At 35.6% G+C, this 121,896-nt stretch overlaps 9 protein-coding genes across 10 annotated transcripts; 5 read left to right on the forward strand and 4 right to left on the reverse strand.

Annotated features, from left to right (window-relative positions):
• Positions 1-1,929: 1,929 nt before the first annotated feature.
• LOC148958353 (SWI/SNF-related matrix-associated actin-dependent regulator of chromatin subfamily D member 1-like) lies at positions 1,930-12,948 on the forward strand. Its single transcript, XM_089113019.1, has 17 exons — positions 1,930-2,082; positions 3,400-3,548; positions 4,553-4,598; positions 6,245-6,367; positions 6,629-6,688; positions 7,596-7,775; positions 8,462-8,503; positions 8,663-8,728; positions 8,919-9,017; positions 9,360-9,422; positions 9,567-9,664; positions 9,771-9,825; positions 10,332-10,412; positions 10,920-10,997; positions 11,268-11,312; positions 11,768-11,869; positions 12,268-12,948. Exons 1-17 carry the CDS (start codon positions 2,059-2,061, stop codon positions 12,322-12,324), a joined length of 1,368 nt encoding a protein of 455 aa, XP_088969145.1. The 5' UTR covers positions 1,930-2,058; the 3' UTR covers positions 12,325-12,948.
• A 1,335-nt stretch (positions 12,949-14,283) lies between these two features.
• On the reverse strand, positions 14,284-19,650 carry LOC148958354 (PRELI domain containing protein 3A-like). Its single transcript, XM_089113020.1, has 4 exons — positions 19,493-19,650; positions 18,704-19,030; positions 17,950-18,052; positions 14,284-15,320 (listed from the first exon to the last, which is right to left on the reverse strand). Exons 1-4 carry the CDS (start codon positions 19,522-19,524, stop codon positions 15,006-15,008), a joined length of 777 nt encoding a protein of 258 aa, XP_088969146.1. The 5' UTR covers positions 19,525-19,650; the 3' UTR covers positions 14,284-15,005.
• A 3,099-nt stretch (positions 19,651-22,749) lies between these two features.
• LOC148958355 (programmed cell death 6-interacting protein-like) lies at positions 22,750-38,420 on the reverse strand. The gene is made up of 15 exons (XM_089113018.1): positions 38,117-38,420; positions 37,003-37,057; positions 36,757-36,823; positions 35,278-35,559; positions 34,547-34,656; positions 34,131-34,247; positions 33,911-33,970; positions 33,031-33,317; positions 32,482-32,659; positions 31,845-32,066; positions 26,205-26,513; positions 25,715-25,849; positions 24,825-24,919; positions 24,285-24,352; positions 22,750-23,800 (listed from the first exon to the last, which is right to left on the reverse strand). The coding sequence occupies exons 1-15, from the start codon at positions 38,317-38,319 to the stop codon at positions 23,454-23,456; spliced, it is 2,535 nt and encodes an 844-aa protein (XP_088969144.1). The 5' UTR covers positions 38,320-38,420; the 3' UTR covers positions 22,750-23,453.
• Positions 38,421-40,405: 1,985 nt separating this feature from the next.
• LOC148958356 (uncharacterized) lies at positions 40,406-48,085 on the forward strand. The gene is made up of 3 exons (XM_089113010.1): positions 40,406-41,128; positions 46,835-47,034; positions 47,398-48,085. The coding sequence occupies exons 1-3, from the start codon at positions 41,011-41,013 to the stop codon at positions 47,806-47,808; spliced, it is 729 nt and encodes a 242-aa protein (XP_088969136.1). The 5' UTR covers positions 40,406-41,010; the 3' UTR covers positions 47,809-48,085.
• Positions 48,086-57,932: 9,847 nt separating this feature from the next.
• LOC135682683 (uncharacterized) lies at positions 57,933-71,830 on the forward strand. Of its 2 annotated transcripts, none has more exons than XM_065197670.2 (10): positions 57,933-58,106; positions 61,193-61,299; positions 61,716-61,861; positions 64,304-64,354; positions 64,909-65,094; positions 65,823-65,884; positions 66,303-66,405; positions 67,494-67,625; positions 68,064-68,236; positions 70,027-71,830. In XM_065197670.2, exons 1-10 carry the CDS (start codon positions 58,087-58,089, stop codon positions 70,151-70,153), a joined length of 1,107 nt encoding a protein of 368 aa, XP_065053742.2. In that variant the 5' UTR covers positions 57,933-58,086; the 3' UTR covers positions 70,154-71,830. The 2 variants fall into 2 exon arrangements, with proteins under 2 accessions (XP_065053742.2, XP_065053741.2); XM_065197669.2 differs by lacking the exon at positions 57,933-58,106 and adding an exon at positions 60,235-60,392 and having other exon boundaries at positions 70,027-71,828.
• Positions 71,831-73,032: 1,202 nt separating this feature from the next.
• Positions 73,033-77,412, reverse strand: LOC148958357 (uncharacterized). Its single transcript, XM_089112987.1, has 4 exons — positions 76,777-77,412; positions 76,277-76,391; positions 74,640-74,746; positions 73,033-73,887 (listed from the first exon to the last, which is right to left on the reverse strand). The coding sequence occupies exons 1-4, from the start codon at positions 77,290-77,292 to the stop codon at positions 73,699-73,701; spliced, it is 927 nt and encodes a 308-aa protein (XP_088969113.1). The 5' UTR covers positions 77,293-77,412; the 3' UTR covers positions 73,033-73,698.
• A 19-nt stretch (positions 77,413-77,431) lies between these two features.
• On the forward strand, positions 77,432-88,986 carry LOC135682682 (uncharacterized). Its single transcript, XM_065197668.2, has 15 exons — positions 77,432-77,617; positions 77,927-77,994; positions 78,370-78,416; positions 78,743-78,775; positions 79,772-79,841; positions 80,021-80,165; positions 80,648-80,743; positions 81,913-81,993; positions 82,860-82,944; positions 83,112-83,192; positions 85,224-85,326; positions 86,491-86,534; positions 87,857-87,940; positions 88,332-88,415; positions 88,746-88,986. Exons 1-15 carry the CDS (start codon positions 77,526-77,528, stop codon positions 88,848-88,850), a joined length of 1,218 nt encoding a protein of 405 aa, XP_065053740.2. The 5' UTR covers positions 77,432-77,525; the 3' UTR covers positions 88,851-88,986.
• A 3,799-nt stretch (positions 88,987-92,785) lies between these two features.
• Positions 92,786-97,934, forward strand: LOC135682681 (all-trans-retinol 13,14-reductase-like). The gene is made up of 6 exons (XM_065197667.2): positions 92,786-93,185; positions 94,145-94,310; positions 94,639-94,904; positions 95,215-95,416; positions 96,228-96,425; positions 96,933-97,934. Exons 1-6 carry the CDS (start codon positions 92,964-92,966, stop codon positions 97,775-97,777), a joined length of 1,899 nt encoding a protein of 632 aa, XP_065053739.2. The 5' UTR covers positions 92,786-92,963; the 3' UTR covers positions 97,778-97,934.
• A 2,695-nt stretch (positions 97,935-100,629) lies between these two features.
• LOC148958358 (serine/threonine-protein kinase tousled-like 1) lies at positions 100,630-119,510 on the reverse strand. Its single transcript, XM_089112986.1, has 28 exons — positions 119,138-119,510; positions 113,939-114,023; positions 113,492-113,560; positions 113,168-113,234; positions 112,916-112,983; positions 112,335-112,448; positions 111,814-111,840; positions 111,097-111,168; positions 110,892-110,930; positions 110,387-110,422; positions 110,022-110,057; positions 109,620-109,696; positions 109,117-109,176; positions 108,605-108,696; positions 108,149-108,227; positions 107,501-107,567; positions 106,990-107,087; positions 106,564-106,645; positions 106,007-106,098; positions 105,733-105,778; positions 105,077-105,120; positions 104,727-104,808; positions 104,555-104,575; positions 104,072-104,138; positions 103,489-103,679; positions 102,990-103,043; positions 102,058-102,165; positions 100,630-101,658 (listed from the first exon to the last, which is right to left on the reverse strand). The coding sequence occupies exons 2-28, from the start codon at positions 113,993-113,995 to the stop codon at positions 101,458-101,460; spliced, it is 2,046 nt and encodes a 681-aa protein (XP_088969112.1). The 5' UTR covers positions 113,996-114,023; positions 119,138-119,510; the 3' UTR covers positions 100,630-101,457.
• Between the last annotated feature and the right edge of the window lie 2,386 nt (positions 119,511-121,896).

Consider the following 121,896-nt stretch of genomic DNA (forward strand, 5'->3'; position numbering starts at 1 on the left):
CTGTTATAATGACGTAAACGACCTTTGACTTCCCTTATTAAAACCCGCGACCCATTGATTGGCACAAGCTAACCCTCGATTCTCTCTGCCTAGTAGACAAACAGTGGGTTACCAGATTTGCAACCACGTCTCTAACTCACAGTTATTTAAAAAAATTGGTGCAATAATTTAGATCTAATCTTCGCACCCCATTTCATCATGGATATGTCTGCTAGCTATCTTACCTTTGCATTTTGAGAAAAATAGAAACAGTTTTGGTAGTGGGCTTACCTTAAGACTCTCCTGATGATTTGGCAAGATTTTCAGACATTTACTCTCTGTCTCAAATTTGGGTCAAACTAGAAAAGCAGTTGATCCAAAAAGGCATAGGCTAATCTTAAGTATCTTTTGAAATTCATTGGAAAATTTCAAACAGAATTCTTTTGTTTCGAGCTCCCATTTTAATTATACAGAACTTTACCCATTGGTCAAACCAGCAAAAAAATCGAAAGACCAGTGGCAAATAAGTTTTTGTTGAGAAAGTTACAGTTTCATATCGAAAAGACAATTGAACAGGAATATGGAAAGAGCAGTAGCTGGAAACGACAGAATTAGAACGAAAGCTGTAGTAGGCATGGGAAATGTGATTTGCCTGTTTTTGTAAATGTTAAGAATTTTCTAGAAAAAATTTATTAGTGTTGATAAATGTAAGTTGCTCTTGATAAGATCCAAAATCGGTAATACACTCCAATGCTTCTACACAACTTTCACAACTAGTGCGCCATAGACTTTTACGAGTCTTCCTACTCGCTGCAAGCATGTTGTTCGAACTTATGAGATAGAATGCCAAGGTGATCAGGGCCAGTTAGACCCCATTTTCACGAGAGTGGATCCGTTCCGAATCTTGCGGTCTTGCGTTTACGTGGAAACTGGTAGATCCGTATACTTTTGGATCCGCTATCCGAACACTTTTTGGATCGCTTTCAGAGGTGATCCCGTATAAATCCGATCTGGACCGGGTGTCGTGTAGATGGGTGGATCTGGTCCAGATCGGATCCGTCTACGTTATTTGTCGAAAGTGAGACAGAATATTTTTTAATTCGAGGTAGTTTGAATATGTAATCCGTGGCTTTTTGGCACCAGAAAACCGAACAATAAGTTGACAGTCTACTGTGTTGAAGAATTATTACGAATTGTTGATGATATGTCGTCGTACTTTGTCCTCACAGTATCCCAATCCTGCCCATCTGCAAGCTATGCAGTTTTGTAGTCCAATACATCTTTTAAAAGTAGCGCAGTTTTTTCATCAGTCCACGAGAACCGATCCTTTTTAGCGTTACCTCCTGTGTAAACGCAAATGGTTCTGGATCGGATCCCGTGTAAACGCATTGCCATTTCAGGGATCGGATCAAAAAGTATCCAGATACTTGTGGATCTGGTCCAGGTCTCGTGTGAACGAGGTCTTAAACGTGGTGCGGGCCCTGCTAATGTGATCCACTGATCTCGCGAGGGCGAGTTCAGTTCGCGAGGGCGACTGGATCGAGCTCGCGAGGGCGAGTTTTTGAAATCTGAGGTGATCCACTGATCTATAAAAAAGACTGGATCGAGCTATTGTCTTGAAACGCCAAAGTTTGAAACCCGTTAAATTTCAAAAGGAAGAGGGCCCCAAACAATAGCGGGAAGCCATTCCTCAAAACCAATACTTCAACTTTATGGATACCCGAGAGCTGCAATGGTGTGTGTATAATTGCTGAAAAAAACAAGGCCAGAGCAGCTGTAAACATTGCTAGGGGTGACAGAGAAGGCCGTCTCCTCGCACAGACTGTTCTGGGGCCCTTTTCTCAGATGGTGACACTCTGGTCACATTTGAAGCTCGATCCAGTCTTTTTTTAGAACAGTGAATGTGATCGTCCCCCAGCCTCCAAAATTGAAGTTTTGCATTAGTCAAAAACGAGGCTAAAACAAAAGTATTCTTCCTTTCCGTTCCTTTCATTGAAAAGTGGTGTTGTTGTTGATCGGCGGCATACCGCAAGTTTTATGTCGGTTATACAATTACAGTCGTTTTAGTAACTTGAAACCATGTACCAAAGGCCAGTTCTTCAAGTAAGTACGTTACCTTCGTAGAAAGCTAATCTTGCTAAGATTATTTGATAAAACCTACATTTGAGTATGTAATTTTGCATTCACACACCTTGATTTGAAAGTTGGAACTCAAAACTTTTGTCAGCATCAATGGTTTTTACAATAATAAAGTCTACAAATTTGTTGCTGATAGCTATAATTTTTACTAAATCAAAGCAAGCATCGTACACTTAACGTTTAAAAGTGTATATTCCTGGTAAGGTTTTTACTCTTTTCATTTTACAAGTCAAATATTTTACGAAAATCGAAGGAAAAGTTTAGAAAAGAAATTTTTTCACAGATTTAGAAACGAATAATGCTAGCCAAACTGTTGCAGTATACTTTGGTAAAGAGGAATGAACTGTAGAGTATTTTTCAGACTTAAGAGTATTTTTCAATTCTTTGATCCGGGCAATTTTATCTTCACATTGGATCATAAATGGATCATAGAATGGGAATCTTCATGTGCAAATTAATCTGTGTTGAAAATATAAAGTTGTTTGGGCCAACAGACGGTGGATTAACCCATTTTCAAGATTTAGCTTTCCTTAACCTTTCATTGGAAGTTGTTGCTCCAGTGAAATTTTCTCACTGCAACGGCAAATTGTGGTCAAATCTAAAGAAATATCTAAATATTTGAAACAAATTAACTCGCAGCCAAATGGTCCAAACAACATAATTTTTCAGGATAAACTAATTTAAAGATGAAGATTTCAATTCTGAAGTCCCTTTTTGAGAAAGATCCATAGATAGCGAGATGCAAACCAATGATGTCAACCCGAAACGGAGAATGGGAAAAGCCAGCATGATGAGAATGGGCGCAATTCAATTTTTTATCTACGTAATTTATCACTCTAAACATAGTTGCCAAAGTATGTGAGACTAAGAGTTTCTAGTATTGTTTCAATGGCCAAATGCCTCCCTGGAAATATTTTAGGGTTTTCAGATTGTCTTTTAATTGAAAACAACAACTCCTGGACAAGATTTCTTGCTTTAATCTACAAAATTATCACAACTACTATTTTGATTTGGCAGACTTACGTAAAAAATTTGCTTCATCACACCATTTGGCAAATGATTATACTCAAGTAGAAAACTGGCTGAAGCTTCCTTAGATTCATGAAATTTCTAACAGTATCTGTGAGACATGGACAATTTTAGATTTGTGAGTATACCAGTTTCTGTAGAAAGGTACAAAACCAGAAATTCTGGCAATCATCTTTTAGCTAATTTGTTAGCTAGCTACTCAATTCATCTGTTTAAAAATTATGCAAGTTTACCAAAAGCATTTTTACCTAGGGCTCTCCAGCACCTCAGTCAATGAATGCCCAGTGGCCAGGAAGAATGACAATGCCAAACCCCGGCTCAGCTGCAAGAGGGCAAGCAGGAGGAACTCCAGAGGGAGCCAAAAGATCTTTGGATCCAAAGTCATCTTCAAGATCTAAAAGGTGACTGTATACTCAATGTTTTAAGTAATATAACTCATGGCAATACTAACATCACTGTTCTGATCAATAATCTGTTTAAGTTAGTACCTTCCCTCTTTTCTGCCTTGAAACACAGAGAGACTGAATGCTGTAGATCTGCAGAGAGAAAGCTCCCCACATCATTTTGCTGCTAGTTTTTTAGTATTTATTTGTACACCTTTGATGTTCAACTTTGTTTAAAGTCTAAGATTCAAAAGAAATCATTCTACTTTTTGAAGTTAAAATTACTATTTGAACAGTATACAAATTTGAAAATACCCAGATACGAAGTCCTTTAGGCATATTTAATTTGTTGTGAGCTTGTGAGGCTTACAGGACCCCTTCAAAATGCCAAAAAACGATGTCAGCTGTAGCAATAATTCAAGCAATTATTATTTTTTCATAACTGAAGATTAACTTTAAAAATGCAAAATTGGGGAACATATGATTGAAATATACATTCAAAACCAGTCACAAAGGCTGTAGTTAGGCAGCTTCCTAGGATATTTGTAATTCTAATCTTGCAAAGTAAGTTTTATCTGATAGCCTTTATAGTCAATCTTCAGATGCTATTTTCTACTGTCAGGGATCAAGGGAACATTATGACAATATTTCCATACTTTTATTTGGGAACATTGAAGAAACATTATTCGAAAGAAGGAAGATACTTAAGAATGTTTAGGGGAAATAGGAGCACAGAACCCCTTGGGGACCTTGCTACTGTGAAAGTTGTTTTGGTACATGTTTCCATAATTGTCATCCTTTTAGCCTTCTTTTAACATATCATCACATTTTGTAAATGTAGTTTACTACATATATAGTTTTTCATACATACATATATTTTTCTTGACTTCACCTCCTCATTAATTATATTTGAGTGGCTAAAATATTCTATATCTAAATCATTCCTTAACTAACAAAGATTGGCTTTAGCATTTTTATTACATTATATGCTCAAATTTTTATTTGTTTTATTAATTTTTAAGTGCAAGTAAAAAGAAGAAAGTGAAAGATAAAGTTATCACTCAGCAGGTTAGTGTTTATTTTCCTTGTTCTTTTCTTATACATTGTTTTGATGCAAAGTTTGCAAATTATAAAAAACATTTTAATATTTTTATTAATGATTCTTTGCATTCTTGAGCAATTAAAATGCTGGAATGTTGTAGCAGGCACATGCGTATCATGTTATTAATTGAAAAGTATGCTACAAGCTGTTAACCAAATTCTAATTTGCCAGATGTAATCCTGAAAACTTTATGAAATTATAGTATCGCGAATACTGACAATATGGGCAACCTTTTTATACAATTAGAAAATTTAATGTTAGAAAAACAACTTGTAATACTTCGTTTTTTAATTGCATGTTAATAAATATGAGAAAGTTTAGTTTTAATTTGGGATGTTTTCTTCTTACTGTCAGTCTTGACACATTGTGGGGATACAGAGGTAAAACAAGGATTCTTTGAATAGGGATACAAAGCACAATTAACAATGCTCTACAGTAGTCTATGAATTAAAGCCATTAATTAGAATCAGTAAGTTGCTTTGATAGACACTCTATTGACAGGGAATTATCTGAATCAGGATTTGTAATTAGATTTGTGTATTTAGATAAATACATTATATGTTGTTCGTTGATTTGTGACTTTGTGACTAAAGGGTTGCTTTTTGTATTGACAGTTATGATTATTATAGAAAATGAAAATCTAAGGAAACAGAAATAAATAAATTTCAATAGAGGTCAAGGTGTCAAATGTCTACAGCAAGTGTTTCTGTGTTTACGCTTTGCTGATTCAAAATTTCACACCATAGTTTTGCCAAATAATGCATCAGCACAGTAAAGGCATTGGAAGACCATATGGTGCATTTTTAAGGGTTCTGTCTCTTGATATTCAACTCAGTGTTAACTAAATTTTCAATAGAATTTATCACTTTTATTAGATTTAGTGTCTATAGTCTCAAGATTTCAAAAACGTTTCTATAGATAAAAAAAATATGGGGCCTTTTTTCTATACTGTCTTTGCTATAATTTGTTAATGTAAATCTTTATTGAAGCAGTCTGCTTGTATATTTAATTGATGTAAGATTTTTAAGGTTTTCTTAATGACCAGTTAAGCACCTAGGGCTCCTAGTTCATAAATGTTCTAGTTCACACATACCTTTAGACAAAATGGTTTTAGTAAGCATCTGTGTCTGATCAGTGCCCATGTTCAAATAAGTGGAACAGGTAGTTCTCATTTACCTTCAAAAAATATTTAATCAGGGTAGATATCTCGATTGACACCCATCCTTTTTGTAGCCATGTGCTTCCTTCCTGTCACCTTTTGTATAATTGAGCTTTTCAGCTAAATTTTGCTAACCAAGAAGACAACAGTGTCCAAAAGCTAAGACCCTTAGATTTTTTGTAAGCCCTCGGGCTGGAATAAGTCCCCAGGCAAGTAGGTGCCCTGTCAAAATAAGTGCCCTTCCTAACAAGTTGAAAGTTAAATAAGCCTCCACGGTATTTTACAGTAAGTGAATTTTTTTATAGAACTGGACTTTTGTAAACTAAAATTTGCAAGACAGAGGAAATATGATGAGTTAGGAATATGATTAGTATAGCATTGAGTTATGAAATTTTAAATAGATACATTTTAGCAGGAGAAATTTTTCTCTTAATATTCATTACAATTTTTCAGGTTGTTGAATTAGTTCCAGAGTCACAGGCCTACATGGATTTGCTAGCCTTTGAAAATAAATTGGATGCAACAATTATGAGAAAAAGATTAGATATTCAGGAGGCATTGAAGCGCCCAATCAAAGTAAGTTCTGTCCAAAAATACCATTAGAAATAATGTTGTTTGATACGAAAGTAGAGGTTGTATCATAGAAATTTAGGAATTGTCAAGTATATTGTAAAAATGCTTGGTCAAAGTTGTATATATCTTGTATTTGAAGCGTATTAATTTATTCCTGAAGTAGAATTTTTTAGAGTATTAATAATCAAACTGTCAGGGATTTTGTGGTAAACATCTATGTAAAAATTATTCATGTCTGTTTCAAAAATGTAACTTTTATTTCAGCAAAAACGCAAGCTTAGAGTGTACATATCTACAAATCTTTATTCTCCAAAACCGGATGAGGTAAATCATCGTCTTTAAATTCAATTACAAATCTCCTGGATTTGTTACCGCCTATGTACTTTCGATAATTAAAGCCAATGTTTATTATTTTGTTGATATGAAGTTCCTATATGTGAAATAAAATTGAAATAAATTGTAGGCTTTTGAAACATTCAAAATGCTTTCATTTAGGTACTACAGTAGTTCTTTTAAGAACTACTTTTGACCCCACTGTATTAATCAGACAGCATTTTTGTTCGAAGGGGACAAAGATATTTAGTTCTTTTTGTGGAAGTCTCATTGATTCAAAAACAGAGTAATTTTCACTAGTATTTTAATTCGAATCAATACTTTCGGATTTAGAAAACATACATTTGAGGGGGGCTGGTTAATGATACAGGCTATGTATTTTACAAGTTCTACTAGCTTGCAAAGGGGCTGATCACCGATATAACACCACCTAGGCATTGATAGATGACTTCTCCATGCAGTGTGGCCTGAAAAAATAGCAGTGACGTATCTGTTTGAAATTTGAATTTGCTGTACCTCTAAATATCTAATAACATAGCAACTATTGTAGATCATATGAATCTATAGTTGGCCCGAAATAGTGGACACATGGCAGAGTAAAGTACTTTTTGTCCGACACTCTTCGGAGCACAAACATCAGATAGTTCCTGAATGTAATTAGAAAATTTAAATCTGCTTACTCTCGGTCACTATCCGACATTTCTACACTGAAGAGTGACACGCGAAAAGTAGTTTAGCATGCTTATTTTCTTCTATTTCTTGTCACATTTATTGTCATTTTTCGGTACCAACAGCGTATTTGAAATAATACTTTCATTGATTGTTATCATTAATACAAATATGCTGAATAGTTTAACAACGCAGAAAAAATCAGGCAGATGAAAATCTTTTTTATCAGGCAGATGAAAATTCTGCTGTCCCTCAGTGGGAAATCCGAGTTGAAGGGAAGTTGCTAGAAGACCCTGCTGGACCAAAGGACATCGCACCCAAACAAAAGAGAAAGTTCTCTTCATTTTTCAAGAACCTGGTCATAGAGCTCGATAGGGAGCTGTATGGACCTGACAATCATCTTGTCGAGGTTTGAAACTGTTTTGTATTATTTTGATAAACACCTCTGGATTCTCTTCACTTGTTTAGTGTCTAGTACAGGCCGACTCTTAGTCGCAATGGTTCTTTGATTACAATGTGTGTCTAAAGAAACTGTTTATTATTTGAGAAATGTACCATGGAAATCGTTACTTAACTATCTTCATAAACTTTTTCCATGTTGGTTTATCTCCGAACAAGCACAAGTTCTTATCCTGAAAAGGTTGATGGCTTGAATTGGCCTAAAGATGGTTTTATTCAACTGTATTCTGTAAAACTGTATTCGTGTTTTCATCCGATATTTTAACAAACCAACCAAGCTTGGATGATCAAGTCTCTGATAATGTACAAAGTTTCGAAGTTTGATAATTTTGCCCCCGTCTTCGTGAAAAGAGAAAAATGAGCATTCTTGCTAATAATTATTTTGTAATTTTCTCAATAAGGTTGGAATCTGCCATGTTAATGGATTATTTTCGGTAAAATATTTCACATCCAATGAAGAAAAAGACAGAAATCCCAGTTTGAATTCTTTAAATATATTCAGTTTTAAATGTATCTGTAAAAGGATGTTTTTTAATCTCGATGATCCTAAATGTAATTCTTGTCTTTAATTTATTAGTGAAAATCCATTTTTCAGTTATCATTTTTGTTCTGTTAACTTTTAAATTGCTGTTTCAGTGGCATAGAACGGCAACAACGCAAGAGACGGACGGATTCCAGGTGAAAAAGTTTCCCCATATGAAATTTCCAATTCCACGTGTTTATTTCCACTGAAATGTCTGAGGTTGGTTATTCATTGAAGTTAAACAATATTTATGACGCGTACATATCTTTCAAGAAGAAATAGTTGTGTTATTTTTATTTTGTTGCAATTGTCAGGTCAAGAGGCCAATAGTTGGTGACAAGGAAGTCAAATGTACCATCTTTTTGCTGCTTGACTATCAGGTACAGGCCATAATGGCTATGAATTGATTTCTTCTTTTTTATGATTGTTTTTTGGTACTTATGAACAATTCAATCTTATTCTTATGTGCTTTTGTTTTCTTTTCTCATTTAGCTAATGATAACATATTAGCCTTAACCCCTTCTAACGCAAGTATTATGTTTTGAGACTCCTCCCATCATTTCCCCACAGCCCCCTCAGTTCAAGCTTGATGAAAGACTGGGGCGTGTTCTTGGCATTCATACCCAAACTCGACCAGTGATTGTCAATGCGCTGTGGCAGTATGTGAAGGTAAGAATTCTCTGCGATGTGTTTGCAAATTAGTGGTGCCGAATACTCTGCGATCTGTTTCTCTTTTAAATTTCTTGAGTAGGGTTACTTTCTCACTTTCGCCTTGTGTTTTTTTCACTTTTACCTTGTATTTTAATCTATAGCATGAGCTACCTAACTCCACAATTTTTTACTAATGGTGTGTCAATTCGCATATGTTTCTTATAGATTCGAGGCTTATTTTTGTAACATTTTGTAACCAACTCTCAATTTATGTATTGTTGTTCGAACCTTCTCCTTTTAAACACTTGATAATCGATACTATGGTTCTGTGAGGATAAGATATCGTTTATTTCGTTGCAGAACAACAACCTACAAGACTCAAATGAAAGAGAATACATTAATAACGATAAATATTTGCGTCAGGTAACTTTCCTCGAGGTTTTAGTGCATCGCACCAATGCTTATTCAAGAATCGTCTTTTTTGTTTTTGCGATTTTTTTTTTGGAAAAGCAAGTGTTCGATTTGATAATACCTGGTAATGCTAAGCATCGTTTTCTTTTTATGTAGATATTCGAGTGCGAGAGGATGAAGTTTTGTGAAATTCCTCAAAGGCTTCAAAAGCTCCTGCATCCCCCAGACCCAATCATTATACAGCACAACATCAAGTAATTTTTTTGCAACTCTTTTTTACTATATAATTTGCAACTCACGTTTTTCAAAAACATCGTTTGTTGTACAAGATAAGTATTTTCGATTTGGTCTTTTTCGTAGAATCGTTGGGCAAGATGGGAAAAAAGCCACTTGCTACAACATCGATGTTGAAATCGTAAGTTCTCTTCCTTCTTATATAATTTATTTATAATCCATAATACAGTTTGTTCCACTTTCAGTTCAATTTTGTATTATATACTTCAGTTTTATAAGTAGATTAATATATAATATATAAAACCCAAGAAAAGCACAGAAAAGTATGTTCTCTAGATTAGGCCGTTAACAAAAATGTATAGTCAAAAGCTTAACAGTAAGTATACTAGCAAAAACAAGATCGAATAACTATTTGAACTAGAACAAGATAATATAGCAGGTGAATTATGTTTTAATCCTCTTTGATTTCCTGTGGTGAGTGTTTTCACAGCATTAATTTTCTAAGTGATATGTTGAAACCCCTTCCTTTTTTATCTCTATAAACTTAAATAGGCATTCCAAAGATATTCTCCTTTGTTTTGAAACATTAAATCACCGACGCTTTTTCGATGTTATTTTATGAAAGTCGTTTGTTTGATTGGCTTCCTGATGAATCGAGATCTGATGTCAAAATCTTGTATTTCAAAGGATGATTCACTGCGAGAGATGATGCAATCTTTTCTACTGTCTACCGCTAGCCAGCAGGAGATATCTGCGCTTGATGGAAAGGTTAGTCTTTTATTGTCAATAGGATAAGCTGGTATACCGAAAATGCTTTATTTTTGTATGCAGTATCCCTGTGTATAGGCTTTGTGGTATTGTATGCCTTTGCACCCACGCAGCGGAACCGTTTCTTGACTAGTAGCAGATAGCCTCGTGTTGATCACGATGCTCATAATTGTTTGTATAATGTGTTTCGTCAAGTGAATTTTAACTCTGGGATGAATCTTTTCGATTATGAAAAGCCCATTTTAATCCATTTTTACTTTTTCTAATATATAGAGAAATATGTCATAAAAAATAGAGTTTCATTTCAATCGCAGTATTTTATTCACCTTGCACTCTAACATAGCACATTCAAAAATATGATTTGGTAAATATGAATTTTTATAAACATGTTACGTTTTGTTTAGTATATATTTTCAGATTCACAATTTTTTTGACAATTAGATAAGATTATTTTTTGAATACCTTTATTATCAATTGTTGTGATTAATTGATATCTTCCTTTTTAAGATTCATGAAACTGTTGAGGGAATCAATCAGCTGAAAGTGCAGAGAGATTTCTTTTTATCGTTTGCCAATGACCCCCAGGTAAATATATTATATATACTATTTTACTAGCTTGATGCAGCTGTTAAGACGAAATAGAAAGAAATAACAAGGTTAATGTCGTAAGTAGCTACAGGTATTCTATTGAATGGCTGGATAATTGGCTTAGAAATTGGCGAGAAATGGCTAATTATTTTTAACCCATTTGTAGAAAATTTATGTCATGGGAAGAGAGTATGAAAAGTAATCGTTTTTTTAATATCTCGAATAAAATAATGTTACTTTTCATTGAATTTTGTACCATATTTCTAGAAATTCATCAATGACTGGCTTTATTCTCAAAGCAAAGATTTAAAGGTTTGTTTTTTCACCTTTTTCAGTATCTTCAGAGTATCAATTTTGTCATGAGGTTTCCCATTACTATTCAAATGAGGTTTCCCATTTCTATTCAAATAAGGTTTCCCATTTCTATTCAAATAAGGTTTCCCATTTCTATTCGTGAAACTGTAAAAATACAGCACAAAACAAAATGATTCTGCATATCATAAAGGAAATTTGATCAACTAGATCCAAACCACATCGTAAACACTTATGTTTCAATAAAAGGTTTTACAGACTGAAAAACACAAGACAAGTGCCTTGTAGTTCTACTATGTGACCTAGTTCAAGATCTTTACCTTTTTCGGACTGGCTGCATTGTGAAGTGATTTGATATGCTCCAGTTGCCCTCGACCCCGAATTCGCTTCTAGTGCACTGACAGTTCTGTTCCAACTATTCTCTTATGGAATTGTCGTTTTTGTTTTTGCTGTAGACGATGACTGATGTATCTGGGAATGCGGAGGAGGAAAGACGTTCTGAGTTTTTTAATCAGCCGTGGACTCAGGAAGCGGTTCATCGATATTTCTACAAACAGGTATTTAAAAACTTTGCATTCTTTCATTGCAATAGATTGATTATTTAAGACCCACAGTCTCTTGCGAAAATCAATAAAACTAAATTAAAGGCAATTCGGAAATGGGTCAGCATTTGCTCTAGAATCAAGAGTACGTACAAAATATACAATGACAAGCAACGTTGTCTTTTCTTTTAAGTGTTTCAGACTTAATCTACACAAAACAAATTAAACGGACTTTTTAAGATTGAAAAGTTGGTTTTCTTTCTTTGATGTTTCAACTAGATTGAAGGTTACCAGTTGCCGTCTGGACATAAATGTTCCCCTTACCTTTGATCATTGTCCGACGTTTTTACTCTGAGAAAGGTCTTGCGAGAAGTATTTTACGTTGTTATAAAGTTATCTTTGTTCTGTCGTAGGTACAACAGAAGAGGGCCGAATTGGAACAAGCTCTGGGAATTCGAAGCTCGTCCTGAGACATAAAAAGTGACTGGCTAACTAACCTACCCCTTTCGTTGTACAAGACCATCCGTATCAAACATTTGCTTGCAAAAGCTTTTCTCTGTAAAAATGGTTTCTGTAAAAACCTGATCGTTCAAATGGTTTCTTTCAAATGTTATTGGTACAATACACACAGCAAAGGTGCAGATTGGACTGTATGAGATTTTGCTAGGAGAAAAATCTTAGATTTAAGAAAAGTTTTTTGAATAGTTTGACTTTCTGTAGCTTAAATCTAGACGAACCCTCGATCTTCATTGGCAAAAAAATTAAAGTTTCTTGGATTTGTCTGTTCTCTCCAAATCCTGTTACCGAGTTTTTGTTCCTGTCTTGGCTTTTAGTATCTCTCGAACGTTAAGATTTGTTTGAATCGAAATACAAGGATCAAAGACGTTATTCTTTGTTAAAATGGTTTGCTGATTGAACAAAACTTTTTAAAATAAAGGAAAGTTGATCTGAAAATTTTTTGTGGTTTAATCATCTTGGTTGTGAAGACTTGACTGAAAGAATGACCTAATAACCAAATACGTTTTTGGTAACGCAAAATTGACTTGTTTTGGTCGTTTTCCTTAATCATCGTGGATCTATCTCGTTTTCCTTAATCATCGTGGATCTATCTTGTCATAAACAATTTTCGTTTGGTTACATGTATCGGCTTATCATCCAAGTTGAACTCATAAAGATAGGAGTACAACCTGCTGGTAAACTGAATGGGGACAACGACAGTAGCATAAATGTCAAGTTTTTCTTCAGTTTTCTACCGGTGATATATTGTGCTATAAAATGGCAAATTACGTGTTTACTACCCAAAAGTGACCAATGTATTTACCAGAGTAGCCAAAATGTTTTTGGAGTTGGGGGTTGGGAATCGGAAACTGGCAAATTTTTGTGGGCGGGATTCGGGAATCGGGCTAGTGTTTTATCGAGTATTGAGTACCCTCACCATAGTGCTTTCCTTTCAACAGAGTTGGTGTAAGGTTGATAAAAAAAGGAGCACATGGAGGGTTAAAACCCGTTTTACTATTTATTTTAAGCATAAAGGTATTAACATAAATTTAGAGATCCAGTTCAATCCCGCAAGATGGGACCTTTAAGGTAGAGGAAGGGGAAAAGGAGATCGCTTATACTTTAGGAATATCCGACTTATCATGGGAATTCCTGTTGACTTGAAAAGTAGGAATATTCGATTTGAACTTAAAATCAGACTTGGTGAAATCAGTCCGAGAAATCCAGGGTACGACTTAACAGGATACAACGGTAAAGTTACTGGCATACCAGCAAAAACAAAATGAATAAGGAAAGCAGTGGAAAAACCGAAGAACAGATAGCAACATAGAGTTTTATTGTTTCAACCATATTTATTTGTAACGATTTGATCATAAGCTTGCTTCTCCGCCAGTATTTAAATTGCTTCCATTGTATCTGAATGTAAACCTTCTTAACAGCTTTCCTTGTTAAACTGGTTCACAAATTTAAAATACAGTTTCCCCACAAGATGATTTGCTAAAAGTAATCGTTCCAGTTTCATAGCAGCAGGCACCTTAACAATACCATACCGTATTGGCCGTCCTGATAAAAACAGATAAGATAGATGTTTTGAAAGCATTTGGATCCTCTTTAATTTGGATTCTTGCTAAAACTAACCAAGATCCTTGGTAACACAGGTCACAGACAGAGCTCCTCAAAAGGCTGGAATACACTAGGCATTAAATTGCCGCATTTAGTTGACTGGCAATTAAATGCCTAGTGTATTCCAGCCTTAAGACCTCACTTGGGCACATTCAAGTCTTCTATGAGGCACTTCTCTACCCACACATCTCATACCAGACCCAGATTCACCTCTATCTTTTCATTGCTTTATTTCGTTATCATAATCTAAAACTTTTCAAGGTGAATTTTTTTCAGGCAAGCAGTGCTAACACAGAAAAAACGACAAATACTCACATTTACTTAATATCAATTTTAAACAATGTTTTTATTATAATACTTCATGAATTCAATTCATTTAAATACAAATATAAAATGAAATGCAAAAATAAGTTTAAGAGATTTGAATGTGTTTAACAGTATAACAATTTGTGACACAAAAAACAAGTGAATTTTTTGGGGAAGGAATGTGATTAGCACCAAAATGCTTTACTTACAGTTTTTTGTGCCACCTCAAGTATCAGCACATTTCAAAATATGATCCCATAGCAAAAGATTACTTCACATGTGACACTCTACCTTTTGAAGTAAAGCTGCAACCAATGGCGGACACTTGGTCAAATATTGGGGGGGCAAGCCTATTGTTTTAATAAGATGACGTCACATTTCCTATTGTTTTAGAACAAAAGACCATTGTTCTCTAAAGTATTGGGGGGGCGGTCGCCCCCCCTCGCCCCCCCAAGTGTCCGCCACTGGCTGCAACTTTAAAAGAAATTGTTTAACACACCTCACTTTCATAATACAACCAAAAAGCTATAAGATATTTGATGGGGGGTTTGGCTCTTTCGTGCTTTGTGACATTTTTCTGACTGGAAAAATGGCATAGGTAGATAAGATAAAGCTCTAAGATCAACATTCCCATAAGTAAAGTAATATCCTTTCTGGGACCATATTCTGTTGGGCAACTGTCGGATTTAAAAAATTCTTCCATTATCTAAACGATAAGCTAAAATCAACTTGATGATGTTTCCATTAAACCTGCTTGTTTTACTGCATCTGTTAAACTAGGAACATGCAGACAATTGGTTGAATGTTCATTGTCATCTGTCTTCATAGTGATGGTCATGTGATCCAGTTCATAAGACAGTTTTTGGATCAGCTGTGAGAATTCTGTATTCAGCTTAGCTGTAATTTCTCCAAATTCACTGTCTAGCTTGGTAAGTGCTATATCAAAATCTTTTGCTAATTCGTCCATTTGTTCACTAATTGATTGGGCAATAGTTTCTAAACTTATTTTTGCTATTACTTGCTCCACTGCTTGCCGTCCCTAGAAAATAAATGCTTAAACATTTAGGGGAAGAATTTAGGAATTTTAGCATCAATTTACAGCTGTTTATGATTTGAAGTTTTGAGGGAATCGTAAACTGGAATGTAAAAAATCCTTGAATGCAAAATATGATAAGAAGCATACATATATATTTGGTCATTGTTTATTCAAATATGCTTAGGCAACTTCTATCTGACTGAAAATTCTAATATCTTTTATCTGACTGAAATTCTAATACATCAAATTGATCAAAAAAGAAAGAAACAAAACATAAACAAAGAGCAAGCCAATAAAAAACTTTTTTTCTGAAAATTCTCTGAAAGTATTAGAACCTACAATGCGGGAAATGGAAATAAAAACAAAATTTTGTCAGATGGCTTATAATTCTATATATATATATATGCAGATTTGCAGGCCTTCCCAGCAGAAACAGACCAAACTGAAAATGTGATATATATATACACTTAGTGAGCAAAAGTATTGCACTGGTTTGACAATTCAGTAATGGTCACCACGTTGTCAACAACAAAGCGATCAAAATTCAAACCATTTTTGTGAAGCCATCAGGCGTCTTTTTATGGTTAAAATCTAATCAAACCAAATTTCAAACCATTGACAACACTTTTAATTTAGGAATTGAAAAAAGTAACTTTTAAAAAATAAAAAAAAATTTTTGTTGGACAGTCTACCAGCTGTGAAACCTTTGTAAGAATTACTAAAACTTTATCGAAAAGTTTAGTAACAGGTTCTGTTAATCACGACATGGCAAGTTCAGAAAAACATTTGCAAGATCACATTTAGGTGTTGAAGATCATAAACGGCCATGTATTTGGTGGAAAGTAGCATATTTTAAGCCATATTTTATGCCTACTATTTTACAGCTATTGATACACTTGAGTGAACCTGTTTATCGCAGGAATTTTGGTATTTTCATTTAATGAGAGGACGAAATGTTGTTTTACGCAATTTTAAGCATTATTTGTTCCCATTACAAAATCGCGATCAATTGGAAAAGATGGACTTTACAAATTGTGACACATTTTATTGATTGCATTTTCCTGCAACATATCACAAAGCAACTGCTGCAATTAGGCCCATTGCGACTCCAAAATTTTAGACCAAATTTAACAGATTCTCCAACAAAAGTGAGGAAAATGAGCAGATCTAGACCCCAAAAAAGTAAGTACCCTTGAGTTCATTGTAATAAGATATCACAAATTGGTGCAAAGATGAACTTTTTCATTGTAATGTTTCACAGGTACTTCAATCATCATGGCTCAATTTTTGTGTTTTTGCGACTTGTCAATATTGTTTATAAATAGGCAAAAATCAAGAATATTCTTGCATTTACTATATATTTTCACCATCAAACTTGATAAATTTTCCAACATATTCCAGTTAAAAAGTCATATTATAACTTTTATGAAACTTGCTAAGGCCATTTTAATTTTGGTTCATTAAAATCTTTTGCTGCAGTGCAGCCATTTCTGTTTCAGCCTGTGCAATACTTCTTCTCACAAGTGTATAACCAGTTTATTTAAATATATATAGGGATGTACCGGATATCCGGTAGGCCGGATAATCCGGCGCCGGATCGCTGATTTTTTTAAAATCCGGTTCCGGCCGGATTTGTTTCCGAAATCCGGCCAGTTGCCGGATTTTCCAGAACTTTAATCATAACTAAGAAAATTTGGAAAACCAAGTCAGACTCCCTTCATACAGTGATTAAAAATGGACTTTCCAGAACTAAACAATATCGACGATAAAACAAGCGCCTTGAAAACAGATTTGAAATGAAAGTGCTCGTCATCACGAAACAGGAAGACTGGATGATATAATTCACAAATTTGGTCCAGGGTTGCCAGATCGGCTTTTTAGGCCAAATTTTTTAATTTTTGGTTTTTAGATTTAGATTGCCTGGAAAAATTGTTTTTTGCTTACTACTTAAATATGACCTTGTTGGCCTTTTCAGCAGACGTCCAAAATTAATAAGTAATTACTACATTCATAGAATAATTAGTAGTTAACTACAAAGTGTTAACCAAATTTCAAATTTTATCACCTAACCTAAATATTATCTTGATATTAGCAAAGGGTTTTGGAAAAAAGTAAGATTCTTATCAAAGCTAAGAAATTATCTAACAGGCACAAGCGTAGAAATATAACCAGTGCCTGCTCGATGGATTCTTGAGAGAGTTTTTGATTTGGCCTTTTTATGAGCATTTTGGCTTAAATTGCTCACCAGTCTAGCCTTCGTTTGTAAATTCAATCTGGCAACCCTGAATAGGTCTCTTTGATCTTCTCGCTATACATTTTTTCGCAAAGTGGCTCAAAACTTTTTATTACTGAAAATTCTATAAATGGTCAGATTATCCGGTAGAATCCGGCCGGATATTCCACGAAGAAATCCGGTAAATCCGGTTCCGGCCGGATTCTGAAAATCCTGATCCGGTACACCCCTAAATATATACCTACTTAAATATATATATATATATCTTTAAAAATGTCAAGATATTGCCACAGCTTTAAATTAACCAACGCAATGAAAAAAAAACTACTTTTGCTTTACATCCTGTTGAAGGTGCATATATTCATGTCACTTACTACCAAGTTTAAAAAAATTGCATACCTTTTTAGCATTTGTATCAAAGGTATTTGCTATAAGTCCTTCACAATAATCCTTGAATCGAACACCGCTGACCTTTATTATAGCATCATGTGTCATCAGCGTGCTTTGAAAAAAAAAAAGATTATTATTCCTAATTTTTGTGGAGAGAATGTCAAGTATTCGATTAGATTCTAACATATACACAAACATAAGTGTTGTAAGATTTTCTTAGTGTTTCACACAACTTCTAGCCATATATATTTGATGAAACCCAGACATTTCCCTCACATCAATGTATACTACAAAGCAGAAATATATAAGTATATAATGATAGTTTGGATTAGGAAGAGAATTAGTAATTTGGATTTGTAACATGCAGATAGAAAATATCTGGCCTCAAGTTTTTTGTACTTTTCAAAGAAAAGGTATATATTAGTAAAACAAGATTTCCATGTAAACTCGCATAAAACGGTATTTGATGAATGAGCAATATTTCCAGTCGTTGAATAAGACAAATCTTGATAAGAAGTCACAGTCACATATCAAGTGCCAATTTTTTTTCCATTAACATCATTTGCAAACTCAAGCTTCTTCATAATACTATCTAGTAATACTATTCTAGAACTAAAAATTTAGCATGGAATTTCAGGCTGTAGAAAGAGAAAACCTCCTCCAGAACCCTTCTAAGATCAAAATTAGAGGAAGGCTGTTAACACCAAATATTTGTGTGAGATCATAGCCATAAAAAAACTCAAATATAAAACCTGTTACTTACTTGCTGATATCTTCAGGGTTTTGACAATATTTGATTGCTTCTATAACTTCTGTTACGCTGCTAAATGTATAATTAACAGTCTTTAAGGTCATTGTTTTTGAAACTGGATCTACAACTGAATACTCTAAAGCATAACACATATCAGGCATGCCAAGCATTGCAGTTACAAATGATGGCATGTTCCAGTTGGTGCCAAGCATTCTGACAGTGTGCAGCGTCCCATCCTCTTCCAACTTTCTATCAATTACATCTACTGCAACAACATTTGGATTTAGTTTATTTGGATACTTCCTCCATATTGCTTGTGTCACACGATCCCAAGTGTGTCTAAAAAAATGAACAATGATTTTAGGAGGGTCTGGCAATCATTCTTACTTTTCCCTTGATTGATTTGCTTATCAAAATAAAATGCGAAAATTTAACATTGAATATAATATGTAATTAATGAAGAATGCTGTCAGTCAATCTGTTGCACAGTTTTTATGTCTTAAAGACAGAACTGTCCACGCTAAAGCGTAAATGGGGCGTAATGGTGCTCCTTCCTACATCTGGTTACTGATTGACTGAAATAGAAAATTGTGAAAAATTTTCAAAGCCAGCTTGAAACCTCTTCGACTCTTATAAACCAAACTCCTTTAAATATATTCATAAAACATAAAGACGCTTGTAGTTAGGTTAGAACTGTACTCTCGCGGTCTTGAGCACGCCCTTTCTTGGCCTAGAAAGCAACTGACTAGGCCATACATTAACCAAAGTGGTAATAAGCTATCTCTACTAGTTAGGACTTACCCAAATATATGCTGCGAAGACCAAAGCTTCATCTTTTCAAAAATAATTCCTACTTCTTTTAACTTATCAAGTTTTCGTAAGGAAATCGCTGCTTTTCTTCACTCCGAAAGCTGCCCTTTCATGTGCCTTTCATTGCATAAGTGCGTAACTGGCATGGCGCGTCCCATATCTTAGGGTCAAAGTACGAATTTGACGTCACAAAAGCTCAATCGAGGTACATTAACAACAAAAATTTTCCTCAGATAAATTTTCCGCGGATAAACTTCGTCGAAAAAAAAAATTTGGATAACTTTTCAGAATTTCGTCGTGACAAAATTTTGTCGTGGACTTTTAGCACAAAGATAGCAACATATTACCAAAATCTTCAAAACCATACTGGTTGCTTTATACTCAATCTCATAGGTACCGACTTCGTTGGGACTTAGGAGCTTGAGCACCAGCTCAGAATTCGGCTCAACCCCCCAAGGCAGCATGTCAGAAAAACCAAATTAAACAAAGACCTACTGGGATGTAGAAATTATAGATATAGAAACAGGGATGGCGTCAGAAAAGAAATGCTGGGGGGGGGGCTGCAATGTCAGAGTGCCGACAGTGAGTGAACCACCAACAAAGATCTAATATAACACCATTTCCGCTGTGGTAATTCCAGTTCAAAAAGTGAAAAAAAACTGAAAAAAATAAAAACAATGAAAAAAAATAAAAAACCACGAAGTGGAAGTTATGAAAGTGCCAACATTGCTTAAAATTTCTCAAAATTAAAGTGCCGACGGAGGGGCTCCTAACCCCCAAGCTCCCCCGGTGGCGCCATCCCTGTATAGAAAGACATTCGATGTAAAAGTAATATAATTTTTGCGAAACTTCATAGTCGCTATATCGTTTTTGAGCCAAAAACACGAAACACGAAATTGATAGTGTTAAAGCAGGAGAACCTGTTTAAACTCTTAAATAAGCGAACATTAAAAATTCAGAGCAAAAATAAACCATGTCACTAGTTTCGAATTTAAATTTTATAGTTGTATGGTCAAACGACATAAACAGCGCAGATCTGATGAGAGTAGAGGAAGATGTTGATGTCGATTTTGAAGATGAATTTATCGTAAAAAAGTAGAACCCTACAATAGAACAAGAAACTAGAACGCGATAACTCGTGAAAATGTTCAGCTGATCGGCTTTTTCTTGTTTAGTTGCTATGTTCGGGTGACAATTTTTGATATTGAGATCTTTCTAGTTAAGAGGAAAAGAAGCAGAAGATAAAGAAGGAGGAAGAGACGACGAAGAAGGAGCAGAAGAAGATGAAGAGCTGTAGAAACAAAATAAAAAGGAATATGAGAAGCAGAAGATGAGCAAGAGTATAAGCAGAAAATGATAAAGGAAAAACATTCAAGAAGGGGAGATGTTTAAGTTAACTTGGAGAAACAGCAGACGGAGAAGAAGGAGATAACGAAAGAAGCCCTTTAGGAAAGGGGGAAGTAAATCGTATGTCCTCTTAGTATATGGACACTTATGCAGAAAGAAAGGTTTAGAACATCAGCTATCGACGGAAGGTAAAAGAGACAGGAGAAGGCAAATGGATAGTCTGAAGCTGCTGACCAATGAGATGCTGGAACTTTAATTCAAAAAGCTGATGACAGGGGAAACTGGAAGTCACTTATCGTCAATATCTGTAATCAGATACGCCATAACAATTGATTAATTTAATATTATACTGAATATCTTCTCCAAAGTTTATGAAAAAGGTTTGAAAAACCAACCTATTCCATACTTAGATGAAACCCTTTGCTTTTCATCGCTACTTACAGAAAATCATATTGCATACAACATGTCTTGATAAAAATGCCTATGAAATAGTTGAAAACGCTCTCGTCCTTATATACTCTTATCTGAAAAAGGCAGAATCAATAATACGCATAGCCCTTTTCAAACCATTTTATAGGTTGTACCTCAAGGCTCTGTTTTGGGCCCTTTCTCATTCAATTTTTACATAAACGATCTGTTCTGGTTTATAAAACAAGCAACATTGTATAATTATGCCAATGATAATACTCTTGCTTATTTTTCCATGAATTTATCAAATTTGATTGAGGTAATTGAGAAAGAAGTTGAGCAGACAAATACCAATGGACAAGATTTCCACATCTAAGGTAAACTGATAAAGACTGAAGAAACCTTAGAATTGCTAGGTATCTAGCTAGATTACAAACAAAATTTTGAACCTCATATTTCTGAACTCTGCAGAAAAGCTGCATCACGAATTCAAAAGATTGAGAAAATTTTTTGCTTTTAAGGAAAGGAAAACTCTTGTCCAGAGCTTTGTATATTCAAATTTTGCGTACACAATCCAGAGAGAGTGAATCTATCATCAGGGGTACCAGAGCTTTATGAATTCGAGCTCTGAAATAGAACAGAAGAGCGGAGAAGCGTTAGAACGTTTTCTCTTGAATGAATTTATATTGATTAAAGTCGTATATGCGATCGTTAAAAGTTCCGATCAAATGCTGATAGCTATTCTGTTATTCGGCACTAATACCTAAACGGTTGGTAAAACCAGTCAGGAGTTCATTTTATGTAGAGATAACGGTGAATATAAAAACAAACTGCAGCAAGGTCTCAGCTAGCCTGTGCCCCAGTTCACAAATGCTGCTTTATTTATGCGGCAGCATTTGTGGACTGCGGCGCAGGCTAGTTCTCAGCCTAGCCTGCTGAAGTAAAAACATTCACTTAAGGTTAAACGGTGATAAATCTTAGATTATCAAGGCCCTGTTTGGCTAAAATCAGTGAAAATTTCACGAAGCGTTGATGAACTCCAGTATGCGGTTTCCTGATCCAACTGTACTGATGAAGGCAAAACCAAAACCTAATCACTATCTGAAAATTAAAGCCATTTGTTGGGACCTTCCAATGTTTTTAGGAACCCTGTTTTTAAAAAACCTAAAAAGCTCAGCATACTAATTCTTCGTACAAAATCATGATTTTAAGAGGTTACGATCTTCCTCTGTTTTCTCGAATTTGCAACAAGAAGTTTCAACATTTCTCTAGGATATTTTCTTGCTCAAAACTAGAGCTATAATATTGGAAAACTCAACACTATAAATGTATGTTTCAGCTGCATGCGTTGACATGCAACAGCCTATTGTCACCAAGTTGCCACCCTTGGAAAACATTTAGGGGGTTGCTAAATATCAATTTGAAAACATATGATTTTACTTGTTACAGGGCTTGCAAGAAGGTAAGCAGTCATAAATTTCTTGCCGTGCAAGTGGATTTCACAGCTTTACTATATAATCAAATCATTCAAATTTACAAATCAAAGTGCTATCAGCAAGTTTCTAATATTGGAATCACTAAGAACAATCTAGGTGGAAATTGTGAAAACAACATCAAATTATGGTCAACAGATACTCGTATTACAAACCCGACTGAATTAAAAAATTAGAATTAAAGAGCTAGTCCGTGTTACAACATAAAGAAAAAATCCATGAACTACGTTATAACTAGTCTTTAGTGAACATCGAACACATGCTGAAACTGTAAGGGTATGGTGGGGCTGGGGAAATGTCCCAGATCTTAATCTAAATTACACCGCCAAATGAAATCCTTTTTTTTAGGGTAAACACAAGAACGCCATTCAAAAGAAAATACAAAATTGGACAGCTCTAAACCATTTAACCCTGAAACTAGAAAGATCTGAAGTCGGGAAAAGATTAAACTACAAAAAGGAACAGCTGTCAAGATAAAATACGACAGGATATGAAGAGAAGAAAATCTAGACATTCAAGAAGCTTCAGCCTTTGCAGCTTCCCTCTTCGTGATATAATGCCTACAAAGTCTATGCTTTTGGTAATTTCCTCGTTCTACAGACAATTATCTTATAGAAATAATTAGGACGTTCTCAAAATATGCCCATTTCCAAATTTTAAATGATATTATTGTGCCATATTGATTATAATTAGTCCCTTATGAATCAATGTTGCTGTGGAGGCTGTTGATATGGATACCCCGAATAGCCCACAGGCGGTTGTTGATAACCGTAGGGCTGACCATACGGAGGCGCTTGATACTGTGGATGGGGGGCATGTTGGTACGCTGGAGCATACCCAGCCATACCACCAGGAGGTGCATACATGCCTGCTTGGGGCATGTACGACTGGGTAGGGTAGGGTGCATTTGGAGCGTTAGGGCCCGTCCAGTATTGTGGAGGCTGTTGAAACTGTTGATGCGCCGGTTGTTGCGCCGGTTGTTGCGCCGGTGGTTGGGATGGAGCAGATGACCTCGGTGGGGGCGGGCGGTCTGGCACTGATCTTTCTTGAGCTGCAAATCAAGATAAATAGATATCAAACATAAAAATCCTTTAATTTTTTATTCTTGTTAAAAAGGATCGATGCTCTTCTATAGAGGCTAAAAAGGATCGATGCTCTTCTATAGAGGCTAAAAAGGATCGATGCTCTTCTATAGAGGCTGGTCTTCCATTATACGCGCGTATTATTCATAGACAAAGAATCTAGGCTTGATTCAGCACCTGCACCTAGCAAACGATTTTATGATATTCTAAAGAGAAATCGCATGTTGTTTAACTATAAAACAGCTTGAAAACAAAGCAATTTCGCTAAAGTTTCTAATCTGCATCTCGGGTACCAGTGGCTTCCGCTGTCCAGTAAAGCAACTAAGATGAAATAACTAGCAACTGGCAGCGGGTGGGCAGAAATCAAATGCGATTAAATGAATAAATGTGGCGAAAAAAACGAACAGATCACTTGAATAACGAAACAGTTTACAACTCAGGCGTCATACATACCTTGAATGTGCGATGGAACAGCAGGGGCACGTTCAGGCGCACTTTTCGCGATCTGGTTTTGAATGTCCCTGTTGCAAAAGGCAATGGGGTTTTGACTCACATTTGAATTTAATAATCAAAACAGCAAGTTTGGCATTCAAAACTGAGCAAAAAGGTTAAGCAATGAGCTTTAAGACAACAGCCAATGGTGCTTACAGCTTGAGTCTAAAATTTCTGACTTTGACTATGTATATTCCACTATTAGCAGATTATGTCAAACATTGAAAACAGTCATGTTATCAGAGAGAGTGTTGTTAAAAAAGCATGCATCATGGATGGTTGATTGCAGTTGACCAAAAATTAAAGAAGGCTACTGACATTGGAAGAGGAAACTATAATTTAGAGGAGGTTACTAAAATGAATTATAGGCAACTGCAATGAAATGGAGGTTACTAAAACGAACTTGAGGCAACTGTAATGAGGTGGAGGTTACTAGAACAGAGGCAACTGTAATGAAGTGGATATTACTGTAACGAAGTAAATTTAAAAGATTCAAATTACTTTGAAAGATCATCCTTTTCCGTCCTCCGGGCAAAAACCAAGTCACTGACTTTGGATTGAAATTTCAACACAATTTCCGTCAAATCGTTGTAAAACTGAAAAAGATAACGAAAAAATCAGTTTTATTATCAAGTTTTTCAACCTCTAAAATACAATCTGACTGGACTTTGATTGATACATAGATTAGGTTCGAGCACACATGAAAGCTTTTTAGAATGCAAACAAGCATGATAAAAAAACTTAATAAAGGGCTGAAACTGGGCTGTAATAAAATTGTCGATGAAGTTGGAAGATGACGATTGCTTTTTGTTAGATTGCTCAAACAAGTGAAGAAAGCTGTGTATAGCTCTGTTTTGATTATTGATAATGAAGGGGGGGGGGGAGCAATAGACTCCAAATGGCCAAAAACTTAACTCTGCTACTAATTCAATCTCTATTTACAATATATATGGTTAAAAGTCATGTGATTATTAATTAACAGCGCATGCGTGACATGTGACAGGAGAGTGAGCCTGTTACATAATAAGGGGGGGGGGGCAATAGACTCCAAATGGCCAAAAAGCATAGGCTTCCTTGGAATTTTAGAAAGTATTCAATAAAACTGGTATGAACATTGAAGTTTTGAATTTCTTACCCATGAAAATTTACAAATCCCCAAAAAACGTTAACAACAACCTCTTAGAATGGAAACTAAATACTTGGGAATTAGCATCTGAGTTTTTTGGGCGTTTTTATGAATAAGCATCTTGTCTTATCCGCTCAAAATGTTTAACAAAACAATGTCTCTTCAGATCCAAAGAGCCGTGTTTATTTCGTATCTCGTAAATAAGTGTAATAAAAAGGCACCGTGTTTATTTCGTATTTCGTAAATAAGTGTAATAAAAAGGCACCTTGCTTCCTTCTTGAAGGTTACCGAGAAGTTCAATGAACGCGTCATAGGCTTGAGCGAGTTCCTTAAGCATTTGATCCCGTTGACTAGCCGCACCACTGCTTTGCTTTTCAGCAACAAAACGGTTGTTAGCATCCTAAAAAACCATAAAAAGTCATAAACATGCAGTGTCATATTTAAACGCGGCGCTGCTCAAGTTTAAAAGACTGTAATCAGGCCTACATTGTGAAACTATCACCACAGAAGTCACAATCTACAAGGCCAGCTCCTCTTCTTCCACGAAATATCATTAACTGTACAATAATGCTACCATAAAGGTTTTATAATGGCCTGATAATTCTCCTGCGCTTATTAATGAAAATTTGTGTTTATCGCTTTTTCCTGAAGAAAAACAGTTTAAGATGAATTAAAACTTTGAACTATCAGCGGCAATAAAAAAATATTCTTTAACTCTTATCCGATCACTTATTCCATTAATTAATTCTCTATACCTGGATTTTTGCCAATAGAGCCTCCTGCTGGTTCAGACTCTCATCAACCTCTCTCTGATATTCACCATACTTTTCCTCCAAGCCAACATTACTGATTCTTTCACTGTCAATAAATCCCTCGGCTGAAAGAGCTTGCAGGAATTTCGGGGCCATGTCCAAAGGCGTCTCTTTGAACTGCTCCTCGAGTTTTTCTCTTTCTTTTTTCATTTCGTCAATATCAGCCATTAGTTTCCTAAGTTCCTGGACCGCACTTTGTCCACCTCCAGCAACATTTGAGCCTCCTTTTGGCAAAGCTGCCTCGATTTCTTGCTGAAAAATCGTTAATGTACGTTTTACACTAGTCCTAATACACCACCCTTACACCGGCCTTTGCAAGATAAAGTAATACAAAGACAGGTAGCAAAGAATTCAATAGTTTACGATTTAATATCGCTGCTATGGAATTCATGAAACACAACGACTTCAACAACGCATATCGCTAAACATAGTTAGCTGCATTAACGCAAATGTGAAATTAGTCTTCGAATCAAACAAATTTATTTACATATTACATAAAAAGAAAGTTATGTAGATGTGACAAACAGAAACTATTGCTCTTCTTTCTAAGTTAGGAATTGAAACAAAAAGATGCAAGAAAAAGACCCTTCACTTTATCTACTGCAGATAGAATAGAAAAACAAGTAAAATGCAGTTCAATTAAATCCACTGCAAATAAAACAGTGGAAGGCCATTTAGGGCACAATGCAGCTCGCAATGCAGCTCGCAATGCAGGGCACTGACACTTTTCCATTTGGTTTCTAACAAATAATAAAAAACAGCATTGTATCAGCTTTGTCTGCTTCTCGTGAAATAGGATTAACTGATGCACAAAGAGCTACGTCCAAATGGGTTAGCAAAGATGTGATGAATCTATATGTGGGAAATCTGCAAAGCCACACAGCGACCAATCAGTCAAAAAGAGAAGTAATCTGGTCACCTGACTGTGTGACCCGAAAGGTTTAATGAAGATCAAGCTGCTTAAAGTACAAACTATCTGAAAACTAAGCAATCACTCCACCTCTTCAACCTTAATCTCTCCAAAATGTATGCATTTTGACACGAAAAGACTAACAACGATTGATTCACGTGTTGTTTCAAGTCTTTTTCACATCATTTTACGCTGACCAGGCTCTTGCAACCAGGGGTTTCATCAAAACATTAAAAAACAAATGAGTCTGTTCAATAATAATCACCCGTATTAAATATAATTATTTAAGTTGATCTTTGTTCAACAGGCTGAATTTTCCCATGGCATTTAGTTTGAGAAAGGACACAGATGCATGAATCCATTAAAGCAGGTTCAACAACCGGCCAAAACGTGTATATGTCAATTTGATAGCTTGTAAAACCATCGTTTTCTGCCTAATTCCTGCCTCCTTAAATATTTATTACCTAAAACTCCTGGCATCAAACTGTGAATCTCCGCCCTTTTTCAACAAATTCTTGCTTAATGACTCGCTAAATCTTCTATAAATGTTTTCAACAGGCAAATACAAATTTAGCACCAAACTAATCTGTCCGTTGTCCTCTCCAAAATGGAGAAAAAAGAAAAATAATGAAATATTTACCAGCCGTCCTGATCTGAACTGTAACATGCACCATACAGACAAACTAGCAGAGCACCTAAATCTCTGCTTTGGAAGCCTTGCTGTACTTGAATCTAGCTTCACGTGGATTGTATGGCACACGGGTGACTTTCACAGAAACCAGAGCAGCACTTTATTTTCAAAAACTCGCGTAAGACAGGCCGTAAGACAGGCCGTAAGACGGGCCGTAAGACGGGCCGTAAGACAGGCAGTAAGACAGGCCGTAAAACAGGCTGCAAGAAATCTCAACCCAGCAAATGACATAGAAACTATTTCCGTTGAAGTTAATTTTAAAAAACAAAAATGTATAATTATTGGAATTTATCACCCTCCAAACCAAAATGATATCTATTTTTTGATGAATTAGTTAAGTTATTGGATTTTTATTCACAAAGCTGTGAAAGAATTCTAATACTTGGGGACTTTAATATGGAACCTGGTTTTTCTAACATAGAAAGCCAACATGCTACAAAAGTAACCCGCCTAAATGCTATGACTTGATCTTAACAAACAAGAAATACAGCTATATAAATACAGGTACATATCAGACATGTTTGTCTGACCACCATAAACTAACCTATACTGTACTAAAAACTGAATTCGTAAAAAACTTTTTCTACCGATCAATTTAACGAGGATCTTCAATTTAATTTAGCTAAAACACCTAAAGAAAATGTATCGTACGATGTTTTCAATCAAACTTTGACTTCTATTCTCGATAAACATGCCCCTCCGAACAAAAAATTAGTGAGAGCAAATAATGCGCCTTTCATGAATTAAGATAAAATAAAATTGATAATGCTGAGATCTAAGGCAAAAAGATAGCTCAACAAAAATAAAACAGTTTCTAATAGGGAGAGGTACAAAAAAGTCAGAAATAAATGTGTTAAATTAATTAGACGCACTAAAAGAAGATATTTCGAAAATTTAGATGTCAAATTCGTCAAGGATAATAAAGCATTCAGCCATTATTAAATGATAAAATTACAAAACCAAATAAAATCATACTGATAGAGAACGATAAAATCCTGTCTGACAGCAAAATAGTAGCACAAACGTTGAATAATCATTTCGTAAATATCACTGAACGCCTCATTATAGCCTGACCTTTATCTGAAAATGTGTAACAGACGTCTGACGAAAGGACAGCCTCGTCACTATTAGATCAATTGAAATGATTTGAAAACCACCGTGGTATTTGAAAGAACAAGGAAACGTTTGATCAAGTTTAACTTTGAAAATATAACTTCCAAGGAGGTAAGAGAGAACATTTACAACCTAGAGGAAGACAAATCAACAGGAGCTGATAACATCCCCCCGAAAGTTCTTAAAATGGCAATAGACGTTGTCTCTGAACCACTAGCTGAAATATTCAATCAATCTATTTCTGATAAAACGTTTCCCTTTCTTGGCTAATGTGTGCCCTATTTTTAAAAAAGGAGATTCAACTAGTAAAGAGAATTATAGACCAATAAGTGTGCTCCCTTCAGCTTCAAAGATATTTGAGAGAATAATATTTAATCAAATCTACAATTACATCATTGTTAAACTGTTCCCTTTGCTTTGTGGATTCAGAAAAGGTTATAGCACACAACACGCACAAACATTTGATTGTTTACCAGCCAAATTGGAATCTTATGGCTTCAGCGACAACGCAACGCAAATCAATGAAATTCATGTATAGTTATCTAGATAAATAAGTACAACGAGTAAAAATAAACTCAGATTTTAGTGATTGGATGGAAACAAAGCAAGGAGTTCCTCAAGGATCAATCTTAGGCCCGTTGTTTATCAATAGTTACATAAACGATATTTTTCTGCATTTGAACAAAAGCAACTTATGCTGCAGATGACAATACAATTTGGCTGTCAAGTACGGATATAAATGAACTAACTGACGACTTAGAATCGGAAGCGCTATTCTTAATAAATGGTTTTACGAAAATTTGTTGGTGCTTGAAGGCGATAAAAAGCAAGCTTATAACATTTAAAGCCTATCGATTCAATTTAGAGGAATTCAAAATTCAAATTAATGGTTCTACTATAATAGAAAGTAAGAATGTTAAACTTTTGGGAGTAACACTAGACCATCAACTTAGATTAGAAGAACATATTAAAGTTTTTTGTGAAGAAGCTGGGAAAAAGGTAAACGCTCTAGCCAGGATTGCTTCGTATATGGACAAATCTAAGCGAATTATTTTAATGAAAACGTCCATATTATCATATTTTAACTATTGTCCTTCTATTTGGATGTTTTGCAGTAGGAAATGTAATTGACGGATAAACCAGATTCATGAAAGAGCAATGAGAATAGCCCATGATGATTATGAATCAACTTTTGAACAACTTTTAATGAAGAATAAAACAATAACTTCTCACAAGAAAAATTTACAATATCTTGCGATAGAAATTACAAAACATTACACGGTTTGAATCCACCTTTTATGGATGAAATATTTTCCGTCAATGAAAAGAAACTCAAAACAGCGGAGCCACATTGAAAAATATATGGATTTAATACCGCATCATACAGATGTAGCCAAATTTGGAACTCAGTTCCAAACGAGATAAAGGACTCCCCTACTTTACAAATATTCAAGAAAAAAATTTCAGAATTTACATTGTTCAATTGTATTTGTAATTTTTGCAAGGAATACATTAGCACAATCGGTTATATTTGATTTATATTATATTTAGTGTTGATAATTTAAATTAGTTGGTTTTAATTAGCTTGAGTATGCATAGCTAGAAATTGTACCAGCTTTAAGTAAAGAAATAAAAAAACATGCATTGTTGATAAGACAAGGCTACCCAGTTAAGTGTTCGCATTAAAACTGTCCGCACATAAAAAGGCGTAAAAGTTAAGATTTTTAGTGCTAAATTTTCTTTTAAACACAGAAAAATAATGTTTTCAAAAATTAGGAAAATGGATTAAATAAGTTCAGATAACTAACTGGTAATGTGGAAACGTTTTTATCTGCATATATTTTATCAATATTCACTACTAGGTTAAATATCACAGGGGGGGGGGGAGGTCTTTGAAAAGGGGCCATAACATAGCGCTATTTCATTCAACCTCGTCAGGAAGGACCATCCTACCAATCTGCTGATAGTTGTTCCAAATATGCCAAAGAATTTAAGAACAAAGTGAAAAAACAGCACTTTGATTATTGCTTTCTGGACATACTTGTGGTATATTTGTACTGAAGAAGAAGAAGACGTTCTTGGTAGCTACACAGATTTACCGCAGCATAGTAAATCCCCCAGAATGCACCAAGTCGTTAAATTGTCCAAGAAAAGGAGAGTTGCAGTATATTTCTTGACAAGACAGGGAAAGACAGGATGATGGAAGGGGATGGGGGTTATTCAATTAGTCAATCAAAACAGTGATGTGCCAGTAAAAAAGTCAGAAAGAGGAAGCTATCACATGAGCAGGAAATTTTCTCTTGTGTAATAAACTTCGTTTGACCTTTCATCGAAAAATACACTCGAAATATGTTCGGCAAAGTGCGAAGGCAAAGCAAATATTTATTGCTGACGACTTTCATCTGGCAAAATAATGTCAAAGGGGTCAAAAAATGCTGCAAAGCAGAACAGATTGTATATTGTGTATGAAATAATGAAGTCACAGCACATCAAGCAGGGAAGGCCATTGTAGGATCGCGTGGCAGGATTATTCTAGGATTACTTAGGCGTGATTTCAAATTGATTCATTGGCCGCAAAATCAACCAAATGAATTTTTGAGCATGCGCTTTACTTTCTTTCTTTCGCATCGTATGCGCACTAAGCGACTGGTGGCATTCGCCGATTCGCTGATTCGTTCATTCCCTTTTGCCGGGGTCACATGACTTTAGCGGAAATCGGTCTTTACACAGCAGCGTGTTGGGATTTCTGTCATCGAAAACAAAGAATCCTAGACCTATTGTCTCCTTCTAGAGTGTTCTCAGTTCCGAAAAATTCCCCTTCGATATTAGCAACAGCAAATAAATGTAAAGAAATAGGACAAGTAGTTACCGCTGATTTACACAGGATATCCATGGCTCGTCTATTCTCGTTGTACTTCGTCTTGACGATCGCGTCGGCTTTCGTCGCATTGTTCAAAATAGACATATACTTAGCACCTTCAGCTCGAAGTTGTTCGGTTAGTAGCTTCGAAGGAGTCCGGTTCCATCTGCTTTGGAACCGATCTTTCATCTGAGTATCTTCTTGTTCTTCTTCATCCATCATTCGAATTGTCTGTAGAATTAATAAGTTACTAATCATATACTTACAATATCAAACATAGAAATTTTAACGGGGTTTTTTTAATTACACATAAAACTATCAGACTTAATTGCAATTCAATCTCTTGTTGACCAAAGAGAATTATGTCCTTCTTTCCGAAATACTGAAAATAGTTGTTCACGAATTTATGCTTCCATACTTACAAGCAACATGAACAAGATTTGATATTTTCGAAAACAGGGCAATGATTAAGAACACGGATTGGTACAGGAATCTTTGCTTGTTTCTTATTCTATTTCTCTTATAAAACTGAAAAAGTTGAAAACATTAACAAATTATCTTGCAGGCTTGAAGCTTTGGTGTCTTGGTTTTGTCGTTGTAAACTCAAGATGTTGTCAGCTCAACATTTAAACTTTAATCACCTAACCTCGTCGATTATTTCTTTATTTCTGTTCAGCAGATCTGGTAGGTCCTGCATCATTTGATCAATTTTGTTAAGGCCTCCTTTCTGCTTCACCGCGGTAGATTTGTCTAGGACCGACTGAGGAACCTTGGCGCCTGATAAATCTTCGATGGCTGCAGGCAGATTTAACGATGCCAATATCCTTGAAAATACAAACGAAGATAGAAGAAAGCAAGGGGAGGGATTATAGCACGACAGAAGAGTAGCAGGTTGAACGGATGGACAATCGAGAAAAAGGTGGTCCTTTAAGATTTGAATGAGAAATTTCTTTTGAAAGGGCTTAAGTGACAGTCCACCCACACCATTTCTAGATCCCTTATGAAAAAATGGATACTTGACGACATCAATACGCTAGTAACACGGACCAGGTTAGTAATGGGATGAGCAGGAAAAACTGGAGAGGATTTGGCATAAATTGGTTCGTGAAAGAACATAGAGAAAACCTTGGATGCAAAGGGCGGTAACAGAGGCCATGGTTCTAAATAACAAATGAAATGTTTCTGCTGCGCGTACCCGTTAAGAACTTGTGTAGACTCTCTTAATCGACCGATCTCTTTGTTTACTAAGTCTGCTTTTTTACTTTCAAATGTGGCTACTGCTTGGTTTACAGCAACAGGCACCAGTGAAGGGAAGAGGTCTGTGAATGAGCTAGACAAGGGGGACTGGACACTGGTAGCTTTAGCCAGCGCCGCTTTTCCGATAGAGTCCAAAGAATCATGTCGTGGAATTTTATCCAGATATATGATATCGTTGTCTTTCTTCGCGCCTGCATGCTTTTTCTTGATGCTGTCTGCCATTTCCTATAAAACAACATTTACACAATGTACAGCAACATTTTAAAATGATCATTGAAATAAGAAAAATGGAATAAATCAAGTGTTTAATCTTTCCATGGCACAAGCTTGGAAATTTGAAAAAAGAACACTTGCAATTTACTTCAATAAACAAGTTCTAAAGCAAAACCATCTTTCCCTCTATCAAGTAGAGAAGCACAGAGCAAAGTCCTTAGCCTACACTCGGAAGCCTTTTATTCTAGGTTGGACGATTCATTCACCCTTCAAGATTTGAACAGCCCCAGCTAGGATACCTTCTAACGATTTTTCAGCGCTTCTTTACATGACCTCGTTGTAACTTCCTCCCGGCTATCGTTTAATATAACGATCAAGCTAAAAGTTTTATATAACATTCGTTTTAGAAATCACTCAAACGCAATCCGCAATTGCCGAACTTTCATCATATCTGAATGAGGCCTTGCAAATTTTATAAATAAAATCAGTATATTGAAGAGCTCCTCACCAACAACGACAGACATTTTAAAAAGTAGTAAAATACTAGCACAACCATTTCAAAGGTAAAAGGTTGATACTCTGAGGTTAAACTTTGGTCAACTTACTCTACAGTCATAGTATTTGTCTCCATTCCGGATGCCATCGAGTATGTACTTTTCCGCTTTCTGCAAGTTTGAAAACGTTTGGACAGTGTTTAATATGTAATATTACAGTTAATTTGAAGTTGTTGGCATTGTTGATATCTTTATCTAAATATAACAAAAAAAGCTTTAAACTCTTTGTATCAACTGGAAGCTTTAAAGTGACAGTTTCTCAGACACAAACCTGAAGTCTGGCAACTGCTTCACCAAATTTTTTCTGCTCTTCACAAACGCTGGCTTGGTGATATTCTGCAACTGCAGTGAAATAGGCTTGCTTTCCGGACAGAATAGGAATCCACTCCTAAAATACAAGTTAAAGCTAAAACAGGAAAGGTAAAGAACACAGAATCTTTCCTTCTCCTGCTAAGAGTATTTTGCTGAAGATGAACTTTTTCATTGCCATCAGCTATGGAACTGGGTGAAAAGTCACTGAAATTCTTCATAACAGCCAAAGGGAATTCGAATAATAACAACAATAACAAAACAGCAACAACAACAACAACAATAGCAACAACAACATCAACCACAATAGCAACAACAACAACAAAAAACAACTTTAACAAAAAAATTGGTAAAATTTAGGCACAAAGACAAATTTACCTTTTCCCACATAGATTTAACCATAGGTGAAGTGGCCAACCGATTAGCATCTTGATAAAAGTCTGCTGTCTGTGCAGCAATTTTTGCTAAATTTGCCACTTTCATTTTCCCTATCAAAATAAATTTTCAAATATCAACACTGCTGAAATAAATCAGGACAATATCTACAATTTGATGATTTATATAATAACAAAAATATATCTACTAATATTTATACATATTATGTATACAAAAATTAATGGATGAAAATTAAATGATAGGATTTTTGCACAGCTTCAATTTTTTTTCACAGCTTAGCATTTTGGCAGGTAAGGTTTCAGAAACAGGAAAACTTAAAGCAATCAAATACAACCTACTAAAATAGAGCTGCAATAATAATTGACTAAGTCCAAGAGCTGATGCCACAAGGTCATTCTTTTGTCCATTAGTCCAAAGGAAAAAAATACCATTCTAGTTTAATTTTGGATAATTTTCTCTAAAAAAGGAAACTCTTACTTCTTATACAATGAAAATATCAAGTTATCTCTTTGTTAAGCTTTGACACATCAGATGCATTTGAAAGTTGGAAGGGAAAAGGTAGGAGAAGGCACTATGTCTCACAAAAAGGGGTACTTTTCCAAAAAGTCATAAAGAGAAAAATTTTTGGAAAGGGAGCATATTTGAAAAGTTGGGAGGCATCTGCCACTGGTGCATCCTCGGTTCTGATGTCCTGCCCAAAACAACAGCCTCACCTTCTGATGCTTTTTGGTAATAACAATCCTGAGCTTGTGCTAGCATGATAGCACTGAGGGTAGCAAGGCAGTCAACAGCAAAATCAGGTGTAGGTAACGTATTCAGCTGTGGATACGCTACTTCTTTTAGGTGACTGAAAATCCCTGACGCTTGTTGAAAATACTTTGTAGCCGTTTTCATGCCATCATCTGTCCCTAGGTTCTGGGAACATGCAATCTGGCTAAACAACGAGCCAATGTTGAAAAGAACACAGCATTTTTCATATGCTCCATTTATCAATGCTGAAATTTTAAACAGAATATAATTACAAAAGGTAACTGGTAACTGACAGATTGAGGAGAAGTTAATGAGTGATTCTACAACTTTCACGCTTTTTTTGTAGATACAAAAAAGATGTTATTGCAAAGAAGGGAGAAAAAATAGGAAAATCTATATGTTTATTTTACTGCTCATGAAACTACAATACATGGCAGCGTAGTGTCCTCATAATAGCATGTTAAAAAAATTTTTGGGAGAACAATGCACAATAATTAAAAAGTAATATTTTTAAACTTGAATCAGAAATTCTTTTGTTAAGGACTGGAGTGAAGTGAAATTCCTTTCAAAAGAAAAGTGCAAACTAGAAAAATAAACAGGAATGGTAAATATAGCAAGGACGAATATGTATACATGAACTCTTTTTTATTAGGATGTAGAAATACACAAAACAATAAAGTTTTTTCTACAATTAATGAAATTTTAAAATGAACTAAATGCTACATCGTATAGTTATGTTCATGTTCCACTGAACGAGGCCAAGTTTCTAGATTCTATCATCACCACCTGACTCTGTCAAATCAGCTGTAGTTGGAAATTCGATTCTATTTGAAGTTTAGATGCTATTTTAAATTTCTTTCATTCTCCTTTTTAATTTGAAGTTTTCCTAGCTCTCTCGATGATATTTTCCTATTCATCTTTATTCCAAAGAGATCAATTTCCACAAATGATCATTTCATCGCACAAAAACAAAGTCATTTGATAACAATTCTGAATCAAATTTTTCAATCAAAACAGAGGTATTTGAAAAACCACCCATTTTTAAAAGCCATTGAAAACAAAGTCATTCAAGAACAAAATCATTGTAAAACAAATTGTTTTAACAAGAAATTGAAAAACAGCGCCATTTAAAAACGAGTTCATCCATTTTCAGTTTCAAAGAGAGCTCAAAAAGGGATATGAAAATGGAAAAAACAAAATGATGGGAACACCTTTGTTTTTAATGACTTTTAAAAAACAGTTTAGGCTAAAGCAATGGGAAGGGCTCAAGAGGAAACGAAATGAACAAAGCCTGCAACATACAGAAGCAAAGTAATGGAAACAGGAGCTACAATACTTACAATCCATGTGGCATATATTGTCTCTAACTTTCCATTAACCCTCTTAACATAATATGATAGAAAGAAAATCAAACAATCCAAAAGAAATGATAAATTCCTTACATGCTTTGGTTGCACCAAAGATTCCACCTTTGTCAAATGCATCTTGCCATGTAAAACTTATCCTTATCTATTTAAAAAATATAAAAATATGGTACTTTATCAAAGCAATTTGATCATAGATCTTTCTTGGCATAATTGAACATTACTATAACTAGCAAACTGATGGATTTCTGTATTTCCTGGTTGTTTGTCTTAGGGTTACAAATTCAATTATAATGAAAGTAGTAATCAGGGAAAAATGCATACTTGGTCCTCTGTAATAGGAAGCTTAGCCTCCATTGAGCAGAGTTGGTCATAGTATCTGCAAAACAGAATAGCAAAAACAAATGTTAAACAGTTAACCTTTCTATGCCCTATTCAAACAACACTACTTTTCTAAAAGCCTAATATTTCTGAGGTAGTTAAGAAAATCAAATCTAAAAAATTGTTTCATTCTTTAGGTCTTTTGCTTCTTATCAGTTCATAAGCACATTGTTTCACATCATGGTTTTATTAACTTTTCTTGTCCAGATTATTTCCTTAACATGTTTGCTATATAAACATCACATAAGTTAAAAATACATGATTGATATTACCAAACTACCTTTTTTCAATGAGCAATAGCTTAATTTTACAGAAAACAAGTAATTCATATTGTTTTCCGGCACACCGCAGAATATGGCAATTGAACAAACAAGATTGTTGTTGCACGTGGCAATATGATGTTGCATACCAAATTAATGCTTGTGGATTTATGAAAAAGCATGTTCCTTCATGCTATCATGATCATCTGTGGTCACCATGAAATACAAAATAAATACATGTATTTCTTATGCATAAAATTATTTCATCTTTGTACTTAATGATATGCTAGCGTTGGTTTTTGGTTAAAAACTAAAAAACACATATTACCAAAAAGGTGGTATGAATTTGTAAACTTTGTTTATGATTGTAAAGGCTTGGTCAATTAGGCAGGCATTTCAGATTTTTTTACGTCATTACAGAACCCATTATGCAATCTCTAAAATTTTGTTAATGTTTGCATAGGGTAGTGCTCACAATATTGTGGAATTAAATCAACATAAAAAGGGTATTATCATTATCATTATAAGCATCAGATTTTGAAAAGATCATGAATAACATTACAATGCATCATAGGATTTTCAGATTGTCTACACAAAATTTGGGCAACATAAACTTTATATTTGGATTTATTCTTACTATATATCTATCTTTTACTATCATTAACTTCCAGGTAGAAACAGAACTGGACTTGCACAATGTGGGAATTTGATATAATTTGACTCTTCAACCAACGCTAAAGGTTGGTTAGCATCATCATAGCAACAAGAACATTAAAGAATTTAAAAGGCAAAATGACCTTTGTAATACTTCCAATGATGTTTCATGCTTATCCAGTGATTTTACAACTGCGTTTGCCCTTAGTTGACTAAGTTCGGCTAGGGCATCCTTTGTATCCCTCAATTTCTCTTCTGAAAATGTGTTTTTAATGTAATTCGAAAATGGTTTGATCAGTTCTACATTTTGAGATTTCTTAAGCGGTATTTGTAGCAATGAAGACATCTTGATAGGGCTATTGCTTTCAGTTTACTGGCGAGGCCTTTCCTGTGCTTCTTCCTCCGCGTCGTCGACTTCGCCTTTTTTTCTGCATATTGTCCCAGCCTCGATTCTGAATCCCTGATGATGTCAACTTTTAAAGCTAAAAATAGATTGTACAAAATTGCATCGTAAGCATCACACTGACGTGGGCAAAACGTGTTTCCAGCCAGAGGTTCTCTCTGCAATTTCCTGCCCCCGAACATAATTTCCGTGATAGCAACAGATGGTCTTAATCTTATAATGTTTTACGGAAAGCAATGAAAAATTACAAGAGGCCCTTCGCCTGTACATTTCTTAGAACCAATAGCAAAAGAAGAAGAGGGGTATTTTCCGGCATTAAAAAAGGGGGGTCAACCCTCTAGTTTTCTACCCACAGTGTAAATGTGTAAATAATTTCAATCCTTGTATGAATATATGAATACTTAGATCGAAGTTAGTCTTGTAGAGAAACAAAAGAAACTTTGCAACCTGGGAATGGTAATTGCTTTATATTCTTCCATCTTTATCCTCAAAATTACTACTCAACCCGATCTCATTCAGATCTTTCATCACATTCTCACATTATTCTCATTCAGATCTTTCTTACTGAACTGACACTGAACTGAACACATTATATTTCCCTTGCTTATCAATTGCTATCAAACTCATCGGAGACTTTAGAAAAATTATTGAATGGCTCGCATTACAAAAGCATAAGTAAAACTTCCATGCAAATTAAACTTTGTGGTTGGCACTTTCTCTTCTGTTTGATATTCATAATATTTGATTGCAGGGGTGAACTTTTATAGTCATTTTTCGGGGTGGGGGACAGTGTTTGTCTGTAAAACCCATAGCCTCCAAAGTTTCAGTAGCATCCTAAGCAAAAGCATATCTTCTTGAATGTGTTGCCAACATTATAGTAAATAAAAACTCAGAAACTTAGATTGATTTTTTATCGGAGCCTTCACTTTTTCTGCACAATTCCACTTTTAGCATGCATGAATGGCAAGAGACTAATTTCAAGGTGAATTAAACATTTGAAGCCATACCAGATTGAAAATAAATTCAATCCTATTCCGCTTCAGCTTTTCCAACTCTTTCACGGAGCTATATGAAAATTATTTACTTCCATGTTTACATGGGATCAAAGATCATTCTTTCTGCTTTTCAAAGTGATCGTCCAGATGGATTGTCTTTGTATTTGCCTTTGTTGGTTTTGCTTATCATTGATATGTTTCATTTTAGAGGTAGAATGAAGTGTTACTTGAAATGTCAGTGAAGAGCAGCAGTGCTGTAGGAAAAGATCCTTGAAGAACACCAAAACTCGTGATTTATTATGCAAATACAGACCATAGACTTTGCTCCCCACCCTCTGGGGAGGGGGACACTTAATACCCTGGTTACCCGGGAATGCGCCTGCCAACAGGGTGTCATTTCCGGCTTAAGACTCCAGGACAGGATAACACCCTTTTGGCTCTTTGCTCCAGCGCATGTATGCCAATTGAAAAAATCCTGTTGTAATGAGAGTTGGAAAACACCAGAAATCAAGTAAAAAAGAAGAAGTAAGAAAAAATCATTGCAATGAATTTGCTGATTGACTGTTACGTTATCAACGATGACTTTGCAAATTCACAGATATCGCAGCAGCAGCTGAGAAACATCTCAGTGTTAACCATTGTGTGAAAACCAAGAACCTGAAAAAACTTCCGAGAAGTCATCATCATAAATATGAGTAAACTGGAGAAAGTGAAAAATCCTTCAAAATAGTATCCTCTTTTATGTTGCTTTAAAAACAAACAGCAACATTTTTCTAAAAGAAAATAATATGGTCAACAAATCAAATTTCTGCCTCAGTGTTTTTTGCTGTTGACGTTTCTGAAAAACGTGCACCGTAGCATAATCTGATTATTAATTTTTCTTGACATTTCGAACCTTGATTACCTTCTTTCTTCAGCATAAAAGCTTTCAGATTATTCTGACAAATGATGATAACAAGAACTGATAGGTCAAAGTGTGTTTGTTGTCTGTTTTATGTTGATTATGTCAAGTAGCGTAGCAAGGGTAGTTTGATTAGCGGGCGAATACGAGTTAAGGAAGGGAATATGTCACTTTGAAGTTATTTTGATTTTGCTGAGATTATATCTTTTTAATCAATTATTTAGCAAGTGCTAATTATGTAAATTGCCTAAGCATATAAAATAATTAAACCTGACTGCAAACTATTAAAGCCATTAAAAAATCAAGCGTGCTCTATTTGATCAAGTTTACGATAAGATTCAGAAAGAACAGCTCGGATTTTAGCGTCTTCCCACACCCCTTAATGTGAGCATTGCCTTCATGCGATTGTGATTCGTGACCATACATTTGTTCGCTGATTCTTTGTGTCAGTATTACTATATATGCAAACGAATCGAGCATTCTAAGAGAACATCTCAGTAGCACATCTCCGAATTCTTATTCTTAAATAAAGCTTATACATGAAGATAGGCGTACGTTAATGTTAGCCTCGAGCTCGGTCAGTCATCAATTTATTCATGCTTGCTCGCTATAGTAACAAGACATTTGAATTTGTTCCCACTCCCGCGTGAAGTAGCGGCCAGCATATGACCTACGCCAATTGCATCTCGACATTCACCTGGCCACACCACTTTCAATCAGCTCTAGAATTGCAAAGTCATGGAATCGTCTAAGCCATTTCTGGTTAAAAACATCCTGGAGATTCATGATGAAACGCCTGATGTAGAGCAAAATGACATTAAAAGTGAAACAGAGGACACTGAGACGGACCAAGAAGGTATTAAATCTATTAAATTACAAGATTCTTAACATGAATGAACAAAATATACAATTTGTCGCAGTAGCTGATTGGCAGTAAAGCCTGTGCTTTCAAGATTTCAAAGATCAAAGACTTCAAAGTTAGATTTATGTATATTTCGCCATTGAACTAAAATGTTTATATAGTCAATGCTAAGGATGTTTTTTTTCTAGGACAGCTATTAAGCAGATTTTTTCAGCCAGCTTAACAACAGATCTCGTCGTTGAAAATAATGCTTTCTATGCTGAAAAGTTACCCTATAATTACAATAACTTTGTGCTTTTAAGGTAATTGCGAGAAAGAACTTTTGATCTGATAAGCCGCGCATTGCCAGCTATTATTTTTGCCACGGCCGGTTTAATAGAACCACTTTTGTTTTCAATGCACGGTGAAGTTGCTTACCCTTTATGGACATAAGCAGGGGATCGGTAGAGCCGAAGGGTTGTCCTGTGAGTTCTGTTCTTACATATCTTATGTTATCTGTGCATAATGTGAAAAACATGTTTCGCTATAGCAATGAAAGTGGTTTGCTAGTTCAATTTGTTTCAGAAATCGGGTTTCCTTCTTTCTGTGGAAAAATGGTGGCAGTGTGAGTATGGTCGGTTGAAGGTCGTATAATATTTTAATCAAATGATGCAAAAACAATAAGTTACATTTGCGGCAATCGACGAAAGTAAAAGAAAAAAGCCTATAAGAAATATTTGCTAAGTCTACCAATGTCTCTTCCCCCTTACTAGTCAAACTACGTAATGTCCAAGCATTAAGTCAAAAAGGTCTTCAATTACTGTAAGGTATACAAATCTAGGCAAGATTATCAAAACTACGATGTCTTGGAACAGAGATAGGCAATCATGTAGTCGGTTTTATCAAACTATCGGTTAGCAAATTTCTCCCTTTAGAATAAAATGCAGGACAGTTGATGGTTGTTAATGGGCTATCAAGTAGCAAAGTTTACTAACATTCTAAAAAGCAAGGGTTGCAGATAGTATTGTGGATAATATCGGCTGTTTGTTGTTATCAACATTTCATAGAAGTGAAAGCATTGAGACCGAATATTTGTAAGGTATTCCGAACATTTCAAAGAAAATAAGAAAGACAGCTTCAAATCTGATGTATTAAAATGGTAATTGGTGCTCTTTTCTTCCTTTTTCTCCTTCAGAGTGCGATTTTTTCTCGACATTTTCTGTCTTGCCACGAACCAAAATCATGCAATGATCAACAGTGTTAAATGTTGCTAAAAGCAGACTTAAAAGAACTGAATACAATTAGCATCATCAAAAGATTATCTTCTATAACAATGAATTGCCAAGTATATTTATTCTGCATAAAATCGATAACATGAATGAAAATCGATATATTAATAACAAAGTTTTTTGACTGGCAAGTTAATCAAGACATTACCTATGCTAAAAATCTTCGATTATAAAACATCTCGTTACATGCAACTTCAATGTTTTGTTTTAAATATGCTGTATTGCTATTCAGTTGAAAAACAGCTTTTAAAATCGAATTGTTTGAAAAATTTCATAGCATAATATGATTTGGAAATTACGCTTGGTGTATAGAACAGGACGTTTCTAAGTTGCCACTCCGAGTTTCACGCTTATTGCAATCATCAGGCAACTGTGATTTCAAAATCATGTACAATTTGATTGAAAACTGATAACTACAAAATATATTCGAAATCTCGGCTGAAATTTGCTTTTGTAATATCAGGCAAGAGGCAGATGCTTTTATTAATGTTTTTTTCGACGATAAGATTTTTGATTTTGCCAATTGTCTGATCACAAAGAGTCTTTCAAGGAACAGATGCATGTATATCTTCGAAGAAGGATATATTAGAAACTAAAGAGCCCTTGTTGAAGCGCTTGTCGAAGTCCTTGTGAATATTAAAGCAATTGGGACTAGCAACAAGCATAATTGCTGGGTATAGAATAGCTTTTTGTGAACGCAGCTAATTAGATAAAAGAAGCAGAAGTAGGACACATCTGATCCTTTTCGTCAGGATTTCATCAGGGTCATTTCTCTGCAAAAGGGTGCATGCTTCTGTTCCAATGTGTACCTCCTCTATGTCTAAAGGCGTGTATCTAGCATTTTAGAACTCGACTAGTTTACTGGAAATACAGAGCTCAACCAACTTTTCTTGACATCCCTTGCTGTAGGAAAGAGATATACTTTTGTCCTTAGCCTTCAACCTTCATCTTCTTGCCAGTGTGGACAAGAATCAGACCTAGCTTTAATTAACATTGCTCATTTTCAGTTTTTCATCTTCAATTGCTCTCCGCAATATTTTATGATGCAACATTCGAATCTCAACGTTTTTTTCTTGCTTCTCTAAAAGCAGTTCTAATTTCAAGGCTACTATATTGAGTGTTGCTTTCTGAATTCCATAAAAACTGGAATAAAAACAATATGAGCTCTGTGCCTCTGAGCTCTGGCATTCGATTCTGAACAATTTCAAACAAATTTGGTCGGGAATGTTAAGTTCAATGCATCGAGGGTGAATTATCCCTAGTCAAAGTATCAAATGTTTCTAATGTGAATGAATATACAGATTTTGATTTTACGACAATTGGTTGTCTTCAAACTGAGTGATCTCTATAAACTTTAATTTTAAAACAAAGAGAAGCTCTTCGCCTGATACTCTTCATGGTATAAAACACGAGGCTTGATGTTTTATCGATTCAAAGCCATTTTTAAATTCTGCACTGCTAGAATGTTGTTTGCAAGCTTTAATTTCACTAGCTCAATCGTGTGAGCCCAAAAATTAATGATCGGGGGGAGAGAAAACTAAAATAAACGTTTGTAGAAATCGTTTTTGACAATTGTTAGATTGTGCATAACAAGGGACAATACAATAGAAAACACAAGGGATAGATTGCCACTGAAAAAAAGATCAATATAAAGAGTTGGGTTATCAAAATAAAGAAGATCAAACAAGTTTTTTACACATTTTAAATCTTGCCATTTGTGGCTGTGCCATTATGTATTCGAATTTTCTGTCGCGCAGTTACAGAACATCCCCCGTTTAAGGAAAAAAAATGTGACATGGATGGCAAAGTGACAATTTCTAGACGAATTCAAGAAAAAAAGCAAACTGAAGCTTTTCTGTCAAAAATCCTGTAAAATAAATTGTCTCAAAGCGTACAAATTGCATCTGTTAAATTTAAATGTGTCGACCTATCTCGTTTTTGTTGGCACAGTCATCGAACTTCAGCAGCTGTGAATTTATTTCGTTACGTCATTAGCGAGCCTTTCTCAGAAAGCTGCTCTTGGGTTGATTTCGGTGAACTGAAATAGAATACTTGTTATTAGGCAAATTATAAGCGCCCACCTCTGGGGTTCTTTTACTCCACCTCTACCTGTTGAATATGATAAAAAGCTTTGGACCTCTGTTTTGGAAGTTTAAGTCAAGGTTGGCTCCCTCCCAATGTTCACAAACGGGAATGTGTCACTTTCTTAGTTTAATACAGACTCGTCATTCGCAAACCAATGCTCTTTATTTTGAAACATTTCTGATGCCAATTTAAAGAAGCAATTCTCAAGTAGTAACAAATGCAAAATAAATTTTACGGCCAATTTCATTTGCAATATAAGTCTAAAAAGACTCTGGACATCGATTCCCTCCTATTGTCAGGTTTGAAAATGCGGCTCTGCTAAGGTTCTTCCTTCACAATTAAACAGTGATACATTGCCCCCAATATATAAAGGCAATAAGTGCAACTTTAAAGCTAAATCAATTATGTAACTATTCGGCCAAAATAACATAGTTGTTGTCAGAATGCCAGTAACCGGCACCCTTCTTCGAATTGAGTGAAAAAAGCGCATGTCCAGAGTTTGACAAAAGCGTCAATAAGAGCATAAAAGTAGCTGCAAGATATTTTGCTAGGAACGTAGTAAACTCTTTTGGCAAAATGTAGTTGGTTGGTTGATTGGTTGATTGGTTGCCGAAAGAAGTACAATTGTTGAAAAATTGGCAGTTTTTGATCTCATAGACTATTGATTTCTTGATATAAAGATAAACAAGCAAATAATGAAGAGAAGATAAAAATAAAAACAAGATTAATAGAAAAAATACTAAAGTAAAGTAATAAAATAATAAAGTAAATGGCTTTGAAAAAAGCAAACATTTAGTAAACTAACGCTTTTCGTCTGACACTCTTCAGAGTTTAAAACGTCAGAACATAGACCGAAAACTCTTTGTACCACCAAAAGATTGTTTGAATTATAGAGTAATAAAATAGTGAGGTAATTCCACCCATATTTATCAAAAAATTTCAGGCAATGAGGCATTCTATTTCATGCCATTTATTATCAATTTTAATGCTTTCATGTCTTCTGCAGTCAGTTGCTTTTGAGATTTGCTAGAAGTCTTCTATCGAAGTCGAATAGGTGCGAAAGTTAGGGCAGAAAACAAAAATTTGAGGAGCTGACGAAATGCGGACTCGATGAGAGCTCTGGCTGCCTCTTCGTGACGTCGAGGGGTTTCAATCATGTGACCAGAGGCTGTTTCAGGCAGCCTCGATGTGAGGAAGAGGTGAAGTAGAGCCTAAAGGGCTCACGCATAAAATAGACTTGGAAAGTTTATGATGTAATTGTTAAATGAGTTTTGACACCTGGCGTTAGTAGCTCGCTTCATAAGAACTAGCTTTTTAAGATGATCAAATGTGCGCATTTCGCACAACTCTATTGTGCAAAAGCAATAAATTAATCACGATTTCTGTTGAGGTTGATAATAAAAATTAAATTGCGCGCATTGTTAACATTGATATTCACAACCATCTTAGATGTTAATAAATGAGAGAAGTGAAAAATTCTTGCAGAAGAACAGCAGACTTAATATTATGTGTGAACGAATTCATGTCCTGTTGTCTCAGGGCGTGTTTCTTTTTAAGCTTGATTACAAGCAAATTTCTGTGAGTTATTCAACAGTCATCTGCCTGCTAGATTTGTTAAGAACAACTCAGTAGAGGTGCTTCATGGAAAACCGTATTCTCTTACAGCCTCTTGCTATATGTTATGCTTGTTATGTTTGTTTGCTCTCATGTCTTTAAAAACCCTTAAAAGATGTTGAGGGCATCGTTTAGTTGAAATTTCTAGAAAAGAGCTTTATTTCTCCTTTCGAAACCTGGAATTTTCCGGCTGAAGGTTAGTCATGGCAGGAACTTTTATTCAGTCAATACGAAATCCGTTTGTTCTCTATTTCATTCTTTATCAGCAACAAAACCAAAGCGCAGGATGTCAAAAACAACATCAGGAAAAATACTTTCTGCTAAAATATGTGTATACCCCTTTCTGAAACATAAGTCATTAAATTCTTGTTGAGAAAACGACTTTTTCCGAATTCATTTTTACCAGAAGGAATATTCTTAAGTATTTTATAATTTATTTCCCTTATTTTCTAGCTTACAATATTTGACGAAAATTCTGCCTTTTGTATACACTCCTCTTCCTTTATAAGAATATTGTTTATAAGAATATTCAAGCTCAGAATCATCCAAGTTTCAAGAATATTATAAAAATATTGCTCAGCCTTAGCTCATATATTATTTTTTTGCAGTTGCCTGTTTTGCCATGTTCATAACAGAGAATGGCATGACTGACCTATCTTCAGTCATCAGTTAACCTAATGTTTTTTAATCATAGAAACTCCTTGTGCTGTTTTAACCTTGGCATTTGTTTTAGTTCTAGAAAAAGTTGAAGAAGAAAAAGAAACGGCGCAAGACTCAACAGGAAGTCAGGTCAACAGAAGAAAGGTTCGACGCTGCTTCCGTGCGGAGCAATTGGAATACCTCGAAAGATGTTTCATGGAGGCGATTTACCCCGAGGCCAGCATGAGGAAAAGGATTGCACAGGAATTAAAAGTCTCCAATGATCGCGTCCAGGTATTAGCCAGTAATGTTATACCATTAGCGGATAATTCGCATAAGTTTTATAACCAACGCCATTTTAGACCTGGTGTATCTTCAAAATAAAGTCGAAAAATTTTTTGTTGAACTGCAATCCTGCAAAAAGTATGACCTCTAAATATCTATTTGTTATCTTCTTATGATATCTTCAACTAGTTTTCCGTCATTTTAATGCTTAAAAACACGAAGGTTGTCTGTAATGTAGATTCATTCACAAAGTCTTTTACAAGAGCAGCATTGCATACAAAGCAACAAACCAAACTGGGTGCAATTAGTAGCGTTTTATCAACTTAATGACAAAAGAAGGCAGTAGTTTATATATACTTTCTTCAATCTCAGGTTTGGTTTCAAAATCGGAGAGCAAAGGCAAGAAAACAGTGGAAGCAACAATATTGTACTTCAGTTGCCACTGCGTCTAGAAGCTCCCCCACGAGTATACCCAAGCCACCCCTTGCTTCAGGACTGCATTTGAGGTTTGCCAGCCCTGTTTATCAATATGGACAGCTTCGCCGTGACTTTCACCTACACAGATACGATAGACGAAACACGATGGTCCCTTTTCCACCTTTTGATGGCCAAAGGACACAGGGTCCTCCTCCAATTCCGTTATGCAGTTGTTGCCCTATGCCGAGATCATTTGCACATTTCAAGCCTTACGAGCCACGACTCAGCCACAGTCCAACGACTCCATCCGGCCACCGACTCTGTCAATGCTTGCCAGTGCGGCCGAGACCTACTTGCATGCCATAGGCTCAAGTGCGTTTGTGCTATAACAATGCCAATTTGTGTTTAACCATTCGAAAATCTGCGAAGAACTAACACATAATGGTGCTAACCATAATTTCTCTAGATATGTCAGCAGAAATCTCCCACTTTGCTACATACAATTTATTTGTCACAGGACACAATCTATCAAAGTAGAAAAAATATTCCAGAATCTTGATACAAGAACTTTTTAACTTGTAATTATATAAAGTTGATAACTGTAAAATCGATCATGTTTTTAGCATTCCAAAACAACGTTACCCATGTAAAGATGATAGAATAAAAAAAGAGTGCACCAATCAATTATTGTTTGTCTTGTCAAAATGTAAACATTAAGAGGTTGAACTGAGAAATTTATCTTATGACATCTTCAAGGACATACACTGATACACAACCAATAGTTGTACCTCAGAATCTTTTAGCTTTTTTGCAATTTTGTTCCGATATTTTGTTCCGATATTTTGTTACCCTTCAAACCCTAAAACTCTTCTGATAATGAGTTCTTCGCCTGCAAGTTTTAGAGGTTTGTTAAATAGAATTAGAGAAAGTTTTTGAAAGCGGTTCTTCTTGCGAAAAAATATTCAACTCAGAAACTATTCAATAGGGATTTTTAAGACTGTGTCGAATAGCAACGAGCTATGCATTACATAACTTAAGATTTCTTAAAAAATGCTATAAGAAATTAGAAGAAGAAAAAAATGTCCTCTTAGGCCTGGAATGATCTCTTATCGTCTGCAAGAATATCTGCTATTGTTAACTAAGACTGACACAGTTCAAAAAGTTCTACACCAAGCAATAGCCAAATTCGTCAGACTTGATGACACTGGGATACACGAAGAAGCTTTTGCAAATGGCTTTTGTCAATCTGCTTGAGAAATGAAGCAGAGCCAAAATGATGTACAGCAATCACTACATTTACAAGTATGTGTTAGGAGGAGAACATTGGAAGAAGGCTAGTCTATGAGCAGATCAATACAAGAAATTGATACAAAATAGGAATATTTTCTCTTGTTCTATCGATGAAATACCAGGCCACGCTAATCAGTGACCGGTCGAGAAGCATCGCAACGAAAAGCATTGGAAGGTGATGCTGTCACTATTGGCCCCAAACTTTCCAATGGCATAAATTCAAGCCAGATTATGACCCAATATAATCTCTAGATCATAATCCAAAATAAAGTGAAGTTTGAATCAGTAGGTAAGCAATTTATCCTCAAGTCTACAAAGAAGATGATGCACGCAATGTGAAAAACTAGATAAAATTTCCGCAGCAGTAGATGCTGCCGCTGTGATAAATTAGCCAGTTAGCATTAAGAACTTTTCAGGACATTTTGAAGTTAGCAAATACCATCCTAGTTTTCAAGTCAACATTTATAACTGTCAATCACAAAAATTATGGTAGTGAAATTACCGTCATATGGGATCTGAGGCATCACTGGGGACTGGTTTATCTCCTACATAAGCAACAGGAAAAAGTATTGCTGCTTTAACAGGAATTGATTTAATCTTCATAAAGTGATCCGTGGTAAACCTCAAGGGTACTGCTTAGGACCTCTCCTATTCAATTATATCTTAATGACTTTGTAAAAGTTCAGAATTCTTATAAGCTGCACTTCGTTCAAATGATATAAGTGTCATATTGACTCCGACAACATCAGAGAATTATTAAAAATGTACAGTATTAGTAAAAGAAAAAATCAAAATATGTAAGAATAAACAAGTTAAGCCCTAACCCAAAGAAAACTAACTACATAATCATTTTACACCCAAAAAGAATGAAGTGAAGGCGACTCATTAAATTAAACTTATGAATGATGCTCAATGGCTTGGAAGTAAAAAAGAACTGAGAAGGACATAAAACCGATACTAAGAAGATTGGTAAAAGCGAAATCAGTATGAAAGGTATAACATAAGATATGACTCAATCGATATGACATGAATTAAGATTAGTATAACGAAAGCTCGGTACAACACCAGACCCGGATGACATAAGAGCGGTACAACATAAGATCGGTATGAAAAGTTCAACAATGGTTCGGTATATACGACAAGATTGGTATAGCTAAAGTTCAACAGTGGTTCGGTATAAGACAAGATTGGTATAGCTATACCATAAGGCTGGTATGATATGATGTCAGACTAGCATAAGAATGGTATGAAGAATATCAGAATAACATAAGATTTCATGAAGAAGATTGGTACAACATAAGCTTGGTTTGATACGTTTAACCGTTCTTCCATAGAAGATTAATATAACATAAGATTTGTGTTAAGAAGATCAGTATAGCATACAACCGAAAAACACAAGGATAAAGAAGATCGGTATAACACAAGATTGGTAAATAAAATGCCAGTATAACTCAAAATCGGTATAGCATAAAGTATGTGTGACAGGAATAAAAAAATATCTGTATAACTGAAGACCGGTAATACACTGACGGCCACCTCTCCAGAGTTGATGGATTCTTCTCCATTCTCCATTTAATTATAGACCAGGCGGAGAATAGGGGAATGGTCGCCCGAGAGCGAAATTTATGGGACGAAGTGCTTTTGGTCAATTAGAGGGTGCTGATTTCGAAAATCAATGTTATACGGGGATTTTAGGGGGCCATCAGCCTCTCTTTTGTGTCTGAAGTCTCTTTTAGCGTATATGAAAGTAGACAAGGGAAAAAAAGTTTAAATAGAAATAACTTAAAGTCTTAAAGTTAATTAAGCATATTTCTTGCCTATAAATGCTTAAATTTGAATTATGGTCTGTTAAGGGGGCCAAAAGCCTTTTTTTACGAGAAAATTGCGTAATCTTAAAAAAAGTATCCTTAAATATACATCTAAAAAGCTTAATGCATCTTATGTTGGGACTCATTTTTGAATTGTCATCCGAAGGAACTATGCAGCGCTATTAATTAATAACTGATAAATAACACTATGGAAAAGCAACCGGATCATCTAAACGTAGTTTAATCGTTTAACACACAACTGAGTCAATGCACACGACACTTTAAGCGTAAAGCTCTTTTTCACTTTGACAATAGAATCCTCATTCACCCTAATCATGATCTATCTACTAGGAAGCCCAACTGAAGCATCAAACCACCCTGAAAATCATAGAGATATAATTTGCATGCAGCATATAAAGCCTTGTGTTTTCTTTACATGGAAACAGAAGACTGAAACTATGATATCTTAATGTCATTCAAACTTCTGCACAAGCAATATGTGTCGGAGAAAACTCAAGATTTCTATAAAATACACGACCAAGTATAGCTAGAAACATAGTTATAGCAAGAAAAAGCGTGCAGGCCAAGTAATGCTTTCTTTTTCTAGAACTCATGATACCATGTCCATTATCTTCTTTTGTTTTCAAGTACAACGAGAATTTGTGAAAATCCTGGTTCCACCCAATTCATGGGACAAGGATATTGTTAGAATGGTCACTTGCTCAGTTTTTGAGAACGTCAACATGATCCTCTGTAACTTTGGTACACTGAGATTTGTTTGAAATGATCATTGCCCTGCTAAAGAGTTGACTACGATCCTTGATAACTGCTAGCTACAAGGACTAAACAATACTTCTTTGATGTGCTGAAAGGACTAAACAATACTGCTTTCTTCATTGATGTGGAAGCTGTTGAAGTCACATAGCACCTTAATGTCAGGAGTCGTTAAGGCGTATAGCTAACTTCACCTCTCTCAACTCTTTCACAATCTTTTATATGCTGTTGTCCTTGTATTTGTGAAAGATAATCACAATTTTTGTGCACTGGTCTGGAATGATAGCAATTCTGGTATTTCGGTCAACATTTGTTTCTTGGTAGATGTAGGGCAAACCAAATATTTGGCTGCAGCAAGGTCCAAGCCGTACCTGTTCAATTTCTCTGCAGGTGATAGTTTATCGGAGCTAACGATGGTCACTTGTGGCAGTTTCATGCAATTTATCTCTTACAGTCATTCTAATGGCACCATCTGCTGTGCTGAGAGGCGTTGACATAGTTGCCTGCATCGTGCTTGTTCGAGTGCACAACTATAAGGCCAAAAATGTCTCTCTAAAAACTCTTTTTTATTCCTTTAATGTTCAGCTTATTTTCACTGACGAATCCTTGAAGGTTGCAACGACTTTGTTTCCAGTTCATTTAAAAATAGAAAGTGAGTATTTTCGAGGGAACTGTCATTTGATAAATACCGCCGACACCGTCAGGTGTACCCAAGCTCATTTGGAACCTATTCTAAAAGGGGTGGTCTTTTTCTTAAACCTAGGACTGGTACACTTGGAAAAAGGGGTACTTTTTGAATCTGCAAAAATCACTGAAAAAAGGTGCTTTCTACAACCAACGTAGATCACGATTGCGTTTTATTGACAATATCACAGGATCTCAAAGATTTTTGAGAAAGAGCACCGCCTCAATTTGATTTAATACAACATTTGCAAGACAAGATTTTTGAATGTATAAAGGTCATTTGCAACTTATAATAGAAATGTTGACAGTTTTGCTTGACAATGTCTTCTTTTTTCGCTTTTCATCATTCTAGACAAACCTATAAACCAATAAAAATAAGAATCATATAAATTCCGGCATTCTCCAATAAGTACAGTTTTAGTCAAAGTAGTGTAACAGAATCATAGTGTAACAGAGCAGTAACTCCTGTTCACTTTCTTCTTTTGTACAAAGTTCATTATCATTTGGTATTATATCTCAGTAAAAAGGGAATAAAACGTTCACATAGAGTCAGAGGAAAGGGGTCTTTTTGTATTTCTTGTATGAGCATGGGTACACAACTGATTGAGAGCGGACAAGCCGGGCAATGATTAAGCGAGGTTTGTCGTGTATTTTATACAAATCAAAGAACATCTTGAGTAAATCTTCTCCGACACAAATTGTTTGTGCAGAAGTTCCAAAGTCAAAAAGAGATCATAAGTTTTCTGCCGCCATGAAAAGAAAACAGAAGGCTTCTTACTCTGTGTGCAAATTATATCTCCATGATTTTCAAGGTGGTTTGATGCTTCAGTTGGACTTCCTAGTAGATTGATCATGATTGGGGTGAATGAGGATTCTATTGTCAAAAAAAGAGCTTTGCGCTTAGAGTGTCGTGTGCAGTGACTCAGAAGATGATCTTGATGAACTTTGAAACGATTAAACTATGTTTAGATGATTCTGTTGTGTTTTTCATAGTGTTATTTATCAGTTAGTAATTGAAAACGCTGCTTAGTTCCTTCGGATGACAATTCAAAAATTATTCCCAACAAAAGATGTATTAAGCTTTTGAGATTACGCAATTTTCTCGTAAAAAGGGGCATTTGGCCCCCTTCACAGACCATAACTCAATTTTAAGCATTTATGTGCAAGAAATATACTTAATTAACTTTAAGACTTTTAGTTATTTTCATTTAAGCTGTTTTTGATTCATTTTTCTCATATACGTAAAAACGAGACTTCAAACAAGAAAAAGAGGTTGATGGCCCCCTAAAATCCCCGTATAACCTTGATTTTCAAGATCAGCACCCTCGAATTGACGAAAAGCACTAGGTGCCATAAATTTCGCTCTCGGGCGACCATTCCCCTATGCTCCGCCTGGTCTATTAATGCTGACCTTCAGAATGGTTCTGTCAAATCTCCTGCTTTATTCATCATTTTAATCAATGATCTATAATCTTCCCCCACCTCAGGTACACATTATTTTGCTGATGACACTTATCTGAGTTCTTCATTCTCCACTGATTCTCAAAATAATTCTCAATAATTATATTGGAAATCAAACATTAAATTTCTTCTATTTCTAAACTTTTATTTCAATAACTTTAGTCCCTCTTTAGAGCACGTGAATTTCTCTTACGACCATAACTCTTAACAATTTAAAAGTCCCAAGCCCTTCCTCTTTCCAAACTATTGCTCTCATATTTGGGCTCTTCTTTATGCCTTCTTGACCAAGTCTTGACCAAGTCTTGATCAAGTCTTGACCAAGTTTCGACCAAGTCTTGACCAAGTCTTGACCAAGTCTTGACCAAGTCTTGAACCAACTCAAAAGCCATTCGTCTCATCAACAAACGCAAGTTTTACAAAGCCTCTTCTACCTCTTTTAATCGGCGCTGTTGCTTAAGTCTCAATTTTTTCCCATGGCCATTGCTTTCAGTAGATCAAAGATGTGATCCTGGGTCGTCTGAGATATGTACAAATTCCAGATACACTTCCAGTGCTCACCTTTTCTCACCTTTTCTAATTTCTCCATTGGAACAATTTGCAAGGACCTCTGTTGATGAAAATGGTCAAAGAGTTTACTTTTTGTGGGGAAAACTTGTGGAATGAACTGAGAAAGAAGACTAAATTTGCACCATCTCTAGCTACCTTTAAATATTGATAAGAGATGTTTATTTGTTTGTTTCAATATTAAGTGCATTTGAATTTTGTATTGAATTTGTACTCTTTTCATCTAAATATCGTACATTAAATCCAGTTTTCTGTGATTTTGGTTTTCCTTATTCTTACACAGGTAAAATGCTAGACCGGATGTTTATCACAGGCATCTTTGCCTTATTGAAATATTAAGAATTTATTAAAATGAAAGCTCAGTCGATGGTTTGGAAGTTAAAATGTCATGATTATTGGTAAACACCAATATCATTCCACGATAATCATACTGTAAATTTTGGGGCTTACTTCATTCTGTATTTTCTCATTTTTTTACTCTTTCCATTGTCTTTGGTCGAGATTTGAAAAGGACTGGGAGACTTACAATCAAGCAACTTACCGAGTTCATTTACTAACAATAACCAAGTAGTTTTTTCGAGAGTTGCTTTAAGGCCTAGCGAGATATCAACTTCCGGTAAAAACGTGTCATTCATTGTAATGCCAAAGTTTCATGAAATCGTTTCGTCTAGTAAGTTTTTTTCTCGAAAATTTCTGTATAATTCGACTTGGCAGATAATCCATTCTCATAATATCACACGTAGCAGAATTTTTATTTGAATAAAGTCAATACCCAAAGATACGATTTTTGGTGGGAGTGACCTTGAAATGAAAAATCTAAATTAAAAAGAAGCATTTCAAATGATTGGAAGCAAACAGTTTGTAGAAAATGCCAACAGAGAATTATTTAGTACGTGTTAGTACCATTTCCTTGGAAAAAATTCTGATCATTGCTCGGAGGGAACTCTAAATATTCGTGGGAAAACGTGTATCTGTTATCCATAAATAATTAAGCATAGTCAATTGATAAAAACGATGAACAAGCTTACCAAATCCATACACTTACTTATGAAAATCTTCAACAGTGCTAGTGGTGTTTTTCACTATTTTCACACAACGACGTAAACAGTTAGCTGAGTATGCGCCGTTAGATTAATGACTAGTATATTAGCAATGTTAAACTTTGATTGTAAATCGAAATTTAATCAACACGATAAAGCTTCAAGCAAAACAACCAGATTACTTCAGCAAAATTGACTATTTATGACAATTTATTCAATTATTGCCTACGCAACACGAGTTGCTGCTGTTGTGCAGCTGCGATTTCTCGTCATATTGATTCGCAAAATTGCAAAGTTGGTTACCTCGTTCCAATGTATTCATGTTATGATTTTTATTGATACTATATTCTTACGAAGGTACTCCTATAATCCTGTATCAGTGTACAATGGAAAGGAAATCTACAATTTATTTCGATAATAAACATTTCGATAATAATTTCATATTAACTGTCATTACATCTTTGCTTACAAGAAAGTAATTTACTCATCAACTTCCTATTACTTATATAGAGACATGCAGTCACGTGAGAACCCTGCGTCTACAACATACCATGATATTGCTAAGGTTTATCATCATTTAAACACGAAAAAGTCGTTATTAAATTCGCTTTCACCTTAGGACTCCATCGGTAAGATTTATAACAGGCAAGCGGCACTGATTGGGCATCCTCAACAGTCATGTGATCGCGTTTCTGATTGGCCTATTTCGATCCACAACTGGGGATATATATTTCCTAGCGTAGAGTTTTCGATCTATGATCTGACGTTTCAAACTCTGAAGAGTGTCAGACGAAAAGCTTACGCATGCTTTTTTTAAAGCCATTTTCAAGTTTTGTACCACCAAAAGATATTGCTTATGATGATATAAGTAATGCTGTAAAATTGCAGATCATACATTTTGCATGGTATTTTCAATTAAACTGCTTGGGCTCTTTTCTCCAAACAAGTGTGAAACATTGCGTACTTTTGACAGGGAAGAAGGGATAGTCAACCACAAAGTGCATCAATTTATACAAGGGGAAAATGGGGTCTGAAAATCATCGGAGTCTCTTTTTCACTTAAATTGATGACCATTTAGCCGTTTTTTTAGATTCAGCCAGCATGTCACAATTTGAAAATTTGGTGATTGTCGAAATTTTTTAGCAGAATAATAAAAACCAGTAACTTCAGCATAGTTTAAGCAAATCAAGAAAGTGCGTTAGTATATATACCAAGGGCAATAGTGGACAAAGCCTGGCCGGAGCCTAGGCAATATCATTTAAGAATCACCAAATTTATTTCACAATTACTCGGTTAACTAGTCATGCTGAAGCCCGGGGTGACAATTGCAATACTTTTCATTGCTATTATTCTACACCTGACGCTAACAGTTCTCAAGAAGTCAAAAACATTCAAAAACAAACTTTGCCTTTAGCGGTAAAAATATTTAATCAGTTGATAAATAAAGTGTTATCCTGCAACTTCTGTTAAAGGGCCTAATAGATTTCCAAGTGTGGAATTTGTTTTCATCTGTTTTTACCGGGCCGGGAAGTAAATATCATGTTTGCTCGTGCAATATTTTGACTTCACAGCAACTAGCCAAGTTTTACTGTTTCTTTTCATATTTGCATTGAGTGAGCTGCAGTCTCACAGTTTTTCTCAGTTAATTGGATGATCTAGACAGAACCTTAAGTGGAAGAAATGAAAAGAGAGCATGGAGGCAAGGGCCCAGAAAAAACTCAGGACCATCCCTTCTAGACAGGGGCGTGCTGTCAGCAAAAAAGTACCCTGAAAAGTTCGTGAAAATTCAAGGTTAAGGGCCAATTTAAGCTTGCAAACAGGGCCAATTTGAAAACACTTTGAGGAGCCCATCAGGACTTTTTTCGATGTCTCGGTTGGCAAGCATGACCCACCTTCAATATCGTATGAAAACACTTTCAATTTGATGCATCATGAAAAACTAAGGCCTTTTAATTCTAATCGAAGACTTGAAAAAGGTAGAATGAAAATTGATACGGAAGCCATGGCTCTCAAGCATTCAGCGAAGCGCATGTACACTCTTTTTTATAAGAAGAATTTTATAAGAACAAGCACAGACTGAGCTGCTGTAAAAAGCAATTTTCAACAACGTTTCGTCTCAAAAAGGAGGATTTTTAGCAATGCGTGGGTGCTTTTTCGGTGAGTATTAGAACTTGTCGGCAAATGAAGCTTGTCTCGCTCATTTGTCGGCAAATGAGGCCTGAACACCTCCCAAGGGCGAAAATGCTAGCAATCGCACTGCTTGCACCCTATAAATTTAAGAACAAATTAAGGTGCACCGTCAGATTTTCGAAAATATTAAGAACAGTCAGCCTGAATTTAAATTCACTTGTTCTTATAAAAAAGAGCGTATTACAAGTTTTTTAAAATGGCATTAAAACTCACTTAGAATTTATGAGAGACAAAAACGTTTCTAAGATGAAGACAAACGAACGAAGATTTGAATGAGAAAATATTTCTTTCTTTGTAGAGCAAGAAAAGCCGAAATAATTTTCTTTGATCCTAAATGTACACAGTAAGTGAACACAGAAAGATATAGTTCAGGGGATGGGGCAGTACCCCTAGATTACCCTTATCGCACAGCTCTGTCCTTAGTAGCTTTTATTTCTCAATCAAATCTTAGTAGCAGTTGGTGTTAATTAGCTGTTTATTGGCTATGATTGTGTAAACAAACAAAAAGTAAATTGAATAAAAAAGCTGACAATGACCTCCTGTCTAACATCCACCTGAATCACATTAGTAACGATACAGGGGACTGCAACGCAAACTCGGGGTTCTGGAGACTAGCGGAACCTTGCAGGAAGCACTGAGCTGTTTTCTAGTGTTACAAATCGGTATGATTTCGTTACAGTTCTTTAGTTTGATGCCTAAGGTAAACATCACTTTAGTTTTCAAAGGAAGCTGTTGGATGACTGCAAGAGTTACCTGTTGAATCAAATTGGCCTGAGTAAAACGGTTGTTGCAGGGAGGGAAAATATTGGATTGTAGTCAAGAAGTCAACTGCGATGGCATTACAATACAGTGGGTAAGTACGGAGGAATTTGTAAGTTATTTACCCAGGCATCACGGACGGACGTGCCTCGTCGATCGAAATACGTACTTGTAGGTTTGAATGGCGTGCCTTGCCTTTTTATGCAGCTCGAGCAGTAAATGTTTCGTGGTTATGATCGCTGATATATTCCATACTGTTGTAGGAACGGCCAAACAGCAACAAAAACATAGGAAGACAAAATTTGATTTCAAATACACTCTTTTTTTGTAAGGACAATTTTATAAGAACACGAGCCTCAAAATTGGTCAAAATTTAAGAACAAATTACGAACAAGCTAAGATTGAGCTTCTGCAAAATACAATTTGAAACAACATTTCATCTCAAAAATGAGATTTTGGCCATGTGTGGGTGCTTTTTCGGCGAATATTCAAACTTGTAGGAAAATGAAGGTTGTTTCACTCATTTTGTTGGCAAACGAGACCTGACAACCTCCCTAGAGCGAAAAAGCTAGCAATCATACTGTTTACACCCTATTAATTTAAGAACAATTTAAGAACAATCCAGCCTCAGATTTTTGAGAGAAAAAAGGAACAGTCAGCCTGAACTTACATATACTGGTTCTTATAAAAAATATTGTATGCAAACTGTCATTCAAAAACAAAGTTTCAGTTGAATAACGTGTATATAATTGTTAGGTTATACTGCGATACCCAACAGCAGCCTGGGCACAAGTACCAAAGTCTAAAAGTAGCTTTATGTTATGTTTTAAAGTTGGAGCTGCATCTTATTCTACTCAGCACGTCAAATTACGCCAGGAAACAATGATGTTTTAGTATTTTTTACTCATTTTTGCAAAATCTTTCTGAAAAAATCATTAGATTTGAAAAATTCGAAGGTCAAAATTTTGCTGACCAGGCATTTTTCACGCTTTCTGAAACACTACTTCCGGTCATTTGCCGGAATGTTCCCAAGACTTCAAATGATCATTGGCTTTACTCTTATTATTCAAACTTTAAAAACTTAGGTTATGCAGTTTGTTAGATGGTTATGCAAAATTCCCTGTATATTTAGGGGCGTCGCGACCGGGGGGTGTGGGGTGTCATTCAATATGCAAGATCAGTTGATTTACCCTCATTCACCTAGTTATCCAGCAAGCACAGGGCCTAACTACTTTAACTAAAGGCTCGACATTTCACTTCAATGTTGAAACAATAACGTGGAAATTTAGGGGATGCAAGGGTGAAGCAGCCAGAAAGGAATTAAGGGGGCTTTGATTTACAAGCCTACCGCCTTTATATTTTTCTCTATACTTTTTCTTTTTCTTCTTATACTTTTTAATTTCTACTCTTACTGTTATGTTTAGCCTCAAAGCTCTCACGAGTTTTTCATGTGTCCTTCAGCATAAAAAACTAATTTATCTGTTGTACTTAATTTACTAAATTTTTGAAATTGCTAATTTCTGTATTTTAACTTTGAGTGTTTGGTATATTGTAATTAATATTTGTTTTTAGCTGATAAAAGATTTTGAGTTTGAAAAAGCTACCTTTTTAGCTACTCATATGGAATCGACGCCTATAAGTGTATCGTCCCTCGGGCCCGAGCTGGCTGTCGACGGCTCTGGGGAAGACCTTTGTATTGTTCCAAAAGAATCCTGTATGACGGTGAAAGACGGGAGATAGCAGGTAAATATAGCAGGGAACAGAAAAGGAACCATTTTTTGTCCGGCAGGGGATGGGAAATGTTTTCGGAGAAACGGGCCTCGAAAATAAATGTTAAAGAGAACTTCTGTGCAATTTTAGGCAGGGAAACAAGACTTGAGCTAGTCAGATTATTCTATAATTGGAATACTTTAGACTTTACCCCATCGTTTGGTACTCTGTTTAGTTTTTATAAAATATGTAGCAGAAGTTATTTGGGTTTATTTGTGCAACTGCCAACTCCAACACCCCCCCCCCCCCCTCCCCCACCCAAAATTGTTGAAAATCATCAAGAAAATCGGACAATTTGGAATAGGAAATAAAAAAGAAAAGACCGACAAAGAACAAATTTGGGAAAATTCACTATACTTAACCCATCAATGAGAATGGTCTTTCACGTCACGACTGCGGCCTTGAAGATCCAGGAGCTCACGTGACCCGGTTTTTTTCGCAGCAGCAACAACATATGTTTCTTTTCCCAAAGGCGGAACAAGCTAACGAGAGAAGTGGGGTAAATGAAGTCGATTTCTTTCAAAAAAAGCTTGTTTACAAAGCTAATAAAATGTTTTCCAAATACAGTCATGATAACAACTCCAGGGATACGAGAAGTCCACACAATAAAGTAGGCCCAATATCGTCATTTTATCTCCACTTCATGTTTATGTTTATGTTAATATTTTTATAGGCCTGTTTATGTTTAACAACATATGTTATCATAAAAGCTTTGGCTTCTTGCTTTATTAGAAGAAATTTAGAATGCTAGATAGTTCCAGGGTTAGCTCATGGATACAATTTTAGGGCTAATCATTTGAATTGAGATCCCTCATTTGAATTGAGACCCATTCCCAATTCCCATGACTCAAACTCGAAATCTTTTTCACAGCATCAATAATTTAATTACGATATACTTAAATATAACAAGGAAAATGTTTCATTTCAATACAATTATAAGGAAATTTTATTAATGATGATAAGACATAAAAATTTTTTACTGAAGGATAAATGGATAAAACTAAAAAAGAGGCCGTATAATTATTTGAATGTTTTAGCTTTAGATAGGTTGGTAAATACCATTTGGCCAAAAACGTTCTTTCACAACAAGGCTCAATTTTCTCCTGGAACTGAACCATTTAAAGGTCATCGGCATATAAGTTTTGATTAATTCTTGGTGCTAAGAACATTTAAAGTTTACATTATTCTGTACTTTTGCAGAATCTGAATTTCAGTATTTTTAATGTGAAGATATGAGAGTTTTTTGTACATTTTTTTAGTTTTTGTTTTGTTTTCAGTGAAATGGTTTTTGGAGGATAAAGTATTTACTATTCAATAATGTTTGTAACATAGACCAATAGCGATATCAATTTGATTTCTCCCAGAAGGCTTGCTTTATGGCTGCTTATTTAAAATCAATATCTGTTGCAGGCTACCAGACACCTATATTGAAGGATACCATAATGCAAGCATGGTAAAAAAGATGGAATATAGAGTGCTTGGTGACACTGGATTGGCTGTATCTAAGCTGGGCTTTGGTAACTTTTTAGCAGCAATGCAAACATCGTTTTAAGTAGAAGAGTTTAATATTACATTCACATTGCACTTTCAAAGTTCAATTTTGTAAAAGATAAAAACGATTTGTTGCAATTGCTCTCAATCTTCGCTTGTAAAACACAACAGAAGCCAATGACACTTGCACTGTATTCCATTAGCAAATTTTTTCCTTATTTGCGATTATAACACATTTTGGCATCACCTATTTTGGCATAAGTCTACTTGTAAAGGTTTCTGATGTTTTTATCAAGTAAAAATCCTATCAAAACTTTTTCTAACTAGCTTCTCCCTTTTGTTTTCTTCTTGTTAAAAGAACCAAACTTTGCTCTAGAAGTCTGCGGTTGAAATTTAACGACAGAAATGTCATTTTGTAAGCTATTTATTTTCGTTTTCCCAGGTGTTTCAGCTCTTGGGAGTGTATTTCGACCAACAATCGACAGTGAAGGGATGGCAGTTGTTGAGGCTGCAGTAAAAGCTGGGATAAATTGGTTTGATGCTGCTCCCTGGTATGGCCATGGTAAGGGAGAGACAGTCTTTGGACGAGTAAGTGTCTTCAACCTTGTCTTGTCAACAGCATTTAAGTTCTCACGTCTCTTGAATCAGAGAAATAGTACTAAAATCCCCCTATTTGATAAAATAGTTCATGCTATGATTTAAATAGTTTCAACACATCATGTAGAAAATTAGAATCCCGTCTTTTCCCAAAAATTGTTCACCGCAGAAAGCGTCTAACGGAAACCTTTCCATACTTTGAAAACAACAGATGCATATTTAACAGACGATACTATGGCAACTGTTAAAGTTTAACTCTTCTTCAAATTAAATCAAATTGCAAAAGTTTACCTCAAAAGTGCTTGTTCCCTGATAAATTTCAGAGTCAAACATTTAACAAAATATGATATGCAAAACTTGGAATGGATGGTTTCTTACGCTTTTAAAAAATGATGATGTAAAAATTTTGGGCATAAATTAATTGAGGTGAACAGAGCGAAGAAGAGTGAAATGGGAAGGGTATCTGGTTATGCATTCTCGCAAAGCCTATGAATTCACTGGTTGTATTAGATTCATCCTGGACAAAGAATCACATAGATTGATGAAAATCTGAAAATGGCTGTAATTCTATAATCGCTTAACGATTACAGGAAAATGCAAAATATCATTGATTTGAGCCTATGCACCAACATAGAATGCTGACAAGGATTTTAAAATGTGATTATTCCGCCCTGTTGAAACAAGATTGTCACTTTTACAACACTTCCATTTTAATCTGGTTTTGGGATATGTCAATGCTAATTCTTCAAGAGGACCTCTTGGCTGGCACTGAAACCGTGGTCTTTTGTTTTAAGGGAATGAAACCAGCCACCCCATGGTGAAAGGTTCTGAATGTTAGCGTCATATGTCCTTCTTGCAAGAAGAGAAATTGACTAGGTTTGTTTGAGTAGCAGATTGTGGTTGCCTTGCTGGAAATGTGATTTCCATGCAGCTCATTTCTGCCAAATTGGTCAAGATATTGAAATAATGTGAAAATAAAAGCTTTTGTGTGAAAAGTCTCGAAATAAAAGAAAATCTGAAAGGAAGCGAAATCATCAACATAGAGAAAAGAAAAGCTAGACAGACTTCTCGATCGATAAAAAGAAGACGCTAGCAGAATAGACTCAAAATATAGGTAACATGGTAGCACTTGACGTAATATTTAAATATCCTGAGGGCACTAACACAAGCCAAAACCTTCCTTTAAATGCTAAGAATGATCACCAATTTGGTGGCAGGAGATTCTTCTAATAAGATGGAAGCTATGAAGATAAAAAAAGAGTGGATGCTTCAATCGCACTTGGCAAGACACCATCAAGTGCACTTGGCAAGACACCGCTAGGCCATTAGACGGTCTAGAAACCCTAGATTTTAACTATACACAAAGCATAACAGAACGGTTGCAGACGGAGGGAAATTAAGAAACTTGTAGGCAATGCTCCTCCTAGAATAAGAGAACCTAAGAGCTTAAAAACGATCAAAATATGATGATTCAGTGGATGTTTGTCAATACTTTTAAGAAATTTTCGGAGATAGCTGAAGTTATTGGATTATTTAAAGATACAGCTCCCTTTAGTCAAATTGGCGCCCGGGATATCATCCAATGAAATTTTTACCGTGCTTATGGAGGGCAAATTACATGAGAAGCCTCTTCCCCCTCTTTGAAGGCATAACGTTTGCATGGATGGGACAAGGCCACTTACAAATTAATAAAGAATTATCCCTGATTTTCCTAACACTCCGTTGCTTGGTTTTCTTATCGGCTTCGTCAGCCAGAGAAGATGCTGCCCACAGCCCAGACTCCTTAGGCTCATGGAAATGCAACAAGGAGCTTTTCACTAAGGCGAAATGAAGACTGTGCAGCCACAAAACTATATCAAATTTCTTTTAAGATTTAACTAGTAGAATCTCATTGCTTCTTCCTGATAGAGAGAAGTCTCGATTGAGCATTAGCATTGTTTCCCTATAATGTATTTGCTATCCATTTTACCCAGGGAAGCGAACATTTAATTAGATTCAATCGTTTTCATGCCGTGTTGACGCCTTCACAGTTTTGAAAATCATTTAATCTCGTCATATTTTGGTTTTTCCTAATGTTTCTTTGAAATTTATTTTACTCAGATTTCTGGTAACTCATCTGTGCTACCAAACTATAAAACAATAACTAATTACAATCTTTTCAGCACTGCAGCAATATTATAAGAGATGAAATGCCGAAAAAATGTCCACTAGTATCTGAAAATCAAAGTAGCAATTATGATGGAAGAAGCAAAAAAAGAGACTACACATTGTGCTTTTTTCGTTTAATTATTAATTAATTTTGAGCTTTGCAATTCGATGCCCTAACAGCTTGCATGTAGATTAAACATGTCTACAGAAATAATCTGCAAAATCTGAAATTTATCAAAAACATACTGCTTTTTGCTTGAATTTCAACGATGTTTTTATTCTTAGGCCCTTGTTAGTAAACGGATTCCAAGAGAGGCTATATACGTTTCAACCAAGGTATGTTAAGGCTATAGCAATGTAATGAAGCCTTGTTTACAACAGGGGTATAAGCATATGTTACTTTAATACGTTATTTTACTTAAGTTGGATTCTTTATTTTTAGTTTTCATTTCAACTTTGATTTTCGTTTTTAATATAGGAACTTGTAATCAGAAATTTTGATTATTTTTTAAATTTTGATTTCCCAATTGATTATTTTTTAAAACGTTTAGTCAGAGGTTCACCTGTACTTAGCGTTAAATTTTCACTTTTACTTCCCATCCTAAGTTTTGATCTTTCTTGAACTTCTCATTTTTGGTATTTTTTCCTTAAGAAACCCCATTCCTAGAATTTTTCACCAGTTTTCACCCATCCTTTTATGTTTTTACAAGAATTTCTCCTCATTTGAGAATCGACCTGTTTATCAGCAAAGCCAAAGTAGCTACATTACAGTCTCATCTAACATGGATCTTTTCTGAATAATTTTGAATGATTTGAATGCAATGAAGCAACCATAATAAACACTGAATCATTTTGTATTTTAATGCATAAAAACCCGTTTCTACTTTCAGGTAGGCCGATACTTACCAGAGGTTGACAAAATGTTCGATTTTAGAGCTGAGCGTGTTATTCAAAGTGTCGATGAAAGCCTTCAGAGAATGGGTCTTGACTATGTCGATCTTATTCAAATTCACGACATGGAATTCGCTCCATCATTAGATATAATATTGAATGAAACTCTGCCTGCTCTCCAAAAGGTAAGCCTGTTCAATTAACCGTCTACTTTTGCCAAATTACTTATCTTTCAGAGCAATTTCTTTTTCATTAATTCTTTTAATGTTGTTCCTTTAAACTGCACACGATCCGTGCTTTCATGCGAGTGATAAGAACATTCCAGGATATACTGAATAGCCGTGTACCTCTGGTGCTGAAGCATACGAAGGCAATTCTGCCCAACCAGCCCCAACATACCTTGATGTTAGCCTTCAAGATTGCATTGGGTTGGAATCCAGAAGTGTTTTGTTTCTTCAAATTGTCTGCAGCAAAAAACAACAGCCTCGTGACTATATATCTTTATTATAGTTTTTTACATCAAAGATTTAAATGCTTTGATAGGAAGGGAAATCTAAATAGGTATTTATAGCTTGACAGGCTTCACAGAGGACATCATTATATATAAGTGCTTGCAGTGTGGCGCTATTTGCAAAATAACTAGCTATTACTCACTGTAATTGCGAAAAATTCTTGCTCGGGATCGCATTACTTTTTACTAACTGCGTCGATAGCGAGGTTGCCCACCCTATTTAGAGGCTCACAAGCCCCGCTAGTATTGATCGTGTAACGAGTTTTTATCGTTCTGAATTAATCAAACTACAAAGTTTGAGAATTTTCTGCTAACAGGCAAAATTATGAAATATGTGTTTGCGAAGATTGGAAGACGCAATTATATTTCTATAGGCTGAAGAATTATTTTAATTGTTCTTAGGTGAAAGAATCTGGGAAGGCAAAATTCATTGGAATCACTGGCTACCCTTTGGAGAATTTTAGGTGTGTTTGTATTGACGACAAAGATTTTAAGGACTGAATTTCATATTAAAGCTGAATGAGATTTTGAAGATGGGATAAACAAGGACTAGATAGAATGAGATAATGAGAGTTGGATGGAACTATAAACCATTGAAATTAGGATTGAATTGAATACTGGATGGGGTGATACGGGATAAAACGAGATAATGAGATGTTTAGGATTGGATTAGATTCTAAGGATTGATTGAGAAAATCAATGATTGATGAGATAAGGTAAGACGAGACCAAAAGGATTGTGTGAGTATTGTTATGTTATGATATATTATTATAACAACTCAAGCTTTCACAGCAAACATTTCTCCAGAGAATGCCTGGTGTCTCTTTATCTTCACAATTTGATCTTCCTCATCTCCCTTTCATCTTCGCTCTTTTTCGACAGGACAGTTCTTGAAAAAAGCACTGTAAAGATCGACACAGTGATGACTTATTGTCATTTTTGCTTGAATGACACCTCACTGGCTGACTATTTGTCATACTTCAAGGTGAGACTGTATGTTTTATATTTGAGCGAAACATTATCTTGCCATTCCTTTGATTACCAACGAGCAAGATATATTGAGCTGTTTAACCAAGAGAGAAAACAGTATAAAATTCAAGGTGGTTGCATGTGGCAAGTTAGGAACAATCATAGGCTAGTCGACAATTTTACAGAAATTTCTCTCCAAACTCTCCAAATTTCTCTCGTTTGCTGAAAGTTTGGTTTTCTATTATGGAATTTGTATATCGTCTCTTGGGGACCTTCCTATAACTGTCCAAACAAGCTGAAAGGGTGCAAAATGTTGACGAAATACTAGAGAAAGGATCTTCTTTGCTGAAAAGTAACAGAATTACAAAGTACAGGGCTGCAAGAAAATCGAAACTTGTGAACAGGGTACTCAGAGAATTTTAAGACTTGGCAGAAACGTTTTTAAAACACAGGATTTTAGATGAAAAATTAATGATAATGACTTTGCGTTTTGAAAAAACTTCAAGAATGGGCGTTTTGAAGCAGAATTTTATATTATTTGCTAAATTTTGCTAATGTTATCGATAGGCTTTCATACAACTAATAACAATAAAGTACTTCAAGCAGTTATGTTCCACCAACGCTTTTAATTAGAGCCTTTGAGCTTTTTCCATAGCTTTTCCTAAATTGCCATGTATCTGAACTAATGGAACTAAGCATAAATGCGGTACTGAACAGATGCTTCAACTTTCAGTTTCTTTGTGTTTTATTTTCGGTCACTTAAGAAGCTTGAATTAGTTTCGTCTTTGAATAAGGTACGATTTCACGTTAGAATTAATCAAGTTAACTGCGAGCTGCTTTGGAGATTTTGTCAAAAAAGTACATATTACAGCAGAAACAAACGATAATTTTATGAACTTGCTCGAAATGCTTGCTAATTGCAGTTATTAATTTGCTAGAAGTCATAGCCAAAGTGGCCAGCTGCCACGCCACCCGACCATACAAATACATAACCATTCCCTTCAAATTTTTAGGTGTCAGCACCCTTTTTTTTCTATATACACTCACTTTTCGCAATATTTGCTAGACCTTATATTCCTGATGAAATGTATTTCATGCTCATAGGAAAATGGTGTCGGTGTTTTAAATGCTTCCCCAAATGGAATGGGTTTACTAACGCACAGGGGACCGCCAGACTGGCACCCTGCAATGGATGACATCAAATCATCTTGCAAACAGGCAGCTGACTACTGCAAGGTGGGTCATCGTTGTTTATCAAAATGTAAGACAAAATTGCACCCCTTTCTGGTTCATACTGGATTTTTTTCACTACCAAGCAAAATTTCTGTATTCAATTTGATTCTGTAGTAACCTCTCAAGAAACAGAGCTCTATAATGATGAAATATAAATATTTTAATATCAGCCAGAGTTAAAACGTAGTTAACTCTGGCTGATATTAAAATTGATAAATTTATCGCTAGTTTGATAAATCTATTCGTCTTTGATTTATTGAATTACGTTCTTTTGATTTATGAAGCATGTTTTTCCTTGTAAAACGAGCCAGATAAGAGACAAGTTGTAGAATAACTTTTAAAAAATGGGGAGGAGACGCTTCATGTTGATGTTGTCTGCCTTGAAAATTTTTTTATAACTGTGAAAAGAACTTCTTTGTAGATTTCGTTATACTTTTGCAGACCCAAGGCGTGGATATATCAAGACTTGCTGTTCATTTCACTTGTGCCAACCCGGATATACCGACTACCCTTGTCAGTACAGCAAGCACAAAGAATTTTGAAACCAACTTTAAAGCTGCGTGTGAAGCACTTACCCCAAAAGAGCAAAGCTGCTTAAATTTTGTATTGGAGACGTGAGTATCTGACCCATCACCCGGTTGAATAAATAGAACGAAATGAAGTCACAACGGTTGTAGGTCCAAACAGTACACAATGGGCCGTCACTTGAGAGGGTGGATGGTGCATGGGGTGCATTGAGGGAGTGCATAACCATCTAAACGCGGGGCGACTTATATGTGCAATTTGAATGTTCGTTTTCAACTGTCAGTCCCTTAATTTTTTTTAAAAAATGGAACTACTTTTCCGCATCTGACTAGTTATTTTTCAGCTTAGTACCTCCATATTTTTTAGACAATTTCTTGCGGAAAAGAGACCTTTTCTCAAGAAAGAGACGCTTTTTGGCATCAAGTCTTGTATTAATTTCTGATTTTCACAAAACTAAGATTAGCAAACTTGACCTCACCTTCCCCTTGTATTATGTTATTCCTTCTTTCCGTTGCAAGAGCTTTACTATAAGCTACTTGGCCTTATTCTAACTAAATCAAGCAAAAACCCACAATTGCTGCTTTTTTCATTTATAAATTCGGCATGAAAAACATTGGTTTTATTTATAATTTTTCAAGTATGCCAAAACTTAATTAATTGCTTGAATGTCTTCTTGCCACACAGCTAACCTCAGTTTTCATCAGCATAAGTGTTGTTTCGTTTGATATTCTTGCCATCATTTTTGTGTACAAAGAGCATAGGGGCTAGTCTTCAAGCTTGTGGAACTTTGTTTGCAATTTCACCAGTTACTGCCTTTTAGTAATTCCAAAACTTTATCAAAGCGGGATCTTAGAAGTCAGGTTTGTTTCCATGCTTTGATACTGACTATGCCTCATATAATTAACTGAATATGATTTGACAACAGGCAACGCTTCCTCTAAAAAAGTACGCGCCAAAACAAGTAGCCTGCGTCGCAGATTATGGTCTGCGACGCAGGCTACAAAACAAGAGACGACAAGGGCAACCAAGGTAGCCTGTTGCTCTTTTAATCTAGACGATTTGGAATGTGTCCATATCAAGAAGGTTCAGGTTTTTGTAGGACAACGGGGTTGGTTCTCTTACTTGGAATCTTCAGCCAAGTGATTGGTCAAAACATGTGACCAATCAAATGCACTAGTCATTAACCATAGTCATTTTTGATCCGCATATAAAACTTACATGAACGTCTTACAGGAAAATGTCACTTTTCAAGTTTACTTAATTTTACTGATTGAGTTAAAAACTAGTTAGGAAACGATTTTGGGCCAGTCTAAAAGCAACATTTTGCAACGACTTTTGTCGCTTCGAAAAACCAGTTTGCCACAAAATGAATCAAACTGACCCTGTTCCAAGACCATTTCACTACAACTAGATAACATGACCATCAAACTGTTCTTCACTCAACCATCCCATGAATAGTATGCCCTTTGCTTGTTTTCCATTTCGCTTGTTATTCTCCATATTTTATTATTAGCAAAGCAGTCATGACGTTTGAATTTTCGACCGAAAGACTTAACGCGACACATCAAAGATGTTCCATATGTTCGTCAGTCTATGTGCCACATGAAAGAGACGGTCAAATTTGCTTTGTAACTAATAATACATGCAAATACTAAATATTTCAATGTATCTTGGATTCTTAGAAGAATTTTGCAATTTGTTATCTTTTGTTGCAATAACAGAAAAAATTATTGTTTCAATTGAATTGCAATTGGTGAAATTTACTTCTCTTCTGAACCGTGCTTTTCAGTTTATAAATGTTTTTACTGACAATTTATTTTATGTTGAAGATGCAACAAGGCTTACTGAGTAAGAATTTCGTCTTCATGTTTTCTCTCAGGTATTTTAAACCACTGAAAAACAAAACATGGGAGGGTGTTGAAGTAAGAAAATACAAAGAGAAGTTATGGAGGAAGAAAAATGAAAGAGACAGCCTGGAGATTCTTGATGAAATCATCAATTCATAAAATGGACAGTACAAACAAGATAGATTTGATATTTACTAATTTATGATCGAATGCTTTAAGTCTTTTATATATATATAGATATGTATATGAAATTTGTCATTTGTAAAATTGTTAAGTCTATGTAATCTACAGAAGCAATTATTATATCTATCAAGAAACTAGAATATTCATTTTTAAACTTAAGTAAATGACGTGTCTGTAAGATGTCTGAATTTTGGTATTCAATTTTGGTATTTTGAGTTTTCAAAATTCCTTGTCTTCATGGGAATTTTAAGTAACAATTAAATTTGGTTATAAAGATCTCAGAAGATACTTTTTAACATGTAAAGGATCAACTCAATGAAGCATCATCTTTTTAATCGTATTATCAAATTTAAGTAAGATATCATAAAATTAGTTTCTGAGGTCCTCGACGGTACTATAGTTGCTGTATACCTGCATTATTTTCATTGCTTATAGTGGTTGAAAGAAAACAAAGAGTTTAGGCCTTTTTCGAGCACTGCTTTCCTTATAACGTACTTCCTTAAAAATGCGTGTATATTCCTAAATCGATGCAGTTATATTTTCCGATGATTTTCATGATTTTAAAGTTATATACACGCAATTATTGTATAAATTCTATTCTAAATAATAATTTTAACAGATATAGTAAATTTTGAGATCAGTTTCTTTCTATCTACAATCTCAGGTTCCCAAACGTTCTTGTGTGGATTTTTGCTCTCTGAACGACTGGCAGTGGTAGTAGGAGTGAAGCGTTTGACCATATCGTTTAGATAACTTCTCTCCTAGTGGTCTTAATGTTAAATAGACACTTAAGAGTAGGATCTTTATACTTCAATGGTACTTTTACTGCTTTTTTCTCGTTTTTGTAACTGCACGCTCATCTTCAATCTATTGTTAGACAGTCAACACCGGCTGCTCCACGACATTCTATTATTTTCTGAAACTTCTCTCCAAGTTCTCCATAACAATTGAAATTCTCCATAAGAGTTTCTCAATATTTTTTGTATTATGTAGGCTCCCATTTATACTAATAGGTCCTAAAATTATCATCATCAAGTCATTGCTGCGTTTTGCCCATGTCGCCTAACAATGAAAGTCTAGATAAGCAGATGTTTAAGAGTATCATATTTCAAAGATGGAATAAAGCCGTCCAACGCAGGATATGAAAAATTGAAGACCATCACTTCTTGTGATAACAGTGAAAAAACAGGTCCTTTTGAAATAGCAAACGTGGAGAGAAGCTAACAGCTGTAATAGATTCGGATAAAGAAGAGGATGAACGTTGAGCAAATATTAGAATTTGTACCTTCATATAGAGCGTGTGAATCGATTTGAAAAAGATCATTTATCTTTCAGTAAGCAATTTTTTTCAATAAACGCCCCTCTCGAATACGAGTCGCTGATGGTTAAAGTTTTGATAAATGCCCGGGCGACAAAAAGATCAAATTCGGTAACTTTCCAACGTCTTATTGCATACTAGCAAGCTGCATACAAGAGATTTTTATGACCCTAACCCACATTGAAAAAGTTTAATGAAAAATAAAAGAGAATGAAGAAAAATCAAGGATTTAATGTCTGGATAGAAATATAATGGGACGTGCAGTCAGGCTCCATTCTGGAGTTCCGACAGCATAGTCAAAACAAGCAACCATTGAAATATATATTTCTCAACAAAAGAAGTATCCATGGCTAATCTACTTGGCATGGCTATTGTCATTAATGTTGAACATGACTGTAAAGTGAAAATATACATCTAAGGAGGGCTTAAGATTCAATTCATTGGCAAACGCAACAGCCTTCGTGAGAAAAGAAAGAAGAGACTTCCAAAAGAAAAATTTTGTTTAGAACTACTTTGATTGCCGCCCTTTTGTTTGAAGGTACTGTGCTAATGGCTTTAATATTAACAAATTATGCGAAAGAGGACTAATAAGAGCTTACAATTACAATAAATTGTCATGTCAAGACCTTTGATAACCTCGCTGTTTATTTAATGTTTTGGCTCTTTCTACCCTTCCAAACCTGCCCATTTTTTCGTAGAATTCATAACTTCTACACTTCCAAACACAGAATATATTTAGAGAATCTTTAAAAAAATTGGAGCTGCATAAGGCTTCTGTTAATTGATTTTATGCAAAACAAGTGGTGTTATGAATAGTGAAGTCCGAAAAGGTGGATAGGATCAGCCTGGTTACATTTAGTCATTTACTTTGTTCGTTGTCTCGTTTTCAACAGCAGTCATTAGATCTGCACAACAACTTCACAGAGTGCAAAATTCGGCCTAGCGAGAAAAAATTGAAAAATACTCCTGAGGACATTTCCAGCACATTGCCCCCATTACAATTCTATTTTCAAGAGCCAGATTTTCCATTGTTTTTCCCGAGGCTCGGTGTCCTTATTTTTTTAACAATTTAAGGCTCGAGTGCTCATTATGTTGTTTGTTCTAAGACCTCTAAACAATAAAGTTCTACCTGAAATTTCTATTAGCACGGATGATGAACTGATAAAATTAACTCTGTTTCGTTTAAAGGAGGTTAAATTTTCAGGAGTATTATATCAGGAGTATCAGATTTACATTCAAATTTTCCAAACAAAACGTTAATCAATGTCAGTTGTCTGCCTAAACTTTCTTTCCTATTTCACAAACATTACACAATTTCCCTTGACAAACTTGTGTCAGAGTAAATTGATCAGATATCACCACATAGTTTCTTTTTCTTTTAAGCATTTAATTCTAGTCAGTGAAAATATTCCTTCACTCAGGCAGGATTATTAAATTATGCAAAATCCGTTCCAATTATTTTTCCTTCCAGTATAAAAAAATGATCAAGCCTAACCATAAGTTCAAGACTGCAGCCGCTTTCGAATCATAAATCAGATGTTTTAACTGGAAAATGCGATATATTTTGATATATTTCTTCAAATCTACAAAAAGGCATACATCTTCAAAAATATTTTAATAGCTCTATTAATAATATACAATTCATAATAAACCCAACTGCACAAAAAACTTGGTTTTTAGCTACATCATGTCCTTATTGAAAGCTCTAATCCAAAGGCAACGAACAATCAAGAAGCCAGCTGCATTGGAATGATTCTTATCGTCGTAGCCGGTGTTACTGTAAAGCCTCAAATTTGTCCTCTTTGACTAATTAGTTTGGGATATTTTTGAATGGGTGAGGATTCGAAAGGAAGGTTAAAAGAGGATGATGACTTGTTAAAATCATCTTAAGATCGCTATGCTTATAGGCTTTTTATGGAATTTTTATATTTTTTCAAGCTTACTTTGAAAAACTACGTTTATATTGAGAAAAAACGTTGCGAAGATGATTCTAGCACTCTTTTTATTTTATGCTTTCTATGTCATTAACTAAAACCATGTATTGTAAGAAGTGACATGTCAGGATGGGGGCTTATAAAAAAATTGCAATTTCAAGGGAGATGAACTTTTACGAGGAAAGGGGCAATTCGAAGATTTACAGCACCTATGAAATGTGACGCTTAGTCAAAATGTCTAAGGTCAAGCCAACATGCTTTTTAGCTTTTCAAGCCAAAGGAAATGGGCCATCAATTTCGCTTGGAGCTTGTGTTACTTCACACCAATCTTTAATTTTATAGTCGTAAATGTCAGGTCTCATAATTCCACCAGTTTTCTCTTTACCATCCACCCAAACAGCTTTTCTTTGTACGCTGTCCATTAGTACCGTGCCTGGAGATTTTCCTCTTTTATAAGCCTAAAATTATGGTAGTTTTCATTGAATAGGATGAAACGATTTCTAAAAAAATGCATCCTAACATTTGAGCTCGAAGTTGCGCTTCATAAAAATCATGTATGCCTTTTTTGAATTATATAGGCGGTCAGATAAAATAACAATTAAAAGATATGGTCAAGAAGGCTCCGCTAGGTCTTCAACGCAATCATTAAGTTTCCGAACCCAAGCTAAATACAAGAAAAATTCATTTTGGATACAGTGTTGCACTCAGGGTTGTGGTAGGTCTGGAACACTGCAGATCATATTATTAATCCTATTCTGCAAATGGGGTTTGACATAGAAGACAAGCGTGGCATTTCAACAGTGGAAACAGGGTGGATATGTAAATATACTATGGTTGGTCACTGATCATAAAAAGTAACCTAAAACCAGCTCATGACTCTCAAAACTAGGCCAAACTTAAAAATTTGACCAAATTGTTCCCAAATTTGATGATGCGCACTGGATCTTGCGTTTTTGCAGTTTTCAAGCCCCTTTGTGGCAAGGCAAGGGACGGTCTTCTAGAATTCAGTTTGATAGAGATGACTGACGAATGACAAAAGCATCAAGATTCTTTTCCTTCTATTTCTGTTTATTTGAAGATAAAAAAGTTTCATCTAGTTCTTCTATGTATTGATTGCTTATGAGTGTGAAGAGTTTCTTAGTATTTCATCGATCTAAAGCTGCACTTCGAATTGCAATTTGCCTTATTGAATGAACAACTGACAACTTACTGATCTCGGTAGATGGTTGCGCTTTTCCCATTTTGGTGGCTGGTGTAGTCTAGGCATGGGCTCCGACTGACAGGTTCGTATCGATATCTGTTCAGTTGTACTCAGTTCTATTAAGAAATATCACTAAATGTTAGATTTATTTCAACGCAGATAAAATATTTACGTCAAATTTGATGACACAAAGAACAGAAGTATAAATGTTAAGTTAATGATATCTTATACTATTTTGTACGAAAATTGCCGTAAATGGTATGTCGTGTGCTCAATGCTGTATGGGCCGAGCTGTGCACGCTTATAGCGTGTAGAACAGAATTGTTCTTAGTTGCCTTTCCAAGTTTCACGCTTCGCTTATTGTGATCATCAGGCAACTGCAGTTTTTGTATGTATATGCCAAATAAGTTATTGGACGATGCTGATAATAGCCAAATCAGCACTGTTTATTTTCCTTAATTGTTAGATTTCAAAAAACTAAATGTAAATTAAAAAAAAACCAGTTTACGAACACTGCTTTACGTAAAAGGTTTCTCAAAATATTTATGAACAATTTTTAAGGGAACAGAATTTCAAAACGGCACTGGATTGGTGCTCCATTACAGTTAGGTGCTCGTTTTATTGACTGGCCAATTTCGACCCGCAACTTGGTACATGTACTTCCTAGCTTAGAGTTTTCGGTCAATAGTCTGAAGTTCTAAACTGAGAGAAAGAACTAACAAATTGCTAAAGCAGTGGCGGAAATTGAGCATTTTTTCTGAGGGGGAGGGGGGAGGGGAAGACACTGACAAAAAACTTGCCCACATTTCTAGCAGGGATGCAGTTGTAACATTTTAACGGGGGGGGGGGCCTATAAAATTTTTAAATTGTTTTTTATGTGATAATTGCTATTTGAACATGACGAGGTTCGATGTTTTTCCGATCATGAATTGAGCAGCCAGGTACATTGATTGTTTTTCAGGCAGCTGAGATCAGAACATTGATACCATGGAAAGAGTTCGGGGGAAATTTCATTGCAAGCGAGGGAAAAATGCTTATATTGTTCAATGGTTTAGTGAAAACCGCCACCATGGTTGGCAGCGAGAAAATTTTTGAAATATGACATTCTAGATATAGCCAGAAAATGCATATGAAATATTTATAGTATCGATAAGAAAGAACTTTTTTTAAAATTAATGACCCATTGGTTGGATTTTGAATTGATGCATTTCTGGTTGTCATACTTTGTGTATATTTTCAAGCATACAAAGTTTGCAACGCGTTTAAATCTGTCAGTTGTTCTCTGTTTCTTTTCTGGTTAAATCGTCAATAGCTGATCTGTAGTGAAGTAACAATTCTTAACAGCTTTCTTTGCGTTACATGGTTCTTGGCTATGTCCAAGCACAATCCGCGTCCCCCTCAGCCATGAACAAACGAAGTTTGTTTCAACCAAAACCAGATTTAAATTTACCAACAAAGTCTCAGATTTGCCGACCACAAATTCCGCCACTGAGCTAAAGTATGTATAAAAATGTTTTTTGAAAAACGAATGGCAATTTCAAAGACGAATGGCCATTTGATGCTTTGCGCAATACAGAATGTGGCGCATAATGTGTAGATGTAATTTTTAGCAGAATCGAAGAATTATGTACTGCCAACTTTCATACCTGGAAGAGTTTTTGATAACATATTATGCTTGAATCTTAGACCATGAGGATCAGCGGCACAGCTGGTGTCAAAGTCCTGTATGCCATATTTGCTAAACTTTTTAAAGTCCTCTAACTGTAAATGAAGAAAACAATGTTAAGGTCAATAAATTTTAAGCTTTAACTAAATATTTCTAGCACTGAATTTTAATAAAGAAAATTTCGATTTAATTCAACAAACAAGACGAAAACTCGAAGTTAGATTTCCTTTTCAAGAATGCTAGAAATGAAAATCTTTTACTAAAATTATGAATTGTGGCTTCACCAAATACTATAAAAATGACATCAGAAAAGTTTGAGTTGATTACTATATGGGAACAATAAGAAGTTTGTCAGTTACTAAGGGTGACAATAACTCAAGCTCGCCTCAGGCTAAGCATTGCAAATCATCACAGAAATATTTAGTATACATTGGCTCTTATTGTGATAACATGAAGCTTTTTAAAGTGTACCTAGCATACCTTTCGAAAAATATCTCGACGATGAATTCCTACACTATCAGTTTTGTATGGGTCTTTTGCGTACATTCCTTCTCTGATAAATGATTGCCTGGAAGTCTGTGAGCTGGGGGGTCTAAACTTTGCAACAAATTCAGGCAACTCATCGATATCTTTGGGAACAAGAAGAGATGGTAACTTTAACAAAGGAACAGAGGATTCAACAAGTCTTGACTCTTTCCTAATTTCCTTTGACGACAAATTGTTTTTTAATTTCAATACACTCCAGTTTTTTACCATTGACTCTTTTGTATTTCTTGGCGGAGGGTTTGGCTGATACATCTTCACTGAGAAGTCAATTGGCTTTAGATCCCACACAGTATTGACCTTAGCTGATTCCAGCATCTCCTGTCTTCTGTGGTAGGCCGTCATGAACAAATCACTTCGTGACTTAACAAGACCCTGCATTGCATCCAGACTGACTCTGGAGTCAAAGCTCACTAAAGCCTGACCCGTATTGGCCACTGTGCTACCACTCATAGCGATACATAAATTTGAAATGAAATATTAATTATTCAACAAGAATCCAACACTTCGGACCTACTATTGTGTGTCCTCTGTAGTTGTTTACATTGGCAAAGGATTCCATAGGAACAAGGATGCAATTATTTATTGGACTCGCTTTCAAAAGGAGGTGAGCAGAAGCGAAGTCACGTTGACCTCATTTGTTTTCATCTGCAGTTGACCTTCCAGTCACGAATCAATGTACAATTATGGAGAGAAAAAAGAGAGCACTTTTTATGATATGTCAGTTCCTGGAGGAGCAAGGTTATCAACAGACTTTGAAACAACTTAGTGCAGAAAGGTTGCTTTATTTTTATTTCTGTTGTAAAAAAGTAAATCTGCTAAACAGAGTAACATCAGATTTGCTGGCACGCATTTCATCAAAGAAATCTTAATGTTTAATTTAATCAATTATGAGCTAAGTACCAAGTGCTACATGAAAAAACAGCATATTAAATTTCTTCTCAATCTAAAAGCATCTTTGATTTTAGTAATGGTTTGGTTATGTACAGAGAATACTGTTATAGAAGCCTTTACTAAATCATCAGTGTTAAATTAACCTATCTAATTTGTAAATGATATTAAATAATATGGGTTTTTTATCAAATAGTGAATTTCAGTATGATGCGAAATCGAGTGACTCTTGTGCATCAGGGAAGCTGCTAGCCCTTATTGATGGTGAGTATTAACAATCCATTGAAATGAGTAGGATCTAGGTATAAAGACATTTATAAATTGGAACAGGTAACAGATGCACCTTGGAGCCAACTAGTTGTCTATTTGCACCAAATTTATAATGCTGAAGTTCAATCCCCCCCGTTAGGTTTTTTTTCAGGAAAATCATAACTGTTTAGTGGGGAGAAGATTTCAATTGAACTCAAAGTAGTAATTTAGCAGATAGTAGCCTTTGCTGTTAAGGCTGGGAAATATTTACGCACATGCAGTTACATTATCCATTACAGGTGGAAATGTAGTACCTTTTAAAATTTATGATTTAAAAATTTATGATAAGTCTAGGAAGGTTTCTTTTATTTTATGGTTATTTAATTTTAGATGAAATGACAGATAAGGAAGGGAAAACACGGAATAAGAGAAGCGAGGTTTGATAGTTGTGCATTTTTCTATTTCAATTTTACAAAAAAAAGATTTCACACAGAATATTTTGCTTTCTTACTTAAGATAAGATTTTTACAAAGCTGGAAAACTTAGAGGGCAATACAATCCATCTTGAAAATTTGACTGGAAACCGAAAGTACACCATTAACATTGATACAATTTAATGGACATTTTTCACCTTTTTTTAGAATTTTTCACCTGTCAATCATCAAGGGTCTATTGAAGGCTTTTAGTCTATTTGCAAAAATTATCATTATTATTGGTATAATATATAAACTACTGATATTCCATTTATTTGAATTCCTTTTAGCTTTTATCTGGAGATGGAAATTTTGTCAATGAGGTAAATTGCTGGTGCAATATCTTTGTATCATTAATCACAAAAAGGCCTTTCAGTAGCTTGACCTTTCAGACTAGGGGATGGGGGTTCATGAGTAGTAAAATTTACGTACAAAGACATAGATGATATGAAATTTAGGTGCTATTTCACCTACTGATAGGCATGTTTACTGACAAACCAAGGAATCTTTGCACCAACTAGAAATTTACCGACATACTCATGAAAAATTTGAAGGAAGAGGTTGTCACACCCCTACACCCTCTGCTAGCTACACCCCTGTCAGTTTATCTGTAGTGGAATATCAATTTATCTGTATTGGAATATAATGAAATGGGAGTAACAAAGACCTGGAAATCCTTTCTTTAATGATAAATGTATTTTATGTTATCAAAATACTTTTTTGAGAAGCCAAGTACATAAACAACAAGTATATTTCATCCCCTTTTTATCAGCTACATACATACACCCAACATACATACATTCATCATTTATTTTGTAAAGCAGGTTAAAAAATGGCAGCCTCAAAATGGCTTATGTGGACCTGCAACATAAAATTGGTAGAACAAAAGAAAATCTTAAAAAAAAAATAAAAAAATTAATATTTACAGTATCTAAAATTATATAAAATTATTAAAACTATATACTATGATAATTATATAATCTGCAAATTTGTTTCTTATGCAAACTGTCCCTTTAGAAAAATTTTGATTTTGATAAGGAACTTTGTTTTCTTGAAATTTAAATTTGGCAAAGCCCAGAGAGGGAAAAGTGTCTTCATCAAACACACAGAAAACCTATGAGATAACTTACAAACTATTTAGTTAATGCCAATGTTTTTTAGATACTTTATGAGTTTCATTTGGCAATGATATCTATTCTGGTTTTCAAACTTTCCTGAAGTTTTAATGAAGATTTAAATGTACCCTATTAATGTCTGTGTCTGTGTTTTATTTTTTTAATCTGAAATGTTGAAAATGAGTTTTTTATTTCCTTTATTAGGAGTATTGTGTTATTTGTGGATTTGCAGGAAGTGCAAATGTGTTAGCTTCCCAGCTATCTTCAAATGGAGGTATACTTGTTTTCCGTGTTTTCTTTTCAACATTCACAATTTCAATATTTCAATCAATTGAACTAAGTTGCTTTATAAATTCATCTGCAATTTTTTACTCTAGGCCTGCCTACTGGTTTTCAATTTTCAGATTTTGGTAAAAAGGGTCAATACAAATCTAACTGCTGTTTTAATTTTAGTTCTTGCATCATCATGTTCAGGCACATTGTTCTACACATTTGAACTGGGAAACGATTTTAAAGCTTCATCTGTGACCACAATTCCTAAGTCACATCCATTCCATTCAGCAGCTGTTCTTTGCCTTGATTTTCACCCAACCAAAAAGTGAGGATTAGAGTCTTTTTAATCTGCTTTTTAATTTTACAAATTTTCATATAAAAAGTTCATTTAAATCAATGCTGTGTATGTAATTTTCACTATGCTCTACTCTTTCTTTATGTTCTTTACCTGCTTCATGAATTGATAGTTTCCTTTGTTTAATGTCTATTCAATATATAACTTTTATTATTTGTTCATAACTTATTATAGTCTTTCATGGCTCAATTTGTATTATTTGAAACTTTGATTGGCTACCTATACAGTATCTTTTAGCAGCATTGAATGTCATTTGTTAGGTGTTAAATATAGCTACAATTTCGAATCTATAAAAAATGTTCTCAAAACCAGTATGAAAGGTTGTGCTCTTGCAATTTATCAGTATTTCTCATAACGAGATTGAAATGTGTGACTTTAAAAATAATAGAATAGTCATGATTAGCAAATTGTTGTTGAAAACCTTTGTGTTGTATTTTATGATTTCTATACAGAAGTCTTCTTTTAACTGGAGGAATGGATGGAATGGTTTGCTTATGGGATCTTGAAGCCTCACAAATTCCCTTAGAACATTATAAAAATCACAAAAAGTATGTGCGTAATTTATGATTTATTGTTACAATTTTTATCTTTAAGCAGTTTATGTTGGATTTAATTATTTAAGAAAAAAAAGCATTAGAAACAATTTGGTTTGTTGACACCGTCTCATCCCCACCATGAACTAAGAAACTATATCTAACATGCAATTATTTCAAGAACAGACAATTCAATGTGCCAAGTTTATTGCATTGTCAAGTCCTCCCAATTTGATAGCTGGCTCGTTTCTATGAACAGACATGGAGGTGTACCCTGGTTAAAAAAATTCTGCTTCAAAGACAAGAAATGTTCCCATTCATGGGTGCTTATTCAGAAGATTATCAAATTTGTTGACAAATGAAAGATAGTCCATCAACTTTGCTGACCAATGGGGCCTGAAAGCCCTCCTTCAGCACAGTAGCTAGTGATGGCTTTGTTTAAGGATCAAAGAATAAATAAGCAAAAGCTGTAACATAATAAACAGCAAAAACAATAAATCTCAACCATCTGAAATATCAAAAACTGGCAAGTTTGCAAATTTTCTTTGGTGGTGATGTCTTCAAGTGGCTTTCTCTTCAATTTTCCTACCACCCAAGTGAGTTCCGTTATCTATGAGTTGACGTGCCAGTGTGATTCTGGCTGCGTGGGACGCACTACCTGAAGATTTGGTATAGAATGAAACAGCATTTACCTTCCAGCATTATAAATGAAACTCTCCCCCAATTAGAACAGCCTCGTCGGTCTTGCAGATCAAAAAAGCAACTAAAACCTGCGATTCTGCCATCGGGCAGCATTTACTAGAAAATCCAGATTGTGCAAAAAATCTATTATAGCGATATGTTTCGAATTATTGGCAAAGCCCGATCATTGATCCATCTGTCAGCTTTGGAATCTATCTACATAAGCACGAAAAAAACCGCTATTGTGTAGAAATTCATTTTCACCTTAGGACTCCATTGGTAACATTTTCCATATGCAGTTTTCGTAGAGTTTTCGATCTATGTTCTGACGTTTTATACTTTGAGTAGTGTCGAACGAAAAGCTTTAGTTTACTCAAATGTTTGCTTTTTTCAAATGTTTTCTCAAGTTTTGTACCACCAAAAGATTGTTTGTTTTTTTTATGGTTCAGCTTCTTGCTTCAACTGCATGGAGAGTATCTAATACTGTCACATTTTTGTTTCAGGTATGTTGTAAGAGTGAAATGGTCCCCTTCAGGCCGTTACTTTGCCACAGCTTCCTATGACAAAAGCATTTGCATTTTCAGGTATGATTTAAGTACGAAGGTAAGGTAATTGTTGCATGAAGCAGAAGTACCCAAACAGCAGTATATTTTTCTAAGCAGTTAATCCTGCATAATTGTCATGGTCTTTAGTCTATTTGCAAATGCCTTGTGAATCGAGCCACGGTTAATCAGGAAATTTTTTTTCATAAAATCAAATTGTTATTTTCCTGGTAATCTTTTGAAAGATACTATATATCATTGAAGCATCATCAAACTTGTTGTTTGTAACAAGGATGCGGTTTATGACGTATGACAGTCACGTAGCAAATTCAACAAACTCAGGGCTCTGTCGGTAAATCTGAAAATTGACTAATGGCGGAAACAAAGAACCAATATCTTAAAATCTAAAGCAACACAGATTGTTCAACGAATCTATGAAGAATTGATTTATTTCTATTAAAGTAAATTTGAAGTAGCAGTTTCTTCTAGCCTTGCCTAATACACCCAATCAATGCCCATGTCATGCCCATGCCACGCCCATGCCATGCCTATTACGCAGCAAATATATACCTTGCAGTCTCGAGGTTTAGCGACGGCAATGGTGGCCACTTTCTTATTCAGTAATCCATCATTAAGTAACCAGATGATTTACGCTTTAAGTATCACAGCATCAGGAGTTCAATCATCTTTTTCCTAGTCAGGATTGGTGCGCTAAATCATTTATTCTTTGCAACTTGTTTGTTTAACAGTAGATAATATACTAAACATGATATGCTTTTTTGCTCATAACCTTTCCAATTTCTTTCCTTTTTATATTCAAAAGCGTTTATAATATCTACAGATTTTAAGATTAGATATAAATATACCAGTTGAATCTCTTGTATCTATTTTCATTCTTTTTTGTTCAGAATAAAGGAAGAAGAAGCTTCTGGTTTTGATTTACTGAAGAAGCTAGATCATGCTGGCTGCGTTGAGGCGATCTGTTTCAAGAAGGTCGGTACATTTTATATCTTTTCAATTCATTTTTCTTCTTGATAGCTACATGTCACAAGGACAATTCACTGTCGTTGTAGTTGTTCCAAAACTTTTGGTAATGCACGCGAACTCTTACAGTTTCTTGTCCATTCTTTCGGCAACTTACTAATTTTTTTTCAATTCAGGACACTGATGTCCTTTTTGCTTCTGTGAGAGACGACAATATGCTTTGGATTTACGACCTTGCGAAGGAAAATATTAACGAGGTAGGGTCCAAGCTTATGATTTATTTCATAACCGTGCAGTGTATACCTCCCAGAGATAAGAACTGAATTTGCGAGGAAAGGCTTCTTCTACATGGGTGTCTTCTTCTTAAGTACCAGGCCTATTGCAGGCATCGGTGGCAGTCATAAACCTCCAATCATCTCTCCAACCTGCTGTTTTCAGAAACACGATTTTGCTCAATCCATTGGATCTATCTCTGTCTGCTACGGTCTCTCTTGCCCTCAATTTTCCCTGTCATCTCAGCTGTCAACGTCATCTTTTCTATATATATATATGGTCAAAAAATGACATCTGCCTCTTTTTTATAATATAGAGAAGTTCTATTTTGACACCAGCTCTTCTTAACACTTCCTTGTTTGAAACTTTCTTAGGCCCTGTTCACACGATACCGGATTCATGTCGTATCGGATCACTTTTCATATTTGATATATGCCTTCTGTTCACACGACGACGCTTGAATCCGATACACTCCCTATCGTTTTTGCGGAGCCAAACCATTCCGCTATAAATATGGAATGGATTCATATCGGATCACTTTTTGAACTCGTGTGAACGCATGAATCCGATACGGTTTCGCTCTGGAACCTCTGGTTCGAAAAGGCAGCTTCGGTTTCGGGTTTTCTAAAAACAGTTAAACAATAAACATGCTTCTTGCGATGATGATGAGCTTCACAAGATGAATGCAAAGGAAAATTAGATGGTTTAAAAATTGATTTCGAACTAGTTCTTCTTCAAAACAAAACAGCGTATCAGGTATGTCTTGTCAAAGAATGCATTTAATCAGAAAAAGAGCTTAACAACGAACAGCATCCCACGTTGCAACTGCTAAAAGACCATGGGTTTTTCGGAGCAGTGTTGAAGTGAGCAGCACCGTGTGAACAGGAGTGAATCCGATACGAAATGAGTCCGGTATCGTGTGAACAGAGCTTGATATTCTTATCGGATTGGGTCAGTGAATCCGATATGAAATGAATCCGGTACCGTGTGAACAGGGCCTTAATCCATGATATTCTCAACATCCTGCGTAGAAGCTACATCTCTGCTGCCACAATTTTCTTTTCTGTCTCTTTGCTTATAGTTCAACACTCGCACCCAGATAGAAGGATTGACCAGACAAATGTTTTCAGGATTTTTACTTCAGTTTTCATTGAGTTGAATTTATCTTTAATTATCGAATGCATTTTGTTGAATGCAGCTTCGCTATAGTGATCTTTTTCTTAACTTCAGGTAGACACATCATCTTTGGTGTTGAGCAAACAACCTAGATGTGGACGTGTTCAAAGCTCTATTGTATTAACATATCTCCTTGATATGTTAATACAATAATCTCCTTGACTTGCTTAGCGACAAGGGGTCTCTTTGATTTTATCATGCATTCTGTCTTTTTTGTGTTTAGGTCTAGTCCTCTCTCTTGACTTGCTGTTACCTTCATGTCTATCATATCTTGTAGCTTTTGTTCTGATGCCTCTATCAATTCCTTGTCGTAAGCATATCGTAGATTATCGATATTCACTCCATCAACAATGCAACCTTCCACATCACTAATTTTTCCAAGAATCATTTCGCTATTTGAATTGAAAAGGTCCAGGGAGAGACCGCAACCTTACTGCACTCCGTTTTTATTGGTTTCAAGCTATTTAATGAACTATCAATAGATGCAAGGACATTTGACAATGTATCTGCTTTTGCTTTGATTTTAAGCAATTTCTATGTATCTGGTTTTGATATATTAATACAATAGAGCTTTTCTGAGCCTACAGTTGTAATACATTTATACTTTTATTGAAAGCATTTTTCTTTTTACAGGACAAGTATTGATAACAACAATGTATTGAAGTTTTTATCCCGTTAAGTTTTTCTCATTGTTATTACCTATTGTTATTGTTAGTAACACGGCACCTGAGAATATAGGCCATAGTCCAAATCATTTTGATGATTTTTGTGCATATCTGTATCTAAGATTTGCTTAAGGCTGATCTTTTAGCTTTTGTTCTTATAAATTGCTTTTCCAGTGTGATCAGTTGAACATGAATGCGTTTGGGGATGATTACGTCAGCTTCAATGCCATGGACTTGAACATTTCTCCAAGTGGCAGATATCTGCTCACCAGCACAGGTATATAATATTCTTTCATTGCCACCACAGAAGCATTATCATCTAAATATTAACATTTCACATAATTTGCAATAGGTCAATATGGGGAGGGGAGAGATCAAGAGTTGAAATGAAAATTTTGCTTAAAATCAAGGCTCAAATCTATTACGAATGGGCTCGGCTACTTTCGAAAAGGTTCCCAGGACAGTTTGGCCTCCTTAAAAAACTAACATTCGAAAGCCGCCTGTTAGGGCTCTTAGTATTAAAGTTTGCTTTCCAAAGCATCTGGAAGTTTTTACATTTGAAAACATTCCCCAATGAAAGTTATCCTCTGTGTTTTCCAACATTACTTTTTCAAAAGAACTTTTTCCTGTTCTTTCCTTTCTCCTTTAGTGCGATTATCCTCAGATCAACTCAAAATATTCTTTCCTGTAATATTCCCACGTTCGAAAATCCTCTCTTAGGACTTTTTTTTCATTGTTTTTCAAAGTTGCTTTCTTCTAGAGCCTTTTCATTTTTTCCTTCTCATCAGTTCTCCCTTAGTTCCCTTGTCCACATAATTTATGAAGATTCTTTGACCTAAAGTCTTAAGACATGTTTTCGTATTCACAATTTCACATTTGAAAGTTCCCCGTTATTGCTCTTTCACCAGAGTTTTCCACAGTAAGTTTCATCTAAAGTCTTTAAATGTTTTTCCCTTCCATATTTCTACATTCCCACAAGGTCCTTTCTAAGGGCCCTACTTTCACATAGTTTTCCAAGTCAGTTTCTACTTAAGCTTTTTTCTTTTTTATTTTCAATATTCCCCCTTGGAAAATCCTCCCCGGTTTGTTAGTTTTTTTCCTGCACGCGAGAGCATTTTGTCAGTTCTCTTATGCTCAGATTTTTAAAGTATTGTTTCATGCATTTATAAATAGCGTTTTGAATGTTCTCAAGTATGATAATGGAATATCAAATGTGACTTTGATTTTTTCTAGTAGCTTTTGAAAATAGCCCTACCATTTTTTCCTAGACGTTTAATCACTGAGAAATTTTACCGCTGTCAATGCAATGGTAATTTATTTTGCGCTGTAAAGATGATTGTTTGTTTTTCTTCATGCTATCGTTGCCTACTGTAAGTCTAGTTTAAGTTCTGTTTTGTAGCTTAACACCAACACAGAACAGTGAAACTGTTTTTATTTCTAGATCAGCAAAGAATTATTCTTTTTGACATAAATGATGGAGCACAGGTATTTGCATGTTCTTATTTCTTGATTCAGTTAATGCAGTTTAATTTAGATTTGGTTCTGGCAAGCAGGCAAGCATGAAACGAAAAGCTAGGCATGCAATGGTTAGAGAAGTAGAAAAGAAACGAGTGGCCCAGGGTATTATCAACGAGAATAGAACAAGATAGATCTTGCGTTCAAATTTCAAAATGTGACACTCAGATAAAGATAAATGTTTTCACTTATCAGCAAAGCATTTAAAGGGCACATGAAGCGAACAACGATTTTCGTCGATTTTGTAGAGTTTTTTTCGCTTGTTAAGATGTCGTTTTCAGTTTCTTTCACCGCACTGGACTCCTCTGAATAATCCGCCCGTGAGCTGAAAAATGGATCTTATAAAATGATACCACTTGAACGCGGCCAGATCAGCGCTGTGACGTAATAGGTTTGAAACATCCCTTCGAAAGTCATTGCAACCATAATAAAGCCTAGCGCACAAAGCAGATTTTTGTCGCAAAAGACGAAAATTTTTGTCCTTTACGATAAAAATCTGTAGTGTGCGGGATCAAAATCGAAAGGTCTTTTGCGATAATCTCTGAGATTAGATATTTGATATTTGTCTTTGGTCTTTTCGATAAAAGAGAAATTTCGTGCAGTGTACGGGGTCGGAAGAAAGGCTTTACATTCTAAAAACCGATCAAACGTTTATTTTTGTTCATATGATTCACTTTGAGTTCTTTCCTTTCAAAGAAGGCAGCACATCGTTCACTGGAAAATCATAGCAAGGAAGGGGGAAATACTAACTAGTTAAATAGTTCATTCGAGAAAAACAAAAATCTTACTCTTTTGCGACAAAAGTCTGCTTTGTGCGCTTGGCTTAGGGGGAATGTTCGAGCAATACAAGATATAATCATGCAGCTTTGTGAAAGTGCACAAATTGATACGCTGAAGACGATAGGATGCAGACGCCATGTGGCAAATGCCCCCTCAAGACATGGATACTCAGGTGTATTAAATGACAGGAGCGAATAAACATACGAGGAGGCCTATCCAAGTTGTCCACTGAACTATAGCCCCGTCCAAACAAAGGAGATCACATAATGATCCACTGTGACATCAGCTATTAATTAACTTTAAATGTTAAGAAAATTAGAAAGGCCGGAATTTTGCTGCATGCCATTCTGATAAATACCTTTGATACAATGAGGCATTTTTGTGATTGCTAGTGCACCCCCTAGAATCGCTTGCAGTACTGTTTTTGATTCTCATTCTAGTTTTATGAAAGTCAAAGATAATTTGAATGAAAGATACTGAATGCCATTTTCTTAACCCCCTGTTTTCTTTAGGTAGCCAATTATTATGGGGTCATTAACGATGAATATAGTCAGCCGAGGAACTGCTGGCATCCCTCTGAACGATATTTCTACACGGTAAGTAACAAATTTAGCCTTTGAACGATTATTTTTACATTGTGAAACAATAAGGGTCAAATCGAAATGGATCCGCTGTCAAACTGATCGCCTCGCGTTTACTGAACGCCGTTTACTGAACGCCGTTTACGGAACCCGGAACCCATTTAAACCGCTATACTTGCACATTATAGATTGATTTTGCTTATGGAGCCATATTATTCAACATTCTAAAAGGGTAAATGTTATATGCCAGATTGATCTTTCGTTTAGATAGGCAATATCTAGCAATATCGCTAATTAAAGTTTGAAGGAAATTGTCTTTCGGGAAAGGGAACGATTCTTTAATATCTTGAAATTTTAACGTGAAATTATAGCAGCATGATCTTAACAGCGGAAATATCTCTTACAGACTTCTGATGACAATAGTATTTGCGTCTTTGAGGTTTCATCCGGCAAAATTGTCCAGAGATTAAAAGGACACGAAGGGCGCGTGGTGAGGATTTTTGTCTTGCTATTTTATTATACCTTTTTAAAGAGCAAATTTAGGTTAATTCGACATGTCGAAAAATAGATTTGTTTTGCCAGCATGTTAATAATTATTAAGTAATGTTTGAACTGAAAAATCTTAAAGGTATTCGACAGATACCAATGGCGCTTAAGCCATCTTTCAATCAAGAATTGACCAATCAGTGAGTGTGATTCCACTCCCACGCTTGTTGATTGGCTAATGGTGATTGACTGGTGGCTTAAGCCAGTTTTGTATCTTTCGATTGCCTTTAAGCGATCGCCAGCGTAACGGAGGGGTATAATCTTATTCTTTCAGCGGGATTTGATGTTCTGCAATGAATTTTCATTGCTTGTATCAAGCAGTTATGATTCGACTGTGCGCATGTGGCATCAGAACCAAGACAACAGCTGCAGATCTTAGTAAACTGGTTTGATTATAACAAATTTTAGAAATAGATTGTAAAGAAATTATTAAATTTTGAATTTTTATTTAGATATAACATATATTTATATGATAGGTTTTTCAAAATTATTTTGAAATGAACACGTTTTTGGTATCTATGTTGCTTTTGCATCCTAATTTCTGCCACTTGTAAGTTTCAGCAAAAAGTTATTTTCTGTGCCTTTGCTTACAACCCTAATTGGGAACCGGAAACCTCTCTACTGCGTCCTCAATTTCTATGATTTCTGTACGAAAACGAGGCTTACATTGCACAGCAGGTATAGCAGATATTTTTGCATTTTCTAGACTAGAGAAGCTGCTTTTATTCAAAACAGAATGCCAGAGTAAATTTTTGTTAATTCCGTTACCTTTTGTAATTTTAAAGGCTTTGAAGGCCTGTTTACACGGGATCGGATCCGAACGGATCCGTATCCAAAGTGGTTCGGATGGGCTTTGTGTTTACACTGGACCTGGCGGATTCGATCCCATTTGGATCTGCTGTCCGTACCCGTTTGAGATCCCTTTTGAAGATGGTCCCGTTTGGGATAGGTAAGGATAGACAAGACATTTTATTGTTTCGAATCTTTCGACTTGGTTTAACCTCAGCTATCAAATCTTTTATCAAAATTTCTGCTTTTTTAAAATGAATAAAGAGGTTGATAAATAAAGGACCAAAGAGCAAAGTTTTTGGTTGGACTGATGAGGGGACGGCTCTACTGCGGAAAGTTGTGCTGGAAAATAAAGTAAACAAAATCTAAAGCGCATCTTTTTGAGAAAAAGTAAAACAAGATACGAAGGCAGATACAATAGCCTTCGATCTCTGTAAAATAAAAAATAATTTCCTCCCTTCCGAGGTTTAATAATTGCCGCCAAAATTCCATTATTGGAGTGAGCACACAAATCTGCGCATCTTGGATCCATACGGATCCGATCCCGTGTAAACGCAAATATTTTCAGATCCGATCCCGTGTAAACACCCCCTCAAAAATGAGTTCGGATCTGTTTTGATCCGACCCCGTGTAAACAGGGCCTAAATATCGATGTCAGGGGGGGAGGGGGAGTTGGAAATGATAGTAAACTTCGAAGACCTGATAAAAAACATTCTTTGTACAAAACAAAGCCAGAAACCTCCAAGTTTTAACTAGAAAAAGCAGGTTGAAAACCGTAATGTTGAGGTACTTACGATAAAAGGCCTTCTAATCGTTCTTTTTTCGTTTTCATTTTTGAAGGAATCTCGTCCTCCAGCGGTTTTTCTAGAGGTCCTCTTATTCAAAACTTGATAACAATACGCTGCTAAAACATTTTACAGTCAGGCAGTACTGCTGTCTCCTTCAAAGAGGTTGACAACCCTCGGTCTCCATTGTTTTATTTTGAGCTCCCTTCTTTGTGTCTTTAACAACTTCATCCTGGGTTCGCCTTTTTTCTTCTGGCCTTGGTCTTTTTTCAACTGGAATTTTTTTGCTGGTATGTCATAAGATGAGCAAAGAGACTCGGCCTTTTGATTTTATAATTTTGATTGATTTCTTTATACGCCTGCTGCTGGTAACACATTTCAGATGTTTCTTTACCATTGCTTTGTTAACTGCCCCAATTTCGGCTCTATGCAAGAGGACACACAAACACACACACTTACACAGCGTCATCTTTAGTCAAATTGAAATTAAAAGCTTTTCATTAAGGGCTTTTTACACTATGGTTATATTTAATTTCGCTCTCACGTCTTCCATCGTTTAGTAGTAAATTTCAAAGAAAGGCAGGCTTAGCTGTCTGCTTCAGATCTTTTCCATCCGCACAAATGTCAAATTTTTACTTTTTATTACCTTCCCTTTCAAATTTCCTCATTTGTCAGTTTTCGAGATATTCAGCTAGTAGGACCATATCGTCAATATGCCATAGGTTATTCCGTTTTCTTCACTTTGTTGATGACCCCGATAGCGTCTGGTTATCAAGCTATGCTGATCAGTGGCGTAGCGTGACTTTTTCAACTGGGTATTCTCTATTAAACAAAAGGGTGGGGCAGGGTGTGGCTCGATGGGGCTTGATGAAAATAGAGGGATAATAGGAAGATTAAAAGGACTAGCTTTTGACATTTTATCTATTACCTTAAGACTTTTCTTTTTGGTTCGGTTGGCAAGTACTGCACTGTCAGGGCATTACTACGATAAAAACGATACTTTGCTAAAGGACCCAACGCAAATATACTCTTCGAACTTATTCATTGCATCAAAATTCCATTTCATCAAAAGTAATTCAAATCAAAACGTATCATTGAAAATCAGTAAAATTTTGCTGGTCAAAATATGTCCCAATAGTTGTTGTTGAATCCTCTAAAATTTGCACTGATGTAAAGAGGAAGTAACTGTAAACACCTACTCTTGATACCTTAATACAAAAGGGCTTTCAAAAGTTTCAAAATTATTCACATAGGGCATTACACGAGTTATAAATAGCTTGTGGTATGCAGTCTAGACTTTTTCTTCATGGCCTAATCGTGATATTTTCAATACAAGTTAATGTTTGAAAGAATCGAGGGTAATGAGATGAGACTGCACAATAATGCAAATAAATGCGCTCCGAATAATGCAAACAAAAAAGGCCAACAATACAACTGAATGCACCAGGCAACTATATAGATATTATCCAGGCCTATCTGCATTTACTTTAATTTCGTCTCATAACACAATTAGAAGCACCCCTGATTGACAAGCAATAACAAAATTGGCATTTCAAGAGGGCACAGTCCACAGATCTGAGTCAGTGTAGTATTATGTAGAAGCCTACCTTTCCTTTCCACTTTGTTGGTGGTAGATTAAGATTAGGGGTCAAATGAGAGAATGATTTTGAAACAGTAATACGGACATTGCAATAGCTTTTGAATTAAGTCATATTTACTGTTTTCGATGAAGATCCATCACTCCAACCTCTCCGACGTCCATTATCTGTTTATATCGATCTCAAAACGAGACTTTTTAGAACCAACTTTGAGGCTGTACGCTGCATATTTCTCAGCGTACAGGACCATTGTTTTAGCTGATTAACGGCAAATATTATTCATGGAAAGGAGCATTTTGATTGGTTAAAGTACCGTCTAGGGTATTCACTGCGTATTCATGACCGATCTCCATTCAACATGAAGCAACTCAATCTTCAAAGTTAGCTTCAAAGATCTCCCAGCCTCTCTATGCGTCGCAGTGTTGTTTCCATGAATTTCGTGATATTTTGTACTTGTACAAAATGTAGAATATCGAAGGTAATGAATCCAACCAGAATCAATAGCCTCAACACATTTTTTAGTTATTACAAATATACGTTATATTAATAATTTTTCTGAGAAATCTCAGGGTATTCACTGAATACCTTGAATACCCGGACGCTACGCCACTGATGCTGATGTATGCTTTCGGTGGCTTAAATTGGTTGAATAGCAATGGTGTCAGTGCCCACTCTTGCCAGACCCCTATTTCCGTCTTCTGTTCTTACTCAGGAGATCTTTGGCACAGTAACTATTTCTTTTCTTGTTCTATATAAGGCCGTAGAACACGAAGTGCCAAATTGGTTTATTCTTAAAGGATGGAAAACTTGAACCCAGTTGCTACAGTGCAGCAAAAGCTCTTGTCTCTCTAGAGGTCCATTACCCAATGATTGAAATCACCGAAACGTCTTTATCAAAGTGTTAGCAACAGAAAATGCATGATAATATTGAATTGTTTAAGTTTGTATAAATCTTTATTTGTTTTGACTGAAGGTTGTTGCATTATAAATTGCCTCAATGACAGTTGAATGTCGAAGATAAATCGCCAAATTTTCATGTTTACTCAAATTTTCATTCTCTATTTTCATTTCCCACCAAAAGTTCCTCCTGGAACGAAATGTCCTTCAAGAACAGGCCCTTAACAGCAACAACAACAACACATTGGTCTTCGCTCGTCTTTCCTTCCTCGAGTTGAGCAACCACCATCACGAGGTGTTCCATTTCGCAATTAGATCTTGAATTTCGCAAGGCTGGTCAAAACAAACCTAAAAATTCCAAGATTTAGAATATTAGCATTCTCACATGCACGCTGAGGTTGGGTTTGCCCCACAAGACTGAAGATGGTTCTCGTAGAAAAGATTTTTGCCTTTCTCTTCGAGTTGGTACAAAAGTTCAACTATTTGTCGCTGGCTTTCGTCGTGCTTGCAATCTTGCTAGTTTGGCAGTTGATTCGGATATGGAAAGCACCATTGGCAGCAGTGAATCCATTTTCAACAGAGTTTTTGCGAAACCCGAGTCCATTGGTGACTGACAAGAGCAAGAGGGATGCTGTTATCAAAGACGTAAGGCCACAATTTCTTGTAGAGTTTCAATGCTTGGATCTATGCCTGTGTTTTTCAAGTTTCAGCTAAACTTAGCCAATGTTTCGCAAAAATTTATTCACCAAGTGATTAGATATATAAAGATGTTACATTATTTTTCACATATGAGCTGCCACTTGTAGCAACTTCACAATCAAAGAAAACAAAATCGTCCTTTGTCCTCTAATTTGAAGAGACAATGTCTCGTGAGGTTTCTACATCTTCAAACTTTAATCATACAACTGGTCACTGCATGCATGTCATGTTGTGGTTACTAAGCTTGCATGTCAAGACCTATCTAAAATTAAGGAAAAAAAGTTTAGTTATTAAATGCCTGATGAATCTGCCTTTCAAATGTGAGCACTCATTAGGTAGTATGTCTGAATAAAAGAAGACATGAATAAGAGAAGGTGTCTTTCTTAGAGTCCAACTACAAGCAGGGTTTCAAGAAAAATTAGAAATCCCTTCAAGTTTTTGCACTGCAAGCTCAGATGAAAATAAAAGCAAGCTAAACATTTTCTGCAAATGTTCAAAACATGAAATGCATGGAAAAATTAAATGACCTCCACTGAATAGAAAAGTTGCCTCGTATGTTAACTGCCTATTTTTCACTTGTAAAAGAGTTTTGAGTACTAAAGCAAAGAGTTTTTAAGTCCACCTTCTAACACCTCCAGGGGGTATTAAAGCACTGAAAAGAGGAAGATGTTAAATTATTTCCTTCCATGACTCAATTCTAATTCAATAGAACTTAGGGATTTCTTTCTGATGAATCTTTTTCAAATGTATAACTAGCATATTATCAGAGATTTTAAACTTTATTGTTAAAATTGGTTCTTTTTAAATGTTAGCAATTACACTTGTAGACAGACAAGCCCAAGACTGGTATTCTTATCAGTCATTGGTACATGCTCTGTGTAAGGGTTATTTTACATTCCTTTCAGGGGTTCTCATCAAAGAAAGTGCCTAGCAATCTTGATGCTATTATAATTGGTAGTGGAATTGGAGGCCTAACAACAGGTGCCCTGATGGCAAAATCTGGAAAGAAAGTTTTGGTTCTAGAACAACATGACCAAGCAGGAGGATGTTGCCATACTTTTATTGAAAAAGGTTAGTATTTAGAAACTTGATTTATATGGTTATTCCCATAAACTTTTCATTTCAGCATATAGTCAATTAATACTAATTTAGATCTGTTTGTTATTTATGTTGCGTCCATTGATATTATTTTAGTTGCTAGATGTCAATGAGTCAATAATTTTGGTAATCAACATTTGCTATTATATTAATTTAAATGACCAAGCCATTCTTTTTATGCCTGAAGTATTTGCATATTTTCGTTTTATAATATGCTGTGTTATCTATTATTCATTATGTTCATTTTTCAATAATTACTTTTGATTTGTGGAAATGTTGAGTTGCAAATTCTTCTTTTTAGGTTTTGAGTTTGATGTTGGGATTCACTACATTGGCAATATTACAGGACAGTCTATGAACAGGGTTTTGACTGACCAGATTACTGATGGACAACTTGATTGGGTTCCACTTGATGATGTTTTTGACACAGTTGTGATTGGCGACCTAGAGAAAGACCCTAGAAAATTTCCAATTGTAGGAACAGGTCCAGAGGAATTCAAGAAAACCCTCATAAAGCACTTTCCCAATGAAGAAAAAGGAATTAACTCATTCATGGCATTATTAAAGGTAAGATTAGCAAATTTGCATGCACATTCTATTGTGTTTGCATGTATATCTTACTGTTTTTCCTTCAGTACCTTTTATGGAATAACTTTTATTCTAATATATTTAGGATAAGCAAATTTTGCATGCACATTCTATTGTGTTTGCATGTGAAGTGCGTTTTACTCTTTTATATAGTTCTGCCATTCTTTTGTATTGATAATGTCTTAAAGTTAACTGCTTGCAAGTCATATTGTTTGTGCATAATGGTTCAATATGACCATATTTTCCTCCAAAAGTGTTCTCTCTTAAGTTATCATTTTTCTTGTCACAGAAAGCTAGAAAAAGTGTCACTGGCTATATTTTGGTGAAGACATTGCCTTTATGGATGTCCAAAATTCTAATCAAGACTGGTTTGCTCAACTATGTGACTGACTTTTTCAAGTTTTCCGAGAAGACTGTCCTAGATGTACTTGATGAAATCATCACAGACAAGGATTTGAAGGCAGTGCTAGCTTATAACTTTGGCGATTATGGTGAGATTAACTGATACCAAGTGTTTTCTTACATTTATCATGAGGATAAACTTGTTCAAGTATAAATACTGTCATAAATGTTTCAGACAAATACACCGGGCCTTGATAGCTCTTCTGCTCAAGGGAGGTTTTCAGGCAAACTTGCTTTTATTTGCTGAGAAGCTTGAAAATTTGCAAAAGCACCCCTATATAGCAAAATACCTTTATTTTAGAAAAGAAAATTTTATTGAGGGGAGATGTCAGTAGCTATTGAAAGGGGGTTTCCCCAGTAGCTACACCGCTTGCATAAACGGTAGAGATTACAGATTTTGGACTTTCAATGCTTGGTACCAGGCATATATTTTGGCTCTTGTCTGAAAAACTGGGACCAGGAATGTTATTCAAAATAAACGTGACAGATAAGTTATTAACCTGTGGTGAAATATTGCTAATTCCAATCTATTTTTTTAAATTCATAAAATTGTGTCATAGTCACTTGAAAATTGGCCTTAATGAGTTTTCAGGTTGTGCTCCAGGCCCCTGACTTGATAGAGGTCTAGAACACAGGCTACCAAACCCTTGTTTTTAAGCAATATTTAACATAGAGACCGTAGAATACAACTTTGTTCACCTTGTGTTAACCTTGAAGAGAGCACAAGATGCAAAATCACCATTTAAAAATTTCAGTCTGTTATGGCCAGCTTGTTTAAAAGGCATGATCTCTCCTCGACATGACCTGAAATATTCCAGCACTGTACTTACTGTACCTTTAAGTCTCAGGTGATGGTGATTGTAGAAATGATGAAACTGAAATTTTATTTTCTTTTGAAAGGTACTATCCCTAAAGATGCCCCATTTATAATGCAGAGCCTCCTTCTGAATCATTTCATGCATGGTGGGTATTACCCCTCTGGTGGAGCCAGTGAGATTGCCTTTCACTCTGTTCCTGTCATTAGAAGAGCTGGGGGAAATGTACTTGTCCGAGCACCTGTAACTGAGATTTTGGTGGACAACTCTGGGAATGCCATTGGTAAGTTGGTGCATCAATAATTTTGTCTGTTTTTTTAAGGTTTTTGTCATCTTATGCGTGTCATCTTATTATTGTGACTAAAAGCTGGTTTCCACTTGAGCAAATCTTCAGTGAATTCGTCAGCGATTGGAATGTATTTTGTTATTTTTGAGCATAAGCGAATTTACTAGCGAAATATGAAAGTTGAAAGGAGTTCTACTTCCCAGCGAATTTTTTGCCAAGAGAGAGGAGAGCCATAAACACGCTTGGAGATTTCTCGGAAGAATCATTTAAAATTCGCTCAAGTCAAGTGTAAACCCGCCTTTAGTTGTGGCTTTAGTAATTAAAGAAAAAATAGCTTCCTTAGATGCCCATTTTCCTTAAGTCTTTAGTTTTTGATGTTTCAAACTTTCTTTAAAACATAATGAGAAAAAATTGAAATTTATTGACGAAATATGCAGAAGTTTTTGTCCCAATTTTATTCCATATTTTAAACGACCATCTAGATGACATTTTTCCCCACTTTAGGCGTAAGGGTGAAAAAAGGAGGTGAAGATTTTGATATAAAAGCACCACTGGTTATATCAGATGCTGGCATATACAACACCTATGAGCGTCTGCTTCCACCAAGCTTGAGACAGAAACCAGAAATAAAAGAAGCTCTGTCTTGCATCAGACATGGGCCCGGAGCACTCACTGCCTTTGTTGGACTTGATGCCACTAAGGAAGAGCTTGGCGTGAAGCGTCAGAATTTCTGGGTCTACTCAGAAAATAATTTTGACAAAATCTTTGATGATTACATGAGTCTGAGTGCTTCCGAGGTCGGTACCAAGGACATACCCTTGTTGTTTGTCTCGTTTCCATCCACAAAGGATCCAACATGGGACCAACGCTATCCTGGAAAAACAACTTGCGCAATTGTAACATTAGGAAACTACAACTGGTTTTCAGACTGGGATGGAGCGAGAGTTGGCAAACGTGGTGATGATTATGAAGAAATCAAAAACAGAATCGGGGAGCGCATGTGGCAGCAAACTTGCAAACTTTTCCCTCAAATCAAAGACAAAAAAGAATACTTTGAGGTTGGTTCACCTGTAACCAACAATTACTACATCGGTTCCCCACGTGGAGAGATCTATGGTGCCGATCACAACAGGGCACGTTTCACCCCAGAAGCGGCTGCAACCCTTAGGCCTAAAACGTCAATACCAGGTCTTATACTCACTGGGCAGGATGTGTTCACATGTGGCTTTTCAGGTGCGATGTTTGGGGGTCTGATGGCTGCTTCGGAGGCGCTGCATCGCAACTTGCTGGTCGACATCGTAAGATTCACAGGGAAAATGAAACGGGAAGCAGAGAAAAAGGTGCAATGAAAGACTTTATGAGTCAATGAGTGATAAGATGCATTTAGCATGCATAAATTTAGTGAATTCCTTGGCATTGTCTCTGATTGTGCGCTCATGCAATGTGTAGTCATATCAATATAGTACTGGAAATGTTAAACTGTTAATGATCTGTTTTTAGTTTTTAGGCTGATGTGATTGTTGTAGCTTTCGCTTGATTTGACCATTATTTAGGGTTGATTTTTAGCTGTTCCTACATTTCGTTTCATCCGCTGTGGTACTTTTTAGTTCAGTGACAGTCCTCGCTGACTGTACACCAAGGCTGGTGAAAGCCACTTAGTCGTGCTAAAAATCAAGATCAATTTTTCTTCCTGGCAATCTGTTTTCTGGCATATGAACATTTTGCAGATATAAGTTACAAATTGCTGATAAAGACTGATTCATCTAAGGATTGTTTTTGTGTTTAATTGGCTGCCTCAAGGACGATATGTCACTCGCAATAAAACTTAAAAGTATAATTCGCTTTTGTCGAATACTCTCGTGTCTAACGAGTTTTCTGCCAACTCCGAAAATTTTCTGGCAATCCAGTTTCCAAACCCAAAACTTTTTGCAGCACTAATGAAACCATCATTTTTGTGATGGACAAGTCTAAGAAATTACCTTCTCACCAGAACCAACAAATTGATATTAACTTTGAACTCTAAAGTTAATTTTTTCTCCACAACCTTAGGCATTTAAGACATCATAAGAATAATTATAAAATTATAGGAGAAATGCTTCGATAGAAAGGCACGACATAATCACTTTTATTGTGTAAATGAAACTTTATCGTAATTTATCTCATCCAATTTTGTTCATCAATTTATAGATTCAAAGAAAATATATTTTTGTGTAGAAGCTAGAATCAGTGGCGTAGCGTGACCTTTCTTGCTGGCAGGTGTGGGAGATGCAAAACCATATTTTACCGACAGAAGTTCTTTTGTTTCATTTGGTAAAAACTTTTTTGTTTGAAATGTAAATCTACCGACGAGTTCTCTGAAAGTTGGGAGCGTCACACCCCACACCCCGCACGCTACGCTCCTGGCTAGAATAAATACGCAATTTTTTTGCTGTTCCAAGTGAAAGATACGATTATTGAAGCCTACATTATAGTTCGTAACATAACTGATTTATTTCTCTGTTTCGAAATATCAGAAAGAATCTTGTCTCTCCTTTGCGAGATTAATAGATCGGAAACTTCTTGTTGTTTCAAAAACTCTTTGATGCAAAACTTTTGCAGAATTAATCATATTATTTTTCTTTCATTAATTTTTTATATGAATTTACCATTAATAAAATCAGCATTAACTGTTAGAATCCCAGAAAAAATATGGAAATTTATTAATGGCTTAAAATCTGACGGTTTTTAGCCATTTGATTTCAAGAAAAAACTTAAATTTGTGGCGTTCAGAAAACTTATAACCTATCATTCTGAGCCAAAGAGAAAGAACAAATTTTCCTCAGTTTATAAATTCCAGGGAGCATAGATTAAAAGCAAAGATTTTCAATGTAAAAAACAGCAATCTAAGGGAAGTTTTGTTTTGCTTCTTCGTAAGAGTTGATCTTGACGGATTTTCCTATTCTTTGAAGTTTCTTTGTGTTTTTTATATTTTAAGCAATTTCCTATAAAATTATTCTTCATTTCCATATATGTTCAAATTTGAAGATGGCACGAAATAGCGGAAACATTGTATACTAGTGTTGCATACAAATTGTTTCCATTCATTATTTTTTAGTTTCATTATTTGTTTCTCTGGGAGAATGATTTCAAATGTTATCCAGTCATATTTTTAACGCCTTTATTGAACAATCAGTTTTTCAAGTTCATTGTTTATGCTCCTCGTATCCTTTTTCTTTGGTCAACAAACCCCAAACATTAACCACCAACAATTTCACCTCGACAAAATTTCTAGCAAAAATTTTGATGAAGTTTTCTAAGACTAACATTTGAATAAGATGAAAGATTTAACAACCAAGTTTTTTTGCTTTGAATAATTCAGAGATTTCGCGCAGTGTAGCAATCATATGGCATCAAAATTAAAATCCGTGTTCCCTAAAAAGGTCCCGGAGGGGGGGGGGGGGGGTCAAGCCCCAAAAGCCCAAGGAGTCGGTAACTACGGCGCTGAATGTTTGCCTCTACCTCTCAATATATTTGTAATATGCTTTCATCATATGGTCACGATGTCTGAAAAGTTGTCCGAAATTGTCCATTTTTTTAAGTTTTTCCAGTTGCCTCTTCAACGTATATGTCTACATTTTGCATCAATACAATATTTTTGGCACAAGTACAAATATACATACAATCAACCAATTCTCTAGTCTTTCTCTGTCCCTAGTCTATTTGAACGCTTAAGCAATCTGATACCTTAAATCCAATCTGAAATAAGGGAAAGTCAGTCAAAAGAAAACCAGTCGTGTGCGCTCATTGTACAAAGGTTGTTCATTTAAATGTTTCCTGGTTTTAGTACGACGTTTCTGTGTTTCTCTGCCGTTCTATCTTCTTCATTTCGTTTGAAGTTTCTATCCCCTTGTTGCCCAAATAATGGGGTTTCCAATGATTTACAATGACCTAAAGATTTTGACGTAAATGGAACAAACAAAACATCGGATTTGTGTACGAAACGAGCGGATAGGTAAGTTAAAAAACTGAATTCAAAGGTCATTTATTCATCGAAATGTACTTGCTTCTACAGCGAGAAATGTTTGAAGACAATACGCTGACGATGACGAATACACTAAGGCAAAGAAGACCATTTTTGGGTCGCCTACATAAAAAGGATTTCATAGAAATCTCAAATATTAAAAGAGGAAAGGAGTGACTCTTAAGTGGAGACGAAGAAATCAATATGACCGATGCGATTTATTCCGAATTTTACGTAGAAACGCAAGTTACACTAAGAAGAAAAAATAATTATACGATTTCATTTGTATGAAATTAAGAAAATGTTGCAATTGTTGCTTCAACCCTAATCTCGCCTTCTGAAAACAAACGTATTACACAGGCAGCTTGCATTATGCATAAACAACACAGACTTGGTTTAAGGGTATCGTGGTTCATGGGCCATAGTGGCAATGGGGTGTCTTGGTTATGGGGAATCCTGGTCAAGACTCGCAAGGAAGGTTTGACAGAAATCTATGTCGAGAACGTTCTTGAGTATAAGCATCGATTGGCACAAAGAAATGATAGGAAGCGAACAAAACAAGCAAGCCAGCATCACCACTTTTGCAGTTGATGAAGTGAAAAATACCACATATAAACACCTAACATATAAAAATAGTTAAGCTTGCATAAGTCGTAATATCGCAAACAAATAAGTACAAAGCCCAATTCCTTTTTTGCAATTATTTAAAAAAAACGGCCAGAAACAAGACATTAGAAGCTTTTCTCGGGATGTTTCTTGACGAGCAAGAGGGTAACACAAACATCTAGATACGAAAATCTGAGGAAGAAATTTTGATTCTAAAAAACAGCACAAGTAGAATGAAACTACAAAGAATTACCTTTTGTATAAAGGCACGGGAAGAAAGATGTTTAAGAAGGAGAAGCAGATTTGCTTTTGAAAGGCTAATACATATGTTTCTTTTTAAACCACGAAAACGACCAAGATGGCCACACAACCGATGGCAAAATATCTTGCAAGCCTGCACGATTCCGTCCAACCAATCAGCATTTAATTAGAAGAACTTATTGCACTTTGATCAACATTTGAAGAAGGACTAAGATTGTTAAAAAGTCTGGAGTCATTTTGCTGAGCCATCGAGCTAGATGATGCAGAGCTGGATTTTTTGGGCAGGAGATACGAATCCTCAGCCAGTTGTAGAACATCTAGTCTATCCTCCTTCCGGTATGTCAGACATTTCCGGATAAAATTCTAGGAAAGAACACAGGAAACAGATTGTCAGGGCTCAAGAATCTAGCTCAAAATTGACACAGAAAAAAATATTTTCTACAATGCAGCTCTTGATGAACTAGAAAAACGGCAATTTTCAACGAATACAGCGTATCACATTTACTGCATTTTGAATAACTACCTAAAAAAGCTAACTTTGAAAATCAAGTCAGGATTTTCAAGTCTAAAGCGGATGTTGGCATATTGGGAAACTTATTAGACACTCAGAACTGTGACATCTTTATCTCACTTCACAAGTGAGTTGAAATTTGGTGCCTTTAAAAATATTATCAATCTGGAGCTCATTGTTTCAATAGAAAAGAAGACTAATTAACAAACAAACCGTTTTATAATCTAATCAAATAAATCAAGTGTACCTACCTTGCCCTCGTTGCTGACAACTGGCTTAGCCGGGAATTCAATGTTTGTCGCTTTTATTATTGTATTTTGTTCTAAAATTGATGCCTGCGATAGGTTGTGTCCGAAGGGCTACAAATTGATATATGCCGTTAGACTTCTTGCTGCATTCAGTTGCAATTAATTGATATTTTAAAAGTAAAAAAGAACCCAGTTAGGATCATTCCCACCAAAGGCAGAGTAGCCACTTAAATTCATACCTTAAAAATTTAGTCTAAAAAGCTTCCTTTGCAGTCGTACAGTCGAATAACTTTTACAATTGGCTGTGGCAATAACCACTGCCTGCCGCTCGTGAAAAGTTTCCAATGTTGTGAAGATCCATCGACGTGTCAAAAATTTGGTTTAAAGAGAAAATAAACTAGTATACATCAGAAGACATAAACAGCAGAAACTACATTAATTACAAAGGTACATGAATGCAAGCATGAGTCATAGATGACTTGCTATTTGAATCCAAACACGTGATTCAGTAATTTGTCTTTGTTGCAATTCAGTGTTGCAATAGCTTGAAAATGCAGACTATATTGCGAAGGCTTTTGCTAGAATATTGGCTTAAAAACAGGCACTAACAAACATGGGGGCAAGGGAGCAAGGGGGCAAGGGGGCGTGATGGATGAGCGTCTCCAAAAATACTTAGCGGGGACCCAGCCAACCGAGGTAGCTTTTTAATGCAGAAGAGACGTACGGGGAACACCAAACAACAGTATATTTTCCCTTTTTAAGAAACAGCATATCAAAAGATGCTGTCAGCAGTGGAGAAGCTCTATAATAGTAATGCATAATTTACATTTTGCCAATGATAAGAATTCTTTCTACAATAAGCTTTTCATTTTCATCTTGCGTCACACCCCTAGAATCCAAAATTCGGCGTCTATTGCAATGAAAAAGCAACTTACCTTCTTCCCGTAAAGGCATTGATAGAAAATTATTCCGATTGACCAGACATCTACCTAATAAATAGAGCGAAGAGGGAGGGTCAAATGTCATTAGCAGACGAAAATTATGCATTAAAATGACAGAGAAAGGAATAGAAATCATTGCAACTCAAAATTTCTTTTTATTCTAGCCAACTTTGCATTGATGCCTAAAATCCATTAAGTATAAATCCCAGCATCTGGCCATACAAAAATACAAAACAACTCATGGCGGTCCAAATACCTTTTCCTTAGACGATAAAGATAATGGATCGATTTTAATAGACAATGAAACATCAATTTCAATCGTTTAACTTTCAAAATTTCAACAAATTGTAAACCATTGCTTATTCAACCGCCCTAAAAAGGTAACTGCAAGATTCGTAAAAGTGGGGCTGTGCCTTTCATCTAAACTTTCTAGTTTTAGATCTTTCTATTAGATAATCAACTGATTGCTACTTCGACATATTCTCATATGTACCTTTGATGAAATCTTCGGAGGTGACTTGCCAATAATAAAACATTCTGGCGGCAGGTACCAGTAGGTTCCAGCTCCCTGTGACGTCAGATCGATGCAGCTCTCCATAGAATCTTCTGGCATGATTTTACTTAGGCCAAAATCAGTAATTTTGACTTCCCAGCTGGACTCCCCTGTCCCTAATAGAATATTTCCTAAAAAATAAAGAATACCTGGTGAATCTCAGGAATATTTCATGACTGATTAGTTTACGCTGCAATTCAGTCAGGCCAATTGCAAAAACCAAGGCAAGTAGTCCATTGCTCACCAGAACAAATTATGTAAAGTATGACAGCCGTAAATGTCATCAAAAGATTAGCCATGATAAAGCAGGAGATAACAAGAGCATTAGGGCCGAATTGTGACGTTGAAAGTCCAACTAATGCTACGAAAAATGAAAAACTCGGAGGTTAGATAAAATTATTCGATAACCTTCGTTGCTTGAAAAAGATACAACTGTAGAAAGCTCAGTAAAAACTCGGTAAAACCTTCAAACACCCCGAGTACCAAGACATATGTCAATCATATGGGCTTTTACAGCACGAACCTGGTTTCAAGTCGTAATGTATGACGGGGGGTTTCCTCTGATTCAAATACTTCAACGCATTGATGACCTGTAATAAAATCATCGGACCAGTTTATTAACACTGCGTGAATGCAATTAGAAATGCTGAAAACAAGGAAACAACGAGAATCTCATTTCAAATTCAGTGCAAACGCAATGCGAACATAACACAAGCACAACGCAAACACAAAGCAAACATGATGCAAGTACAACGCAAACACAATGCAAACATGAAGAAAGTACAACGCAAACATGATGCAAGCACAACGCAAACACTAGGCAAGATTTGATCTTAAGAAAAAAAGTAATGTGGATGCAAAAATTTTACCGAATCGTCTACATTTATAAATTGTTATCTTAAGTTGGTGTTGTTGCTGCTTAGTCTATTCGGTAAAAAATATAAATTTTTCAATTTTTCGAAACTGTAATTTCTAAATGTAAGGAACATATGAAATATTTGTTCACCTGCATGACAATCGCTCTTGCCTGAAAACAGAAAAAAACATTAATTGATGTATATTTCATATGATAAATCACAGGTTGTAACAAATGGCTTTGATTAAAAAACTTCTTGAGATATTTGCAAAACAGGTTTTGTTAAATGAATCGAAAGATGTTTGCAAAAAGGCTAGCTAACCTCTTTTTCAGGAACCATCTTCTGTTGTTTGAGAAGGAAATCTAAATCATTTCCATCACAGTATTCGAGTACGGTAACAAATCTGTAAAAAAGTGAATGCGTAATCAACTTTTTTTCGGAGAAGATGTGACGATTTACAAAGTCTTCGGACATGAAAGCAAGGGCCTTCTATAACAAGGGGTCCAAAATTATATTTTGACATAATTTAAATTCAACCTCTTGGTACAAATATTTTCGATTGATGGCTTGATCCGTATGGTGCGAATCGATGTACTAAACACTTAGTACACAGTTGTTTACGACGACTAGAAAAATTGAAAAATTGAAGAACAAGAAAAATTGGAACTTACGAGTTTGAATCGATTTCAAAAACATCGAAGAGACGGACAATACGCTGCAAAATGAAAAACAATACTAGTTGAGTTGGCCATGATGAGTTGGCAATTGCGATTTTGGAGCTTTAGAATTGGATTATCACCAAGTTTGATTAAAGGAAGCTACCCGTAGATATAATTACAAATTGAAGTACGTTCATCAATTTATTTCAAGTAGCTCTCTGATGATAACTTTAGCTCGAGCGGGCGTCAGTGCCAGCCAAGTTAATTTTTCCACATCTCATCTGATTCTCTTATTTGTAAACGACCATCATTGTACCTTGCTATACATAGGGGCAGGGGTGCAGTCCCGGAGGGGCACAGGGGTTTCTTGATATGGGGACATAGCTCTATTTCTACAGTTAACTGTTGTTTTTTGAGCAATTTTCGTCAGGGCGTTCATTTCAGAGTATTACTCCCTGTAGATAGTATTACTCAATGACCAAAAATTGACTGTCACACTCAGTAGTTGCAATATAGAATTGTCCCGCTCTATGCACCAAGGAATGCACAGCTCTACCTATATGACACGGAGCACTTTTCGACAGACCAGTAAACAGTAATGCTAATTGCTGAATAAACAAATATGTAAGCTAGAAGGTAGAAGAAAACAGCTTTAGATAAATACTTACAGGATGGTCCAATGATTTATGAATATCATACTCCCTAACTGCATGTCTAAAAAGGGGACGGAAAAAATTCAAAGTCAAATCTGAGTCAAAATCATGTCATTGATCAGAGCGCATGTTGTCATTAGAACATGTGCTGAATTCATCGAAGGGTTTAAGCCAAAGATTGTTGGGTGGCCAGACATTAATCATAACGAGAAGATAAGGTTGATTTCAACCCAAGTTGGATGCTTTTGGCACCAATAAAAAGGTGGAAAGCAACTTCTAAAAAACATACTTGATATAATTGGCCTTCTTCTCATCCTTCCAGTCTTTGTTAAGTTGATGAATTTTGCAAGCGACGTAACGCAACTCTTTCACATCAAATCCCTGAAACAAAATTCACTTCAGGTTTAACAAACTCAAGGGAAAAAATACTCAATCTTAGGCAAAAATCAAAACACAAATGAAAAATTGTATTATCCGATGATAATTGAGGTTTAACAGCTCGAAGAAAGTCCTATCCTGTTTTTTAAGATTGACCCAATTTGTATGAATTACATCTGGTAATTGGCAAATAATAAGTAATTGGCAAGACAAACAAACATTCAGAGCAGCCGTGGCTTTTTTGTATAGTCCTCGAAATTGAAATCAAACGTTTCCGAGCTCGAAACCTGCCTCTGCACGAGACAAAGGTAGTCTCAGGTAGGATGTCCGAATTTCAAATGCTCCACTGCTCCACTTAAGGGCTTCGAAGGGGACTGCTTCACTGCTCCACTAACGGCCTTTGCTTCTGTTGGGAAATGGACGTAAAAATTTGAGAGAGAAAACATCTAAGAAAGTTTAGAAGCAAACCTTGTATACTTCACTGAATCCCCCTTTGCCTAGCAGCTGTAGCAGCAAGTACCGATCGTTTAACGTCGGGTGGTGATTAAATCTGCAAGGAAAGGGAACGATTCTAGATACAAAAATCTTACTAAAATCTTTGTTGCCCATTTACACAAGCAGCCATCACGAATTGTTAAAATGAAGGCTCAATGCTATAAAAAAACCTATAATCTTCAAGGATGCAATGAAAATTAGAGAGAAGCAAGACTGGAATATAGCGCATGATGTATAAGACAGTTTGTCTTGTTAACACGTTGACTCGAAGAATCAGATATCGTTGAATTAAGCCCGTTGCTTCGGCCTAAGACCACCTCATACCATGTTGAGATGTGCCTTCTTCATCTGAAGCTATTAAAACATTACAATGACACTCCCAATCAGGTAAATTTTTACCTTGACAGATCCTCGTTGTGAATTCTTTTTATTTCTCTTATGTGAATGTTTCTATTTCTTTCCAGTCTTTCCAGCTCCATTTGCAGCTCTTGCTCTTCCTATTTACCAATACAAACATACAAAGAAAATTAAAAGCGATGCAAAAAAACATTTACAAAAGCACTTGGCATTCAACCCTTGGCATTCAACCCTTGGCATTCAACTCAACTAGCTACCCCCCCCCCTCCGTGAAGCAATCTTGTTTACTATCAGCCCCCGTGAAGCAATCTTGTTTACTGAATGACAGCGAAGTACAATTTCTCAATCAACTATAATATCTATTTTCATAACTGGTAAAACCTCAGAACACGACATAAAACTACAAATACAAACAAAAACCGGAACCATGTTAGCACAAATAAGAAAGCCAAGCTGCATCCAGAAATACGGCGGTTGTACACATGAGATTAGAAACGATAAATGAAATATAAAGAAATACAAAATAAATGGAAAAAGGTAATTAAGTATGAACCTTCTTAACAGCTGCCGAGCGTAGGCGCAAAATTTCATCTTGCTCATGGTACTCGTTCATCGTCAGCCTAAAAAAAAATATTTCATGAAACATCAAATTTTGTTAAATGATGATATATATAATTATATATAAATTTTCTTTTTAAGAAGCATTCGAAATGATTGGTATATCAATTTGGTTGCAATGCCAAATCCTTCTAGATTAAAGATCCGCGGATTTCAAATTCTTGCCGAGTTCAATGTTCTAATCTTAGTTTGGACAGCAGTATTTCGAAAATTCCCGAGTTCATCCTTATCACTAAACCCTCTCCCCAGCTAGATCATTTACAAAAACACAATTGCGCAACAGAACAGCTTCCATGAAAACAACCTAACACATACTAACAACGCGTACATGAAGGAGGACTTGGCTTTTCTAACAATCAACGTTTTGAATCCCTTAGGGAAATACCTAATGGTTCAAGGGTGTTTAAGACAAGGCGAGAGGGGTGTTTGCTAGGGGATGGGTGTCTGCTGGGTGCGTTCTTAAAATTGCGTTAAAGCGACAAATGACCAAATGGTACAACCATCCACATAACGAGTAGCAATAAAAGCTAGCTTACGATCTCACATTAAACATGAAATCGGAGACAATAAATTGGAAACATACCCGGCTGGAGTTGTTGGTCTGGAGAAGGAGTCGTCGTTTTGATACTGTTGTTGTTGTTTCTGTTTTCTTTCTTTCTTTTCTTTTGATAGAATCAAAATATTAACTGTTACATGTGAAAAATAACTCTTCAATAACAAATTGAAACAATTTTAAAGCTGACAGTAACTCGAAGACAATCTGCTTTGTAGATATCTGATATTGCATTACAAACATCACTGACGATTTTACCTAAATAGAGCACAATGGTAGCTTAAAAGTCAGATGTCTTATCAAATGCTGTTTACAACATAATTAAGACAATTGCTCAAAGTATCACAGTTAAGGTTATACTTTCCTCTAAAGAGTGGAAATCAGGATAGCAAGGGGAAATATCTTCAAAAGGCTACTTATTATGACGACAAACGCAATTGGCTTAAACATGCCAGCCTGCAAAACATCAAACTAGCAAATTCCTACCCGGTTTGCCTTCAGTTGGTGGCTTTCTTCGCTGTAGCAATTTCCGTTGTTTTTCAACGTCCTCCTTTGTTTGATTTATCTTCTCCAGTGACCTGTGAAGACATAATAAAAAATATCGTTCAATTTTCGTTCAAATTGATGTAAGCAAAACTGTTCTACTGCCAAAGGTATAGCATCGCAAGCTAAAAAGATTTGCAAACAGTTATCTTGAAGGAACTAGACACAAAAATGGCTTTGCAAAAGGCAACCATTTTAACACTCTCCAGATAGTGACACGAAATGATAAGCTATGAAACATATATATGAAATTGTATACCCAGTAAGGGATCGAAATAGGCCAAACAGGAACACAACAAATTACAGTTGCCCAATCAATGCCATTGACATATAGAAAATATCATCAATAGAGTCTAAGGGTGAAAAAGAACTCCTTCTGGGTTTCAAAGCGATTTTACAAAAGATTTGCATAATGTTTGAGCAATTCGCGTATGTGTTTATAAAGCAGTACTTACTTAGTGACTTCTTTAAAAGCATGTCCATCATGCCACTGTTCCACAAACTGGGCACCTTGCCTTTATGTAAAAAAAAGGAAAGAGGAATGAGTCTTCAAAGAAGTGGGCAAGAGAGGACGCAATATGACCGTTTGATTCCATAAAACCATAAATACATCGACTTCAATCGACTCTATAAACATATTAGAAAAGGAACGATCCGCTTTATTTTTTCTAGTGTCTAGGAATTAGCTAACATACTTTAAAAAAAATAGCTTGGTGCAGTTTGAAAATGCTTCATACATGCAAACATAACTGGAATGGGGAATGAACCAGACGGTATGAAAGGACAGCTATATAGAGCTGGTTGTGAAATAAAAAGGGTTTAGGGTGATGGGGTGAGACAGACTTTGAGAGGAAAGAGGATCCAGCTGATGTGATCGGAGAGGATGTTGAAGTGTAAAGGTGATTAGCGGCTGCAGGAGAGATGGATGTACTGATGGATGGGACAATCATAGGCTCACCTAACAGTGTTGAACTGTCCAAGACGCAGGTTGTTTTTCATTGCAAGTTCTCTTCGCTCTTGCTTGCGATCGATAGCCTAAGGTACAAACGAAGGATTTTGTGACCTAATAACTCAAGTATACATGATGTTACTTGCAAAAACCGTAAAGTGAAACTTGCATCTTCTCAGGCTGCGGGTTTGATGGTTTTCGAAGATTTTTGAAAATCTAAATTCTTTGAGGCCATAAACTGAAACTAAATCATGTTTTGACTAAATCAAACCTAACCAAGAGCTACTATTCCTGGAATTATTTAACGTGATATCTTGAAAATTGTAGTAACGAAATCGGATTAGGAATGGAAACTTATAAATTACATTTAATATGAATAATTTGCAGGCAAGATCTGGAATGTTGGCTAACCTCTTGAATGAGAAAATCTTTGATGATCTGCAGACTCTGCAAAAGAATGGAAGATTATCTTTCACATGAAAAGAAAGGAACTAATCTATTTATTATCTTTCAACAAAATTATCGTTTTATCAATTATCTTTCAACATCGATTATCTTTTAACAAAAATGACAATTGACAAATCATTGATAACTAATATTCCGCCGCAGTATACAGGTCTCTTAAGAGCTGTTGAACATAAGATAGATGCCGCAGTGCAGTGGGTAAAAAACATTCCCGGAAACAGAGTTATGATCTCTTGAAAGCACATGAAACTGAAAGTTATGAACGTGTCATGGAAATATGAAGAGATTTTATGAAATGAAACTTCACACACCTTGTCTAATCTGTCTTTCAATTTTGCTTGTACGGCCTTAAAAAAAATCACCAGTTACTTTGCAGCAAAGGCTGATTGCAAAGCGTTATCTCAAAATATAACACAAAAAATTTAATCGAGATAAAAGGAGCATGAAATTCAGAATACCCGAATATATCAAGCTTGACAAAACGTTAATGTGAAATTGCAAAATCTAACAGCTACATTTCAGGAGAGAAATTTAGCATCTAAAAAGTTTTGCAAGGCTTTCTGTGCTGAATATATCGAAATTCTGCCATGACATATTCTCAAATTCACGAATCTGATCTTGCGAATATAATTCCATTATCTGCCAAGCAGCGTTTGTAAATATTAATAGAAATCTGAAGGGTACTCTACGCAATTTACTTCCTACAAGATCTTAGCTGTTATTGTTAGCTGCACACGGAACAGAGGATGCCTGCCAACGAGATTAAAATGCAGATTGTGGAAAGAAGACTTAGAAACTCCGCTGTTAAAATCTTACCGTTTGTGTATTTCTTTGCTGTTCCAGCTGGGATATTTCCTAAAAAATAAATCCATATCTTCGACACAGAAGGACAACAACAATGGCGAAAAACAAACATTTCAAAACATTTCTGAGGCCTTTTACATTAAATTTAGGAAAATCACGAGAAGAAAGAAAATCATCAATGAAATACATCATTTGATAACTTTATAGTATATTTTACCCTTTTCAAATCGTCAATTGTCCCATCCTTTCTTTTCGATTCTATGCCGTTTGTAACGTTGTTTTCCAGCAACTGAAATCATAAGTTGAAAAATTTAATACAATCCAACATACTCGATAAGGTACAGTAAAATCATAAGGAAAATGGTTCGTGCTACACAACAAGCCTAGTGTCCACTGCCATCATAAGTGTCCTTACAGCAACAAGCCTAGTAAACTGTATCATTGGCGAGTGAGAAAACACTTTTCTGTGCGAAAATAGATGGTGCAGCAGCGTAGGGGACTAGTATATGGAGCGCATCTTTGACAAGTTATACAACCAACATGATACCAGCGGAGGGCTAATACAAAATTGAATTTAGCCTTACATCCAATGGTGTGAAGTGCGCATTTACTGAAGTCAAGCTGCCACAGATTCAGTAGACCAGGAAATTTGTAGCCTTTACAATTACCACAAGCAGATGCAAAATGTTGCTGTGATCAGTGGCAATAACATTTCTGAAGTCCATCCCGATGCTACACATTAAACTACAGCCACGTCTATCGATATATTTCAAGCAAATAAATTCACGGAAAAACCCCAATGATGAAGTTGTCTCGAGTTAGCTACTCAGCATAAAAACACATACTCAAAAAACAGATTTGCAACATTTTATGATATTGTATGACATTATTAGGATTTGAAAGACAAAGAGAGAATATAGAATAATTTGTTAACCTTAATATCCATTGCTTTTAAATCCGTCTGAAAAGAAAAATACAAATAATAAAATTGAAAATAATCCCCTCTCATCAAAAATGAGTAACCCTAATCCAATTAATATTTCACTGGGCAAAACATACGATCTTTTGAATATATGATTACTTGTTTGCACTATTACAATACAATTGATATGATCTAATTTGCCAAATCTGAAATATAAGGCCATAATCATTTTTTACCATTTATTAAACAATGCCAAAGCGCGATAAAAATGTTTTTTTCCAACAACTGGGCTTGCACCTATAACTTTATCCATGCCTTGATGGGAAATAAAGAGAGAGAAAATGCAGCGGATGTCTGTTTTGATCTGCCTTCTTTTTTAAAGAAAATTTTTCATAAACTATGAGCAAAAACTCAACTCTTTCAAAAAACAAAGAACTCTTCTGTCGTGAAAAGGATAATTAAAAAACTGCAACTTTATGATGAGAATAGAGAAGCGGGTTTTGTAATAAATATATTTTCATATAGAGAAATACCTGTGTTGCTTTGGTAGAATTAAACATATTAGAATTCGAGAGGAAAATGTCTCTTGATGCAGAATTCTTCGCAAAAGATGCCGAAGATTGGCTGCTGTTGCCTTTTGAGACATCCTGAGTACAAAGTGAATGCAAAATTTTGAAAAAATAAAACAAAAAAGTGGGTTTTTCGATGAATACCGTTTAAGTAAAAAATGAAGTTGTTTGCAAAATAAAAGAAGTTGTTTGCTAAATTAGCGAGCCACTTTAAAATTGTCTTAAGAGAAAGAGAAATAGGTAGAGCCAAGTGAATATGGTTGAGCAAAATAAAAAAAAGAAGAAGACCTCGCAATAAACATGATCGACTCAAAATCCAACTTTTTTAAATTCCTAATGCAATGCTACTGGAATCTTAAACTTAGTTTGATGTTGTCAAAAACAAACATTTTTATCAGAAGATGCTTTGGGAATATCAACAAATAAAAAGAAGCTCTTTAAGCATTAATTTTTTCAAACAAAAGATAAGTGACACAAGAACAATCTGTTATCTTTCAAACATAAAAATTTTACAGGTACACATTACCAAATGAGTCGCTATGTACCTTTGTTCCAAAATATTTGGTAATTTGACGACCATCCTGGCTGGCACCTTTGCCCGACTTCGCAGATCCTGAAAATTAAGGAATACACAAAGTTTGAGTACACTTACGCGATCTCCTTGAAATATTCCAATATACTGACATTGATGACAAAGTATTCTTCAAGTTCTAAATCTACCACAATAAGCAATTTTCGATACAAGGGCGAATTTCACTTAAATATAACCTTACAAATTGCTAGAATAAGACAGATACCGTCATCTGGGGTCGCAGCACCCTTTCTCTTTCTGCCTCTTGTACTAGGTGGCTTTTCAGGAGTTTTCTAGAAACAATTATAAAGCAAAGTTATCAATGACACAAAATTTACATTTCACTTGCGACAAAAAAGACGCATTTGACCTTAAAGAAAAATTTTAGTTCAAAAATGGATTAACAGAGTCAGGTTATATGTAGAAACAAAATTGGAATATTACTTTATGGGGTTGGGTCTTCCAAATTTAAATGAAGCTGCATTCGATATAGTTCATTGCAAGGTTATAAAAAAAATAAGCAATTAACCACGTGCCTTAAAATACTTACGTCATACGTATCCCCACTCGAACTTCCGGTGGCTTGTGGACAAGAGGAGGAAACTTGATCCGAACCAAACTAAAAATACCCAAACATATTTATTGACGAACAAGCATTCACTGAAATACACTAGGCACTTAAAAGTCCTAAAAGTACATAGCAGTGTTATGTTAGCTTTTAATAAGGTAAATTGGAGGTATTCAAATCTTTCTTTTATTGCTAGTCTGCATTTACACAAAGTCTTTATCAGGGAAAAGGTAAAACAGAACAGGGAATGGATAGCCTAAAATGACCAAAAGAAAAATGTTGCTTTCATAAGTTGCAACAACACAGGTGAGGGGTTACTCCAAAGCAACACTTTAAACTACAGTCTCGTCCATCGATATATTTCAGTCAAATAAATCCATGACAAAATGTCTTGCTTTGAAAGGTTCTAGCCAAAAGCTTAGCACTCACCTTGCCAAATATTCTTGCCTCGAGGAGTTCTCTTCTTTGTGGATCAAGTCCTTCCATGGTCTATTTCATGCAGGATCTCCGTCACCTAAAGTAGATTAATTCAAATTGAAGAATAACAGCGATATCTTGAAATTTAAACGATTCTTTGCCAAAGAGGCGAAAATTTATGTCTAAGGTAGGGGGGGGGGCAAACCTCCAAAAACAAGCAAATTTGCAGACAAACGACAAAATTCACTGACAAAATTCACCAACAAAAGCGCCAACAGCTGGTTTTAAGCGGATATCTAGCAAAATTCCGCCACTGCCTTCACAAAAAGTAAGATTTTAATGTGCTTTTAAAGACAACTTCATCTGAATGTGCCTCCAAAGGGGTCAGGTCCTTTTTTTCAATTTGTTTCCGTCCTCTTGACGTCCTAACCTCTGCCTATTTGCATTCAATTAAATCAAAAAATCCCTTGAAATTACCCATTTATTTTGCAGTCAGTTGTCAAAGAGAGAAACAAAGTTTTAATCAAGCAAGTCATTTGTCCTGCAAAATGGCTCAAGATAGGGTATCATAACTAAAAACTTTTTTCATTAAACATTTCTTAGAATATAAAACCGTCGGAGAATAACCAAACCGAAACATGAAAGGGAACTATTGTGAGATTTATTCGCGAATCCGAACATTCGGTGTCAGTGACGTTTTTTTTACTTGACAATGGAACTAGCCACAAAAGTAAAACGGAACTTGAGAATGGAAATTTAATGCTCTTAAAGAACTCTCCTGCAATGCAATTTGTCGTAGGGCAAATAAAAGCCAAATTTTATCACATCTTGTGAGTTCTTCGCCGGGTCTTTAGCCTTATAAAGCCTTTAAGATCATATATGGCCTTTCTCCTAAAAGCTACAGTAATAAATCTCTTCAGGATATAGCTTGTCTGACCTACAAAAACCCATCCCAAAAAGATTCAGAACGAGTAAGTACTTCAATCCAATTGCTAAACTTAATTGAGAGAAGAAAAAAGTTGCAAATTGGAAATTTTCTTAGTACAAAGGTTTTCCTGACAAATAAAATCATGAAACTTTAAAAACATGACAAAAAATTTAATTCTTGGAAGTTTAACTAAAATGTTCAAATCAAAATCTTAAGACTTTGAAGGTAAATATTTGAAGAATTTAAAAGTAAGGCAAAGTATAAAGTAACTAACAGCATAAAACTCCAGACTCAGGCTGGACAACCTTTTTTATGGTCTTTGCTGGTCTCATATAAAAAGATTAAATTATACTTTCCATAGGCATGTTACATATCACAAAGTTCTGATAGGGCAACTATACATATCATATAAATGCATCCCCGTTGTTGAAAGAATTTAATTTTAATAATCATGTTTGTTGATGGGCTCAGTGAACCACATGACTATATTCTGGCCAATCAAGACTGTAAGCTGAGCAGGGTGAAGCAGGAAGACTTTCCAGGACCCAGCCAGGTGCCAGGTGCTCAATTTCAAAAAAAGCAAGAAACACTTCCTTGTTATTTCTTTTTGTCATCTTTTAAAAGAACTTAAGAAATTGTGGAACAAAAATCCCAAACTAGGCTTACATTTAGTCAAATGATTTGTATTCTAAAACTGCCCCAATTTCCTCTCATCAAAATATAGGACCATTTCCCTTGTGGTTGGAAAACTTTATTAAGGAGATAGGGTATATCAACTATTTAACAACAAATGACTGTCATATGCACCACTTGAGAAGATTTTATGGATCAACAACAACTTATCAACTCAAAATTTCCATGTTGATTTAAAGACAAAAGGATTCACAGGTGTAGAACTTTTGCTAAATCTAAGGAAAGCAAAAAATTCAATGAAAGTGAAGTTTCTCTTATATGAGGTGTGTGGGCGGCTCTGTGGGCACTTTCTTAATATCAAAGAATTTTGCTAGCAGGTGAATAAACAAAAAATGCACAGTGCACCATTATTTGCTCTAATGGGGGCGATAATGAGGTGAAAAAAGGGACTTTCACTTTGTGGAATAGGCGTGCTTCACAAAATACACAGAAAATAAAGTTGCATAGTGATGACATTACAAAGAACAATTTAGACAATTTTTGAAATCTGAATACATTTCATGAACAAAATAAAACTGTTAAAAATCACTGAGCAAGATCATTCAGATCAGTTGCAAATTGGCTGAAACCAAAAGTGAATCTGTTGTTTTCCCTGAACCAGAGATATTTTGTTCAATACACTTTTTGCACCAAGTGCTCAAGTTAAAATCTGCCTAGTACACACCAAAACTTTGGCTATGTTATCTTTGGAAGCAAGAAATTTACAAGCAAAGATGATTTTTAGGTTAAGACACATTACTGCAAATTTGCATACCATTTTCAAGCCATATATTTTAGTCAAAAAAATGTTTATCAAATCTTTACAGGGCCAAAGCTGTGATGAAGATTTTTCTAACATTGGTGGCCAGATTCACTCTGGGTTGAGATAAGGTCAATGAAATACCCGAGTTTGCTTATGAATTACAAATGTAGTTTTGACTTTGATGTGAATTAGTTGAGTCACTATTCAAAACAATGTTGCAGCTTTGTAGCATTTATAAAAGAAAATATTAATGATTTTTTCTCAATGTTTTGAAGGTCTTAATAATTTTTGTTGCCATTTCAAGCATGAACATGCAATGCTGTAAATAATGATGACAGCACTAGTGAAAGAAATGTTAAAACTGGGCAAGTTAATGATGTGCACATCTTTAGTCCTTTTTGGACAGTTATTTCACAAATGGCTCCAAGTTCAACATGTTCCGTGTAAATGTGCACAAAGCAGAGAAAGGTTTAGAACCATCCCTGGTGGAACATTTAAAGGTTGTAATTCATAAATGCATGCCAGATGACAGTGATTTGATGGACAAACTGTTCACATAGCCATATCTCCACAATCTGTAGACAAAGATCCAACTGATTTTGATGTGGTCAGAGTTCAATAATTATAAAAATTTGTTTTTGTAATGCATTCTTCGTCATTTAATGCGTGCGATTGCATAAAATTCATAAAAAAGGGCCAGAAATTTAGATTTTCCGACAAAAGATTTATAAGCGCTTTATTTTTTAAAATTTTGTACATAACTTCGTGTAAGTCACATGTCACAAATCACACTATTCAAAGATTTTTCTTGTCTTTTATCTGAAAAAAGGTATTTTTAAGTTCTATACCTTATTGAAAGAGATTGCCAATCTGATTCGTAACAACAGAAGAGATCACCATATTCAGCTTTCAAATATTTTCTCTCAAAATGTAACATTTGGATCTAAATAGACAACCATGTAAAATTCTGATCAGATCAGAAGTTTTTCGACAAAACAGCAGTTTAGCTGTACAGGGGGAGGGGGGCTTCACCTTGACCCCCCTTTATCTACGCCACTGTATCAATCAATATTTCCCTATAGTTGTCCTGTAATGTTGAATGTTCTTGGAATGAGCACAGCATAAACACTCAAGCTCTCTGCAAATTGCTCCAGGGCCTCGAGGTGCAAGGGGCCTTATAAAGTAAATGATTCTGTTTTGAAATAAAATTGATTAAAGTAACAAAATTGTGCTCAAAAACAGTAAAACATTTTAAGTGAATGAACAAATTTAAGCTAGTTCAAAGGGTCTGTTCGCAAAAATTTTCTGCTCGCTTCGCCTGCAGGGGCCTAATTCTCCGCTTTTACCCCAGGGCCCCCAACTCTCTAGGCAGCCCTGCATGCAAGTTTCGAACAGTGACAAAGCAGTCGCGGTTTGCCCTTTCGTTTACGCTAGCACTCTGGAACCGAGCTAATTTTGCACTGCCATCCAGAATTATTTTGACCCTGTTACGAAAAAGAACGAATTTTTTACCATCACGGTTCCGTTTTGAACAGGACTGTGTAAACGGGGGTCAAAATAGCCTGAATTTTAAGAGTGTGAATCGCACGCATGAAAAAAATAATATGTGTGGTTTGCCACACGCATGGTGATTTCCTTATGACGAAGACTGGTGATGTCATCAACTTGCCTCTCCAACAACTCCATAACCTTATCACCAAAGACCATGGATTAACAATAAGCCCTTTGCATCTTTAGAAGGCTGGATCTTTTGGTTCAGGACTATACACACAATCTTTTGCAGAAATTTTTTGCTAACTTTTTGCCAAACTCCTGCAAATATTTTAGAGGTAAGAAGAAATGATTTGTCAATTCAAAAACAAATTCTACTGTTTTATCTTATTCACAACTTGATAAGAGATATAAATTGTTCACACTATATATTTTGTCAAAGTCACTGCTCATTCCTATCATATCAATCTACCAAACAAAATTATATGCCTATCAAAACAGAGATAAGGATTGCACTGAAAATATTATTCAAGGGAATAATTCTTTAATTTTGGCTTGTATATATATTATCTTTTGATAGAGTTGCTGTTCGGTTTGGTTGAGTTTTCCTGAAGCAAATCACTGTTGATGAGTTCAATTTTGTGGTTTTATCAAACCCAACCAACGAACAAATAAATGAAACGAACACCATGAAAAATGATTGGCTTAGGGTAGTTTCATGTGACCTCTCAAACAGAACTAGCAGGATCGCCGTTGTTTGTCATCTTTTGGCCAACCGACCAGTGACGATCAAGTAAATTAAAACCCAAAACAATGTTGGCTCAGGGCAATGAGGATCATTCCAATTTTTATGTGATTCAAATACAGGGAGGGTAGAACGTGCGTTATAGCCAGGTTACCTTCCCAGAGGTGACAGTGATAATTATGTACTCCTTGCCAATGATAGTCTAGTCTTTTGCAAAAACCATCAGCATGCTTCACAATCTTTTCAAAAGAAATAGCATGCTTCACAATATTATCGAGTCTGGAGGGTGGGGTAAGCAGAAATGAGACGTGGGTCGGTGTAAATTGAAGTTACTGGTGAAGATATTGATGGATGCCATCCACACGATTCTTATAGGGAAACTTCGCAGTTAGATTTGGATACATTGTAACCAAGTAATGAAAATAAGAAATTCTAGAAACAGGCATATTTATTTAGTAACTCAAATGACTCTTTTTTGCCATATTATCCATGAGACAAACACGTTGCTGGTCAATCTGAACAGCTATAGATGCCGGGCCTAGGCGGAGAACGGGTCGACATCGACTCAAATAACTGACGAGAAAGGACCACCAAAAATACTTGTCGACTCACCTATTTCCACGAAATTGTTCCCCAGTAGTATTTCTTGGTTTTGTGAATTTCTTGAAGGAACAACTTTACAAAAGAGGCAGATTAAGTACCATTTAAGTTACAGTTTTCTTGGTTCTTAAAGACAGTTCGAATGGTGTTTCACAGGCCAACTGCAGGTTCTCGGGAAGCCGGGATCTCCTGCGAGACTTCATTGTTATATTACAATTTGCCATTGTCTAGGCGCGGGATTCCCACGTATACAATAGCCTGTCCTTCGCAGTGGCTCTAAATATGCAAGATGATCAGCAACGCTGTGAGTGTGAAGACCACGTACATTTAGATTAGATGAGGTGGCTCAAAATGTCACCAGAAAAAAATTAGCTACCAGTTTTTCAAACAGCCTAGAGCTTTAACCAAGATTTTGCGACGAACGAAAATGATGGGATTGTAAAAAAGGAGATAAAAATGCATTGCACATTATTGCCACGTAAACTGTGTAAACTGCACAGGAAATCACTGGGAAAAATATTGGGAACCAAAGTTTGGTACGCCCCTTTATGGGAAGTATGGTCAGGTTCGCCGCTGACCAGAGAACAATTGTCAAAACCATTTTTCAGGGAATTTTAATGTGACGTCAAGCTTTTGATTTTAGGAAAAGGTGACGAAGGTCAATTGCATTAAACAAATAAAAGTCACCATTCTGGAGAAGCCGAGAGGGGCAATCGTTCCCGTAGTTATTATGTTAAATATGGTCCCGGGAAGCTTTAACGTTGTTGACATAGCTACTGAAAAGACATAATATCTTAATTTTTAATCAAATGGTATCTATGCTGAGATTGGCCATAGTCTTCTTCAATTCGTGGATTTTTTTCAATTTTCTCAAAACTAAGCATTGAAATGATAAGAATACATCGAAACAAAGCTCAAATCACAAAGCCAAGAACCATCTATAGATTACCAGGAAATAAGAAAGAAAGCATCAAGGTCAGGACATGTCATTTAGAAGTGCAAATCTTTCAGGCTTTTCTTACAGTTAACAAATTACCGCTTGCAGTATTTTGTGACAACTTTGAGGCAACCTGATGTTCTTGGCTCATAGACCAAACAAGTAGGTTTTGTGCTATAAAATAAATTCAAACTAATCTAACTTCATTAGCAAGACATTTCTATCTCTTCAGACGCCTTCTTCATTATTTGATCAGATATCATCAAAATATCTGACTGGGTACCTATCTGATTTTGACGTTTCTTCTGGTACATTAATCAAATTTGCTAGTGAAATATCCATTATAGCGCTTGCTTTGATAACAAAACAAAGCTCAAAGCTCAGTACCTAAATTTATTTTTACAATTTCAACTCGTATCATGACTATACCTCTAACACAAGCATTCTAATGTACCCTGTTTAGAGTTTAAGATAAGTTTTTAAACATTAAGTATCTGTTCCCCCAAAGTCTCATGAAAGATTGAAAATGTTGACACCTTTGATTTCAAAAGGATAGAGTAATCGAGCATGTGAAGGCTGCAAACTTTTGCATTGACTCGTGAAAGCTGCAAGCAGGACTAAAATCAGCATCAGCATTGATTTTAATCGTTTATGATTGAAATATAACTCCTAGCCAGAAATAGTTTGTGCAGTCAAGATATGTAACAAAACACATACTAATACCCAATAGCAACCACACGTACGTTGTATAAATATCAAAGACTCCAGACAAGATTCTTGCGGTGCTCCGCATGATACAAATCAGCATTGCTGCTGTCAATGAGCTTAAGTAGATGGTTTCAAACAGCTCCATTCTTTTAAGTAACATTGCACGACTCTTACTCTTACAATAAGATTCTACTTTTTGAAAAGGCTTTTTGTGGATCAGCGAGAGTGCTTGTCATCTATTTACCACGTTCAACGTTAATGTAACAAATATATGCATGAAAGCAAACGTAAACCTCTACTTGCCACTTCTGCTTTTCCTGTGTGGAATTTTCCTCCTAAAACGACTTTATTAGGGAAAATAACTTTTTCTACTTTTTTGAGTAGTTTCTAACAAGTCTTGAATTAATTAATTAGGTATGAACAGATTAGGTTAGTCCTTTATACATGTTGTGTTCCTTTATACAACTTATGCCCTTTTCTCAAATTAGCTATCTTTTCGATATTTTTACAAAAAAGTGAAATGAAGCTAATTTTCAGCAACTTGTGTAGCCCATGACATTTTCCATTGTGACATTCTTGTTTTCCGATTCAATTTAGCCATGATTCGTGATATTTCAACAAAAACTGACTTTCCTCAATAAACGAGGAAGCATTCAGCTCACCTGAAAAGTACAATTGTAAAAATGAATCAATTATGCAAATATGATTTTCTTTATGTTAAATGTATTTTTATCCCAGTTGGTTCCCGAATACACTAGCCACACTACTTGCCGTACAATACTCCAATTAGTAGTGTTATTTCGGTTTTGATATGAGAGCTCTTTTTTTATTAAACGGATATATCAGATTATGGTAAAGACGATCTGGGGACCATCAATGACAACTGAAGTGTGTGGATATATATGTGTTTTATATAAGAACTACATTTCATTTGAAAATTATAGGTATTTGGGTAGCAGTTGATAATACCTTGATAGAGCCTTAATAGCACCATCTGTTCTCGCTATTTTTAGAATATCATAAGCGCATAAAATTATTTGCCTATTATTCGAATATCATTGTTTGCAGCAGAGCTGGGCGTGGGCTCCAGCCTCTTAGTAGCTCAGGTGAATATGAAATAGTATCC

Source organism: Rhopilema esculentum, chromosome 16, assembly GCF_057945365.1.
Source record: "Rhopilema esculentum isolate cy_ngs chromosome 16, ASM5794536v1, whole genome shotgun sequence".
NCBI classification, from domain to species: domain Eukaryota; kingdom Metazoa; phylum Cnidaria; class Scyphozoa; order Rhizostomeae; family Rhizostomatidae; genus Rhopilema; species Rhopilema esculentum.

Excerpts from the sequence above, each read along its gene's own strand:
- LOC148958353 (XM_089113019.1), top strand. The coding sequence starts at position 2,059 with ATGTACCAAAGGCCAGTTCTTCAA. Across the intron at positions 3,549-4,552 it reads TCATCTTCAAGATCTAAAAG|TGCAAGTAAAAAGAAGAAAG; the intron begins GTGACTGTATAC and ends TTAATTTTTAAG. Across the intron at positions 6,368-6,628 it reads CATTGAAGCGCCCAATCAAA|CAAAAACGCAAGCTTAGAGT; the intron begins GTAAGTTCTGTC and ends CTTTTATTTCAG.
- LOC148958354 (XM_089113020.1), bottom strand. The coding sequence starts at position 19,524 with ATGAAGCTTTGGTCTTCGCAGCATATATTTGG. Across the intron at positions 19,031-19,492 it reads TCTTCGCAGCATATATTTGG|ACACACTTGGGATCGTGTGA; the intron begins GTAAGTCCTAAC and ends TCATTTTTTTAG. Across the intron at positions 18,053-18,703 it reads AACCCTGAAGATATCAGCAA|CACGCTGATGACACATGATG; the intron begins GTAAGTAACAGG and ends TTTTTTTCAAAG.
- LOC148958355 (XM_089113018.1), bottom strand. The coding sequence starts at position 38,319 with ATGTCTTCATTGCTACAAATACCGCTTAAGAAATCTCAAAATGTAGAA. Across the intron at positions 37,058-38,116 it reads TCATTGGAAGTATTACAAAG|ATACTATGACCAACTCTGCT; the intron begins GTCATTTTGCCT and ends TCTGTTTTGCAG. Across the intron at positions 33,971-34,130 it reads AAGCAGTTGCCAGACTTCAG|AAAGCGGAAAAGTACATACT; the intron begins GTTTGTGTCTGA and ends TCAAACTTGCAG.
- LOC148958356 (XM_089113010.1), top strand. The coding sequence starts at position 41,011 with ATGGAATCGTCTAAGCCATTTCTGGTTAAAAACATCCTGGAGATTCAT. Across the intron at positions 41,129-46,834 it reads CACTGAGACGGACCAAGAAG|TTCTAGAAAAAGTTGAAGAA; the intron begins GTATTAAATCTA and ends CATTTGTTTTAG. Across the intron at positions 47,035-47,397 it reads TCTCCAATGATCGCGTCCAG|GTTTGGTTTCAAAATCGGAG; the intron begins GTATTAGCCAGT and ends CTTCAATCTCAG.
- LOC135682683 (XM_065197669.2), top strand. The coding sequence starts at position 60,286 with ATGAAGTCGATTTCTTTCAAAAAAAGCTTGTTTACAAAGCTAATAAAA. Across the intron at positions 65,885-66,302 it reads TACCCTTTGGAGAATTTTAG|GACAGTTCTTGAAAAAAGCA; the intron begins GTGTGTTTGTAT and ends CTTTTTCGACAG. Across the intron at positions 68,237-70,026 it reads TTAAATTTTGTATTGGAGAC|GTATTTTAAACCACTGAAAA; the intron begins GTGAGTATCTGA and ends GTTTTCTCTCAG.
- LOC148958357 (XM_089112987.1), bottom strand. The coding sequence starts at position 77,292 with ATGAGTGGTAGCACAGTGGCCAATACGGGTCAGGCTTTAGTGAGCTTT. Across the intron at positions 74,747-76,276 it reads GTTATCAAAAACTCTTCCAG|AACTGAGTACAACTGAACAG; the intron begins GTATGAAAGTTG and ends ATTTCTTAATAG. Across the intron at positions 73,888-74,639 it reads GCAACCATCTACCGAGATCA|GCTTATAAAAGAGGAAAATC; the intron begins GTAAGTTGTCAG and ends CCATAATTTTAG.
- LOC135682682 (XM_065197668.2), top strand. The coding sequence starts at position 77,526 with ATGGAGAGAAAAAAGAGAGCACTTTTTATGATATGTCAGTTCCTGGAG. Across the intron at positions 80,166-80,647 it reads GATTTTCACCCAACCAAAAA|AAGTCTTCTTTTAACTGGAG; the intron begins GTGAGGATTAGA and ends ATTTCTATACAG. Across the intron at positions 83,193-85,223 it reads CGAAGGAAAATATTAACGAG|TGTGATCAGTTGAACATGAA; the intron begins GTAGGGTCCAAG and ends TTGCTTTTCCAG.
- LOC135682681 (XM_065197667.2), top strand. The coding sequence starts at position 92,964 with ATGGTTCTCGTAGAAAAGATTTTTGCCTTTCTCTTCGAGTTGGTACAA. Across the intron at positions 93,186-94,144 it reads GGGATGCTGTTATCAAAGAC|GGGTTCTCATCAAAGAAAGT; the intron begins GTAAGGCCACAA and ends CATTCCTTTCAG. Across the intron at positions 96,426-96,932 it reads CAACTCTGGGAATGCCATTG|GCGTAAGGGTGAAAAAAGGA; the intron begins GTAAGTTGGTGC and ends TCCCCACTTTAG.
- LOC148958358 (XM_089112986.1), bottom strand. The coding sequence starts at position 113,995 with ATGGAAGGACTTGATCCACAAAGAAGAGAACTCCTCGAGGCAAGAATA. Across the intron at positions 111,169-111,813 it reads TAAAAGCAATGGATATTAAG|TTGCTGGAAAACAACGTTAC; the intron begins GTTAACAAATTA and ends TTATGATTTCAG. Across the intron at positions 109,697-110,021 it reads AAGATTTTCTCATTCAAGAG|GCTATCGATCGCAAGCAAGA; the intron begins GTTAGCCAACAT and ends TTTGTACCTTAG.